The sequence below is a fragment of the Syngnathus floridae genome, chromosome 16, assembly GCF_059516105.1.
Source record: "Syngnathus floridae isolate MCC-2025c chromosome 16, RoL_Sflo_1.0, whole genome shotgun sequence".
In the NCBI taxonomy this organism is placed as follows: Eukaryota; Metazoa; Chordata; class Actinopteri; order Syngnathiformes; family Syngnathidae; genus Syngnathus; species Syngnathus floridae.
The window spans coordinates 1734714-1876058 of NC_142428.1; the positions used below are offsets into that span (position 1 = coordinate 1734714).

Sequence of the window (141345 nt, forward strand, 5' to 3'; positions counted from 1 at the left end):
CCAACCATGTGGTTGGTCATCATGGAACGAGACAATTCCCGTATCATACAAACACATCATTAGGGGCTTGTCCAAATGAAGCGTGTGTGTGTTTGGATAAACATGGGGTTGCGTTTGCTTAATGACAGAAACTGCAAACCTTCAGCAACGTTTCAGAAGGATTGGGACGGATTTGTACATCTGGTAAAATAACCACCGTCTGAATTTTGAAAGCTCGGCGCGTACTTCGGTTTGAACGCCTATCGTACGGACGGATAATTTATGGCTGCCTTTTAATAAGCAAAAGAGAGAGCCATAAATAACGCTAAGATCCACTAAATCATTAAATGTTAACGTCTTGTGTGTTTGGTCAGGTGACATTTATAAGTGTTTATTGTCCCCATAAAAGGCTTCTGAGAGTGCCACAGAGATCAATATCTCTTCTGTATACAAGTTCGGCAATAAATCATTTGAAAGGATTCAGGTTCTCACATCTTTCATGATGGAATTAGCAAGTGCCACTGTGTTCTTATTTTGCTGCCATCATTTTAGGAAACACATTTGATAAGACTTCTGAGCTCTGAAAATGTATTCGTTCATTTTCCCACTAACTTGCCAAAGAATACTCAACCCCGTCAGAACGGTTTCATTTTCTCGTTCCTTCTTTGTAGGTATAGCAGACGATAGATATAAAATCACTTTCAATCTCAAACTCATTTCCACCCAAAATATGTCTTGGAGACCTCTGACCTGGAGCGTTGTGTATCTCAGTCCATCTGTTGCGCTGGCTGCTGTGTTTTACCGAGTCACAGATGACCCCGACGACACCAAGCCAGCAGCAGATGTAGCCGGCCGCTGGTGGCCCAGCCCAAACAGCTGTGACACTAAAGGTGGCTCACAATGATGGATGACTTTGGCCAAGTTGCCCCAGACCGGCCAGCTCAACAACTTTTGTCTGAGATTCAGTTACTCTTTCATCTGATCACTTTGGTACTGGCTCACATCCAAAATGGGGTTTGTGGGTGGTCCCTGTAAAAGTAAGTCACATTTTAAATATTTAGAATTTGTCAATATGTGTGGTTTGTATAGCTTAGTTGCTGCTATAATGATAATAATAATAATAATAATGCTGACTCCTCACCATCTATCCAGGATTCTTCTCATAGGCTCCAGCTCACCGTGACCCAAATCAGGACCAGCAGTATAGAACATGAAAAACAGTACAGAACATGAATAGATGGTCCCATTATAATACGACGACTATTTACTGCCTGACTGATGCTATTCATGACTGCAAAATTCTTATGCAGCGCTTTGATCTCATTCGATTGTGAAATTCTACTTAATGTTGTGGTGAGGGTCTTTATGTTCGCGATGACTTTGTAGTGACTGAAGTCAAATTAAAGGGATCGATGGGTTAATGCTGACATGAAGGACTTCAAATGTGAATTGAAAGTGTGAAAAAGGCCTTTTTTTTGTTGCTATTTTAAAATAGCACAGACACCGGATATGTTTTCATCCGACTGCCAAGTCCAGTTACATCATCCCTTGAAAATCAAGAGGGGCTCTTTCTTAGCCATTATTACAATTATGAAATATTCACAAAGTAAACCATTAAGAAATTGCTTAAGAATTACATTTAAAGCAGTTTAATTGCTCTATTAATGTATTGTCAAAGTGTCAAATGATCCGTTGGACTGAATACAAACAAGTCGTAAGTCGGGGTGACAACAGTGTCAAAATGGAATGCAGCAAACATAAAAACAAAAGTAGGAAGGAAGTCGTTTTGGAGTTCAAGCTAAGAAACAAGCTGATGGGAGGGAAAGGATGCTGCGGCTTCTTCTCGCTCCACCCCATCCAGCTTCTCCTCTCACCTCCCCTGCTGAGAAGTCAGCTTTCATGTTCTTTTCAAAGTCTCAGGTAATATTACCCCGGGCAACCTTGACAGAGCCTGGGGCAAAGGCAGCCGTTGGCTTCGGCACCTGTGCAAACACTCACCCGTGTGGCGGCGGCGGCTAAGACGCTCGCTGCAAAGCGTGCACATGCATTAGCATTCACACAATCACTCGCCTAGGGTAACACACACACACACACATACACTTCGATTGTCTCCACACCGTCGCTGTCATTAAGACTCATTAAGGCGGATGGTTTTATTGAAGGCGGTTGTGTTGAGGCATCCTCTGAATTATTTATATCTGCTCTCATGCACACACACACACACACGCACACCATATACACACATATTCAAAGACACACTTATTGCACATGCAGGAAGCTGTAGCAGAGCAGAGCTGCATAGCCTATATAGGTCACTTCCTTCTCCACCCACATCACACTGAAAGTGGAACTGGAAGGCAGGAGGGAGAGAAAGATGGAGACGGAGAGCTTATTTTAGCACAATCGCAGACACACACCGACCGCCCGACCGACCGACCGCCATTGAGGTCCCGGTAGATAAAGGTGTGTCCACCTCAGAGACATGACTGTCATCGCTATGAATGAAACCTGAGTGGCTTGCACTTACTTGTAATTAAATGCTGAAACTGTTGGGACGAGAATGAGGGTAATAATAATTGGGACACACCTGATGTACGGTGTTTTATTATGAATTGAAAAAAAATGTGGCTATTCACATGAAGTGGGCCTTTCACAGGGAACGCCAAGGGTGGAACATTTAAATGAAGTCCAACCAATCAAAAGGGACCAAAAATAGATGGGCATTTATAGATTCATAGATTCCATGCAATATTCATCACATATAATATGGGTTAAGTATTCATAATTACGGGGAGACAATAGAATGAACGGCGGGAAGGCGCTTTGGGTAAATGCACACTGGAGATTATGACAATTAGACTTTTTTTTTCAAATTATTACTTGTGACGTTTGATTATTATTTGGCTAATGTTCCTGTCAAAAGTGAACAATGCTCATTCTGAGTGTGTGAAAAGGGTTAAGGGTCTGTAAAATGGAAAGGACTGTTGGTATATTGTACAAGATGAAAACTCACCTCGTGGAGACTGCCAAGAATACAAAAGCCACATTGTTGGAGTTGCAGGAATTTCTGTCACATACTTCTTGTGTTCATGTGACAACAATCTGCCATTGACTTCATTTGTCTGGGCTATGAGGTAGTGTAGTAAGCTGGAACGCTTATCTGAAAAGAAAAAAAAAATCCAAGATTGGTTACAGTGTACAAATTTATAATAAATTAATTTGTTATTAATAAAGCATGGTGGTGGCAGAATCATGCTTTGGGGCTGTTTTTTTTTTTTTTCTGGATCTGTCGTCAAGGTGGAAAGAATTATCAACAGTTTCAAATATCAGTAATGCAAGCACAAGCCTTCCGGCTTCTGTTGGAAAAAAAATAGATGGGTAGTATGGAGTCGGATAAGATGCTTTTCACTTCAAACCAGTTTTTTTTTTTCTTCTTTGGCTTCAATTGTCTAGTTAGTTTAGATGTTTTGCTTATAATGTATTTCTTTAACACACTGGCTGGAACCCTCTTCAACATCTCAAGGCACAAAAAGAAAAATAACTTCCATGGCTTCCAGTGTCGCTTGAGCAAGGTCATTTTTAAATGTATTTCTTGATCAAAAGCAGTCAAATAACCTTTATTGTTGTTCCGACTATCCTATTGGCTGGCACTGGATCCATGTGAATTGGAGGGTGTAACAAGTGAAGTGAGAAAATAACACACCTTGAGTGAAGCACTGCATCTTTTTCAATAGGAAGACCTTCATTTTTTTTTTTTTTTTCAAACCAGAGAAGCAAATGAGAGACTATCCCAGTTTGACGGTTAAAACTGTGACGTGTGTGTGTGTATTGTTGAACTCACAGGGCCAATATCAAAGCAAAGGTTCACTGGTTCTCCGTGTCACCTGGGTTCCTCTGTCCTCACCTGATGTCTTGTCACTGACCCAAATGTCAAGTGCATCTGTGTTCAAGTGTGTGTGTGTGTGTATGTGTGTGTGGTCAAGCTAGAAGAGGAGAAGACAGATCTAGGTCAGGCAGCTCCCACGAGAGTGTCAGCGCGCTCGGCGGCAGATGACATGTCTGATGTGAGCGAGCGAGCGAGCGAGAGAGCAAGAAGCAGAGGGAGCGAGAGAAAGAAAGAAAGAAAGCGTGAGCATGCAGCCAGACAGTGGAACAGGCAAGGGTCACAGGAGGACGACATCATCGCATGAGCTCACACTCATGCACATAGCACGAACACACACAAACGCACACTCTGCTTGAATTAGTGCAAAAAGGCAGTCACGCTCAAAATAGCATACAAACGGTCAATGACATCACATAGCAGAATTTATATTCTCACTGAAATCAATTTGGAGTTCAGCTTACCGTGCATGTTTTTGTTTGGGAATGTGGGAGGGAACACAGAAAGGCCTAAGTCTACGGAATCGAACCCTGCACCTCTAAACAGTGAGGCGGACAAACCAACCGGTGGCTCACCGTGCCATTAACAGTTCTGCTGCAAGAAATAGAAGGAAAGCACAAATTGCATCATATCGCTATTTATGGGTGAAACCAAGAATTTTCTTGCATGACTTGAAGAGCCACACTTTAATGACGTTTTTAAAAATACTGAGTGGTCACGGAGTTGTGAACTTTGCGACTGCGGCCAAATTGCTTTTCATGGATTTCATGGGGAATCGTCCATGTGTCGTTTGATTGACAAAAATGTTTGCGGGTTTGTTCCACGCACCATCGATCAAACGCATACAAACTGTCACTCGGTGTCGCCGGGACTTCATTGACGGACTCGCTGGCCACTTTAATTATTAATCGGTAAAGCTCACATACGGGAGCTGGAGTCACAACTGTGAAGTTTTCATTTGTTGCCGGCGGAATACAAATATCACGGGTTAAGTGCCCCCCTGAGTAATTAATTACCTGGCAACTTGATTGCAAAAAGAGAAATTCAATGAACAAAATAGCTCCATTATTAGTTATTAATACAGCTCACAAGAAAAAAATCGGCCTGCAAATTGAATGACGGTGTCATGTGAACATCTGTGACTTCATATAGCCGCCATTAGAGAGTAAATGTCAACATCCCACATGAGAAATGAGCGCAATTAGAGATTTTGAAAGCTACGTATGCGTTGGTTAGTGGCGAGGGTCATAAATAATGCTGGGCTTGTTCATTAATTAAGGGACAATGGCTTTGGATGAAGGAGCTGGATGTATGCTGCGTGATATTAGCACCTCTATTGTGGTCTCTTTGACCCCAACCAATAAGAGGTCAGTCCATAATCTATGTCAGTAGTGTTGACTTTGTAAATGTAATTGATGAATGAAATAAGACCTTTAAGTCGTCAAAGGGATGGAAGCATTTAGTTGAGTAGGAATGAGTCATTGATTTATTAACATTATATAGAGAGATCTGTACAGTGTGATGGTTTCGACATGCTTGGTTACTATTTTTATCTATCTAGGCTGTTTTTGAATAAGAATTTTAAATTACAGTACGTTACAATTATAATATATCAGAGATGAGCTTTTAGCATTTCCCCATTTTTCCTTTTATTCTATGTGTTAAATTTTTAGAGATATTTGTCTTATTGGAATTTAATTATCTTTGTCTGTTTAATCAAGCAAATGTGTTCAAATCCCCCATTTGTACTGTATATAAAAATAGCACTTTCAAGAAGACATACTTCCTCACTAAATGACTTAATGCAGACACAAAAATTCAAAGACCCCGTTTGTCCCTTCTGCGAGCTGTTTATCTTCTGCAGAAATGATAAAATTATAAATAAGTAGCTTAGGGGACACTGGAGCTTTCGGCGACTACAGAGTACTTTCAGCTAATATCAAAAGCGATGAGTTGATGTTTTACAGTATATATGCTGCTGCAGAGATTGTGGAGCAGAAAACACTGCAGCTCATGTGAAAGTAAGAAAGTAACATTTACAAGAAGTGATTTTCACTACGAATATTTTCTTCTAAATTGACTCCTGTTGTTATTGTCAATCAATGCAGTGGGTGGAAAAAAGTCTTCAGGCTCATGTCGGCAACTTCCTGCCCGAGCAAGACCAAACTAACTCAGGAGTCGAAGAGTTTCAAAAAAATAAAGTAAGATTTAAAAAAAGAATATGATATAAGGACAAAATGTGCATGGTTGTGGATTTCATGAAGCCCACTATCAACCCTGGAGGGGACTAGGCTTCCTTCCTCCACTTCACGTGTACAGATCACGCCGCTCTCGTCACCTCCCATGGGTGCTGGCTGCGGACCTCTTAACTCCCCTTCTATGGCTGTCAGTAATTCTCTTCTCTTGCTCTGTCCGCTCTCCACCCACAGTGCAGAGCATCGTGTTAAAGCGTGAGCTTCATTTCAAGCAGGCAAAAAAAAAAAAAAAAAACTCCCTCCATGCAAATGAGTCAGATACACTGAGGTGAGGTTGTAATTATCAGTGGAAAGCTGAAGCCTCACAAGCAGTGGCTCCATGTTGCATTTAGGAATAAATAATTGAATTAATTTGAATTTCATTTCTCAAGCCATTTGCACAGCAACGTTAGAGGAAAACATCTGACAATTAGCGCCAATCACAATGGCTTGAGGAGAGCTAGTTTTATTTTTTGTTACACCTGACCTGAAGTGTGTCGTGCAAAACATAATTTGAACCTATCAAAATTCTTACCTTCCTACTAATTTCATGAGAAATTCTTAAATAAGTGATTCCCAAGTTTTTTGGTGACACTGAACATCTCACTGAGCTCTTAACCGGGAATGTTTAATTAAGTCACTGAATGTGGATTGTATTTACATGAATTACAGTTTTTGCAACAATATTTGCTGCAGTTTTGGGAAATCCACCATAAGTCCGCTCACAACAAGATCTGGTATTTGAGAGTACGGGGGACCCTGTTGATGACTAAGCGGCCGTCATAACTGAGCGAGGCGAAGAGCCACGGATCGGCCGACGACCACTCAGCTGCATATACGCTGTCTTCGTGTTCCTCGTAGGTGGACACCACGCTGTCTTTCAGAGGCTCCTTGCCCCTGCAACACAAGCACATGAAAAAAGCTGCAAGATGGGAAAAATCTACAATCTAAAAGGGTTTCAAATGAACTTTCAGTGCCGTGGACAAAGGCAATATGTAAGATGATGATTTAAAATTGCGTACAAAACCGCGTGATGGTGTGTATTTATATCTTGTACTGTTAATAGTTATTACGTATGAACCATGTTAGCGCAACCCCGTTCCATTTGTTGTGAGGTTTCACAATCACCTTCCTATAATATCACTAACAATTAAATGGATAATTAATTAGATCAAGGACGGTCCTTTGCCGGTGTTTCTGCTTGAGTGATTCAGCAGTCAGGACAAAACTCCACAGTTGGAGGAGTTACGGTGGATATGAAATGTTCAAAGGCTTGGTTTATGTGATTTAAAACAATAAGAGAAATCGTTTTTCCCACAATTCATGTGATCTGTAGTCTGTACAAGTGAATAAAAAAAATATAAAGACTGTAAATTGTTTACTTTCTTATATCTTAAGTGTCGACCATGTTATTGTTGGAAATGCTATTAAAGTCTTCTGAGATCTTAATTTGCAATATATTTAATACAAAATCACTTTTAGAGAAGCCTCAATTAGTCTTGAAAATTGGCTATTTACAGTATGAAGCAATATTTCAGTTTGGTAACCAGGAAACCAGGAGTTGCATAAGAACATAAGAAGATGATTCAAAGGAGGACTGGACTTAACTTTTTTTTTTTAATTTTTAACACTCTTGGCCACTCAAAGGTCCCTGCACGACGATTCTTAATAATGTCCATTGCTGTCCAACCCCGATGCTTTAATTCCTCATGAAACATTTTGTTGCTCTTACTTATCTTCTTGGTGGTTGTCCTCCCCCTCGCTGAGATCCTCATCATCCACCAAATGGCCAAATGGCTCTGAGGAGATGGACACCATGTTGGAGAGGATGAGGCGGCTGTCGCTGCTGGCCGTCAACACCAGCTGGTCGTGGCTGTGGTTATAGCGGACGCTCCACACCCTACCACCCAAAAAGAGTAGTTAGCAAAAAAACATGAGGGAAAAACCATGAAAAATATGACAAACAACTAATTCCTCTCTCCCTCACAAACGCACACACATTTTCACACTGCTGCAGTACACGGTGTTCAGCTCTTGGCAGTGCCTGCAGCTTCACAGAGCAGAGGAGAAGAACCGAGCCAGGCACGTCGGGCCGACAACGGTTAAACTTTTGCTGTCAAAAGGAGTAACTGCCTATTTAAAATGTAATTAGCGTATAACTGCATTTTATTGCACCAGAAGTACTTAGGGCATTCAATTATTTAGGAGATAAAGCCATTAATAAAATAAGACACCAATCAACAGTGGTGCAGAGGACTTTTCAGAGTCTTCGGCATAGTTTCTGCATTCTCCAGAAATAAACAAGGAAAAAAAAAAGGACTGACGCATTTCCATCCATCGTCAAGCCATCTAGATGCAGTATGAATCAAATTTTTACCATCGCTCCCTTTCAGCATCAGTCCTTCCACTTAAATAGGAACACTTAATATCAGGAACTTTTTTTGGGGTATGCAAAAACACAGTATACCCACCAATGCGAGTGCTCCTCCAGGGTTTTGATGGGCTCCTGGACGTTGCGCACATCCCAGAACTTAACTTTGCAGTCGTCTCCGCAGCTGGCCAAATAATACTGCTTGTTTGGGTTGAAGTCAAGGTCACGTACCAGCTGCCCATGGGCGTTCTCGATACAGTAGATCTGACTGAGGAGGAAAGAGAGACAGAGATGCGGGAGACTTTTTCAAAAAGTTTGGCGGAGATTAAAGGATAATAAGGGAATAGCAATTAGAAGAGGATGCAGGAAAAGAGTAAGGAAAGAAGTTGATTTAAAAGAACAATAAAAAGTGAGAGAGAGATTCACGCTGTCCAGACATTCCCAAGTGTGAGTCTGTCAGCCAAAGCCAAGCTCAATAAAGAAGCTGACACCCGATGTTGGTTTATCATAAAGGCAAAAAACCACACAGCTCCGAGTTCCTGCTAGTCCAAGTTCATATCATGGCATGGCGGTGGAACAGAGAAGTCTGCTTCCATCTATTTGGTCAAATTCTACACCTCCAAACACTTTCCCATTTACTGCGTGACTGAAATGTAACATTTGAAATACAGTATAATAATATTATACTATAATTATTTATAAACAAACAGTCATTCTGTGTATTACAAGTATAAAATACTTATTTTTGCCGTGGTATATTAAATAACAGTTTGCTAATTAGAGATTCTCACCACGGTGGCTCGACTTCTCCCTTAAGCGTGGATAAATAAAAGAAAACAAAAGACAAGAAAAAGTTTATATCTTCAAAACCATTTCCTCTCCAGACTCGCCTAATAAAGCTCAGCTTGGTTGGGTTATGTTCAGCAGAGTGGAAAGCCTCAAGTGTTATGGCCCAGCTGGATGCCAACAGCAGATAGCTAGCTAGCTCGTCACCCCTCTGATCACATTAGGCAATTAACATGCTAATTAAAAATCTCATTAAAATAAGGGAGGTATAAGAGAATGACCTGGGGCAAACTGCTGGGCTTCAATTAGGTCAAGACAGCTAGAAGCTTTTGTGCGACACAATGTATAATAACAAGTCGAGTGACTATACATCATCATGAGTAAATCAAGCATATACAGAAACAGTGATCCTGTCAAAAAAATCACCTTTAACTTTTATAGCTTGTATGAGTTGTGCTCAAATTCTTCCATGATTTCAATATTTAATGCATTTGTCATCATAAAAACAGCTGATTTGGAATTTATGCTTTCATCAATGTCTATGTTATGTATCCGTGGAACAAAAGGAAGTATTTGGTATTTGAGTAGCTCTGGTGGCAGCGAATCATCTTTACCCATCTTTCCATTTACAAATGTTAATTGAAAATCAAACATTTTTAAAGTGATTATGTTGACATTTCTTTCTAGGTAGGCACACAAAAACAAAAGGATAACAAATCATGATTCAATTGTAGAGGAACAACGATCAACCTGAATATTGATTTTTAAGAGAAATACTTTCAAAGCTTCTTTTTTGGGGCTGTCACGTTACATGTGTCACTATTTCATGTGGTCAGTGAGGACTGCTGTCAAATTGTCATCTCTGTAAACATCAACAAGAAACCATCTTCCAAAGCCTTCGGGTTTATTTTTAAATACTAGTTGTTGAATCCTGCACAGTAATCAAAACAATTTGTCAACGTTTTGTTTTTGCTTGCACCACATTGTATTGAAATCTCTCCCCATTCTTTATATTCAAACATCATAATTCCGTTCCATGTCAGGTGAGTGGTGGAATCCTCGGCCACAAAACGGCACGTTTGCGCTGACTCCAAACGTCACTTTTACTTCAAGTAACAATTTCATGTTTAATTTTGAAGCCGAGGCACATGATTTATTCACGGGGCTCTGGTCTCCTGTGTAAAAGCTGTGACCCCGGGCTCAGGGGTGGCTAGTGTTTAACCCGTTCCAGCGTGGAATGGGACGTGCCTGCCATGTGAAAAGGAAATGGAGCAGGAAATTGGGTTTGTTTCGCCTTTTCCCTCTCCGGTGTCACTAAGCAATCCCCACTACACACACATGAACACAAAGCAACACGCTCACACATCCACTCCCTAGGCTCTAGCTAATAGTGGAGAGACCTGGGACTTTTTTTTCCATGTGTACCAAGTGTGTGTTTGTATGAGTGTGGGGGATTATCGTTGTGTTCTGCCTAAGCCACCAAACACACTCAATCTACTGTCATTCAGCCAGCAAGGCTGAGAGTGTGTGATGGGGGTTGATGGGGGAACAGGGGACCTATTACACACACTGTTAGGCACTAGCAGATAAAAAAAAAAAAAAAAAAAAAACATACTCACAAATACTCTTGTGTCTAAATGTGGAAAATACAAAAAGTAGAGCAGCAAACAATCACATAAATGTTTCCAGCAAAATCAGAAAACATTGAACTGGGATTCATAAGTTATTCACTTATCCTTAATTCAAGCACCGAAACTTGTGTTAAAAGTGTCTCGAGTGCTAAAAATTTGGGACTTCTCAGTCTCTCTGTGATTAAACACTCCTCCTACCCTCTCACACAGTGCACACCCCAAAAATCCAAACTTGAGCTGCATTGGAATGTTGCATTTTCATATTTGTGTCATACAAAAAAGATTACTTGGGACTCGGGGTGGGGGGGGTTGGGGGGGGAAGACAGAAAATGATGAAAGTGTGAAAATTATTGTCACGTGGATCATGATGGGCAAATGAAGCTTCAGATTTGCTTCATGAGCTAGTTGTATTTTTTTTTCACTCCTCGAAATCTGTTTAACATTGAATTCATTTATGCAAACCAACAGTGGCATGATTTCTGTTGACCATGCTCCAAGGAGTGCTCAGAGAGTTGGTGCATGGAAAATTAGAAGGAACATTGATTCTCACAATGTGACTGGATACACAAATTCCAGAGGAAAACCTGGTACACATAACCTCCTACTGGCTTAGTCTAGCCGATAAATCTCTCTGCTGAGGGAATCGACTGGAACAGACGGTCATAGTCACACAGACACACACACACGCACGCACACACAGTCTCTGTTTCTATGACAACTGCTGTGTGAAAGGATGGGGAGAAGGAAGAGAAAAATCGAACGAGGAGAGCAATCATTTCATTGCTGTTCGAAATTAAAGCCTGGCTTTGAGATTGGGCTGGCAGACAAGGATGACAGGATGGCAGGTTTGGAGGGAGCTACATCAGATGGGGAGAAATAATAATGAAGAAAGATAAACAGGTACACAAACAGAGAGACGTGGTGAATAATTCATTGTTGTTGTTGCTTTTTTAATTAATATTTTGAAAGTGACATCCATTGAGAATTTGTGTCAAACTGCCTTTTATAGGCATGCACAGTTTTGGGCCGTTAATCTTAATGTGGGCTTATTCTTTTGTCCTCATTGCAACATTCACAATCACCAAGTATGATAAAAATTGCAGAAATTATTTCAAAATCGGTTACGTTTCAAAAGCATGTTCACTCGTGATATTCTGAGTTAAAACACAAAGAAAGTGTAAACAAATACATGGTAGCAAAAAACATTTTTTTTTTAGTTTGAGTAGAATATTTTTTGCGGGGATGTTAAATCGGAATTGTTCATGCAAGAGAAGGGAAGATTAAACTCTGCATTAGTCTGCAGGGCTAATGTGAACAATACATTATGTAGAAATTGATCCACTCCACTAGCAATGTCTTCAATAATGCTAAACTCATTGTTCATTTTTATTCTGCGGTCTGCCTAAGGTCATAAATACAAGTCTCTAAATATACGTCCAATGGAGTTACGGTGGCTGGAAATCTATGAAAAGGTTAGCTAGAACTGATTTGACTGCTGCAAGGTTCCAAAGGTCACTCTGAAATCAACTCTAACATATGTAAAAGTAGATTTAAAAACTGTTGAGTTCTTTTGCGTAATTGTCTCTTGAAATCGACCAGTGCTTTGAGTTAAGAGCATAGAACTAATTAGGCTTCTATCGCAAGGCATGTTAAAAATACAAATGAACTGAAAACTCTTCCAAAAGTTCCAATCTATCAAAATCAAGCATTGTGATCTTTAAAGATGAGATGATGATGTTTTTTTTTTTGGTAAGCAGACCTCCCGCTAGCCAAAATAAAGTGCGGAGGAAGTCTTTAATTTGTTACAAGGCAGAGTGATATCGGAGTTTCATCCATTCTATCAGGGCTTGCGATACACATCTTGTAAATACATTCTCTTCCTGTCTATCTCCTTCACCGAGCACCCCTCTCAATCTCCTCTGCACTTTGCTGTTATCATGATGATCGATGGCAAGGTGATTATTATTCCTCTAGTACAGCCCCCCCCCCCCCCCCTCACGGACATGTGCTGACCTAACACATCATCGCATAGATCACAAACACAACGTACGCAAATCTACTAACAACCTGCAATTACAAGGGGCATGTAAAAAAAAAAGTACATTTGCATAAACATGGTTTGTGATTAGAGTCACAAATTTCACATCCATTTATTTAAGTCCTGAGAGTGTTGAATGATGAATGAGAAAATACCTGAACCAAAACTCACCCCATGGTACGGAGGTCCCAGCCTCTTATGGCCGTGTCACTTGCAGTGGCGACTTGGCTGCAGTTATGGTGAGGGCTCCACTTGCCTGAAGTGAACTTAAGTTGCCCCTTTCCCTCAAGCACAGCAGTGCTGGAGACCTGCAAAGAATCAAAAAGCAACCTCATTAACACCTCGAAGCAGCCATTTAGAATGGATCCCCCCCCCCCCCATTGTTTATTTTTACTTCCCTTCTATATATTTTTTTAAATGATCTGTTCAGGTTACATTGCACAAAAATGTGTCCTTTATTTACGTCACAAAAAAAGCAGGGGTGTGTAGACTTTAAATATCCACTGTATGCGGATGAGCCTCTTTCATATGCGTACATGGTTATGCCAAAGAACACATTGAAGAAATGATAATCCAGGCCGAGGCCTTGGGAGAAAGAAATAGATCGGTTGAAATGAACACATAACCTACTGACAGATAGAGGGTTAGGGAGACAGGAAAACCGGGATGAGAAGGGAGGCAGGGAGAGAAAGAGAGGTATTAGCATTCTCATCAGTACCAGAGGAATTTGTCTTGACTGCCAAGTTTTTTTTTTTCCCTTCTTTTTCATTCCCGCTCTCCTAATCAAGCACACTCTCTTCCCACATCCATACATCCTGCTCTGCCTCCCAGCCTACATCTTTCCAATCAAGCTTGGCCGTCCATTGCTCCCTCCATCTTCCTTTTCTCATTATACAGCCTCCCACGATTACTTTCCAACTCTCCTCTTCTCCCTTGATATGGGCTTTAATACCTCTGCTGTCCAGTGTTGGTGTCAAAAGATAGGATTAAGACCTCACGTGGCCCTGTGGTTGTACTTGACCTCCCATTGAGGTCACTACTTACCAGAGCGCACGCAATCTGAAAGCAGTTGTCCGAGTAAAACATTTATAAATGATGGAACAAAAAAGAAAAAAAATCAGTCTGTCCATTACTTCTCTACACAAGTAAATTGGAAAAAAATGATTGACAAACATTTGTAAATTGAGATTAAAATCTTGACAAGCCGGACCAACTCATTCATGATTAATGAGCTAACTACACAAGTAGTTCTCTAGATGAAAAAAAAAATCAACTATTTACAATCAAATTTTGCAACTTCAGGGAATGCATGTAGAAGATGCGGGTGGCGTTATTCTGAGCCGAGTATCAGAGCAATGACGATTAGCGTACGCAGCTAGTGTCACAGGGAATAAGGAATTGTTCACCTGATAACATCCAGACAATATGGTGTTTATCAAATAATGAGTTTACTATTGTGAGATATGCTGTGTGTTTGTTATGCAGTTTACAGTGCACCGTGTGTGTAATCGTGTGTGTGTCTTACCGTGGCCTGTGTGGAGCTCTCTTGCAGATCCCAGAGAAGAATATGGTTATCAGCCAATGAAATCACACGCTTGCCATCTCCCATTGGCTCCCACAGTACGCTGTGGATTGATTCAAAAGACACACACGAATTATTTTTTATTTTTTTATAAACACATCAACTAGTGTAGTCACTGAAAACTATCTGTACAATCTCATAAGATGCAAAATATGATGGCATCATCTACTGAACTCTATATATGGTAAGGCAATGCAGACCAAAGCTACGTATTTTGTTCCAAAAAATAGTCAGCTTTGTCAAATTGACCCAACTTCCTGGGTCGATCCAATTCCGAACGCAAAATGGGTTGTTTTTAAGCAAGCATTTTTAATGCCACGTTTACTAGTATACGCCACACTCGGTTTTTCTCCATCTTTATCGCTTCCTCGCACAGTTACAGTATGCATCACTTTTACTGATTGGCATCTCTAAAAATGATAGCAATCGAGAGATACTGATGAACGCTGGACTGAAATGAAAAATGAGCATTGATTTCCTTTCTCATAGCTGCTGAGTTATAGGGAGGCATTGTGCCGTACAAAAGACTCGGTCTGTGACGAAAATTGGAGAAGTGGGCCAGTCGATAGTCTGAGTGCCACAAAGTCAAACAATATTCAAATGTCAGGGAGGTGGAATCCAAACAAAAAAAATACAACTAACCCTGAAAAAAAAATAGACAAGAAAGATACTGTAGATGAAGAAAAAGAGGCAACATCATCTGGCTGATAGACTGATAGATAAGATGTGATCAATGCCAATCAAATAGTGCTTACCAGGCTGCGTTGCCGTGGGCACTGTCGTCTAGGTGACAAAGCAGTTCCAAGTTTTGGGGATTGTGAGCGGAGTCATCAGGTGACTCTTGGCTTCCTGTTTCCCATGTGGGGGGCATCCGCCATACTGCGGCACAGGACACCACACGGCTGTCGCTGGCTGCAGAAGATTGGACAAATTGAATTATTCATAGAGAGTAAAAAAAAAAAAAAAAGCAGAGCCAGAGAGAGCCTACCAAAGTTACCGTCTTACAAGCAACACATACTTGAATGTTTGGTGAAGGAAAACAAAATGCATCGATGGAGGGGGAAAGGGTGGCACATACTTTTGTTGTAGCAAGTGCTCAGTACGTCTTTGTCTGCAGGACTGGCATCAATGTTCCAGATCTCTCCAGCTTGGTGGAGAAGGACGTTCTTATTAATGATGTTATTCTCATCATCAAAGTCAATGATGTGGATCTTGAAGCAAAGACAACAGAAAGAGTCAAGAGGTTGCAAGCATCTCCATTTAAATTCCATTCATTAGATATCATTAGATGGGTTGAAAATAAAATATAAAACAACTCAAGTATGACATAACTAAGCATTAAAATGATAAAAATGCCAAAAGGTGCTTCAGAAATGCAGTCCGGTTTAATACAGTATATTTATCATTTATTTCGCTCCATACGATGATGAGTTCGCCAAGGTTGGCGCCAGCAACACGTCAGTCAGCTTGTCAGTACGGCGGTTATATAGTTGGGCCCAAGAGTACACTTGTACATCACTGCAGTTAAATCCGGCCAGTAAAGATTTACAAGGGATGCAACCCTTCAACTATATTATTAATACCGGGTGCATCTGAGAAGGCAGGTTCTTGACCCGTGATATTACTTAGGCCTTGGCTGATGTTAAAAACAATCAACAGCTATCTAAAAGTCCAACAAGGTAAACTTTTATTTTATAACCTTCACGTTTTACTGAGGGACTTTCATTACGTAGGAATCTATTCAACGCCGACGGGGGCCTTCGGTTGAATTCAGTTCAGGGCTCGCCGTGCAGTAAAAAGTGACGTTCTCTTGGGTTCATCAGACAACTAAAGGCAGGATCCTCAATGGCGGATTCCACTTACAATGTCACACAGGACTGTAAATGGGGATGCCCCGGACAGTAACTCCCACTCATTGTGCCGGTTTGCCATATACAGGCTTAACAGAAAAGGAGGGGAAGAGCAAGCATCATAGCGTCAGAGTCCCTCAACCACCTCAAAGTCACCAAGGCAGCTATTAACCTTGGCTTGGACTGCATCAAGCAGAAAAAAAAATTAAGCAAAGTTATAATTTAATGGTGCTGGGGGAGCGGTACAAATAAATTCACACCGACGGGGACGGGGTAATTGGAGGGCCTTAGTAATAGGGTCCTGCCGAATAAACCCAGGTGAGGGGAAAGAGAACCTCCAAGCGGCCCACCCCCCCTAGGTGATTTATGCCTCGCTCTTCCAAGCCTGGGGAGTGACTCATAACTTTGAACCACTTGGGCACCCGGCCCAGCGCTTTTAATTATGTGCTGGAATGGAAGCAGGGAGAGGTAGAGTCGGGAGGAAGGGAGGGAGGGGGGAGGGAGGTAAGTAAGGGAGGGATAAAGCCAAGCTGGCTTGTGGACCCCACTTCAGGGGCCTGTGTTCTAAAGCTCTTTAGCCGCACAGATGACAGTAAGCGGTACGGAGGAGTAGAATGCGGGTGAGAGGTGCCAAGCTTGGGCACTTTATCTCATTAGCGGCCTTAAATGCCATGCCGACACACACATTCCGATCTGTCATTGGAGCTATTGGTCTCCCAGGGATTTGAGAGGTGCTATGCGAGTTAAGAGAGACATTTCCACCCTGCATTATGCTTAATGGGAGGTGGAGAGGCCAGAAGGCTTATGGATACAGAAGGAGCTCTTCGGGCTGAAATGCCAAATCCAAAAAACATTTTTCTTACTGTTAGGACAATCTCGACTTGGTAAACATGCAAAAAGTGGAAAGTATAAAACAAGTTCTGATGCTGTAAAACCTCCAACTCATTTGTGCATGCTGACCAGCAGATCCTGACATCTTGGAAAACTCCACTATTTCCAACCATGTGTGAGGAAGACGTGGGCTGCCTGGCAGAGAAGTGCAAAAGTGTGTGTGCAATGAGGTGCGTAGAAGCCATTGAGAGCAAAGCATCTTGAGTTGACTTTAATGAGCATCGGGAGCATCAATAAAGCCACCTCTGCAGTGTGACTCGCTTCCCTCTGTTTTTTGTTAGGCTAAAGGACCGCCACGGACAATAGCGTTATCCCCGGAGGACGACAACACATCCCGGCTGTGTCGTGACCGCGGGCAGGCGAGCAGAGCAGGAAAGGGTTAGAAACTGATTTCCAAAGGTTACGCTGCTGCCTGATGATGAAGACTGTGCAACCTTATCGGCAGATTTATCTTGCACGAAAAGAAAAGAAACTATAAAAGTTTTTGGGAGGCTTTTTTGTGGGGGGGGAAGGTGAATGCTTCAGTAAAGGAAGTGTCAGGAATAATATATTCAGTTATTGACATTGTGTGATTAGAATAAACATAGATCAAGTGCTCACTGTCACAGTTCCCCATTTTGAACTGTTTCTATACAAGACTTGGAAAGAGCTCGGTTTACGTTTTGTGCCAGACCATTTTCACATCCAAGTCTGCCAGAAAACAGGCTCATTTTTCTCCAGGCAGACATTTTTCGCTCTCACCGTCATCCCTCTCGGTTTCCCAGAGAGCTAATTATTTCTCCACCCGGTTAGCACCAACTGTTTCTCTCATCTGTCTCTGAAATGACCTATGCAAGATATGGATGCAGACATGCATTCAATACAAACTCTACTTTCTTCTCATTTACACATAAGAAGCAGTACAAAAGAACGCGTGAACATTTTTTTTTTAATTATTTTGCACCTCACGTAAGCACATAGAAAAGCAAAAGTGCAAGCGGGCACATCGTGCTTACGTCACATACGCTCAGGAAGCCGGAGGAAGAAGCTAAGCCATTTGTTTGACGACGTGGGAAGATGGCACTAATGCAGGAGCACTGCAGATTAAAATTCAAGGCGATCACCATGGCGTGTAATTGTAGCAGACATGCTCTCTGTCAAAGTCCCCCACCCCAGTGCGGAAGCCGCATAAAACTCAAAACAGAGTTAAAATTCACATCCCGCAAATGTACCTTACTAACTTATTAGTCTTATTAGATAAATGTATTTTTAATGCATAGTTATATCAGACATTAGTTCAGAAATTATAACTAAATCAACCAAATTTTTAATGTCTCAGTGGATATTGTGAGGTTATTGCCCAAGTTTATCAGTGCATTTGTTAATATACTTAGTACAGGGCTATTTAAATCACACTTTATAGGGTATATACATTTTTCTTCACAAAGATAGATGACAAATTTACTTTTTTTTATATACATTGCTTAGTTTTAGTATCTTCATGATGGGGCAAAACATTACCTTTCAATATAATGCCATGTACCATTTTACCAAATGGAATATCTGACAGTATGAACCAAAATTCAACATTATTAATATCATGAATAATTTGCAATTCCCCGTAAATTACAGTTTAACTTTGATCAATTTGTTGTCTTACCTGGTTGTCAAACTTTAAAGACTGTGTACCCACAAGGAAACGAATAGCATCCGTTTCAGCTGTCTGTGCAGTGAGTGATCGAGCCTGCAATCAGATGAAGCATGCACGAACAGCAATTTAGATACATCTCAATACATCACATTAAAATGCATGACATTACCATCCCCAAACTGCAAAAACTGTGCAAATAAAAGCAACATGAAAAGGTGCAATCATCCTTTAGCAAGGTAAATACAAATTCTACCATAATATCACCGCAAGATCCATACCTGGAATTCAAGACCATAAATGACAGGTGCGTCGTCTTCCATTTTGCATGTACTGTTGAATGAGAAGATTAAAATATATAAACAACACGATAGACTCGTAAACACAGCAGTTTAGAATGGAACCGAAACTTCCGCGATTGTAAAAAGGCATGCGTTGCAAGTCTGTACAGGGAATGCGTAACCATGAGTATTCACCGTTGAGTACTTTCTAAAGCGTACGTACATTTTTTCAAGAATAGGGCGCACGCCATTTATATGAGATTTGGCAACTTCTGGTTGCCGTACACAACCCTTCCGCAACAGGAACCGCGCATGCGCTTTAATGTCGAATGGTTAAGCCGGGGAAGGTGAGAATGTTTATATTGTATCTGTTGTTTCTTTATTACGATTCTGTATGAGTTATTTGTGACTATTATATGCGTTTAAAAGTGCTTGTGACTATTCCTGAAGCATTTAATGGACTGCATGAGAAGGGCTTAGCGGTAGAGGAAGCGTTAGCAAAATAGCTAATGACATCCATGCATTCACCTTACTTACAAGTTGCATGAAAAGTGTTGTACATGTGAACTTTACATCTTAGATACAGTATTTTGTTTTTATTTGAACATATAATCATTCAAAATGCTTACTGTCATCACTCATCTGCATTGTTAACCCAGTGGAATTTAAATGTATGTGCAGCGATTTGTAGTTCAATCCAGTTTCCCCCTATTTGTCATAATAACTTAGATTGTTCTTTCAATGTTGTTTAAGATTTGAAAAGCAATAAATGGATAGTGAGGAGGCTCCAGCCCAGCGGCCAGTCACTTTGGACATCACGGTAGAAGATGTCAGCGAGGAGACTCCACCCCCAGACCCTCCAGAGTCACCTAGCAGTCAGACTCCTGCCAGAGAGAATATCCTGCAGCAGGGAGAGAGCATCGACCTTGGGGGAGACTTTGCAACACCCCAGGGAGACAGCATTGCTACACCATCAGAAAGCCTAATGGACAAGCTCAATGACCAAATGATGGAGAGTGTCATTATCTCTGATTCACCTAATAACAGTGAGGAGGATGATGTTGCTCCGATTGATTCATTCCTCGATGGTGGTGTTGATGAGGGGAATGAAAAATACACATCATGTGACACTGAGGAACAAACCATACAGATTGTAACTGAGACTGAAATTTCAGATGTGCAGGAGAAAGAATATTCTGAGGAGACAAAGGATGGGACAAACACACAAGAGCATGCCCGTCCATCTCACACTGAAACAAAGAGTCCATCTCGTCTTAGAAGTGAAGAACCAGAAAAAGGGACGCATCTCAAAGATGAGCCTGTGCCAGTGTGCACGATATTCAGCCAGAATAAGCAGCCGAATTCACTGTTACCTGACGGCTTCCAGCCCACCCTCATCAAGTCGCCCAGTTTTACTATGGGGAGTGGCAGTGCAAGCGATGACGCCGTAACCCCTAGCAAGTTGACAATTCCACTCGTATGCCAGCCCAGCCCAAGCCTCAGCAAATTCTTCACTGACAACGGACAGGCCAATCCAGCCTCCGACTTTTTTGATTCCTTCATGGCCCCTTCCTCATTCATCTCAGTGTCCAACCCCAATGCGGAGATCCCGCCAGACCCACCCGCATCACCTATAGTCACCAACCAGCGCTCTTCAACTTCTTCCTGCACCAGCCCTGGCACTCCCACTCCTCGTTCAGGACATACTTCAGCCCCTCCTGAGTTCACAGTCAAGTCTCAGCTTCCTCCATCTCAAGTATCTGCAAGTCACCCCCCAGCCTCAGCTCCAGTCGCTCAGCCACAGCCTTTCAACCAGCTCCAGGCCGTGTTCTCCGGCAGTGACGATGCATTTGCAACGGCGCTAATCCTGAGCGAGGTGGACAGACGCCATGACGCATGGCTGCCATCTGAGGAGACGAGGAAGTCCTTGGTCTCTATGGCCACCCAGCAGTACGGCTCGGCATATGCGGAGACGAACAGACTCACCATGCCGGGTCTCAAGTTTGACAACCTTCAGGTAAGACAAAGAATTTACAAGGAAGCAGTTTTTCGATTCAATTCACCTCTTTGTTGAATAGTTACTGCACAATTTTTTGTTTTTCAATGATTAACATTAAAAATAAGCTTCATCCATTTTAAGTCTCAGGTGCACAAACATACGGCCAGAGATGTCTCTATTTTTGCTTTAATGGAATCATTTGTTGATTGACAGGCAGTACCTGTTCAGACTTTTTAGAACTGCACCATTATAGTTGTGCACTCACTGTATGTCTAATAATATGCACCAAAGCTCCCTTGACACATTTAAGTTTGATTTCAATTTGGATTACAACGATAGACAATAAACTATAATAGTTTGTTGACGCATTGTATATCTTTTTGTCACAGGGCGATGCCGTCAAAGATTTAATGCTTCGATTCTTGGGGGAGCAGGCGGCCATGAAGCGACAAGTCCTCACCGCCACCTCTGTGGAGCAGTCCTTCTCGGGTCTCAAACAGCTTATTGTAAGTTTCTTAAGTTTATTGATGCATTCCAAGTCGAATACTTCTGAAGAAAGTCATTTGGGATGCTTTCCACGGATGGGCACAGCAGGAGATAGAAAGACAGGCAAACCCAAGCTGTGTTAATGACGTGTCCTTTTCTAGCATGTCAGCTGTCTCCGACAAATATTTTTGGGGAGTTGTCAATTTTTGCGACAGTAGTCAACTACTGGAAGTGCTCATCTGCTGTGCCGCGGATGAGTGGCATTGTTAAGGATGGGCTGGAGTTAAGACAGATCCTTCTGCTCCACGCAGTGCAGCTGCACCATGGATTCCTCGTGATCCTGTTTAGCCACTGTTTGTGTGTGCAGTCCCTCCAACACATTATAGTACGCTGGCAACTACATTCATTGCAAAAGTTAAATCATGTCTGTTCTTTCAGGAAGACTGCCACTTCCTGTAGAGAATAAAAGTAAGGCTCATAAGACTTCACGACTATCACATTCACTTTTTTTTTTTTAAATATATTTTTGTTTACAAAATAGGGAAGAGTACTGAAAACACAATGCAAAATTTGTGGGTTTCCGACTACAAATATGCAAGCAATTTTAAGTTGTAATACCTGCAGTTACCACACGATAACAGACATTTCTTTGTTGCGCTTACACTGGATCTCAATAATACAATTTTGAATGAGATGGTTTTTTATGGAAAAAAATATTCAAAAATTGGTTTTGTGCTGTGCTTGAATGATAATTTCAATGCAAGGCCTTGAAAAAAAATAATGCGGTGGGGTTTTCACATTGAAAATATATTATTGAAAATAAAATATATGCACATGTTTTATCATCATACTGTCTAACATCTAAATATCCTTGAGAGACGGGTCTTATTTAATGTTCAACAGCAACGAACAAATAATAGCGAAAGCAGTAAGCGCAGTAGAAGAAGGAACGAGCGGGCGTAGGAGAGAAAGGGAGAGGTGGAAACCCACTCGGCTCACAAGTTCCTTTCTCATGCTGTATCCATGTATTATGCATAGGGCTGCTGTGCATATTTTACAGGCCTTCTGGACTCTGCGCATGCACACACACACACACACACACCAACATGCGCCCACAAACAATACGCTATACGAGCTATACATACCGTAACTATATTTGTATGGGTGCCAGTCACAGTCTGCAACGGGTGTAGGTGGCTCCTGCAAGCCCAGGGCGAAATGATGGCGTGCTATATTCAGTCAGAAAAGATAGCATTGGCCTGCAGCTGAAATGTCAAGAAGTGACAAGGAATGTAACAAACTGTGTACTTGTGTGTTTTTATTTGGGGAGGAGGGGGTTGCAAATATTGTCAAATGTTGCAATAATAAGTCGAAATTCAGGTGGTGCTAAACTTTGTTCACGCCAAGAACTTGATTTGTTGATATGCACTGTGTCCCGAATTATTGTGTAAATAATATTTAAGGTAAACAGAATTATCTTTTTCATTTGGTTTGTTTATTCTTATTTTTGTTTTGACAATAATCACAAAATAACATCGTGACAAAAAAATGCATTAACTACAAAGAAGCTTTCATTGTACCCCTTTTATTTGGGGAGTGCCAGAATGTGGATGATGACTAGTGGGTTTCCTTTAAGACAATCTTGAGTAGCACTCTCATCGTGTCTCTCAGGCAAAAAAAAAGTGGGCCAAGCTGTTATTGTTGACAACCACACCATTAAAACAGCCCACTAGTCAATCAGCCGTTCATATTACCCAGAGGAGTGTCGCTTACAACTTGGACTCCGCGCTCAACCATCTTTGGGAGTGTTACGCCGAGTTCTCGTAAAAAGCCACCAGCTACTTTTCATAATATATTAGAGCCGTTTTGTGTTTCAGCCTCTCTCTGTGGTACTGTTGGAAAAGTCCAGCCATTGCCGGTGGGAGGAATGATGGCTGATGTGTGAAGTTCATATCGGTAAAGTAGGGAACCATCTCCCTCCCTCCCCAGCTTGAGGGCAGTGTTGCGTCCCCTCGGTTCAAGTGTCTGAACAGCAAGTATATAAGCTTCAAAGCGAAAATGGCCTCGCTTGCAATGGCTGGACTTTAAGTATGTCATATACTGCTAATGTTTTTCCCCCTCTGTGTAATTCTGGATCTTTATTGAAATTGCATGAGAGCTCTGCATTAACCAAAGCTGAGTTGAGGAAGTCTTTTTAAGTTTGCGTTGCCTGCAGGCTTTGGGTCTGGTGGGACCATATGTGGGCGTTCTTTTGTTCATAAAGCATTGTAATGCCGGGCTTCCTTTTTTTTTTCTTAACTCATCAAAGTAAAAAAAAGCACAATGCGAGTTTCTGCACAAATAAGATACCTCACCCCTTTTAATCATGCAGGAAGTATTGATAATTGTAAAAATCAACAATGTTAATTCAACACCTACAGAGATAAATGTAACATCTCAAAAGTGTCCACACTAAAAAAAAAAAAAAAAACTGATTACATTGAGTTGGACTTGCCGCAACTCTGGTAGTTAAAACTAATCAACACCAGCCAGTGATGATTTTACACGACACTTGTAGGCTCCTTGTACTTTTTCCACTTGCCTCTTGTATTGACAATTAATTTGAATTGCTTTGGTCTAGACTGCTTTGGGAAGTCCTCAAGTCCCCGCCCTGAACTTTTTAGCTCCCTTTGGCATCGCCTGATGCTTCCCTTGCAGCTCCTCCGGCTCTCGTCTTCGTTTCGCTTTGCCACCCACTGCTTCTTGCTTCCATCACTCAACTTTTTTGGCAAATGCTATTCGCTCTTAATTTTTTTACCCTGTGTTGATTTCTGCACCCTCGTCCGTCGCTTTGCGTGCTGTTGTATGCCAAGTACGGAACATGCTAGATGTTCTCATTTCCCTTATCTGTCCATTTCACACCAGCACCTAAAAAAACATATGCACCAACTCATTTATGTTTTGCAGCAAAGCAACGGTGTACTTCTAGGAGCCGTGTATTTTGTATTTTAGAGGGGCTACATCTGCTTGGCCCATTCAGGCTGCCTTCTTGTTTTCAGCTTCATTTCTCAGCCTAATGAAGATTCAGAGGCAGTCTAGCAGCCGGCAGACTAGGCAGAAACAAAGGTTGGGTGGGTGCAAGAGAGACCGACAGTAATGCAGCAGTAATATAAAAGCTTAGATATAAAGCAAAAGAGCAGCAAATGGAAAAGCAAAGAGTCACGGGTTAAGGAGAATATGATAAATCTGTCTCGTCTAACTTAAGGAAAATTATAAAAAGCCGCTGGACGCAAATTGATCATGTCACTCAGATGTAGAATTGAATACGAGTTGAGATGTGATTGCAATCACTTAAGAGACTTCTATTTTGTTCCCCCTGCAGAGCAGTAAGAACTGGCGCGCAGCAGTTGATCTGACAGGTCGTCTTTTGACAGCTCACGGGCAAGGATACGGAAAAGCCGGACAGCCCACTTCCCATACGGCTAACTCGCTACAGGTAGGACGGAAACAACGTCTTGGCTTTCACCGTGATGACGTGTATTTGTGTTTTTATTTTACAGCTTTGGTTTGTACGTTTGGCCCTCCTCATTAAGCTGAACCTTTTCCAAAATGCTGAGCTGGAATTTGAGCCTTTTGGTGATCTGGATCAACCGGACCTCTTTTATGAGTTCTACCCCACTGTATATCCTGGGAGAAGAGGTACACACACGTTCAAAACACACACACCCAGTTTGAAGTCCTGATTTTTACAGTGAAGTAGTTCGTGACGCGACATTGTTTCTCTTCACCAAGACTGCCGCGGACTCGTCAGCCAAGCTTTCCCCAGACACAGCCTCGTTAACATTTTGAAGCAGATGTAATGTCTCCCTCGACTTTTTTTTTTTTTTTTTGGGCTATAGATTTTTTCAAAAACCAATACCGCCAGCGGGTGCTATGGAAACTCAGCACTGCAAAAGATTTACACTGAAATAGTTAGAGCTTTTAATTTGACAGTCGAGGTGGTTGAAGGAATGACTCAAATAAAATATGATATTTTTAATCCACCTTATTTGTATGCACCATGAGCCTTTGTGCTCAGCTACCGTTTTGGGCGTAACATTTTATCTGAAATATAAACTGGACCGGTATTTGTGAAAGTTCCACAAGGGAAGTTTCTTTCTTTGGTTCTCAAAATCCTTGAGAAGCTCAAACAACTCCACTTGTCTACAACAAGTCTTTACTTTTATTGGTCTTTTTTTACACGCATGAGTTGCTCTCTAATGTATTCTGATTACTTAGTATCTACTTTGCCCCTCAAGCAACCACAAGAAAAAAAAAGTGATAGATACAACTACACAGAGATACATCGTTTAAAAAGACCGCATGGCTTGACTTTCCGTTACTCAATATTAAATACCTTGTGCTTGCAAATGAACTGGCACAAGTTTTTGATTTTTGGCAGCATTTGTAAAGCATTTCTCCAGCCCAGTGCTCATATTGACCACGCATTGTCATGATTCAACTCGTTAAATGCTCAGAGTTGGCTGCCCGTGTGCTACTTGCACTCGAAAGAATTTGGATATGATTGGACCAGAACAGAACTTTTTTTTTTTTTGCTTGTTTACTTAATCAATTTTGGGATGCATCAATTTACTGCAATACTTTAATCCCAGGTGCACACTGAAAGTGTCTGAACACGCACACCGTGTGTCTGCTTGCTTTGGTGTTTGTAAGATCACGGGTGATCACGCACGAGCTCAGAGACTTGCCTGGATGTAGGTTCTCTTGCTATGGTGTGTGAAAGATGTCGAGACGGAAAGGGATGAAGCGCGGAGATGAGTGATAGCGCTGTGCACAGGGAACCATGTGGGGCTTTAATAATCCGCCATAGGAAGCTCAATGCCATCTGTAGGTTCTTGCCTCTCGGGCTGTCGAAGTGCGGGTGGGTGGGTGTTTGATGGTTGCGGTTTTCATCTTGTACCTACTGCAATGTCCTCATCCCGCCCCATTTGTCCATCTCCCTTCCTAACAGGCTCCATGGTGCCGTTCTCCATGCGGTTGCTGCACGCCGAGCTTCCCCAGCACCTGGCTAAGCCTCAGGAGGCTCTGGACCGCCTGCACAATCTCAAAAGTGTCTGCCTCACCGTTAGTACTCAAACAAACAAGCACAGCCTCCAGATGAACATAAAGATAGTCGCACTTAGGTTCAAGATTGCACATCCATACAAAAAAGTACATTACCCTGATAAATAGGGAAATGTGGTCAGGTTTTAGAGTCATTCAAAGATGCTGATGCCAGTATACGATTGTACAGTGCTGCGCTAGCAGTGATAGTGTTTCTTAAACAGATCCTGGACAACTTGGAGAAAGGCTTGGGCGAGGATGGCGGCGTGATCAGCCTAACGGAGGAGAATAGGCGAGGTAAGCACACACATGATCACTCAAGCAGACTTTAGGCTGCAGACCTGGCTGCGGGCCCAGACTGCATCACACGTTGGAGGAAAAGTGAGGTCACAGACCCCGCTGGGAAATGCACATACTCGCAAACAAGCACACCTGGCGCGCCACTGCAGCGTGCTTTGCCTCCACGACACACACATATTGTCCAGCGCGCAAACACATCGATATGTGCTCTTAAAAGTGTTGAGCACCTCACTGCTTTGGTACTCGCGCTGAATATCAAGACGGCTTCTCCAGCCAGCAGCCGGCAGAACAGATCAATACGCATCAGTCTTATCCGAGCTACTCGCATCTGCACATGTGGTGGGGAATTAGACGGCAGCTATAGAAATGTAATCACCACTTTTTTTTTTTTTTTTTTTCACGCTAATATTACCCCTACGCACAACTCCCGTCCTTCAGAATTGCTCAACCGAGCAATAAATCTTTTTTGCCGGCTCCTGTCACTCTGCTTTTTTTTTTACGCTCAAGATGCGATTAAGTAAGGTTAATTTCAAGCCATGAAAAACAAGATGCCGCTCGCCAAATCGGAGCTAAATATACCACTTGCATATAATTGGGGGAGAAAAAAAAAAAAACTGTCAGGATGGTGAATGTATATCTGTGTGGGTGCACCAGTGCTGCCAGTTTGTATAATAGCTCTGCCCTCTGTCTCTCCTCTCGCTGCCCACACAGACAGCCGACAGTCAAGTCAATAACACAGGGGCATGCCTTCGCACATCAGACCCCTACTGAGTGATTAGCTCCCCTCCCCGACGCACGCATTCGCTCGCGCACACTCACAGGTGTGCTGCCATGAATAATAATAGGCCTGTACAGAAGCTCTGCCACGGGGGGTACTGTCTGAGGAACAGAAGAAAAGTGCCGCAGTGTCTTCCCTATCGCCTCCCCCCCTTTAAATAAACCTCTGTGTGGAGGAGTAAAGCAAGGGAATTCAAAATAAAAGCAGGAGGTGCGGGGAGTGACGGCTCTCGGAGCAGAGACCTCCAAAAAAGGGTGTGATGAAAACAGGAAGTCAACCTCAAACAATCAAACAATCTGCCCTGTATCCTTTCTTGATTTTAGAATCGGTAAAGCTGTGGAAAGCTCGTCTCAGTCGAGTCCTCTATTCCATGGCCAACTGTCTGCTGGTGATGAAGGTACGTATGTTTAATGTCCTTATACAAGTGTCTGCCTGTGTGCGAGGAGGGTGGGGAGTTGTGTGTGTGTGTGTGAGAAAAGGGGTGTGTGTGCTGTGATGCCAGGCGGGTGGAGGATTCACAGTGAAATCCCCCCAGACTGACCACTAATTGGATTCTTGGTCAGAGAGAGAGAGAGAGACAGAAGAAAGGGAAGGGCGGTGATGCCTTTCGGAACGTAAAGAGAGCCACAGTGCCATCTCGTGTCCAGATTCAAGCCCTGTTTTACTCATTTGCATTCCCAGACATGATGGAAATTCTTGACTGATAGTATTGTGACTCTTTTTGATTGCTCGAGCGGTCGGTCCCTAAAGGGCGGAGACTCTGCTTTTGTATGTCAACGGAAAATAAGCGGGAAGAAGGCGTCGCAAATAAGCTCCATGCAAATATAAGCGCTTCTTATTATCTACAGGATCGTTGTTTAGTTGTTGTGCACCATTTTTAACGGGTAGGAGTTTGCACAGCGGGGGCCGGAAAAAAAATATGGTGTCGTAAAGACTCACAAATCACAACCCTGCACTGAAATAAAGCTTTAGGGTTTATTCATACATTTTTAATAGCTGGTTATTAACTGGATATTGTGCGTTTTAAGATGAACCTATCCAAAGGATAAACAACCGTTCGGGGGACGTAAAAATGGCAGCGGCGCTCTGAGGATTCCAAACATGATTGTGGTGTTGATGTCAGCACTCAGGATTCCAAAAATACTTGCACATTAAAGCTGATTAACGATGATCAACATTTGGCATTTGCTACATTTGACAATTCTTGGTTGAACCTCCTCTCTGGTCCTACTCAGTAGTCGACTCACCACGGCATGAGCAATGCGGAGGTGGAAGTCGGGTCACCTCGCCCTGCTATTACTCCATATGTTTGATTAATGCCCTCTCTCTCGGCTTGCCCTCCACCTGTCTCCGCCTCCTGCCGCGTCCCTCACCTTTAGCTCATTTGTCTCTAATTCTAGTGACTTTTTGTTCTTTCTCCATCTTTTTTTCTCTCTCACTTTCTCTTTTCGGCGAGCCTCACTCATCAAGCGTTATCCGTCTCTCACTGCAGGACTATGTTCTGGCGGTGGAGATCTATCACGCCATCATCCAGTATGAACCCCAGCAGAGAGCGCAGCTGCTCAGCGGAATAGGACGCATCTTCTTGCAGGTTGATACATCAACACATTGCATGACATAGGCAGACTAATCATATAACCGTATATGTTTTTGTTTTTTTCTCAGATTGGAGATATTAAAACAGCCGAGATGTATTTCTGCGATGTGGAGAAAACATGCCAGAGGATAGACAGTGAGCCCAGCCTCACAACATGCGTGCTGATGAACAGGTATGCTTGTTTACGTTTAGCATCCTTGCTAACTAAGTGCGCCTTTATTGCATTTGAATTCAACGCCGAACAATCTGGTTTTGGCAGTTAAGTCATCATAGCGTCCCTAAGCTGTTGAATTTACTCCATTTTATTTCATCAATTGGTTGCACAAAAATAAAATCATCTGGATACATTTTGTGTGCCTACTTTAAAAGGTATCTGGATTCAGATGATTATATTATTCAAAAAAAAAAAAAAATCTGTGTACTTGGGGAATGGAGTAGAGAAAGCCCACTAGAGTAGTGAAGGAGATATTTACATAAGAGCGCTGCATATTTCAAATAGCTCTCTGATCTTGTCTGATACTATATCTAGTGCCCAATTGGTGTTTGTAAGACTTAGATATAGTAAAAAAAAAAAAAAAGACACTGACACGTGTGTTCAATTCCAGGGCATTTGTCCACCTCAGTCAGAACAACTATGCTGAAGCACATTCGTCCTTCATGGACGTTTTAAAGATGGATCCAAAAAACCCTGTTGTAAGTTTTTGGCCGTCCTGCCAATTTCCTTGCCATTTCCTTAACCTTCTCCTCGTCCGTGTCAATTCCTACCAAGGCCAACAACAACGCAGCAGTTTGCCTGCTCTACCTAGGCCGGCTCAAGGAGTCCCTGGGCAAACTGGAAGGCCTGGTGCAGCAGGATCCAGCCCTCTACCTCCACGAGAGCGTCCTCTTCAACCTGACCACTATGTATGAACTGGAATCTTCACGCAGCACCCAAAAGAAGCAAGCGCTGTTGGAGGCCGTGTCCTGTCGGGAAGGAGACAGCTTCAACACTCAGTGCCTCAAACTAGTTTGAGACCTTAAGCCGACAAGTACCGTCATCCTGGGTGATAGAAAATGCTCCTGATTATTTTAGATGATGAATTAGCTTTATTGTCATTTTTCAAAAGTTTGATAGGGGCCTTGTATGGATGGGTTGTATGTTTTACAGGTCAGACAGAGGGACAGCGCCGTGCAAGTCCACAACCTTGATGCTAAGACACCTGCCTCTCAGTTGGTAAACATTCAATTCAATTCCTATGACCTTCTATCAAATATGTGAGACTTGACAAGGGCATTAAGCTGAGACTCGCAATGCTTGAAAAGTCTAGCAAGCTTGCACTGTACGATTCCTTTTTAAACTTCTCCCTGAAAGAACACCCTTAGAATACTGTACTGGATGAACTGTCTTATGATACTTGAATGAAGCTTTTTGAATGAGTTTATTAACTCAGACAATATACATAAAACCACTGCAATTGCATTATTTCCCTTGAAAACAACAAAGGGTGTGTGTGTGTCCATATGTGCACTTATACATATAGTGGATATTGAAAGTCTCAAAACCTGATTTGGGTTTTTGTGATGACTCAACATGAATAAAAATGACATCAGAATAGATCATTAAAAATGATTTTTAATAATTAATAAAAACATCAAGTCACCATTGGACCTATGAAATTTTGAAATGATTTGCCTTTTTTTTATATAATAAAAAAACGGGCATTTGAACAGAGGGGTGTGTAGACTTTATATCCATAATGTGTATGTGTGTATATAAATGTATTGACAAATAGATGTCAAGGTGGAAAATGGTTGTCATTCATTGAATTAAATGATTTACAATTACAATCTTAAAAGTGTGTTTTTCCACTTGACCTTTGGGCTAGTATAGCTCACTCATAACAGCTTTTGGACAAAATATAATTCTTAAGTGACACCAAGTTTAGGGAAAATATATCCTGTCACCCTGTCCCAGTTTTGTCTTTTTCAAAACATGTCATGAAGAAAAACGGCGGTGATGAGAACAGCCAATTAAAAACAAAAAATGTTTTTGTTCATGACTTCTGCAACGAAGCCATATATTTCTTTCGTATTTCGTAGTCATCCGCTGGCCTGTTGTAGGCTTTCCACACTGGCTCCCCAATAAACAGCCTCATGGCCTTTGTATAATTCTACAGAGACAGAAAAAAGAATATTCAGTGATGTAGTGTTTTCAATCTTGAGCGACCATTGTGAAAATGCAAAGTGTCTTTCTTCAAATTAATGTTCATGCTAATGGAATAAACACACCACCTTAATGGCGCCCAAATAATCCCTCATCACTGGTCAAAAAGTTAATTTTATTTCAGATAACAGATTTACCAACTCGTCCAAGGTGAAGCGGTGGTAGATGCCCGCTGGCAGGGTAATGAGGTCACCCTTCCCCATGGCAATTCTTATCCAGCGGTCCTCTTGGTCCCTGATGTCAAAGTAGGCCTGGCCATCAAGGATGTAGCGAATCTCATCATCCAAATGCAAATGTTCCTCAAAGAACATTTTCAACTGATAAGAGACAAAAGTTATTAATAGCAGATTTCTAGCGAACAGTTGGGTTTATGGGATTAAGCTTTCATGTTACCTTCTCCTCATAATTTGGCAGTGTGTTCTTCTCAATGGTGATGATGTCCATGAAGGAGTAACCTCGCTCATTCCTGATTCGCTGCAGTTCTGGGTCTGTTTCATAGATGTCAGCATTCAGCTGCAACCACAACACAAATCTGTGAACTTTTAGAGCTTCTGTGTCACATCTGACCAATGCTGTCTACAAACACACTGCTCACAATAAAATAGAAATAATGCTTACTGGTGACATTTTGTGATCCTAATAAATTCTCCTCTGCAGTGCATCCTGACTTTTCACCCAGACTTTTGTCCAGTTGTTTCAAATGCAGTGGTGAGTTTGTCTCCATAATAATAAAGTCTTGTCTACAGTCATGTATTCATTCGTGCAATCGTTCTGCAGAAGTTGTCAAACCCGAGGGATCATCCCAGCCATGCACACAACTCCTTGAAAATTTGCAAGATTGGGAAAAAGCACGTGATGGCTGCACAAGAGTTACCTTCCAGTGAAAAACACCAAGCTGTTGTAAGTCCTCCAACGATACGGGTCGATTCGGATCGAGCTTGTGCGGCTTTCTCTGGTCTTCGTCAGAGTTGTCCATGTACCAGGCTTCTATCGCCATGTTTACAAATTACCGACACACGCAATAACAACACGTCAGGTTTGCACAAATTTGGGCCACAATGGCGTCGCGTGGTGCGTTCACGTACCCTCCGTTTTACAAAGACCTTAAGATGTAAAATACTGTTGAATGAATATTTTTTTTATATAATAATAATTATTTCCACACGCCGATGTCGATTCACAGCTTCTGCATTTCCTCTGATAAAAAATAATAATTGCATTTTGCACATAGCAAACAAAAAGTTGTTTCCGACGAGGATGGGATTCGAACCCACGCGTGCAGAGCACAATGGATTAGCAGTCCATCGCCTTAACCACTCGGCCACCTCGTCAGATGCACCGGCATCCTGGCTGCGCTGTTAAAAAGACACCACAAATTCTGACACGACGGTCCTCCGACAAAATCATTACAGCAAAAGGAAATGATAAACGATCAAATGTTTTTTAAGTTTTATTTGTTGTCATTCTAGGGGTTAAAATCGGGATATTAATATTTGCCGGCTGTGGGAATCATAAATGACCCATTCTGTCCACGAGAGGGCGGCAAACATCAACGCATGCTTAGTTGGCTGATCTGACATTGCCCCTAACCTCATGCAACAATGATTCCAAAGCACACCTTTTATGAAAAATCTCAAGGCACACCGCAAAACAAAAATGCTACAAAAAGTGGATATACATATCAATTCTATACTTTCTATCATCTAATAATAGATATAATAGATTAGATAATAGATTGATTTGTTCTGTCTTTCTAAATTGATGGCATAGATAGATGAGCAAAGATATATTATTTGTTATAAATACCCTGCTCCATGATGATGCCATTAGGGATCGGGGCACAGGGGGCAGTAATTTATGTCATACTCACCAAATTAATTCAGTTCCTGGTGCAGTTATCGTTTTCCAAAGTAAAGCAGACATTTGTAAAATGTCTTGTTTTGATTAAAAACAATATTGTGGCAGAAAAAAGCTCACGTCCAATAAGTGAATAAAGAAACAAAGACAATATTGTGTAAAAAGAACCTTAATTATCAGAAGGATGCAAGAAGAGCAACTTGGAAAGTTGAACGCTCAAATTATACTGTATATCTCTATAATCTCTTTCAAATAGAATAAATTATATTTGACTATCATTTTCTTATTTGGATAGAGGTGTGTCAGAAAAATTCCAAGACTGCCGTCACAAAAGCTAGCCTATTATTTCAAATGCAAATTACAAGATTTCTTTCCGTCTGTGAGAAGAGCCAACAGCTGTTGGCAGGACCACTTCACCATGACAACACGCTTGTTCACATGGCTGACGTTACCTACCTTCCTACTCACCCAACCTGGCTGTGTGTAATTTAGCCCACTTTCCCAAGTCCAGAGGTCATCAAGGGGCCAAGAGGTGGATGACATCACACTGGTCAAAGCTGCATTAGATCCAGCGAGATTCATGAGATGTTGAAGGTGCAGTCGACTCCATTGAATGAGAAAACTTCACATCAGTCATGGCCTTTTTCTGACACATTCAAAATTTGAGTTTTTGGTATTAGAAATTTGAGCAAGCAAAGCTTTGTCCTGAGCATGTCAAATTTGTCAACCCAGTTAATTTTTCATTTCATCCTAACTACATAGACAGTAAACAAATCAGTTTCAATACAAATAACAAGACGGAAGGCAGTAAGAGGGGAATCAAACATTTATTTTACCCTTATTAAAAGTTACAATAAAACCATCAACATCTTCAAACGATAGCAAAATAAAGAGAACCAAAAACATTGGCCGAAACATATTTACATTGAAAAGTTTTGCAGATAAAAAGCTCACATTTTGTACACAATCCCAAGCCCTGCCTCATAAACTCTGAAATGTGAACACTGCAAATACTCAAGAAGCTTCAATGGGGACTTTAGCCCGGAAACAATCCAAATGCACAAAGACTGATTTTCTCCCATCCCCCCCCCCCATTGTTTTTCCTATAACATGTCAAAATACTTGAAATTTGTGGGCAAAACATAGGAATGTATACTTGTAAAAATTAACATAATTTGAAAGCTTTGATGCATCCATGTAAGTCATTTCGAATAGAGATGGTATGCCTTGCTTGGCAATCGTTAAATCCCAAAAATGAGACCAAAAAAAATGTTATAGGGCTGCCACGCTGAAGGGTACCTCTCCATCATTAATTGGGGCTTCTGTACTATATCCCGGATTGGCTCCATATCCAGTTCATTACCTTCTCCACATGCCGCTCCCTGTGTGTACCTCGAGGGGGAGACACTTGCATCAATTTGAGGGCCCGGTGAGATTCCGTTTGTCGAGGACTGATTTTTAAAAAAAAAAAAAAAGAAAAAAAAGGCAAGTGAACTGGTGGTTGAATCGTCAAATGTGATATATCCTTTGTCTTCGTTGTAGTTTTGTTGTATAACTTTAAGAACGTGGCATGAGTCTCTCATATATATTTATATACTTTAATCTTGGAAAAATTAGTTCAGTCGTGGAGGTGCAATCACTCCGCACTGGCGTCGCCCTCGGGGGCAGCGGGTGTCGTTTCCTCAGCGGGGGTGGCAGCGGGGGCGGCAGCCTCCTCGGTCGGAGCGGCCTCCGTGGCAGGAGCGGCCTCCTCGGCGTCCTTGACGTCCCCCTCTGGAGCGGCGGCGACGGCAGCGGCCTCGCCCTCCTTGGCCTCGGTGGCTGGCGTCTCATCTTTGGCTTCCTTGGCCGCGTGGCCGTTCTCCTCGGGCTTCTCTTCGCCCGCGGGGGAGGTGGCCTCCTCCTTGGCCTCCTCGCTGCCCTTCTTGCTTTTCTTCAGCGAGATGCCCTTAAACTTAAAGGAGTTCTTCAGGGAGAACTTCTTCTTCTTCTTTCCATCTTTGGGGGCCTCGGCCTCCGTCTTGGCCGCTTCGCCGTCTACCGCAGGGGCGGGTTCGATGGCATCCCCGGCACCGGCCTCTCCCTCCTTAGCCGGTTCGGCTGTGCCGTTGCCGTCTGCAGCGGCCACATCCCCGTCAGGCTTGGCGGATACGTCACCGTTGGTCTTGACGTGACCGTTTTCCTGCAGAACAACAAGTCTTGTTAGGAGATCCGACAGAGTAACTCATGAAATTAACTCAATTTTGCTGTTGCTCTTCATTTGAGCTAGAGGAGGCACACTTGCAAGCTGCTTGCATTACTTGAATCGGCCGCAAGGCGACAGTAGTGCTGCGTCTGCTGTTAAGCTTGCGAGAACAAAGGAATTCCCTCGTCACAACTGCTCTCGCCATCATCCTTTTGGGCTTTAATGCTCATGCATTACATCAGTTTGCAGTTTTTAAAAAAACAGCCCATTTGTGATAGTCAAATGCATAATTAAATGTTTGGTTACATTTTGTGGTTCTGCATTTACAGGTTTTCTGTTGAGATTTGACCCCCATTTTATTCAAATGTAAAATCTCTCGTGGCTTATCGAGGAGGCGCATATCCGCGCTTTTGTTTGCAACTCTGCAAAATGTGCCTCCAGCAGAGCCCATTTGCCATCCTTTCCACTGCGCATCTTTTATTTGGCCCTAGTGCAAATATTACCTGTGATTAAAGCCAAACAATGGGATAAAACGTGGATCCAAATTCTACAAATGTATTTGTCACTTTGGACACATTTTTGTCATAATTTTCCCTCATGGAACCAGCAGCCGAATTGAACAAAGGCACGGTCGGTGCTTGCAAGTGGGGATCCAATTTGCCACTTACAATTAAATTTTTTTCCGATTATTTATTTGAATATAATTGTGATTTCCGAGGTTTGCAATGTCGCTGAGCAACAGCCGCTCCAAGCACGTTGGTGGTGGGCGTTGGGTGCCATGTGACTCGGTACCGGTGCTCACCATCTGATTGCTTTACTCACCTGGCCGTTGGCTTTTGCAGCAGCAGGGTCTGCAACGACATTCCCCTCCACAGCTACATCTCCCTTGGACATGTGGGCTCCCATTTTTTATTACCGTGAGATATTCTAAGCACAAAAATTAAATTGAAAAAGAAAAATTTCAAAATGTGTGTGGGATTTTTTTTTTTTTTTAAGATTGAAAAGTCCAGTTCTTGGATGAGAGAAATCGTGCCAAAAAAATGAAGAATCCTTCCTTCGCCCTGACTACACAGACACCGAGACCGTCCGTCTGTCCGTCCTCCCTCTGTGACTGTGTGTGCGTCTGAGCGCAAATGAAAGGATGTAGGAGACACCACTGTGAGTATTTCAACCGCGCCTCAAAAATCGACCCGAGTCTCCTCCCATGGGCGTGTCAGCAGGGCCGTATCCAATGTGATCCCTGGGCATGGGCATGGCATGGGCCAAGTCCACCCCTACAAGAGTCCACTATGCCATTGGAGCGTTCACACAAATTGCATGCACTTTATTAAATATTATTTCATCTTAAAATTATACACACGGGGAGACAGTAGTGTATTTACACCAATGAACCCTTTTGAAGTCTAATCAATTCACTTATGCCTATATTGTAAAAATCAGGCCAAAAAAGAACAGTTCCCATGAGCCAAAATTAGATATCTGGGGTCTTGTGTAATCGTACTGAACACCAAGACTTGTGAAAAAGCGAATAAGAAGATAAGTAAAATAGGCATAAACGATTTAAAAAAAAAAAATAGTGAGTAAACATTCACCGGAAATTCAAAGATCAGAGGCCTGAATTGCATGTAATAGTTACATTCTTATTTTTACTTTAAAAATAAAGAGAATAAAGTGCTAACCTGTGCTTAACCTCTCACTTTGACATAAGAGTGTTTGAGACTATAGAGCATGGCTTAAAAGTGGCAAACACTCTTTTCTCAGCGTGTGAAAGGTGTGTGAAAAAAAAAACTTGGTTGTGTAAATTGGACAAACTGGTAACATTTGCATCATAAAATCAAAACACTAAAAGCACTTTACAAGCATACTAAAGAGGCTATGTGTTTGTTTTCATGCTTTTTAAGACGGATCATTAAGGGCCAACATTTATATAATGGTATAATATCAATATGAATTTTGAGGCCACGCAAAATAGTGCAAATAAACACAACATTGCTGGTATTTTAGAAAGATAATATACTAACATACTTTATTTTAGAATGCCCCAAAATGAGCTCACAAGGAATTTTCTCTGAATGACAGTAATCTTGAACATAATCTTCTTGTAGTCTTTTGCTTTATTAAATTACTTTAGGATTTCTTTGGTATTATCTGAAGCATCTCTGTCTGATATTCCAAGAATCCCAAAAAGCACAAGGCTCAACCCCCCCCTCCACTTGTACGTTCCCTCACACAAACATGTCGCAAGCGTGGAATGCGAGGTATGCATACGCCACCCAGAGAATGATCTCCATCCTTTCTCTGGGCTGAACCTCCTCACAGAATGGAATACACCCTGAGGGCTTTTAAATCTGTGAACCACCCCCTTTTTCTTACCATCCTCCATCCCACTATACATTCCCGCAAAATGAGTCAAGAAGGACAACAACACAATTCAAAGCCCATCCCGCCATCCAGTGTGCGTTTAATCATATCCTTGGAATTTTTCTGATGTGGCCATCAAAAATTGACTCTCTACCAGGAGGATGTTGAATTTCAAAGGGTTCATTCTTGGTTTGATGATCACAAAAATGTTTTCACGTCTTGGCACCTGTGAGGCCCATAAAAAAAAAGTGTTGTTGTGTTTTGGCCAGTGAAGTTGTGCTCCTGAGAGAACCAGATGAGAACGCTTATGTTCCCACTTGTTTTAAGACTTTCATTTGTCTAAATGTGTGAATCCAGAACAAAGTTTGTTTAGCACTTAGCTGGCGACCAGTGTACCCTGGCTCTTGTCTAAAGTCATTTGGGATTAGCTCCAGCTCACCCGTAAAATAATATTAAATAGAAATTGGATGGATGCATGTTAAATTGAAAGAAAAATAAGTCTGTCTTCTTAGTTCTGTAGAAATGGGAGGAGAGGGAAAAATACACCACAGTGTCTGTGCCAACGTTTAGTTTATAGCTGTCTTTTCCAAACTTTGGGTCATTACCCAAAATGAGTCCCTGTTCTGATTTTACTGAGTTGGCAAATGTCAGCATTAAAAGCTGTGGGCAATTTTATCGACCATCAATCAGACAAACATTTCCTAGGGAAATGGCTTTTGGAATCACTTTTGTTGTAATAAATACACATTATCTTCATTCCTTTGATTAGTTTATATAATACTGTGCAAAAGCAGAGGCCCTCAATAGAAATGAAGCTCTAATTATCCAGTTTATAGCAGTGAGTGACTTTAAAGCAGGAAAAATAGGGATTCTCAACGGGTGGGTCGGGGGCCCAAAAGTGGGTCATGGGTGGGTGTCTTGCGGACAGGTAGGAAAAATAGACTGGGTCTTTTGTCAACTATGCTTTTCAGTTATTTATTGATGTTTCAAAAACGATATTAACTGTAATTATGACTTTACTGCAGTTTTTTTATGTTCAAATACGATAAGGCAAATTGTAACTCGACTTAATTAAAAGTGAGTTGTAGGAAAATTGGGGTCAGAGTGACAACAGTTAAGAACCACGGCGGGTACTTAGAGAAATGACACTGAGCGTCTTGCTTCTCTATGCACCCTTGTAGGAGACATTTTGTTGTGATGAAAAGGCCTAATTTCCTTGAGAAAAAATGCATTTGTGGCTGGCGGACTTCCTGCGGCCTCGTCTGCAGACTTATTTTTGTCAGGTTTCATCCATGCTTCTACTCTTCCAGCGCTATTTTTTCCCTCACCCGGAGCGGCTCAATAGCCTTGTTTGTGCGGTTGCTCATTTTTCATAGCCTGACTCAGGATAAGCGTTCAAATGTGATAAAAGGCCCCCATTGTGTGATTAACCCTCAATGGATGAGCATGACCAGTAGAAATGGTGGAGGAGGGGACCAAGGGGTTACTTCTGTACAGAGGGGTCAAGGAAGAAAGTAAAACTACTCAGTTACCTTACATTAAGTAGAAATTTCAGGTATCTGTAATTGCCAAGTCTTTTTAATTCTATCGGTTTATCCTTTTTTTTCAGGCTCCTAATTCTAACAAGAATCGTGTGCACTATCACCTTCACTGCCATGAAAAGGGGCGTGTCCACTTGGGAGAAAGATCTTTGTGATGCTAATTGATTCCATCAACTGACTTATTGACTGCAAGGGGTCCTCACCAGAAGGCAAGTACAAAGCTACACACGGCATCCATCTTGGCAGGCTTGGCCCGTTCAGATGTATTTGCAGCATTCTGGCAGTTTCCATGCTCTATAGATGCTTGGCCAATGTCGACGTGTTGGTTGTGATGGATTAATTGCTCACCAGAATACTTGGAAAGAAATTGTAAAGATGTCTGCAAAGTGAACAGTAATTGTTTTGATGTGTGTGTTGTGTTGCTTCACATCCCCCACCGAGCGAGCGAGCACACACGCAACCCCCCACCTTTCACTCGCCCAACCTCCCTTTGGTGGTAGACACACACTTGATGCTGCATACCCCTCCCACAATTTCTGCATCAGTACAGACATGCCATAGAGCCAGTTGCCATGGCAACTACTGCTTCTATCCCCCGACTGGTTTTAAGGGTAAACATGATTTGGTGGAAAGACAGTCAAGGGCAAAATGATGTTCCTGCTCTAATCATGTCTGGTTTGTTTATTTGAGATGAGCCTCGCTTCGTCATAATCATCACAAATACTTTTTTTCAGACAGCTCATGTTTTTTCACCTCAATCCATCCAGGTGAGAAAAGAAATACAAGTCAAAGGATGAATGAAGTAGAAAGAGATGCTAATATGTGTATGTCAGACGGAGGGGAGGAGGGGGGGGTACAGTTGTGGGCCAGCTCATTCCCACTGGCAATGGAGTTGCAGAAATAGTAGGTCAGTGTGCCATCATCTCATTCATCAATATCCCTGCCTGCTCTTTTTTCATATCACACTCCTATCTTGTTTCTTTTTTTTGCAGTTCCAAAATGAAATCTGCCAAAAGCTCGTCCGTCATCCATCCATCTCTCCAAATAACTATAACTGGTCATCAAGATAAGACGTATACCCAAGACTGGTTAGCAAGAAAAGACATCCAAAGTAAGCTAAAATGTCAACAAATATTAATCATCCAATTTTGTAGCTATCTGCCACTTTGTCAATGTATAGTGCATCTAATGTTTCTCAGTCATCTTGGCAAAATTTATGACATAGCAGGCACACATTTGGTCAGTTAAGCGGCTCACTGATCCCCCATGAACATTTTTTGTCCATTACTCTCTCTCTTGCTCCCATCGGTTTTTTCTTTCCTGTTTTCTGAAAAGCCCACCCCTTCATTGTAATGCAGATTTAAGGATCAAATGGGGGATGGGTGAAGAGGGGGGTGTGGAACTAGAAGGACGGTGAAGAGGCTGTGCTTGGTGTTAAGTATGGCCTGCCTGGCAGCCCTGCTGTGCCTCAGCAGGCAGTCTGGCGTGAGCTGGAAGGGGAAGGGGAAGGGGAAGGGGAAGGGGAAGGGGAAGGGGAAGGGGAAGGAGAGGGTGGGCAAAGACAGAGAAAAATGAACTCTTCTAAGGTTATCCCCTTCACATTCAGCCAGTATGCATGACTCAGGCATTGCACATCTTCATTACGTCTGCAAATAGATCAGAATATACAATGTATGACTGCAATATAGCGTAGACATGAAAGTTTGTCTAGACATTAAAACGAAAATGAACAATCATGTTGTATTAATCCGTTGCAAAACAAAAAGCCATCACCATCTGTCTGGCTGGTATGATACTGCCCATGTGTGCAAACATGTGGATAAATAGTCTGACTGTCTGCGGGGGATGTCTAGTTCTTATGTCTAGGGCAGGCAGGGGTGTCAAACTCATTTTTGTCGTCATAGTTTCCCTTGGAGGGCCATTCTAAATACATACAGTATAGGCAACACAACAAATTGATGAATAACTATTTCTGAAATCAGACTAGTCAAATGTAATTAATCTAATTAAAAAGTGAAGACAATTTGTCATGACACAAAGGTGATGCAAAATTTGTCTTTGCGGGCCACATAAAATGATGTGCCAGGCCATATCTGGCCCCCAGGCCTTGAGTTTGACACCGATGGTCTTACACAGCACACCTTTAGATTTAGGGCAAATTGCAGAGGAACCCAAGAAGTGGTCCTGAAGGCTCAGTGGTGAATTGTTCTTTAAGTGAATGCTGAACAGTATAAAGGATGATCTGATGGTGTCACCAGCCTTCTCCATGAGTTTATTAATAGCAGACTTCTGAAAAAGACAGTAGTGTGTGTATATCAGTCACATCTCACATACTTAACATGTCTGGATTAGTCAGATATGACAGCCTATTGGTTTCCTGTAGAAAACATTCAACAAAGATAACTTTTGTTTTGGAATGAGACACAGGTCAGACAACAGCAGCCTGTCTGCTCTATGTGCCAATCTCTTATTTCATGTATGAATTTGCCGAGGCACTGTGAATCATTGGAGAACAGCTTCCACCGTGTTTATGATAGTTGGCCATTGTGCAATTTGAGTCATGTTCAGATTTATTGATTTAGTACCTTGCTTGTTTTTAAGCCATTCACTTCAGTTTATATTTTAACAGTTGACCAAGATGACAAAAAGTATTTGCGTTCATTTTCCTCATCAAGTGAAAGTCATTTGTTAAGTAACATATACAGTATGTGAGATAGAGGTTGGTACTTATGGAAAAAAAAGTTATGCAGCTAACAGATGGCTTCCCCACTCACTTTGCAATATAATACTCAGCTCAGCTTGTAGAAACAAAAAAAAAAAAGTTATGCAGTTTAATTCATTATTTGGCCATGGTTTTTGCTCCAGTTTTCTATTTTGTCCATCTGCCATTGCAGCTGTGTTGTCATGGAGCATCAATGCAGTGTGTTGTAGTTTTTTAGCAAGTGACCTATTTATGTGTCTCTCCACCCCACCCCCCACACACCAAGCAACCCTCTCCATTGCTTGTCCCAATTCCCTCACTTGCCTCTTCCAATTTGAACCAGCACCGTTTGGAAATCTCTGAGGGCATGGTGGTTTATGTTGAACTTCTTTACATTTCTTTGTGAAGTGGTTTCATAAAAATGCGCTCCATCAATATTTTCTTAAAGAGTTAATTAGGTAAGGTGATATTTCGTAAAATAAAATACCTGCTAAATTTCTAAAATTTATGTTGGGTCACTGCAGAGTCTTCCACCAATCCAATCTGGGCCCGGTTTGCCGAGCCGGCCCCTGATTAACAACAACCGGACCCACCTGTCCAGTTGTTTGAGCACGAAGCTCCTATTATCTTCCTCAGAGCCAGTTTGGCGATGACGCACTTGCTACCACGCCACCATGACTGCAATTGATTGAGCAGGGATTGATTCGTTGAAAGATGGCTCGGAGAAGGTGGGGGTTGGTAGTGCCTTGCTGAGGGAAGTGATTTATGTTTGCGTCGCGTCAGGTGCACCAAAGATTTATTAAAACGCTCCGGATTATTTTGTCGTACATTCGCTCCTTGTCAGCACCGGAGTCATGACCCTGAAGGATGGATACATTAAAACGAAATGGGATGGATATCTTCCACAACAAGGTACAACATGAGACACCTGTTCCTGCATGGGAGGAAAAGGAAGTCGTGGCATGACTTCATTTGTTTGTCTTACAAACATTTACATGACTGCTTAGAATTGCTACAATATTTTGCCAACAATAGCTTGAATATCCCAAATACATTTTGCAAATGATGAGGGCTAAAGGTGAGACTGCTGAGAGCACGCACCATATGAGCGGGTGTTAATGCCGGCCGGCCGGCTTCATAATGCCTTCAAACATTCAAGGTAAGCCGATCAGACGCCATATAGGCAGTGCAGAAGATAATCGGCTTGAATCATTTATATGTAATGTATAGAATTTGATGAGATTGTTGAGTCTTTATGGATGTTATTGCAGGATTAAAGCCTTGGAATGTGTAACCTTTCCTATCACCTGTGTCATTGCAAGATGATGAAAATGATGTAGTGAAAACAATGTCGTCATTGACTAGTGTGGCCTGATTTTTATTTTTTTTTCCCCTGTATAGGTTTTGGTCTTTGGTATAGTAGGAGTATTTCCCTGGAAGAAAAACAGTTTCACAACAATGGATATGAGATGGATTCAAATTTTAAGGTAATCCTTCATTTTTTACTGTGTTTTTTTGCAATTATTTTAGTACATTCTAATTTTCCAAGCATGGTCAAGGAACAAATTGAACTCATATCTCAAGGCACCACTAATCTCAAACATATCTCTACTACTTTGCAAAATTAAGTTTCTGGTTCTCCATCACAGAAAATCCCAAAAAGCAAATCCTCTGATGGTTCTTTTACATGCACACAGACTTGAAGTTTTGTCAAAGCCTGCAGTCAATGTTTAAACTTAGGCGGCACCTTGCTCCCTTTAGCAGTCACCTAATAAGGACTTCACGAGTTTGTTGCTTCAAGCAGTTTCTGTTTAGCTTGATGTATGGTTACGCTCTTCCAACCAGGAAGAGATGATTCTAAATATCTGCCGATATGAGAAACGCAAATGCCAAAAATAAAGCAATGATTTACCAAGTTCTTGGAGAAAATCAATCACAGGCTGTGCGAAACAGATAGGATGGATGCGTTGCACACAAATCATGTTGTTTGGGCCAAGGTCTTTGGAGGAATCTCACAGCAAGTGATGCCAGTAGTGAGGGAGCTGATGAAACCCAGTTTAGGTGTCAAAGGATTCCACAAAGGCTTTGGGTTGTAGTTTTAAAATCTTTGGTCAGCTATGATGTTATGAATTGAATTATTTTTCTAACAACAAAACTGCTTTCAAAAAAATATCCAGTTTTTTTTTTTTTTTGTGCATTTCCTTTTTCATCTGTAGTTGTTAACTGCAACACGCAGCTTTTGACAAGTATTTCTAATATCGTGGTTAGTAATGTATGAAAGTATCTGCATCATCACTGTGACGCTGGCAGCAGCTGTGCATACAATTGATAACACACAAATCACCCCAAACCTCAAAGTATTTCAGTCATTTGATAAAGCTGTTTATACATATTTATCATTAGAATTGACCAGAGGCTATGTCACTCATTTGTGTTGCTAATGGAGAAGCCAAACCGATAACATGTTTTCAGTATGATGCATTCACTTCTAGGCTACTACTTCAACCTAAAATAATCTTTAACTGCTTTGGTGTTGTATTGCCCAGTTGACAAGCTTTCCCAATAATGTGGCCATTTATTTAAAAAGTGAAAAGCCCTCATGGGTTCATGTTTCTGTCACGTTATAGCCAGGAATATACAATTATTCTATTCCTGCAGCCATGTGAAGCTGATATACTGCATGTGATACTTTTTTTTTTGCACCCTCACGCAGTCGTGCCTCACACAGAGTCCCAGAATAGTCATGGTCATTAATAAAGCATGTACCTGCTGTGCATCCCATCTTTTTGCTTGTATCCCCGCAGAAAAGAGAGGAAGAGGACCATTGCAATCAGTGTGCCTCTTTTAAAACAACAATCTTTTTTGAGTTCCCCCCTTGCGAGTAACATTATTTTCTTTTGCCGAGCCTCCCTCGGTCGCCTGCAACAATTTAGCGGTCAGCTGACATGTAATATTTACCCTTTTCTTCTCAATCGCAAGCCATCCCTTTTCATGTCCTCTTCATACTCTTCTATTGCTTTTTGCCTGCTCTCACAGTTGCTCTGTTGACTCATCACTGACATCAGTGACAGAGATTGAAGTGGTTGCCATGGCAATGCCTTGACAACACGAATGGAATTCATTCGGCGTGGTGTTTTGTGAATGGAGGAGTTTGGGCCAGGAAAATCTCATGTGCAGCATGGAGGATGAGGAAGTGGATATATTTGCAACAATCATATCTCGGGTGTAATGTAATGGCAATGGATTTGTATTAAGGATGATTTTTCTCAACCTCGCATGCTCCCTTTGATCCTGAGCCCTTGTGACAGTCAAGCATCCTTGAGCAAGATACTGAACCCTCAGTAGCTCCTGATGCTGTCACCAGTAGGTGAATGAGCAAAGTGCTTTCAGTACCTTAGTCCTAGAAAAGAGTTGTGTATTTTTTTTTTATTCTTTATTGGGTTTGATTTTTCTGGAGGAAATCCATTTTTCTGTGAATTGTGCACAGAAATATAATTGCAAAAACTCCCATACGTGACAGGTCCACACCACCGCATAGACCACAGCAGTGACAAATATGGTTTTGCTTAAGGAAACCTCACCAAAGAGTTTCCATCCACCATATAGTCCATATGCTAGGCATATGACAAAAGATGTATATGGCAACAGATGAGGAATTTTAGGAGGTGAAGTTAGACGGGACATGTGACATGACATCTATCATGGCTGCCATGGGGTTGCCACAGGGCTGCCACGGGGCCCAGCTGCCAGCAGCTGTTGTACATTAAGCAAAGTGCAGCAGGCGGATTTGCTTGAGCCAGTTATTGGATAAGTCAATAACGTTACTCCGTTAGGGTGCTGCCTTGAGCTCTTTATTTCATAATGCATCGTGGTTTCAACCACCAGGCGTGACATTTAAATCTCAAGGGCTACCGTTAACTTCTGAGCTGATTATGGTGCCCTGCGCTAAGTGTTTGGGTCATTGCAATTGGCCTCCACTCATCAGTCAAGCCGCACCTTGTCTTCATCTGGGAAAACAGTCCTGACATTAAGATATTGCTCGGATAAAAGTAGGGCCCGCCATTAAATCAAGCCTCTTGGGTTGGTCGTCGGCACCGAACATTTTTTGGCTTAATGGAAGTTGGATAGCAGCGCCGAGGCATAATCCATTGTGACAATAAAATCTAACAGAGTGTGTGGTATGTAGCTGGGGCCTTTTGACAATAATTCTTTGGGATGGAGGTGACAGCTGTGGGAGAATTTAAAGGGAGAAAGGTAATAGTGTGACCTTCTCTACCCCGTGGGCAGCATGTCCATACAAATGAATACACATTTGTAAAAGCAGTTTTTCATCATGTATTTTTTTTGTCCATAGTCTATCCAAAATTCAGCGTTTGAGAAGCCAATCCATTATTAATGATTGACATTCATTTTGAATAAACGGCTGCATTCACTTTAGGCACTCTGGGATGTCTGGAGCCTTTTATTGGCCTCCGTTCAAAATAAGCCGCTCCTCATATTAATTATCACCTTGTCCCTCCCGAGCGCGCGAGACAGCCTTTACCTGACCTTTGCTACTAATATCTGTTAGATGATGTCTGGCTTTGGTTCAGATCATAAAAGCGACTTCAGCTATAAATTCCAAGCTCTCGTTTTCCATTTTTACTTTTGATTGCATTCTGTCTGCCAGAGCCACCTGGCTTTATAGCTTCTGCTCTCAGCTGGATGCAGACTTGTTAGTCTGCCTCCTTGGCTGCCCTTTTGTCGGCTCGACAAGGATATAAAGTGATGCTTTTATCTTTCTTTACCTCGGCTTCTCAACTTGAGATGTTATAAGGTAGAAATGGAAATGTGTGGCTCACATTCAGGTCCAGATGGCTGCATTGGGAACCATTAGGATTGTACGGGCTGGACCAGGATCTCCTCTGGCCTTTTCATGCAATCTGGGTCAGCCTAAGCTGAGAGCAAGTGAGAGAGAGTGTCCTTAGGCCACTTGACCTCATTGCTCCACTATTTTCCCACTAAGTCACTACACTGAGACCAAGGGGGTCTCGGAATCAGGAAATACGTCCCATTTCCCTTGTGTACACGCGTGAGAAGGGGAGGAAACGTAGTTGTGACATCCTTGAACCTGAAGGTCAAAGGTTACCATTACAAATGGCTATTCAACAGGCATGTTAATGGTACGGACAAAATGTAACTTGTACTTGGGAGAGCATGCATTTGTTTTGACGTGAAGGACACAAAGCAGCAAAGTTTCTCTAGTATTGCCCTGGCTCCTTTTTTTTTTTCCATTCCATCTCCCCGCCTGAGCCCTGAGCTCCTGCTTGAGGAGTCGTGATTTGCCTTGATTTCATTAACGCTCTCCAGATGGTCATAGTCTGAGAGATCTGACGCCTCTGTCCCATACCTTGGTTAGTCCAAAAGATGTAAGGCTGCGTGTAGGAGCTGAGATGTATGATTTAGACTTTGGAGCACGTTCAAAGTAAATGAGGTGCCAGATCCAAGGAGAAATATAAATAGCGAGGGAGGACAGGAAAAATAGTAATGCGTGGGAGTGCAAAAACAAATCAGCTTCATCAGTCAAGAATGAAGCATAACCAAATATGTGACGGCGTAAACAGGAAAAGCAAACTGAAAGTAATCATGTGAAAAAAAAGTCAATTCTCCACCTCTGTGTGTTCCATCTGTTTGGGCTTATCTTTGAAAGGGTTCCGTGCTTGCGGCATGGCCACAGGAAGTCGTCACAACCCCCTTCTGAGTATTCCGAAAGAAATGTGATCCTCTTAATAACCCCTGACACAATACTCTTGGAAAAAAAATCCATGACCGACACGAGGCAAAACCCACACTGATTACTGCCAACTCAGTTAATAGCTTTGACATCTATAATTGTCAGTGGGTTAATAGCAACACTAAAATAAAATTTAATGTTGATGCTGAGTTACAAAGATGAAAAAGGAGACCATTGCAACATTTAAATCATCTTCTGCCTTTTTCGCTTTTAGTTTGTCTGTTGTTCTTTAGCCGTTTTCTACTGTCAACAAAAACTCAAAGGGGAAGAAAATTTGATTTCGAGAGGCTTTCGGTTATGTTTTGAATGGAAACTGGAATTCCCGAGGGCTGATTGGCACCTTAAGCCTGGCTTATACTCAACTTTAGTTACAAAATGATTCAGAAGGTTTGCAAATTGTGGTTTTTGGTTGGACGTAAAATGTCTTTGCCAGGTGAATATGGAGGTGAAAATTTTAGTTGAGGGGGTGTGGGGGGGGGTCTTGCGTGCGTGCATCTGATCATCTTTCCACCATATTCCCGTCTCAGCACATTCCTGAGCCTCTTCCATGTGTCACGGAACAACTTCCTGTCTTGGATGGAATGTTCTCCCAAACTTCTAAAAGTGGATGCAATGTGCTAAAATGTAGATGACAGGTGAAGTAGCATGGAATTGCACTTTCATGCAATTTCCACTCAATGTAAATATTTTCTCGATGATGTCTTTGTATTGTCTTATATCTCCAACCCTTGTTGCGAAGGCAAAAAAACTGAATCCGAGAGGCTACCATGTTTCTTTTGTTTAATCTTCTTGTATATTTTGGACTGTGTACATAAATGCGCATGACTTTTAGTGGATTTTTTTTTCCCCTCATTGTGTGTTTTATCAGAGTCCCCTGAGTGCTAGCTCAAATACTATTAAGCTCCTTTGTGGATAGTTGAAGAAGCGGGTTGAAAAAGCTATAAACAAAGGGAAGAGATTCAGGGATGGGGGTGGAAGAGAAGAAACGTCTGGAGACAATGTGCCTTCCTTGGCAGTCATGAAGTAAATAAGTCATTGGCATCAACTCCTGGTGAAGGTCTCCATTATCAATACACCAACATTGGCTCAAGAGGGGCAAAGACAAACAAGGGGAATCTCTGCTGTGTTTGTAAACAGACAAGCGGAGGAATCCAAGTTCTGAACGTCAGCAACGACCACTTTGGTACTGTTTACACGCTCTACAAACACAGTGAGACGCATACACGCTGATAACAATGCAGGGCAAACACAATCGGCGAGTGTAAAGGTTACAATTTTCACAGCGGGCGGGCATGTGCGTGCCTGACTGCATTCTTTTTCATGTTGGTGTCAGGCCAAGTGTCATTTTTGTGGCACTTCCGCGCTCGGAATGGAAAACTGTAATCTTGAGTGACTTTGTGGGGAATTTCTTTCGCAAAGATAAAAACAAAGTGGTGAATACTCACGGACATTTTTTTCTTTGTTTTGGATTTGGAGTCCACATAGCTTGAGTGAACACATAAAATCAGCACTTTAGATATCGCAAGTTATTGTACGTAATATTTGCATTGTATTTTATTTGACATTAATGACAAAACACTTGGGGAATATTTTTTTCTGTTGATGATAGCAATATGTCCAGAAGGAAAAAAAAAAAAGAAAGCCCCAAACCATGAGATTCCTCACTCCACCATACAATACATAGTTGGGTTGAGGTTGTGCCTTTTTTATTCTCCACACATCGTTGTGCATTCTTGTCAAACAACTGCCTCTTTGGAATGTTTTGTTTTTATTTTTTTTCTCGCTTCAATTTATTGAGATGATCTGCATAAAGGGATGCGTGTGGTAACAGTTTGCGGTCTTTCATCCAATTTTTAATATTAAGTATTACAAGTTTGAAACCCTGGCTTCAGCTTCGTGATGAAAAAAACAGCACTTGATGGGTGGTGAATTTTTGTCGCTAAAATCTCAGACATGCTGAAAATAAGAGAGGGGGGGGAATTTTCACCAAATAGGATTTCCACACTTCCTCAGAGCACATTGACTGCCTGAATGTCTCCACCGTTAATTTAAGAGTGTAATTTAAGAAGAAAGCAGAAGATTCTTGTCACGCATGCAAATGGATGTAACCCCCGGAACATAAACTGCTAGCTGTTATTAAATTCTCATTCCAAAGAGGAAATATAATTACCCACTACTGCTTATTATGATTTGGGGACCTTTAGTCGTGTAGACTCGAGGGACTATGTTACAAACAAACTTCAGTACAAGAAAATAAGTTTGAAAGCGCTTCTCCAGCAAAGTGTATATTTTTTTGGCATGGCTGATTTGACCAACAGGCACACACAGTACATAAGTCAAACTTTAAACCCCTATAAATGCAAATGGATTATATTTTTGATAAAAGTACTGGCGGCCATGTTTACTATAGTACACATCACTTTCAATGAAGTGTTCAGCTCTGTGTGAAGAGCAACACTTTGACAACATTTGCATTTTCCCTAAACGCTGCCACTTCCCTAAAATAGTCCAACAACATCCATAAATTGGGATAGAAAAAAAAGCCTACTAATGATCTGCATGTGTGTGTGAAAGTAGAGTCACCACGCTCATCAATCTCAGCCTCTCTGGGGATCTCTCTCTCTCTCTCACCATGTCATAATGAAGAATAATAGCTGGATTCAGCCAGACTGCACCAAAAGCTTTTTGCACTGTATAATGCTTTTAGCTCTCAGTCGTACATGATTCCATTTCCCACTCCCCACTTCCTCTCCGACTGCCCCGAGGTCATACAGGAAGTAGCTGTGCCCCATTGGGCAGCTGAATACATGCAGGATAGGATACAGGGTCGCTCATCCCAGAGGAACAGGAAACAACCTCAAATGTTTTCTCAAGAGATAGGGAGGGATGACACATTGGAAGGATTGCCATCAAGATACAGTGAGACATGCTCAGTGAGTCAGGCGGATAAACGCTCAAAGAATTTACAACATCTCCGGGAGATACAAGCATGAGGGGATCATGGCTGAGAGAGTTTATGCTGAGGTTGAGTAATAACGAAGAGGGCGACAGACAAAACATGTGACACTAGACAGCAGACCTGATAGATGGAGTCACTAAAAAGACTGTGGCAGAAAGCAGAACTTTAAAAAATATATGGAGTGATTGACTTAAATTTAAGATTTAAAAATGAATGTTATTAAATTAAATGTAGACTTTTCCAATTCTGCTTCCAAAAAAAAAAAAAGAAATTCACTCAACTTGACCACTAACCGGGTGTCAGATGTACTTATTTAATTCCCTGTGGTATTAAACAGCAGGCTGTAAGGACCAAAGTCTTTTTTTGACACCTAATATAAAACGAGCATTTTTGCAAAGGTGTTAATGGCTCTTTGATGCATAACACCAGTCCTTGAGGCTAACTGAGTGACCAGTGGATCTATTTGCCCAAAGCCAGCCCATTAACGCACCCCCAGGAGAGTTCAAAGAAGAACATTTCTTGACGTGGCCCCATCCCGGCTGCCCCCTAAAGGTAGCCATCCACCAATTAGGACCTCATAAATAACAAGGAGTGGGTGTGGGAGTGTCTGTTTGCAGTTAAAATGTAAATTTATGCCAAAGTCATCATGAAACTTCAGAGGATTTGAATTTTATTTCCATGAGTTGATGTTGTGGAAATATTTACAAACACACAAGAATATTATGACTCATTCCTACCATTCCCAATCAAGATGAATTTGATCAATCTTTGGATGCTTTGTCTCATACCTCCCCCTAATTTATGACACTTCTGGATTATTGTTTTACTACCAGTGATAACACAAACTGCGTTTTTCAGCCAGGTATGTGTCATCATCAGCAATGAATCTTTGAAAGTCGTTAAATTGCGATACTTTGAACACAGACGCTTCGACGTTTTCCCATGAGCACTTTTCTACAAATGGGTGCGCCTGTGTTTACAACGGTCCCGATTTCAAGGTCACAAATGGCAAACAATGGACTAGTTTGTGTAGCGGCACACTCAAATAGTTCATTCATCTTTGGCCCTTCTTATTTTTTACTTTTTTTTTCCTCATACAAATCTTCACTGTAGTTAAAACTACTTGCATTCAAATGTAGTTTTACGTTGCAATGCTTGTTTAGTTTCGTTTTGCATTTGCTCAGCAACAGAAAGTGATGGACACGCTTCAAAACTAATTTGCAACAAACATATTATGAATTCTTCATGTAAACTGAATCAGTATTTGGTAAATAAACTATGCACTGACTTGTTATTCTCCCAGTTCCACAAAAATGTGAATAAATAAATACATTTGTATTGGGCTAGCTGGTTATTGTTAAGGTTCCTTTGAGCAGGGCATCTTCCCAAGCCAGAGATGTGCAGCTTGTGCCTTGAGGGACACCAATAAGTAGAACTTAACTGCAGATGCCATTGTTGTTATGATGTCCTTCGGTCACACCCAATACTTAGCACGCATGTTTTCACCATGTTTACATAGACATGAAAGGAGTATTTTCTTAAAAAACTAACAGCGTGATGTTAGTTTCCAGAAGTTTGCTTTTTATGAAGCTATGAATGTCGAGGTCATGGAAATGGAGAAAGGGTAAAGAGCCCTGAAACATTTAGAAAACACACTTGGGGATTCATCCAAGCTTTCTTTACATTCCTGACATGCTCCATAGACGAATGATGTGCATCATGAAGAATGTTAGCTGACGGAGTTTAAAGGGCTCCCCATGTATCTCCAGTCCTTTACTCAAAATGTGGAAAAACAAAGGGAGGAGTGCCACATTTGTAAAGAATGACATTGTTTACACAAGTGGCCAGCTAAATTCCCCAAGTGCAACATTTTTGCTCTTAATCAAAGTCATATGCTAATATATACGCACCATTCTCAGCTCATAACGTTTTGTCCAAACAATCGAAAGAATAACAAAAGGGTGTTTCCCCCGGAGTGCCTCAGCAAGCAGCTGTGAGAGCGCAGGAAATCGCACATCTTTTGACAGGAAGTTCCATCCACACACACACAGACACACACCGACCCAGTCGGTAAGCCGTGCCAACTTGGCTGGCTGGTTCATTCATAAATCTCGCGCATACAAACACACGAGGACTGAAGTGTAGTTGGCAGGCCCGGCCCGGGATGAGTCTCCCTCCAGCAGCATCACTCATAGGATAGAAAAATAAAACAAGAATTACCCTCCATCTAATTGAAGCGGCATTCAAGTTTGGAGGTTTTATTTTCTTGTTAACCTTTTCTTGCCCCGTTCGCAATCCAGACGGTAAACCAGATGGAGAATGTTATTTCAATTTTCTGGCCGATGCACTCCTAACCGAGGTCTGTGGAAATGGACTGCCGGGTGATGCGGCACTGGAAAGAAATCTTTGACTTCAATTTTACAGCACAATATTTGTTTTAAAAAGGCTTGGCGTACTTTTTACAAGGGGTCTACACAAAATCCAAGACATTAAATTGGTGCTGTATATTCAGTATCTTCTGAACTTGTTCATATATGCATAATATAAGTTTTTGCATGTGTATGAGTTTGAGGGACAGACAGTGAGAGGAAAACAAAGAGACATACAAAGAAGTTTGTTCATCCGCCTCCCTGCTGGGTCTGGTCTATTTCCTGGTTGCAGGTGCTACAGTGAGCTCACTTCCTGCCTCTTCCCCTCGTGTGTGCGTGCTTGTGTGTTTGCGTGTATCCGTGGCCTCCAGAAATTTCCTGCCCGTGGGGAAGAGGAAACTGTAGGAAACAGGATGAGCCTCCTGGGCTGGAAGGGTCACAAAGGGCTTGGCTAAGTGGACCAAAAGGACAGTGACCCTGAAACAAGGGAGCGGATCACAGATGTAGAACTTATTTTTTTTTAGGAATTTCACATGGAAATGTCTCCATTTCCACTCCAACAATTTTATTGAGCTCTTTGTTCATGTTACTTTTGGTTGAACTTTTAAATTTTCAGGACCTTTAAAAAGTGAAGGACATTGTACAGGGTTTAGCCTGCTTTGAAGCTTTTTAATCCCCATGATGTGATGTGATGCATTATGCAACTCGGTCACATGTTTGTCGTATTTGCTTGGGGTTCTTTTGTGTTATTATTTTATATGTTCCGTCAAGCGCCTTTTTACGATGACAGCTGTTGTGAAAACGCAATATAAAGATATCTTGGTATTTTCTTTTTATGATGCCTCAAATGCACAGAACATTCCAACCAGCTTAACAAGTATGTATCATGTCAAATGTGCCAGATCCTTCCACAAGCGTGCCTTCAAACCTGTTGCCTTTTACGTTAAATTTCCGCATCTGGATACTGTTTTTGCTCAAATTTCTCTCAAATGTTGCCATCGGTTAGCCAAGTTTATAAAAAAATCTTTTCATGTGCAGCAGGCTGTGTATAAAAGTTTCCAAATTATACAAGCAGATACAGTATTGTAAACATCAATTTCTGAGTCCATAAAACAGCCCTCTTAAGACACAACTGCTAATAAAACGTCAGTATTCTCTGAGCTTAGACATACCGTCCAATAAAAGTCATCCTGTTAACATTGTCACCATGTTAATGTACAGGGTAGTGAAGCGTTCGTATTTCCTGTCATATTTCTTCACACTGACAATTGACTTCCTTTCATACCTTGAAAGTTGCCATTAGCGCCCTGGGCAGATGTGATTCACCCTTTGCTCACATGTAGTCATGTACTGTTACATGCTGACACGCACCCGCACACTGGCCCATTCATTACTGAAGACTATGGGCCATGTGAAGGGCAAGCCCGGGCAGATAAATTGTCCTTCTGACATTTCTGCCGCATTTGCTGTCATTCTCAGCTGCTGGGATTTTTTTTTTTAATGCAGCGGAACACCTTTTTAGACGTCATCCTTTACTGTATAGCTGTAGGTAGATCATTATTTTAGGGTTTTTTTGCAATTTTTTAATTATTATTGTATTTAAATAATAAGTTGTGTAAATTGTGGTACCCAAAGTGTATTTTTTTGTTGTGTAGTCATTATTAGCTAGCAAACGGCACACTACAGAAAGTTTTCAGACACACATGTACATTTTATTTAAAGTCTATTGCGAAACAGCCATTGCCATGGCAACCACAGATGATTGGTCTACTCTAAAGGCTTTATAATAGCAGGATTATGTTTCTTCAATCAGTATTCTTCCACCGCAAAATGATGTTTATGTTTAAATCTCACATGTACAATCAATGCCCAGTTTTTCAGTCATCCATTTAAGGTGTCAATCATTGCAATCATATTCTGTACTTCATATTAAAAAATCACAGTGTTTGCATTAGTTATGTAAAGGGAATGATGGAGTGTATCATATGTGAATATTTAAAATGTGCACTGGTATCTAATGAAAAAAAAATGTTGCGGCAGTGCCATTGAGGATTTAATGAAGTGTATCTGCTGTCCTGCTTAGACCTCTTCACACTGTCCATTAGCCAGTCAATGGGAGAGTGTAGTGTGGTGGGCTGCGCCGCGTGAGAGTGCAGCGTACGCACTCGGAATATGAATTGGCTGCTTTGGCAGCAGACTACTGTACTTAAGTGCTTTGAATTGCTGGCAAAGGCTGAGGAACTCAGATGTGGGCCAGGCAGATAGCTCAGCCCACTGACATACATTGAGTGGATAAAAAAAAAAAAAAGTGGAGATTTGCTTCTCTTTGCTCCGTCTCCTTTTTCAAGCCCCATCCCCCCCTTTCTTAATCAGACCTTTTCGACCATCTCGTCTCAAGTGTGAGCGAGACTTTGAGCCTGTCTGCAAATAATCTTCCATTTTTTGTGCCCCGTTTCTTCTTCAATCCCTTTCTTAGTTGTGGCACGCTTCTTTGAAATGTGTTTGTGACATTTTACTGGCTGGTGGAATGCTGCGTTTTTGTTTCCCTCCTCTCCCAAATCCCCTCCTCAATCCAAGTGAGAACGAACCCTGGTGATGTTTGGGATTCCAAGCTGCAAAATACCAAAATGTTTTTCCACAGGAGTACTCGTACATCAGCGTGTACTGTATATATTGGAACCCTGCTCATGTTGTTTTTACTCTGCAGGCAAGAGAGGGGAAGAATATTGTTATGCTGCCAAATAAACACTAAGCAGATATTAATATAAAAGAAAGGGTCACTCATTATACTCCTTTACGTCCCGATAAGGATTATTACATCTTATTATTATAAGATGTTCTCATTCTCCACAGTGGATGAGAATGAGAGCTCAGCATTGTTAGCAAACAGCGGAGTGTTTATTATCTTGGAAGACAAGATATGCCCACAATTGGTCAATCTGGCCACCCTGGTAGCGGCCTGCTGTCTGTCTTCCAGCAGATTGTCGAGTAACAAAGGGAATCCCAAAGATGTTTTTTTTTTTTTGAATGAATGAATGAATGCTCTTGTTGATGTAAGGTGTGGTCTATCAACACATCTTTAGTTTACTAGTTTCAGAGTGCAGAGCCAGTGAGCTAAAATTTCGGGCCATCAATTTAACTCAGTGCTGTATATTTAAGTGAGTGATGTTTTCAATACAAAGGTGACCTTGACGACTGATATAGATGAATACAAATTCGATAAACTGAAAGTACAGAGTGTGCCCTTGCCTTGACTTTCTCTACTACTTTGTTGTCTGCCTGCATCACACTCCCGTCCGTCCAAAAGGTGATATTAGAATTTTGAACCTGTCCTGATTATTATGTCTCGCATACCTTTCTTCCTTCCCTCTCTCCCTCCCGCCTTCCACATCACTTTCACTTTGCCTTCTCGCCGCCGCTGTTTATTTTCCTCGCTCTTCTTCCCTGCCAGCTGTCAGCATTGGCAGAGCGCCACACCGGCTCTCATGGCTTGGTGACAAATCCAGCCACCGCGAGGTACCATCGTTAAAATGGAGACAAAATGAAACAAAGATGAAAGAGATGAATTTGGGAAAAGTCAAAGAAAGTCAACATGGATCCAAGACTCCCTATTGTGTCAGAGGAGACACAATGTTGGCTCAGGCCAATAATCATGGCCAGATGGGCCATGAAGGGGGTGTGGCTTAAGGGAAAGATTGAAAAACAAGATAACATGTGCAACATTGTCTATACAGTGTAAGGTTACCACAAAACTTCATTGAGACTTTAGTGGCACAACCTAATGTGCTTATTCAACGCATCCAAGTTGTATTTCCATTTCCTACCATTGCATCACCGGCGACACATCTGTGTGGCATTTAAATCATTTTGGCCTCCCCTGTTAACATTCCAGCGCCCATTTAACAGAGAGCCTGTTTCTCACCTCGTACACATATTAAATGTCAGAGCACAACAATAGCACGGGAACTCAAGAAATTACTGGCAATGAACTTGGCAAAACCAAACGCAGACACAAGCAAACAATTAATGCACCACCTCAGCCCACGACACACACAAACACACACTTTTGCGTCATTGTGTTACCCCATCTCCGTCAGTTTCTTTGTCTCCTTTTCTACCCCCATCTGGTGCTCATTGACTTCCTTGGGCACCATCTGCTGCGTGACTTTCTACAGTAAACTGAGCCTGGCGAGCCGTCTGAGGGCGAGCCGTGGTGTGTGTTGTCACCTGTTCATCTCAGCGCCTTCTGCTGCCCAGCGTCGCCTTTCAATGGCCGCTCCATGCATCGATGGTCAGAGCCCAAGGCAACAAAAAGAGTCTTCACAGGGCATTAGCACTTATCTGATTATTAGCCCTCAATGGGTTACTCTCAGAAACTCTTCTTTGGTCTGAGCGTGGAAAAGTTCAGGCACCTTTAATTACCATAAAAGTAAAAATGCATCCTCCGTTCAAAAATAGACAGTCTCACGAGTCCATAGCTAAAATGATAAAAAAATATGTTGAGAGATAAAATACATAATATGCTTGTAGAATTATATATATTTTTTATACGTTGACATTTTCACCAAGCCAGTATAATGTAGCCTTAATTGTACATTTGATGTCGCCGAAGTTAATCAGCATGGATTTAATTACAGCACGATAGCTTCTTTTTAGGTGAAGTGAGATAATGTTATAACAGCTTCATTTAATTCCACAAGCCAGCAGGTGGCTTTCTCTCATTTCAAAGAGGCTAGACTTTACTTTTCCTAACGTCAGGGGATTAGTGGTCGCTTTTCGCAGTCCACTATTAAGAAGGATATGGATTAGCCCAGGAGGTCCTACTGACATGCATCTTGGCTAAATCAACACTTTTGAAATGAAACTGTGGAATTTATAACTTTATCTGAGTGATATATACAGATAGTGCATGGATTTTGGAGCAATACGCATTCTGGCGTGATTTCAGTGGATTGATTCCAGGGTGTGCGTGCAGGCGTGCGTGTGCTGGGTTGTGGAAACAAACGGCCCGTCTCCAGCTCACTTTCCTCCCTCATTTCAAGCCAGATCTATTTCTTCTTTTTTCCCCTCCTCTCTGCCTTTTCGACCTTGCAGAACTCCACCAAGCGCCCGCCTCACCCCCATTCATCCATCCCTCCCTCCCTCCTGTAGCGTTGGATTTCTTCAAAACTCCGTCAACATTCTGCCATCTGTGTCTTGTGCTTTGACCCTTTTTTTCTGCAGTACGGGAAATGCTGGATCTAAGCTTGAGCAAAGTCTGGGGGAAGAATCGTATTGCAGTCTGACTGACTGACGTGACTGTTGACACGACAGCTGTGGCAGGAAAACATCAGGGGAAGGAAGACTGGCACAGCTCAGACTGAACAAACAATGCAGGATTGTATGATTTCATGTGCAAAAAGGGACGGACCCATGGGACACTTGCATGTGTGCACAGATGCACATACAGAAAGCACGGTAGCAAGTGGAGCTTTGCAGCTGTTGTACAATTCAAGCGCTGGCAGGCAGCGTGACTCCTAATAACGCAAGGCATGAAACCAGTTTTTTTTCCAACTTCTGCCTTGTTGTCATTGAGTTGCACTCATGTCATCAGTATCTATGTATCGATCGGTGTCTGTCTATCTGTCTCTGTCTTCCATTGAATCTTTTTGAACAGGCCATTAGAGAGCAATTTACGACACTGCTTTCTTCACTGACCCTCTTTTAGATTCCAACTCAGTTACAAGCGCCATAAAAAAGCTCTCAAGGCAGTTGTCGCGATGCTGCATATGAAATAGGATTAATCCGTTCTTAGTTCTACGAGAGTGTCGGGTTAAATTGGATATTCAAAATTCCTCCACACTCCTTGTTTGGATAACCGCGGTGTGTTACGATGCTTTAAATGGCAAAAACGTTCTGACTTCTTTTTTCCATTAATTGTTCAGCACTGGGCCTCCATCCCAGTTTGTACGGGGATATGGAAAAATAGTCTTTTTTCCCTGCAACAGTGGCAAATCTTTGATTTATGACCTTGTATGAAGCGAACATTTTCATTCCGAGTGTAAGCGTCCAAGAGAAGCATGCGGTTGCCTGCCTAGTAACTCCAGCACCGTTCACCTCCCCCTTCCTCCAGAAATCGATCCCACTGCTCATTTAGTTCAATCAATCCTCGTGGAGTATCAATCTACAACTGATGCTGCGCTCATTTAAAGCCATCCATGTCGGGAATAACAGTATTGACCCAAGATATGCTCGTTTGGCACATGATAAATAGATTGAGCGCTCAGCCAAACACCGGCTGGGCCGAGTTTGGCTCCATATGTTTTTGGGAATGGGCGAGATGTTAGATGCCCTCTCGGAGGCGGTGGGGCGGGGTACATCATTTCGGTGCCTGCCGAAGGGAGTTACGAGCCAGGGGAGTCGGGGGAGAGTTAAAGCAGAGGGATGGTCTGCATCTGTCAGCCTTGCCCACTCCAAAGTGGCCATCACTCAGGATTGATTAGCCACGAGCCCATTAGCCCCCTGGCTTTCTCTCTTTCCACTTCTTTCCCTTTTTTTTTCACGCTCTCATTCTTCCGGGCCATTCCATCTCGTGTGCTGCCTGTCACGTAAACCTGCCATTTTTTAGTTTTGTACGACCTACCTACACGCTCAGAAAAAAAATGGTGCCTTTAAGGGTCCAATTGCCTGTCACTAGGGCAGAATCCTCATGGGTATATATTTGTACCTTTTATGGGCTAATCTGTACTTAAGGGTACCTAAGGGTACATATTTACATACAAAGGGTATTGTCTAGTCCGGGAATGGGCAATATATTGAAAATGATTCTTATGATTGCATAATTCATGTCAATCAGTCGCACTAATGGATGGATAACAAAACATGACATGTCATCAGTATAAAAAAGGATGGGTTGACAATAATTATAATGAGTGATGAATATAAAATATGATAATTTTGTGTTTATGCGACAAAGTTGTGGTTTATTAGCTGTGCAGCAGTTTCAAACACCAAGACAGAAAAGCAAACGCCAGGATACTGTGCGCTGTAGCTAAAAGTACGTTTGTTTGGGGATGCAAGCGTAAATGGATCAAACAAAAAAGGATGACTCGTACGCTTTTTCCTTAACATTTCTTCATTGTCTATATTTTGTGTATTTAGCTAAGAGCAAATGACCACGTATATAAACAGGCGAGCATTAGCCATGTTGTCACAGTACCATTTCATGTGAGTGATAAGTGATTTGTGCCTAGTTGGCGCCTCTTTTCTTTTAACTTCACGAGAGACAGTCATAAACAGTCGTACTGCAGACTTTCCGGTTAGAAACAGCCTTTAATGGGTACCTGTGCTCGAGAGTCATTTTCCACAGATTCCTTCTCCAAAGCACACTTGACATTCTCTCGAGTTGCTCATTTCCTTGAAGACATGCCGCATTCAGGAGGTAATAAAAAAACTCATCAAATAAAGTCACGGCTTACTCATACAGCCCCAGATAATGAATACATTAGACATGTTTGTGTGAATTTATCATTTTTGTGCAAATAAAAGTACTACCTTGCGTTTTGAATATATTTTTTTTATCCATTAAAATTGAGAAATGGAGCAAAAGATTACATTCTGTCAATATGATCAGATTATGGATAAAAACCATTTTTTTAATTAAAAAAAATAATATTGTAAAAATACACTTTCCTTGTAGTGTATTGTATTTTATTGTTTAGATTATGCCCAGTCGTATGATTTTAGTAGTGCAGTCTGAGTTTCTAAGTGAGAGAATGACTCAAGTCAGTCCCACTGTGAGTAATCAGACAGCAATCAAATGCAATCCCAACAACTTCCACTTTCCCTTCCTACTCTGCCGCCATCTCCTCACCTCCCATTGCGACAGGCACTTTAAAGTTTGCATGTTTTCATTTTAGAACGTGCAGGGGAAAAAGCACTGCTAGACAAGGCTTTTTTTTTTAATCACAGACAAACAAATGTGACGCATCTATATAAAACTGAGAGAGAATCTGCTTTATAAGAATCTAAAGCAGGACTGAAACAGATGGTGCTCATGATTGTAGCGTCAATGTGGCATTGTTTTTGTTGTTTTCCAAGCAGCATGGTGACAAACCACAATGTCGCACTGTGATTGCAGTGCGCCAAGAATGCAGGCAAACAAATTGATAGGCAGGCAGGCAGGCAGGCACGCTGGAAAAGTCGGCCTCTGTGACACCTATTGAACAAACAAGCGGATCGTGTTGCCTCTTGTTAAAAGTTGCTTCCGTTCACAGTGACATTGTTGAAAGAATGAACATGAAGGGAGAAAGAAAGCTCCAACATTCCCAACAAGGATTATAAAACGGATGTGGAACCTACGTACCTCGAGATGTAATTGGCTATGTATTTGGCACTTTCTGCTTGTCACGATGATACTTAAGAAGCTGGTGGAAGTTTCCTCTCAAATGAGCTGAGGTTCTTACATATACTGCGTGTCCATAATTATTAGTCTATGGAGGCAAATGTTGTCATACCATGGAGATGGTGCTTATTTTAGCAATTGGAATAAGCTTAAAAAAATATCTTCGATATTTGCAGATGTTTCAGAGAACTTCCTGAGCCAATTGTTTGCCCTCAATCCAAATCATTATATATTAAAAAGCTTGAATTAATTGAATTTTTGTTTTCCAGCCTTGTGCATGACCCATTGATTGATATCCAAAATGTTTATCCTCACTAGGGTTGCAGGCGTGATGCCGCGTGACACTCTGAACTGGTCGCCAGCCAATCGCAGGGCACACAGGTACAAACAATCCTTCACACCCTAAATCACAGTTTTTAAAATTGTTTAGATGGTTAAAAATGGCTCATCCAAGCAGCAAATGGAATGTAACATTCAACCTAGTTAAAAAAATTTAGCGGTTTATTAAAGCAGGATGATATTATCCCAACATAAATTTATATGTTTGTACCCTATAAAACCAGATTTCATGGCCAGTTAAGCGAAACACCCCTCTGCCTTGACCAAACATGGTACAACTATGCTTATCTTTGCCATAAAAGGTTTTGGATTAGTCCAATATGGCTCTGCTAGTTGGACCAAGGAATACAACTCTGAGACAAATAATTCACCGTGTCAGGTAAACACATTTTATTTCATTTGCTTTTACAAAATGATCACATTACTGAGCACCCAGCTGTTTTAGCACATGCTTGAGCTTTGCAAATTGTTTAGGTCTGCTCCAATTAGATGGCATGTGCAAGCTCATGACAGGCATCATGCCACATTCACTGACTTTGCCCTTTGGGAACAATTCTGTATTAATGTGCTGTCTATTTATATTTCATGTCTGTGACCACTTTAGTGTTTGGTTTTTACCATTTGACATTTCACCAGTGGTTAACTTTGTGAAGCTAATTTTAACTCTTTTTTTTTTTTTTTTTTCCCCTCAACACTGAAAATCACTGTCCAATTAATGAGTGAGCTATTTTGGGAATAGGTCCAAGATTAATGATTAAAGTGTATGGAATTGTGCTTGACATATCAGGTAATTTTACACATCATTTCACAATACTAACCTTTGCAAACAGTCTTATTATGGTAAAACAATCTTTTTTTAAATATCAAAATATTAATTAGGCTATAAATACAAAACAAGCGGATGAATCATTTTAAAGGAACGATTCTTTGCTTCTCTCTTCTCCTGTTCCTTGAACACTGGAAGTACTGAATGTAATGGAACCACTGAAAACCAAGAACCCACTGTAGAATTAGGAGTGGGTTGAAAAAAATAATAAGTAGACTTTTGCGGTGGTTAAGAATGCAAAAGGTATGTTAAGAGTCTATCATTGTGGTCGTCTGACCTGGAGGACATTGACTCAATTATCAGTATTTCCTATTTGGAAAACTGTCTTGAAATGGAAATAAATTGGACCTACAATGGATTGTGAGCTCCATCAAGAGAATGTTTGAGTATCTCATGTCCCACAGTGTAGCACAATGACCAAAGCAAAAAACATATCAGAGATGAAAAAGGGGCTTGAGATTTAATGCACTCTAAGCCTACTCAATAGGATTACATTCCAAAAACGATCAAATGTGATTGCGTTGACATGCAGTTGATGGAGTTTATACAACAGTGAGGAAAATCAAGTGTGTCTTTTGCTGCAATGCTCTGCTGCTTGGAGTAGAAAACATAAGCTTGTCATAGAGCGCTTTTTTGCCTCATTAAATCTGCAGACGTGCCCTACTTTTTTTTTTTCCCCCTCCCTCTCCCTCCTCCATTGGACTCGATTACTTGTGAGCAGATTTGGTGGAGGATGCGTGGGGGTGTTTCATTAAATATCAATTCATTCTGCTGTGTTACTCAACATAATGTGAGCATGCTGGAGAGAAGTGAAGAAAGGCTTTTTTTTTTCCTTCTCATCCATGTCCTTGAATAGTGGATGTTATACGTGTCTGAGCTCTCGTTGCATTACTTCTCCATCCTGTTATGCTTCCACCAGATCGCCTTTATCTTCACAAACCCTGATAAACTTGTATTTCTATCGACCCCCCCCCCCCCCCTTTTGTTCTCTGAGCAGTCCTCCCTAGAATGACATTGAGCAGCCCTGAATTCCAGCTTGGCCACACCCATCCCCCCCCATTTATCCTCTCTGGTCCCATCGCGCCCCATTTTTTTCCTCCTCCATCACGGTCCGTAAGCTGTTAAAACACTCCACTGCCTTCTCAATATCAAAGTCCAGTGGAAAACACAATCCGGTGTAATGTAGCTGAGATTGAATGCCAGTGCGTGGCAGAAACCAGCAGTCATGTTTGGACTGCAAAACGAATAAAAAGTTGTCATTTTCCTGCACTCATGGGTAGAGTTCATTCATGGCCTTATGACGTGGAGAATAGTGAACTGTAAGATTCTCTCGCTCTCTTTCTCTATTTTTTTTTACTACTGTATATTGTTTTATATTTAAATATAGATATTTTTTATTTATTTGTTTATTTCCCCCACAATTTTTCCCCATTTTAAAAATGCCTATTGTATTTTCTGCTAGCTGCTCATTTATAATGCATGGTCCTGTCTGACCTTGTCTGAGAGCGTTTCTACATTTGGATGGTAGGGGGTGGGAGGAGTAGCTATCTGGAAATCACCTTGACATCCCTTCAAGAGAACATTTGAAGCATTTGCATTCAACTTGCAGTCTTTATCGAGTTTTTTTTTTTTTTTTTTACACTGAGAAATTGTTTCACAAGGAACGCGTTTGTTTTGGCAGAAACAAAGCTGAAGCACTTATTTAAAACAATATCAATTGCTGTGATTTGAGAGAGCTATCAATAGGGAATATAACGGAATTTACTGGACTGTTATATTCAGATGTTTTATATTTCATATCATCATTATGTCGTTCCCTGCGAATGACAAGCCGTAACTACTTGGTCATGTAAATGAAGTGTAAACCTCATTGACCTCCACTCAAGACCACCAGCTGCTGTGGACTTGCCTCCATCATATTGATTTGCGTTGCGCTTCTTTTAATCAGACCCAACTCTGCAGCCTCTGACAAGTGCAGTGCCAGAAAGCTGAGTCAGGGCCAATTGACCATGCAGAGCAGACAAGGGGCCACGCCGAGCCCTCCCTCCCTTCCCCACCACGTTAATGCCAACCAAATCATTTATCAGCAGGCAGGCCAGTCCAGTGTGGCCAGGGAAGGGGAAGGCCCGCTATGTCACTATGACACTGTGTGCGTCTATGTGAGACATGATTGTAACTGTCTGATGGGATTTCACGCACCCGCTCGTACAGTGGAATGGGTGCCAGGCAGTCAGATGTGTTAACGGTAATGCACAATGACTAATAGAAGCCTACTCTAAAGCCCTGTCTGTCATTCGCCCATCCATGACTTGCCACACACTGTGTTTCCCTCAGCCCTCAACAATGGCAGCTCTTGTGCAATGAAGGGGCAAAATGTCTCACTGGCTAATGAGCAAAGTTGCTTTCTGTTCAAGGGTTGTGTTCGTTTGTTCCTTTTTGCACGCCCACTATCTCCGGCAGTGCAAAAAGAAAATGAAGTAAAAGGAGGAAGTTGTGTTTTTCTAGCCCAATAGTGGCAATTTAGATGATGCGAGATGAGCATGCAAGAAAAATCCCCTGTTTTCCCAGCTTTCACTATGACGAATACTTTGATTCACATCCAGCCCGACAAAAAGTACCAAGTCCTCCGACGATCAGAGGCCGGCCGACATTTTAATCTTTCTTTGTTTTGTCAAAGGAAAGGACAGCTGCGGGTCAAAAAGCACACAGCAGCTTAAAAAGAAAAGACCCAAAAAAAACAAGTGCCACTTTAAATACGAGTTTCCACCGCAAAGTGGTGCCCTGGTTTAGCGAGACTTACAGATTTCTTCACTCTAAGGTCACGGATGTCATGATTTCAAATAAGAAAACATTTTTGGGTATGGAAAAAAATGAGGCTTTTTTTTTTTATTCATTCTACAGCTTAATATAGTAGACAGTAGATTATAGAGACTAAAGAAGCTTTGTTGTTGATTGCCAAGAGTCAGTAAAATAGCATCCATGTCTTTTGTTCCGCAGAGAATCAAGTTTTGAGAAGGCTTAACCTCAAATGTCTTTGTGGGGTCCTCCAGCGGCCAGTGGGACATGTTTTTTTGCAAAATTTACAAAGCGCAACTGCGGCCTCCTGTTGTGCTCCCTGGAAGTTTTTGTGGGAAGCACTCCAGGAGTCACTCAGTTTGCTACCCGCCATCTCAAAGACAAATAATCCAGCATATTCAGTGATGGGGGTGGTATTTTCTTCTCTCGATGAAAAAATCAAATGAGAAACAGAGCCACTTTGATAAAGAAAAAAAAATATTTGACAAGAAATGCCTCATGTGGAGCAAATGGTTCCTTTCTGCTAAGCAGCCTTCTTATTGTCTTTCACAATAACAGAGAATCACCAACATAGTGTCAATTGACAAACCTTATCAAAAGATATTCAATAATACATAAGATTAGCTGTATTAAATCTTGTGCCTTTCAAAAAATCATAATGCACAGGTATGACCAGTAAATGTATTGTTTTAAAATTTTAGATCAGCCCTCCTCTGTACTAGCATACAGTCATATGAAAAGGAATTCCAAAATAATAAGAAACAGATACCTAAATAAATCTCCAGCTAAGCACATTTTTGTCAGTAATTACAACACAAATGATTGTCAGATGCTCCACATTGACTTTACCGCACATAATCAGCTGAATGGAAAACATCTTTGTGAGTCAGACTGTAAGTGTGTGTGCGTCAATAGGAAGCACCTTTTGGATTCTGCCAAAGAGCTCCACATGCTGATGTCACCTCTTGGCACGACTTTGTGATCTTTGGACATGATCAGCAATTGTGCCACAGCCAACCAGTCAGCTTATTGGGTTTGACCCCGGCCACTGATGTCATGTAGCAGGAATGCAAACAAGCTGGCCGATGTTGTGTGCAGGTGTGTGTAGCGTGTGTGTGTGTGTGGTGGGCCGGCAGCCACGCTACAGTAGTGTTTATAGAGTCGGGCTGTTGTCCGGGCAGCGCAAACAGCTTGCCAGCTGGGACCGTGTTGATTTTTCACTGGACAAGCTGTATATTTAGTGCACTCACTGCTGACTGGGTGTGAAGTTGCTGTGCCAACATTTGCCATGGCCGGACGGCCGGCCTCTCAAACGCTGCTAAATGGGCAACTATTTGCTGAGCGTTAAAGGACAATATTTTAGCACTGTCTTGTATTTTTCATGATTGGAATGAAAAGTAACGGGGGCTCTGATTTTGTTTCGGTAGAACGTTAAGCAGTACGTAGAAGTGCTCAGTGTAGTGTGATTTAGAATGTTTAAGTGGTGCGGTTGACGTAAAAAATCTTGAGCAGCATTGCTCTAAATATGTTCAACAACTCTTGATATTATGTTACAGGCAATGTGAACATTGGCGGGATGAAGCGCTTCTCCGATGACACTATTTATTTCATGGCTCTTTTCACCCGATACCTTGTGTAGATTATATTGGGCCAAACAAACTGGTTTGGCGGAGGACTAAATGAAGGGCAGCGAGGAAAAAAAATACCAATGAATGCAAAAATACAAAAGTTGGAAGGGCTTAATGTCCTTTTTTTTAAGTTCTTCTACACTAAAGACACCCATTTCCTTAATGGAAATTAGTTTGTGCACATAAAATTTCTTCAAGTCAACAGATGACCTGAAGATGATATAGTACCGATTTTGCAGACTCTGCTCTTCCCAGAACCCAGAATGTTTTTAATTACGTATCTCAACGCACACATGGATAGTGAAGTGAAGTGTGTGTGGAATTCACATCCTGTGAGCCATGTGTGCTTCTATCGAGGCCATAAACTCACATTGGACACGGCTGGTGAAAGCGTGGTTTCACTTTACTGTTCATAAAAGTGTCGTGCCACTGTAGTGGCTTGCTTTTCTCCAACTCTAATTAAACATTGTTAGCAGACTTGATGATGCTGAGCCCATACAATTTTTCCATACAAGTTATTTTGGGAAAGGACACTGCTGTTTTATGACAAGTAAACATGGGAGATTCTCTATTTTTAAAACTGCCACTGAATGCAATCTTATTTTGGGGAAGTTTTTTTTTGGAAACCACAGTAATGTAACTTTGAGTTTGTGTTGGTTTGCTGTGTAGAAAGTCTAACATTAGATGCTTTTGCATATTATTCATATACAGTAAGAAATGTAGTTCTCGCCGTCCTGTTATAAATGTCATTTTAATGCTCCGAGAGTGAAATATTGAAGGCGAGAGCGAGGAAAAAAGGGAAATGGTTGGTTGAGAAATGGAATGCATTTGTCAAAAGCAGTATTGCATCTCAATTGGACTTTGTAGTCATCTGGAGTTGGAGTTGCTACATATATTCTGCTATGGAGCCCACATCAAACAACATATGCTGCTTCTGATGTCACTCCAATCCACAAAAGTTGGTGAAGAAATTAAAATGGGAATCTGTTATGCACAGAGAAGATTAAAAGATAATGCTATCCTCCACAACTTTGATACGATATAGCTTCCGATTGAACTCAGATTTTTTTTTCCGTTTGACTCTGCAGAGTTAAACTCGATGACCTTACGATCGTCTCTTCGCTACTAATTAGACAAAGCCTTTATGTCCATAGAAGACTGTTTAATTTGCTCGTAAACCACTACATCATGGGTGATGGTGACATTGAGAGGGTGTGGTTCGCACCTGGCAACCCAAATATTAAAATAGCATTTATTTCAAAGACAGCATCTTTCTGCTGCTTCCAACCATGACAATGTATCTCATTTTGAAATGTCCCCGACCACTCGTATGAGCAAAGTGGCTGTAAAATCTGTGATTTTACAATGTTGCCCTTAAAACGAGCAGGCGCTGAACGTTTTGTGTCACGTTTATGGTCTTTCTTAGTCTTGTGGGACATTTTTCGAACATGGCAACTAATGCCTCATAGATCCTGGCACACTGATGCAGAATGAAACATTTGTCACCTTTTATTAGTGAGAGATGATGCTTTTATGTGATATATTTGTACTATTTTGATTTTATGTGAATCGTTTTGACAAAATGAATCTTATTGTTTTTTAATGAAGTGCAATGTCATATTTATGACGTGATGGTTCCATGCAAGGTCTCTTGTAAGGATTGACAGGAAATTTTGGCCATGTAGTCATTTTCAGCGGGATTTCCAGCCATCAACATTATTTCCCTCCTTACTCTTTTTATTGTACCACCCTCTCCTTTCAGCACAATTGAGACGAAAGCGGGTTTCTACAGTCTAATCCCAGAGCGCTGAATAAAAATTGCTTGGCGAAGGTCCCCCCCCACCCCCCTCTCTCTCTTTGTGGCTGTCCGACATCCCCGTTTCTTGATGAAAATGTCCCCGCTGGATGGAAGGCATTAGACGCCTGCTCTAATCCCATGTAATTTCCCACAATCCCCTTTTGCTTGCATCCTGCCAAGGAGGCCTTCTGCACCCTGCTGAGCCCTTCTAGCTGCTGGCTTTGGCTTTCCCACACCCCTGCTCAAGGAGTATTTCCTGTACTGGTGGAGAGGAAACAAGAGGCTGTGTCTTTCCTTTACTCCTCCTCCTTTCATTTGGCTTTTCATAGGAGCTAAATCGGCAGTAGAAGCACATGGATGAGTCGTCCGATTGACCTTGAGCCACAGAAAGCACGAGATACAAACAGTATATTGTGGAGCAAGGTTGCTATCATCACTTCCCCCTTCTCCAAAATCACTGCTTTTTACTTTCTGGAACCATTAAAAACAAAAAAAAAGCCAACTCAGCATACTGAAATGTGGTTCTCTCATTTCCTCCAAGACTGACTACACCAGTGGAATTTGGATGGAAAAGTGAGTTTACTCGGTGGTTCGAGACGCTGCATTTTAATGGTCCACAGAGGCGGGAAAACATTCTACCTATGTAGTAAAACAAAAAAAAAAAAGATGGACAACCTCTACAAGATTAGATTTACAGCAGATGTTCAGTAAAATTGGCGTTTCAGTGATTCCACCGTGTAAAACATTCCCTTGACTGTCACATCTGGCATTTACCTTAACTTCCTGATGTGCGTGTGTGTGTGTGTCGACGTTCGGGAATCTCCAGCGCCATTGTTGGACGTCATCTCCCTTGAAATACGGCAATTGCTCGGCAAGTGGTTCAACCCAAACGTAATCACAAAGTCATCACATCTGTTGGGGAATTGTAAATCAGCCAAAGAATCTGAGCATAACCATGACTGCAGTTTCATTCAGGGTCTCGGTTGCATGATGTTAGCCAAACGTATACAAAGCGGCCTGTTAAATGCTCGCACTGGGATGGAAACGTTGTACTGGTATTGTGGCTGATTCTCGAAATGCATTCATTGCGTCTTGAGTTTTTGACCTTTTACAGGAACATTGCCAAATAATGTGCCCTATAATAAGAAAAGGGAACTAGATGTCAACGAATGACTGGAGAGGGAAGGGAAGGCACAGTTCTCTGCTCCACCATCTAACTCCTTGTAAAAACATGGCCATGCCAAGCAATCAAAATGTAAGGCAATATAAACAAGAACCGCAACTATATACCAAATTGGAGGACGTACAATAAAGATGGCCGAAGATTAAGTGCCGTGCTAATTATAAAACTGGAGTAAGGAAAATAATTCCCATGTGAGACTATGATAAGAGAGAAAAATTAAGACATTTGTCAGAGTAGCGCTATCCATAAAATGTTTAGCATATCACTATTAGCGAATGTCTTTTTTTGGTGACATATTCACAAAAGCAAAAATGTCACCATGCTTTCTTTCACCAAGCAATATTTTATTTAGTAGGATTACAATCAGTCTTTCTGTTTCTTATCTCTCTAAACCTCCAAGCCAAGTAGCGATATGCTGGAACCTTTAAAACCAACCAAATGAAATTGGTGTCTGTGGTCTGGATGCCCTGATATGCTCTTTAGATGTATGGTATGCAGCCTTTATCTCCTCTCTGATCCTCTCAATGCTCTGTCAGTCAAGCGGCTTAGGTCACCGGGTTCAGACGGCGCTCTGCGGCATCATTCATTACAGCCTCGGCTCCTGCCACTGAGCTCGTGCGACGATCAATCGGCAGTACGTATGAATCAAGGCGTTCACGAGTATGTTCAGATGGGACATAAAACATGCCTCGACCCAGTTAATTGCAGCCTTTTTCGGCGGTCGTAAAGCAAAGTGTTTCGACAATTCCGACAGGCCTTTTGGTGGAAATGTCTTACTGTGGGTTCAGCACTGTCTCCACTTTAATGCGAAGGGACCCTGAAGCCCTTAGCAACCTCATTTCTGACGTTGACTGTAATTGTTGGACGAGAAACACTTTGCTTTACATAAGAAGCAATTGTTCGGACCAAAATGACACACGGACGTTTTGAATATTTAAAATGGGTTAATATTAGAATGTTGTATTTGTAATTTACACTGCAAAAATGTCATGGTGGTGTAGTTCATTTGATTTAGCACAGCTGGCGCCGTGGGTTAAAGTCTATGGATTTCCCCAAAAAATGATTTATGATTAAATTAAACACCCAAATCTAACTGCTGGTGAGACTTTTTTAAACTATACATTGATGACATATTTTCTGTTCCATCGTTACCTTGCTAATATATGCATATTTTTCTCTTCTTAAAAGTGATGAAACACTTGCTATAAAATATTTACCATAAAGTATTTCCATCCTCATCGACCTTCACATGTCAAGTACAGCAACGAAGGTCAACAGTGCTCCCATTTGGGACCTCGACTGGCTTTAGGGTATGTTGGAGGAGAAAGGTAGGAGGGCAAACTGATAAAAAGGAGAGACAAGCAGAATGATAACCACATCAGCAATAAAACTAGACAAGAAGTCTATTGCACAATCTTGAATCTCTCACTATCTACTTTCAATCCGACTATTATTTCCCCTTTCACTGTGAGTGCAGCTGCTTCCGGAAATGCGCGATGGCTTCTATAGGCAGAGGCTCGCTAATGTACGAGTGTGAATGCATTTATGGAATCACAAGGTCAAAGATCATCCATTCAGCAAAGGTCAGGGAGGAAGTCCCGTTCAGTGTGGGTTGAATGCTCTCAACAGGCGGTGCATAAACAGAATTAGAGGGGCAAAAGAATCTCAGTCAAGCGGCAACAGAACCAAACCAGACCTCCAGGAAGAATGGCTTCGTTAGATGACCTCCATAACTCTATTTTGAAACTTCTCCCTACCAGAACTTGGCTTTTTTATTGACATTCTCTTTAATGCAAGAGAACTTTTAGCTACAGTATCATGTGGTGGCCCACTCAGCATTAACTTTTCAAGGCTTGTATCGGCCATCTGCTTTTAATTGCCAACATTTTGAGACTGTCTCAAGGAGAGGCTCAGGTCTCATCTGGATCTAATATATGATAAGAGCAAGCTGAGGCATCCTAAAAGTGCCTCATGGCAGTGGTGATCAGGGATGGATAGTTTTACAACAACGGAGAAATGGTCACCATCAGTACTTAGTTTGAAGTAGGCTATTATCCATTTAATAACTGCAAACATAGAGGTTGTAGAATGTCCTAAAGAGCTCCAATCGTCAGAGGCAGGGCGACTTCACTTTTGTTAAAGATGGAGGAGGAGAAAATTCCTGTTTGGTCAAAGGGCAAACGGTTCACTTCCTGCTTTGTGGCTGACGCCGCTGGAGGAGGTCGTTTAAAGATGCCGACCTCTTCCTCGCTCTCCCCGCCCTCAAATATTCAAAATAACGACCCCGAAAGAATGAGAGAGACTCCCCGGCAGCATTCCCCACCCGTGAGGTTTTCTCTGCGGGCCTCCCAGTGCCATCCAATCCCTGGGGAGCTGCTGCGGATGGACGTGATTTACTGGTGGCCCCTGTGTTTGTTTTCTCTACCCCGGCTGTTGGTTCAGCTAAGCACCCTGCTTACCTACTTTTGCTGCAGCGGGCGATGCTTTTGTACATGTGCTATGAAGGGGTGATGGCGGAGGCACACGTTGCAATTACAATAAATGTGTCGCTCAAAGTGTGAGGTGCGTTAGTTATAATAGCAGATCCATGGCGTGAATGTCAAGTTTGATTTGACTAACACAGTTGGCTCACGCCCCCTCTCAGTAAACCTGGGGCGCTGCCAGTGTCCATTAGAGGCGCTAATGTCATCATTTGACACATGATGCCCATAAAAGTATTTCTTTTCAAGGTGGCCAAGTGGTCTTAAGCATACATGAGGACTCTTACACATAATTGAAAGCATTAGATCTGCTACATACTGTATGCACATAATCTGGATTGTGGATTGTCATTAGACCAGTGTTCATCTAATTGCATCGATATCGCCGGAGGGGAGGGCCCGCGAGGTCACGTGGCTCTCACCGGGTAGCCATCACTAGCTGTCTCGAGTCTGCCGCCGCGTGGCGCGGCCTGCAAAGGTTGGAGAAACAGGAAGTAGGATTTTGTCCCAAGCAAGGCTGCCTGTATTTCTTTATTCACACTATATTATCATACAGAATATTTTGAAATATATGTTGACCAAATTATAGTGATGATCACATTGCAAGTACAATAAATATGTTGACCAAATCAATACTTGGCCATTTTACTGAGATCATCTAACGCCAAAGTTCTACATAGTTTAAAATTGAATGATGCCTATTTTGGGCATGACATGGTGTGATGGATGGATGGCTGTGCCACTTTGCGCCAACTTCAGCAAAGCACCTCGCTCTGGCGCATGTGCTACACCTTTCCATCTAATACATTCTGACAGCTATTCTTTTTTTTCCTCCCAGTCTCAGGTCACGTTGGGTTGATCTAATCGGACGGAAACAAATTTTCATCCACTCACCTTGAAAATTCCAAGTGCTTGTGAAACCACCTGATATAATCGTTTTTCTAACTAGCACGTAGGTCTTGAGTCACTTCAGCAAAGTCACCCACTTAAAGCTAAGCTGGCAAAAAAAAAAGCCGAGCTGTCAGTAGTTTTGATTCCCTGGTGGCAGTTATTTATATATGGGCCACTGATGGTCAATGGAGCTGTGCTCAGAGGACCAAATATTATCCATGCATGAGTTCTTTCTAAAAGAACACTTTGAAATAAAGCTAAACATGAAAACCTTTCCCCTGCTCAGCGGAGTGAACTCAATACAGTTGCACTCAACCGTGATGTAAACATGTCTTTTTATTTTTTATTTATTTATTCTTAGAAGGGGGGGGCGCAGAGGAAGTTGGCTGTAACCCAGAGTCAGCTGTTGGCAAATGTTGCAACATGCAGACTGTACATGTCATCAATGTCAGATTACGTCACATGAATTAAGACAATTTTATCTTTACTTGCACATTTATTCATCAGAAAGCACAATGTGTTTTACGCACAATTAGAACTCGTTAGCATTTATTTTAAAATGGAAGTGGATAAAAATGTGCATAATCCAAGAAGAATTGTCATTTTGATGCTGATACTGCTCAGTATGTGACATGGGGGACATGATCTGCAATCTCAGCTCTTTCTTTTCTTTCCCCTTTGCATCTCACTGATCCACAGATGCTTCTTCAGTTGATGAGGCATTTTTTTGAAGTCCAGGTTCCTTGATGGAAGAGAAGGTGATTGGAGAGCATACGTGTAAAGAGAATATGATGAGGCAGTCCATCCTTCTTGTCCTATTTAGTGGCTGAGGAGGAGACAGAAATGATAAAAGCAAAAAAGAAAAAGTAGCACAGCAGGACTGGTGTCAGATGTTAAAAATCCATGCAAGGAAGGAAAAGATGACAAGAGATTGAAATCACATGGAAGAAGCTAAAAATGGAGCAATCGGCATCTTAAATATGAAAAGCTTTTGGCTGATGCTGGAAGTTGCTTGAAGTTTCTTTGCGTTATTGATGAGCCTGTCAGGCCAACTCTTCATCAGGTTGTGGGAAGCTGAGGAGGAGTGAGAGAAAGAAATGCAAAGGGGGAACGTTTGGGTGAAAGGACGGGTTCGACGGAAGGTCTTCTGTATCGGTGTCAAACTCGAGGCCCGAGGGCCAGATACGGCCCGTCACATCATTTTATGTGGCCCGCAAAAAACAAATTGCGCATGCACTTCATGTGTCAATACTTACACTTACAAGGTGTTGACAGCCATAATGGCCCTTCAAAGACTGATGCGGCCAAATGGAACGTTAGAAAGAATGAGGAATCAACCCTTAATTATTTGACTCTTAAAGGAAGTGAAAATATTTATCACATTGTGCATGATGGTGCCTTTAATTCATATTAAAGTTAAAGTCCCAACGATTGTCACACACATTGGGGTCCCATTTTTATAGTCTTTGGTATGACCCGGCCAGGGTTTGAACCCACAACCTTCTAGTCTCAGGGCGGACACTCTACCACTAGGCCACTGAGCTGGTATAGCACCGCCGAGTATGTGCTGACGCCTGGGATCGAACCAGGTTCTTTCGGGGCAAGAGGCCGTGTCATAGACCAGTCGGCTATGTCGACCTAATAAAAGTCCCGATGATTGTGAGCAGCAGGGGGGGGCCCCATTTCAACCCCTTACACTGAGTGCCAAGCAGGGAAGAAATGGGTACCATTGTTATAGTCACTGGTATGACTCGGCCGGGGTTTGAACCCACAACCTCCCAATCTCAGGGCGGACACTCTCCTCTTCGGCCACTGAGCTGGTAGGGAACTTAATATTAAGTGCTGACTCTGCAGAACATGCACTCCCTCTGATTGTTTTTTCATCCGCTCTTACTTGAGCCAAGATGGACAGAGTGACTGCATATGAGTCATTCTGTCTGCCAGTTGGCTAATCCTCCATAGCCAAGAGGAGCAGCGGTCCGGCAGTCTGGTCGGCTCTTTCAACCATGACCATGATTATTTATTTCCTCTGGGCACAATCTACTTGTGGGGCTTTCAAAAGGCCAACATCTGACCTATATTTGGGTTTTTTTTTTTTTTTTGCTTTATTTCAACTCAAGTCCAAGTTTCCCATTCCTGGAGCAGCAAACTATTAAATACGGCCTCTCTTGAAGTAATTATCATGTTAGTTTGGCCAATCTGGTTTTATTAGTCACCCGGGAGCCTCAGCTGAGTGCCTGAAATGGTGTGACACAGACAGTTAAGCAAATGTCCCTCTTAAAGAATAAATATTTGTGGGTGCTTACAGATCCATGCTAAGGTTATAATCTTGGGTTGGATTATAAAGATTTTATTGCACGGCAACGTGACTGTGGTCAACTTCATGCATCTTGCATCTTTCCTTGTGGCTTTTGATCAAGGCTATTCGCTCTGGCCAAACTTACATCATCCAGGTCTGTAAGCAGTTCCTCATAAATGCACTGTAGGTGCTTCCATCTTCCACACGGTTTCTGGAAAATCAGTTTCCGCTGCCATGTCGAGTATTGCGTTTCTTAGTTGCTGATTTTTACAGGATCGAGAGAAGTCGTTTGCATTGGCTACGAAACAAGTTAGCTTTGTTCATGACCGCAGAAGTACATTTTTTAGCTACGCCTATCTGCAAAAATACCAAAAGTTAATCTAACCCGCCTTCATGTAGATTTAGACGGTGCCTTGTGCAAGGATTTTATTTGTATAGCAACAGCGCCTTTAGTTTATTTATTTTTTGCTGAAGGCATTTTTAATTTCTGGCTTGTCTTTCACAGTCAAGGTCAGCCACTGTTGCTCGGTTTGCTCGGAGATGATTGTTAATGCCCTGACCTTCTCCTTGAATGATGCTGATTACCACAAGTGAGCGTATCAGCCGTTTGCAGGTGTTGCCTAAATGTTGCAGTTGATGTTTAACGTCATTCCTTATGTTTTACTAAAGAGCATGAAAAGACAAGCATGTGAAGGAAGCAGTGGGAGATGAGCAAAGAAGAGGAATACAAATGAGAGGTGCGCCGTGGGTTTAAAAGAGAGGAAGGATGAAGGAGAGGGAGTAGAAGACAAGATGAAAGAAGCAAGATGAGAGAAACGTGTGAGGGTGGAAATATAGATAGCTGAGAAGAAGACAAAGAAGAGTGGAAGAGAGGTTTAGAAAGAGAAACATGTAGTGCCGTCTTGCCAACCAACGCTTCCGTGACCTAGATTCTCTGCTTCTCCCCGGATCCCACTCTCATGAATGTTTGATTATGCCTCCAACAATAGCTGTATTTACACTTTTTAAATTACTACTCATCTGCAGAGGGGAGAGAAAATCAAAGCCATTCAACGTGGCAGGAAAATGGCAGAGGAATTGATTTGAGAGCATTGACGTGAATGACGTGTAGGACCAAGCACACACACACACACAAACTTCCTCCTCAGCATCATCAATCAACCAAGCTTTATTTATAGAGCACTTTCCATATAAACCCAAAGTACTTTCCACGATAAAAAGGCAAGGTTAATGGGCTGACAGACAGACATACTGCGATAATAAAAAAAATCAAATTTGTAGTATTTATTATCTCCCAAAAATAAATACCTTAACAGTCCAAGCCCTGCATCTCTGCTAATGCTCTCCATCCCCAAACCTTGGCTAGGCACATCTTCCAGCATCAGTCGTCACCATGGTCACAGATAAACCTCTGTCTGTGTTGCTATGGTAACCATTCTGGGAAGTTAAGCCTGTGACTGCCATGAGAAGCAGGATAGAGAAGAGCCTCATAAGGCAACAAAATGGCGGAGAGATTAAACAAGACGCCGTTATCACAACAAACAAACAATGGATGCTGGGAAAGCACACAATGTGTCTTGAACTCATTCTCCTCAGTGGACATATGCGCATGGACGCATAAACATGACGGCCCACATGCACACACACAGCTCTTAATCCCATTCCAGTAACCAGAGAGAATTGGTTCAGCATCAGTAATCTCTGAAAAACCCAGTTTGGGGAATTTGTTTGATATCCTGCTCCAAGTAGAGCAGATGAGAGGCTAAAGCTAGCAGCTAAAAAAAAAAATTGAGAGCAGCAAAAGTAACAGCAGAAAATGTGATGCGCTTCTTCATTGAAGAATAAGCAGGACTAAAGTATTTTGAAAATATGTCTATGCTTGATTGTACAAATGAAGATCCATAAATGCATCAAGAACCTGACACCAACATAACTCGTGAAAATATATAATTATAACTATAACAGAATCTAATTCTTCATGTTTTGTGCAGATAGCTGCTGTTGTGTTTTGCTTCTCAAAGTTTGCTCTAACAACTTTTGACTTGATCAGAGGATGGAAAAATGCTGACATCATTGCAGGCTAATGATTTGGCTCTGTCGGGATGAATTTCAAATTAGATTTTGAAAAACACACTCCCATTTCTACCATGATTTGATTCAAGCATGCCGAAACATACTTATCGTCACGATTGTTATTAATATCGTAAATGTGTGACAGTGCTTTTGATAGTGTTCAGTTGGCCTTGACCAAAATCTTTTACACGAGTGAAAGGTGTTATAGGTCCAACATTTTCTTCCGTTTTGTGCAGGTGTAACGGCCTTGTATCTCAATAGCTTTGCCCTCAAGGTGCATTTTTCTTTCTGCTCTTCCCATGGACTAGTGTTTCAACCCCCACCCACTTTCCACTTCTTACACTCTGGTGGAGACCTTGTCCCCTCATGACCATAGTCTGGCTCGCTTCATAGACCAAATCATTTCGACTACCCCTTACCCCACAGTTGCCATGGGAACCATGTCCGGGTTTGTGTCTGCTAGGGGATTGGTTGCCAGGGGCTAGATGCTTTCCAATCAAATCTGTTACTGGGGTGTGAGAACCCCCTATCGTGGACAGCAGCAGAAACTCAAAGGAGTGAGGGAGAGGGGGCGCCACCTGTTGGACAAGGCTGTTATCTTGTGGTAATTGTTTTGGTTGATTGGCGCAATCACCAGGGCAATCAATTTATAGCCATTTTTTTTCTTAATATATATACCATGAATTTATTTAGGTCATTTAACTTGAAGCAGCCCCCAAAAAATGGAATTCTCTGCCTACTGCATGGTCAGGGTGAGATGTCGTCATGATGACAGCTGCCAGAGCACTGATGCCACTGACAGCTTTGTGATAGATGAAAACCATCTATAGTGCCAAGCAGAGACACGGTGGACCAGTGATTGTCTAACTGGGCCGTGTTTGCCATCTGTCACTGTCAGGAGATTCAGTGTCCCAACACACCCAAAAACATTGCACATTGGCAGGTAATTATGTTGCCATCCATCACTAGCAAAAAGCTGCAGCCACATTAGCTGTCCGTTTCAGGACTTTTTCGATGAGAAACACTTGACCGCAATCCTTGACCCTAAGCACCATCTATTTACTATTTTACCCAAGTTACTGTCCATGACTGACTTCTTGTTAATTAATAAATAAATAAAATAAAGTTTGTAATTAAATATACAAAAAAAGTTTTTAATCATTAAATAAAAAATGCTTTGAGTAGCACATGAGCATTTAGTTATGTGACTGTGTTCCTCTCATTGTGTTTTAACTCAAGCAGAGTTTGACAGTTTGATGACTGAGTTTTTTGGCTCGGAGGACAGGATGACAGATGTCTCATAAAAGTTTGGCTTACTCCCGAACAATCCTTTTCTTGTCCTTCTCGTTTCGGTCTTCTCACTCAGTTCTCAGTTCAATGCTGCCTCCCTCATCCTGCCGCATAGCATATCTTCTCATCTACGCTGGAATTACAGCAAAGCCAGCATCTCAGAGGAGCGCTTTAGATTGCTTGCAAAGGCGAATGGGATAAATGAGCTTCACATGCACAAAGGAGATGACGTTATCGCTGCAAGATGTCTTAATGAGTTGGTGGGGAAATATGGAACGCTATTAATTCTCATGAACTGAGAGAAAGGGAAGCATTGTTCGACGTAAATACAAATACATTGAGATATCACGGCACTGTGTGATGTGGAAATATAGTGGCAAAGGGATGAGAGACATTATGAAAGTGACTGATGCATGATACATTTCCATCCTTATGCGCCTGCTTGTCAAGAGAGACGACCGTGGAGATCATTCAAATTGTGTTGTTTAAAAGCCTGTAACCATTCACTCCATCTTACTCAGACACCAGCTACCATCTGCGATTTTGTATTAACATCGTGAGATTCACCTCAGCTCGTTGGCCCACATTTCAAAATATTCATATTTATAATGCAGATGGATTAGAGAGTGCTGCTGCTGTGAAATAAATCACATCAGAAAAAAATGCAAGGTAGATGGGATCCAAACAGCTAATTCATATTCATTTCTGTCATAAATTGACTAATCGCATAATTACTTTAACAGCAAAGTTTTGCAGCATGTGTTTGGCTCCGAATGAAGAAATTGAGAAGTTGGTTGATGCGGGTCAAGTGTCAGATGTCTTTTCAATATATCTCACAACTTCGCCAAGACTCACAAAATCAAACAAAAGTGACTGCAGCTTTGGCTAACATGCCTCAGATGGTTTTATATGGTCTTTCAAATTCATTTGATATGGTCTTTCAAATTAAAAGACATCTTGGAGCTTCCATGACATAGGGCTTGGGGAAAAAAAGTAGCATTTCGGTATGTGAAGTTTTATTTTTTTTTTGATAGGCCTTCATTTAAGCTAAAAATGGAAATATCCGATGATGTCATCTTAATGATAATGTGATCTTTGAAAGTGATGCTACATGGTCAGGGAAACGCTGCGGATATGACAAAATAGATTTGGAAACATGGAAAGTCAGGAAGTAGAGGTCACGGTGGTAAATGGCTTTGCAGCTTGTGGTTAACAACCACCATGTCAGTGACCTGCAATTAATGTTTGCTTTTTATAAATTGACACATGACATTTCCCCTGAAAAATGTTCCTGTTGCTTTTTTTACACAACAGCCTAGACAAGAAACCTCATGGACAAACATAGTAGAGATGATCATGTAGTTTGCATGAGGTTTTTGGATTAACAAAAAAATGGTCAGCTGAATCATGTTTGCCACATTTATTTAAATCGAAAATGGTTTTATTTAAGATCCACCTTTTGCACTCTCCAAGGACTGTCCAACCCTCTCAGCGTCATTCCATATGTTGACCGACATTGAGGGTGTGGTGAGTCTCCGGAGGACAATACAATAACAATACGTCTTCTGCTTGACACATTCTTTCAAAACTAGCCAGTAAACAGCTGCAGCGAAAATCGTAAAAGATTCATGTTCATGACCAGACATGATGGGACTGTGTGAATCCAGAAGGTTTTGGAGTCACGAATAGGGACTGGACCTGGTTTCCGTTCCGTGCATGTTTTTGTCATTACACAGCAAACTTCAGTTACAGCAAACTGTTGAGTTTGGAGAAGGAGCAAACTTTTTTTTTTTTGTCTGCCTCTCCAACATTATTATTATTAATATTAAATTATAAAACAGTTCAGTTCATTATGAAACACATTTGTGGAATCACCAATTTAAAATGTAGCCAAAAATCTGGAAAGCACAAGCGAGGATGAGGCGCACTCGATGTATGACCAAATGGACACAGGTTCAACTCGCATTGTGGGAGAGCTAGTTTGCATTCCTGCAGGGCTATTGGCCGATGTGACGGCAAGCTATGAGTTCTTCAAACTGCCTATAAGTATAAATTTTTTGTTCAGGGATTTGGTGAGGCTGCACAAAAAGAGGGGGCGTAAAAAGGCAAACTAGATAAGGTGACAAAACAAAGTCAGTTGCTGATAAACATCTGTACAAGGTTGTTATCGCAGCGTTCACGGATGAGAGCATAACCAGGTGCCGAGCAATGCGAATGAAAACAAAGAAAGAAATTAGGATGAACTGTAATGCAGAACACATGCAAGTCAAGTGAAAGGTCAGCCAGTTGGGGGGGGCGGGGGCGAACCATTTACGAGCACATCATTTCAGGCGACAAAAATGTAGCAAAAAATGTCATATGGCCTTAAATACTTTCGCGCCGAAAAGTTATTTTCAAGTAAACCGTTCCATATGTCGAACTAATAAATAATCACAATCCTCTCAAGACGGAATCTTTAGCAAAACATCTGGGATTCTTCATTATGCATGCAGCGCTATACACATGAGGATGGATAGTTTCCAAAGCCAAAAGAGGGAGAAAACCAATGAAGGGGAAATGCTGGAAAGAAAAGTGGCTTGTCGGCAAAAAGTGAAATATCTGAGGCTTGGCACCCAACCAAAGTCCTGCGTGGCCATGTTTATTGTGATAATCTTTGCGTTGGCGCTCCAACACTCCCTCTTTTAGTATTGTGTGTTAGGTAGTTAGGGACAGATGCCATGGAGGATTACGGATTGTCAACCCTGGAAAAAAAAAAAATGCACTTGGATACTGCAGATATCATTCCAGTGTTTGCCTGTATAGAAAGTTGCTTGGATATTTTGTGTTTGTCTTGTAATGTGACACCGATAGGGTGAAGTCAAAGCGAAGGAAGAAAAATGCAGTTTGATCTAACGACGTCTCTTCCTCTCTCTGGATCTTCTAAGTGGAAGATTTCAATCTCTGGCATGTTTGTGTCCCAGTAAATTTAAACCCAGAGACACTTGTTGACCTGGCAAAATCTCCATACAAAAGAGCAAGTTATAGATTTGTTACTTGAAAAAAAACAGACTGAGACTCGGCATACCGAAACAGCTGTGTGCATTCCAGATGTTGGATTTCATGCACAATATTTTAAAGCAAAATAGGCGGAAGCAAGGTTTTTTTTCCAGATGTTTGAGTGTTGCTGTTTTTGTTTTTTGTCCATGTGTGTAATTGAGTGAAATTAAACTGCACAGCTCCAGAATAATCTTGACTATGTCAAGAGTGCTTTAGGGAACACCCGCTGTTCCAGACTGCTGATTAAGACTCGTGCTTCCTGCTTTGTTTTGAATCAATTAAAGTGGTCCTGCTTCTTATTAATCTGACATAAGAGACTGATAAGCATGTCTCGGCTTTCTTCACTAGTCCCTTTTTGTTAGATGGATGTGAATATGTTGCTGCTTCTGTTTGTCTCCTCCAAGACTCGAAAATCAGGAAACCAGAGTAACTGATTTACGGCTCGTCGTCTGCTGTGGTGTTTGTTTGTGTGACCATGTGGGAGGACACATGTCTGGTTTGGTATGTAGTGCTTAGAGCATAGGTGTCAAACATAAGGCCCGGGGGCCAGATACGGCCCATCGCATCATTTTATGTGACCTGCAAAGAGAAATTGTGCAACGGCTTCATGTGTCAATACTATAATTGCAAATTGTCTTCACTTTTAAAGCCAACAATATTTTCCCTTTGTGTTGCAAAAAAATACGCTTAGTCTAAACAATGAACGTTGATTTCTGAAGTCTCATTTCCATCCAATCAGGTTTTCAGCATTGCTGTATAAGATTGACATGCAAAGCTTTTCATTGTGCCGTTCATCCTTTTTCCAGATGCGGACTTTGCGTGTTGTTAAGGGTGCGTAGTGGGTGGGAATGTCCGAGAAGTGTGCGTCATTGTCATGAGTTTTAAGATAAACCGGCCTGATGAAATAAGAGCCTTCGGCCTTGCCGTGGCCCCCATCATCCATCTGGTGATGTCACCTGTGATTGTGTGTTACACCGAAATGCCTGCGTGTCTGCTGGTGTGTGGAATTTCAGCCCATTAAGTGACCCTGCAGAAAGGCCTTTGGGAACTGAGGAGGCTTGATATGCTTGTCAAGTGGAAGGTTGATGCATCTTCAGCACCGCCGTGCCGTGCCGTGCCTCCAAAGCTGTTTGTGTGCACACGCACGCGCTGAAAGCATTTGGGCCATTGTAAAAAAAAAAAAGAAGCACTTATTAAACCAAGACCCCACCCTTGCTCATTGGGAACCTGAAACCATTCCAAACACTGCAGGAGGAAAGGGCTGAAAGAAGACAGAGGTATAGTTACCTTTCCATTCCCATGGGTGAAAGCATTTTGCTTGGATTAGTTTCACACTCTCACTGGGACCCTGGAGGTGAAAGGAGCGTCCAATCAGGATTAGCGAGCTGTAAAGGGCTTCAGATAGCCTGGTGATGAAGAGGAAGAAAAACGGGCCGGTCCCGCCTTTCTCGCTGACAAAAAGAGGAGGCGGGAATGAATGCTTGGCAGGCAACAGATGTGTGTGCGTGTGTGTTAATGAGCGACAATTGTTCTCAACACTGCACTAAGCGCTTAAGTTGCCAGTCTGAATGAAGGACATCTACTGGGCTTGCCAAAAATGAAGGGGATGCTAAATCTAGGAAGCACAACCGCTTGAGTTTTTGTGGCTGTGAGAACGTGCAAATGTGCAGGTGCATGTGTGCGTGTCTGGGTTCTCACCTGTGAGCTCAGACACAGACACTCATTGCTGCTCTTAATTATCTCCAGCATAAATCAATGATGGGTGCGTTGCCATGGCAGCGAGGGTTGGCGACGGCAGGAAGATAAAACCGAGTTTTTCATTAACCTTTAAATAACTTGCTATTTATTTTAGTAGCACCCCTATGAATACCAATTTATATTTGGGAGTTACAAAGAAGTTGGATGAGAACTTTTGTGTTAAATTGCTTAAATGCCATGTATGGAGGTCAGTTAATACAATTAAGCCTAGACAGCAGTGACCAAATTTAAATAGGCAGTATTTCATCCTGAAAGTGAATAAAAAGAAAGATAATCTGAAGATATTTTTGTGGGAGCCGAGTAGAAGTGTTTTCCTATGTGTCTTTTGTCTGGGAAGCACATCAGCAGACAAAAGGCAGCATTAGCACTTGCGCCTGAGGGGGAACAAGGGCAAGTGAAGGCTCTCTTTGTATACTAGGCTCACGGACATTTTGGCTGGGAATGGCGTTTTAAAAAGGAGCATTTTCCACATGCCTCAGCACTAAGTGAGGCCTCTGTAACCGCTAGTAACTCAATTGTGCCACATGATTTCTTGGTGAGTAATCCACAAATGGGCACTCGGTGCAAACGGCCTGGAATCCGGGCCTAATGAGCCAGCAGAGGCAAGTCCGGGGAGGACACAGAAAGAGACCCCGATGGTGGACCCAGGAGGATGAGCTGATAGATTGATGGAAATGCAATGCACAGTTGGCTGAATGGGAAAAGAATGTGAACAACGGTTTACAAAGAAGTGAAAAACCAGATGAGTCAAGAACAGTGCAGCCAGGAAGTGGAAACCGCAAAAGTATTCACAAGTATTACAAGTCTGCCATAGTTGGCATTGTTTTCACGTGTGTAACGCTTTAGCTCTGAAGATCCAACCACAATAGACACACAATGCAAGAGATGTGAACTGAGAATTCTATATGTGGCGATCTGGATTGCCATGCAATTCCTCCTACACGCACATTCAAGAGTCTGATGAGAAGTTTCATTCATACAAGATTGAGAAGAAGGACATAATGGTTCGTGGAATTCCATTCAAATGCACAATTTGGGCATCATGAGAGCTTTTTATGCCAGACGCTCCAAATAATATTCCGAATGCTATTTTAAAAAAGATATCACTTGAAGGTTATAGCGCGAGACTTGGGAGTGGAAATGACTAATTTAGAGCGACTCCAAAAAAAAAATCCCATCCAATTGGACCTCGGAGGAAACAAGGACACAGTTTCCATAGCAACCATTTTTCGGCAAAGTATTCCTTCTTTGTTGTCTCACTCACCGTATCCTATTTTGGGTCCAAATAAACCTCCAACAAGTTTAGAAAACAAGCAGCCCAAAGGAAAGAAACATTTGAACACAGTTAAAGAGGAGAGAGGGATTTCTGTTTCTGGGAAGGAAAGATAGACATAGAGGAAAACAAAACATTTAAAATCCAGATGCACCCCTGGAAAAAGGCCTGAGTGACAAATACTAAAGCAGGTCGATATGGCAGCACTAAATCTAGACATGCAGTGACACAACTATTCCTGCCCTATATTTCATATTTAATCTGCTCCGCCTGAGGATATCTTGGCCCAGTGCTGTGTGTAATCTTGTCGAGGGGCAGATGGCCCCGTCACAGAGTCAATCGGATCCCCTGGATTGGGATGGTGTCCTCCAAGGGCCGCTGTGCCAGGATCAGCAGGTTTGGCTGGTGAGATGCGGCATCAGCAGAGTTCAGGAAGAAGGTCATGCTACCGTTTTTGATTTTCAAGGTCTAGAAGTATTCAGTCACTTGTAATACAGCCTGGAAAAGGTGTGTGGGTTTGGTTGATCGTGGGAGGTTGGCTGCTTGAAAATTAGATCTTGGGTCAAAAAGGTCGCGGGCCAGATTTGGCTCGTAGTGTATTTACATCTGGCCCACGAAGACAAATTGTGCATGGATTGTGTGTCAATACTAATATTGCAAATTGTCTTTACTTTTAAAAATAGAGCTGTTTCTAGCAATTTATATTACCATTCGTCTTCTTACTAGTCTCTCATTTCAAAACTAGTTATTCATTTTTCCCTAATTCAGGAAAAACTAAAATGAGGTAAACACAAAACAATATGTAAAAGTTTCCTAGGCAGTACATTGAATAGTTACTTGAATATTTCAAAGTGAGGAAAGCAAGTAGCAGAATGGAATGAATAAAATATGTGAAAGCAGGCAGAAGCCTTACATCACACACTGGCAGTGAGTGTGTTGACAGGCGCTCTATTTTAAAACAATCACACTTGAGCTCAACACTCGTCCTCATCAGACCTTTTAGCTCATCTTGGGAATTTTCTTCAAGTTCCGTTTACGCTACTGCCTGCAAGGAAGATTTGTGTTTTTTTCATCAGTCTACCTTTAATTTCTAAATTCACAAGAGATCACTGCAATATTTGGACATTTGAATTTGCAGTCAAACTCCAAATGGCCCCCAAACACTCAATACGTTGTTATCTCCAATTACTAGATGATGTGAGGGAATGCGTGTGGTCTTCTTAATGGATGAGGGAAAGGCAGACAGTGCTGAGGGACAGTTGAATGGTATCCCGGAGCAGACTTAATGAATGACTGCATGGGACAGTAATGAAAAGAGGATGGAAAGGAACGGAAGGAAGGAAGGAAGGAAGTTTGATTTGTTACTGAAAAGATGCACTGTGCATCTTTTCTTTTGGATCTGTGTGTGGTGTCATGCATACAATTCAAATAGTCAATGCATAAAAGAGAGGAAACAAACTGAGACGGGCTACCATGTGACCTGTGCAGACTTTTCCCTTTTATTAACTGGCCATTGTGAAGAAGTTGAAATGGCAATATGTGATTTCGAGAAGAAATCTCATTCTTCATTGTACAGCTGCTCTTCACGCGAAGAATGAGAACATGTTGAGCATAAAGACAACCAGAAGGGAACTTCAGCTCACGTTCCCATAAGATGGCGCAGAGGAGAAAAGCAGACGTAAAGAATGGCGAAAGGTTGAGTGACTAAACATTTGCTTTGGCCGCTGCAGAGTAGTCTGTTCGTCCCCGAACGTGCACCCAGAGGAGCCTCTGGTTTTGTCCATAAATCTGAATAGGGTGGGAGTTATCATACTTCCTCCCCCCCTGCATCCCCTCCTCAACTAAACCCCACATTCCTCCCAGACACTGCTTCATCCAAACAAAGTGGCCAGTTCCCACCACTAGAAAAATCTTTGTCACGGAAAAAAAAAAAGAACCGGACCGTCTTAAGAGTCCTTGGGTTCATTTTATTTTACACTTCCTATGCATAAAAGATATATGTTCATTCTAACTTCTGAGAAAGCGGAAAGTAGAATTTGATCGACTATCTTCACTCACACATTTTAATCCACCACAAAGGAGAAAGTGAATATGTGAAGCGTGTTTGGGATCCATAAAAGAGGCGCGGGGTCGTAACGGAGACAAGCTCACTGACGAAATGAGTGTGAATTCAGAGGCCGCTAGTTATAGAAACCCTGGCAACACATTCCAATGGTGTCTGCCTTGTCCCTCAGAGCAAGTCTTTTGTGCTTATTGAAAGGCAAAAGGGGGGCAGGAGAGACCGTTACAGGGTTTCTCCCTTCAGGGTATGGAGAATAAGAAGACAATGAGCTCATCTGTACACTTTTGTGGTTTTCATGTGCCTTTGTGTGTGACAGATGTAGCTACTTGTTGATGGCATGCATGCTAGATGGGATACGGGAAGTGTTGTGTCAACAATGGATTATGAGGAATGCTCCTCTGAAGGAGCGTATACCTCGCTCCACTGTTTTTGTTTGGTCAAATGATCCAAGCATGATATTGGCAATTGCTAGCGGAGCGTTAGTGGTGGAGTGTAAACACACACATAAAGAGAAGCTTGGGTGGTGGGCTTCAACAGGAAATTCCTTTATAGCCTTTCTGCTGACTAAGTGAGAAGTGAGGAAGAAAGAATGTAACGTATATGGTGTCTGTGTAATTTGGGGTCCAGTTAGGGCAACATATGCACAATCCATTACCGCACGATTGTGAAGGAGCCATAAAATAATCCCATCAAAATGAGCAGTTAGTATTTCACAAGACCGCTGGGGTGAATTTGCTAAATGCTTAATTGTTATTATGAGATGCGGCAATGTTTACGTGCAGCAGATCACAAATCAAGATTCGGTTGAAACATCCAATCAGTGTTAATGGTGATGAGACAAAAAAATACTAAGTAATCAACCTATTTATGATTCAATAATCCAGCCAACAATCACGCTCCACTAATCTAAATAAAAATGGGAAAAGCAGAGATTGAGTCCTTTATGCAATGACCCATATTAACTACAATACTGCAATTAGAAAAGCTGCATAGAAAATCTGGATGATGGTCGCTTGAATTCATCCCACTTTAGTGAAATGAAGAGGGATTCGGTGTGAAAACAATTTGCATAAATAAAGGCGCAGATGGTCAACAATGGTGATGTGGGGGAAATGTGGTTAATCCACGTCTGTGGGACGGCTGCCACAAGAAAAGGAAGGAGTGGCAGAGTCTGAAAGGAACAGAACAAACTGGAACAACACTGACTCCGTGTGTTTCATTTGGGATCTTACAACCAGTTTTATACAGACCGGCTCATTTGTGTGGCAGCGCTCATAGTTTACATTAATTTGTTCTTGAATCATTATGATTTCAGGGTACTTGTATTGTAAAAAAAAAAAAATTCTTTGCATAAATAACAGCATCTATATAATTTCATGGTGCAAGAAAAATGAAACTTAGTAATATCTCATAATTCTTTTAATAGCACGAACAATTGAGAATTCATACTGAAAGCAACTCAATGGAAAATTGATGTAACAGCTTTTAAGAACTTTTGAGTGTGAGTCTCAGACAGTCAATAACAGACATGCAAGACATTGCGCAATCAGATAACTCCAGGGGAATACAATGATTTGTATCGTATTAAATTGCAGACAGCAGTACTTTTTGTGAAATGACTTTGACAGATAGCCATGAATTGAGGAAAACAAAAAAAAAATGGGTGTGTGAGTGACTGTCAAACTTGGCAGGTTTTAATTAAAACTTCAAATAAATCATTTGGAGCTTGTAATGTAAAAATGGAAATCTAAGGGTGTTAATACTTCCGCTAGGGACTGTAGATATTGGCATAAAAAGCAAAAAAAAAAAGAAAAGGCAGGCAAGGGTAGGCTTAATAATTGCTCTTTAATAATAATAATCAAAAATGACTGCTGTAGTATTTATTATCTCCCAATGGTAACAAGCAGCACTTATGCCATTTTAACCTACAGTTAAGCCAGCAAAACGTACATGAAGAAGAAAAAAAAAAAAGTTCCTCCATTGTTGTGGGAACACATCTTCTTGATTACAAACGCCATCTATTTACTGGTGTCATTTGCTCTGCATTCCGGGGTAGCTCCAAGAAATAGTCAGGGCCCGTCACGTCACGTTGTCTGGCTTAGAGGCCGACCTAAATCTTGTCTCCCTTTACAACAGGTTTACCAAAACTGGTCCAAACCCCGTGTGGAAAATCTCCAACTGACAATTATGACAAGGTGACAGTGTGGACAAAGATTTAACAACGCATGGTTCATCTGCAGAGAACTAGCTTGAATGGCAGGGACATGGTTGATGCTGCAGAGGCTCTCATTCCCAGTTCTCCCAGTCTTCTTCAAGCTAGTTTGAAGGAAGAAATAAACACTCATAAGTATGCCACCGATTCATAAGCGACTAAAAATGATATCCAAGACAAACCTCTCCAGACGCTTCAATTTTAGAGAGCGCCATTTGCACTTCTTCTTCTGTCATGTCCAGATCAAAGTCTTTCTCCCAGTCCTCACTCACGTCGGTACTAGAACCTGGTGGATGTAAGCGAATTAACAGCCTTCAATTTTCTGTCAACTTGGCTCCAATATCATTTCAAACAGATTTAGTTGGACATGCATCATTGTTCACCTGAGCAGTAAATGTCTGACTACAATCAAATAAAAAAACCAAAAAGGAACCTCGGATGAATGTACCCTTTTTGCCATTGTTAGAAGGCGAAGACTTGCCACTGTCAGAGTTCAGCTCAAACACTCTCAGGTCATGGGGTCCTTCTTCCTTTCCAGCCTCTACTTTTGCTGTCATGCGTGATGTGACCTCTTGCTGGGTTCCAGTTTCCATTTGTGTCTGCTCAGGCTTCTGCACTTTTTGCATCTTGTCTACACTATCGTCCACAGTGACCTCGGTCAGCTTGCTTGCCAACTCGGTGTTGACCACCTCCAGCTGCGTTGGCAGACTGACGCTGTCGCTGCTAACTGAGAGGGTGGCGTCGCGTTCGTCGGCGGGAGACAGCGTTTTACTACTAAGCTGCGTGGTTGCTGCGGGGGTCATCGAAGGGGTAGGCGCTTGCGTTGAGCTCATGTCCAATGGGGGTGTAAAGTTGAGCTGTGATGAAGACACTGTACCAAGAAAGTCGTCTAACAGAAACAGAAAGCCCATCGAGGTAGTGTGAGTGAGTCAGGTTGAAAAATGGAGTCAGTAAGTTGCTTGCATACCCTCCTCCTCTTCCTCCCAGCCTAGGGTCTCCGTTTGGGAAGTCTGTTCTGCCCTCTGCTTCAGCACCAGCCGCCGTGCCTCCTCCTAACAATGCAGAACAGTGCAGAAATCACAAATGTTTTTGAGACGTTTATCATCATTCAAATTTCTCATATTCAAACGAGGCAGCAGGGGGCGTCAAAGCCTATGAAACGAGTTGCATGTTGGGGTTGCACTTCATTTCAAAAATATGCACCATGTACTGAAGGATGCGCTTACCTGGTCCAGCTGGAATACTTTGTAGAAGTACCTTTGCCAGAATTCCGAATGGGACACCGCTGCCGGAACCTTTGATTGAAATATCCCCCAAAAAATTAACATTTTCTGATTGTTTTTGTTACAAGCATCTCACGGTAGCATGACTGAAGTACACGTACCATTTTTGTGTAAAGCGCTCGTATTGAGGGACTGCCAATTAACAGCTCAGAGAGCTCGCCTTTCTTATCCTCCATACTGAAGTTGGATAGCCAGTTGTCAAATTGCTCTGGGGGGCCTGAAAAAAAAATACAATTGTATAATAATTAAAAGTTCTTCAGATAACTTGGTGCCACTGAGTGAACGTCTTACCATCAGGCTCATTGCAGTATGTGGCAGGATCAGCCTGCAGACTGTAGAGACGTGCCTATAGAGTCATTCATTTGTTTAGGGTAAGATTAGTATGCCTTTAAATAATTTGGGAAACCCCAAATGATGATGATATAACTATAAAAGTCCACCTTTGAGCTATCGTAGACTTCTGTTGTTCCAGCCGGTGTTGCCACCAACGTGATAACATCACAGTCGATGGTTTTATCAGGGGGTGGTGCGAGTGTGTCTGTTATGACTCCCAAAAAACTAGAAAGACTCTTCTTCACCTTCTCTGTGGTCTCTGATGAGCCTTCAACCTAAAAAGAATGGGACCATAAATGTTTAGCCCATTCAAATATATGACAAAACATAACACTGTGTTATATAACAGGCTGAAATGCAATGACAAAATAGACAACAACCACTTACCGCTAGCTTATTTTTGACCGCAGTGGCTGTGGCCACAATTGAACAGGCTGTGTCATGCTGCACTACTGTGGAGAACTCTGTCAAGTCTCGCTTAATAAACTCTAAGGCCTCTGATGACTGCAATGACAATAATGACATTACAATTGGAGCAAACACTCAGGCCAAAATATGATGTGGAAAGAAATGACTACCTTGTCTTTGACGGCCTGGAAGCTTTGATGAAGCCAGCCTCCCCACCAGCTTTCTCTGTCATCGTAAGATTCATATTAGCTCGATACACATCAAGTTGAAAAATCTGCATGCACGTAGAATCACTTTCCTGCTGCAAAGTCATCGTCGATTGTATATAACAATGACTCTGCTCCAATTTGCAACCAATTGGCTAACGGTTGTGACAGTTGGAGGCTAACGGTCTGGCAAAATAAACGCTTCGCTGTTCTCTATCAATGCTTAGTCAATCATTTTGACAAGTTAAATATACGCGTCAAGCGTGGATATAATGCACTATTCTATTTTATTGTACGATAAGTGGCGATTAACGTCGTCGAGAGCAAATACATTCAAGCTAAGCTAACGGTAGCCATGCTATGTTTTGTAAACAAACGCACTTCCTCTAACGATCCTGAGCATTAAAAAAAAAGAAAAGAAATTGCAGTTCGTGCGCTGTAGTTTTAAAAAAGATTATAACAACGCAAGGTTACGAGTTGCAAATTCATTTACGGACAACTAAAGCAACTTTTAAAAGTAAAACTAATATGCGCGACTTCACACTCACCCTTCAGCCATCTTTAAGAGATGACATCATCACCAGGATTCTGAACTCTAACCCCAGCAAAGCAATACATACGTGACGAAAACTGTTTATACTTGCCTCTTCATCATCATATATTGACATATACGTAAAAACATATCACTAATAATATACTTTGGTCACCTTTAGTTTTTACTTCTCGTGTTTATTTTGTTGTCGTCACGTTTACTATCTACGGAGGTCTAAGAAGACCAATTTTAAAAGACTACGCGTTTTTGTGTTTTTTTTTTAATTATTATGAAGTGTATATGTCTTGCAGTTGCAAATAAATTGTTTTCATTCCTCCAATAATGTTGCTGGATCAATCCAGAACTGCAAGAAAATGGTACAGGCAGTTTTGAAATATTTACCCTGAAATTTTGCCCAATGTCTGTCAATGCACAGCAACATATTTTAATCTTACAGTTTTTTTTAAGCCTCATGGTACCATTGAGCTGCAAAATATTATATGCAAAAATGTAGTCATATGTCATATTGGCTACACCAGGCCACATTTGACAAATATTAATGATCCCCCCCTGATCCCCTCCGAACCAAGCAAGGATAAACCCAAAACCCCATTAGGGGGGAAAAATATATATATATCACTGGAGAAGGGACCACAGATGGAGGAATCATCCTTTCTGGATGACCAGGCTCCAATAGATGCTGAGTGGGCAACATTGAACACATAATATGATGTTATACAATATTAACTCCCAAAAATTATTAGTTGTTCAACCCCTGCCTTGATGAACGACTTCTAGACAGGCTGTGTGTGTGCGTGCGTTTGTGCGTTGCATGTGTGTCCTGACCCCTCAGCAGCTGTGCTTTCTACTCATTAGTATGTATTCCGTGTTTGGGGGCTGGGGGGTCGTCTGTTGGCTTTACTAAGCTCAAATGAAAAAAAAAAAACTGACAACAAAGCTCTGTAAGTGTGTTGTCACTTAATTGCCGATAGCCTTCATCCAGACGCTACACCATGTGTGCATATGTCCTGCAATATGTATCCTCTGTCCAGTGTGTCTCTTGCCTTAATTGGGTTTTTCAGTCTGCCAATTAACTCTGTCAATGCACATTGAATGAGCCAAGACAGACAACTGCTTCTCTATTGATCGCAATCTGAATCGGTTAACATATCCATCTGTTAACAATATCAAGGAATTAATTAGTTTTATCCAGTTACACAATTTACAGTGAGCTATACCCCATTTATATTAGAATCAACCTTTACTGGAAAGAAAATACCAGTTTAACATACAAATACTATACTGTAGTGCAAAAAAAAAAAAATTCAATATCATCTAACAGATATTGAGAAGGTGCAGTTACAATAATTAAATACTCCTGTAATGTTTTATACAAAAAAATGAAGACAGTGCTACAGGGCAGATCACAATTTGAGATCAATTTTGAAAGTTGAATTCTTTTTCTGCAACATTGCTCCTCATCCATCATTGCAACCAAAAGCTGCTGAGGCTGCTTAACACTGCCTTGATGACAGCCCATAATGGTCCACAGAGGACCTGTCCATATTGTATGATTTAAGAAGGATATCCATTACGCAGCGCACTCACAGCCACAGACAGACACGTTCACACCAGCCTGCCGATGCCACACCGTGGGTTAACACCATCTGGTGCCCATCAGGAAACACCAGCTTTGCACAAGTCAATGTCTCTAATTATCTACCTTGACCAAAGGGAGGCCGCTTTCCACTAATCTCCGCAATGTGTTCTGCTTCCCATTCCCACCTGTGCCCTGATAAAAGGAGGGGCCTTGTGGGAGGGAGGACCTCTGGTCTGTGTCAGGGGACAGGCACCAGGTGATGCAGCCACGGCGGTCGGTCCCCATGCACGCCAGAAGCTTCAGTGCTTGCTTTGCCTGGCAGCTGCCTCCCCCCACTGAGACATCCCACAGCTGACAATTCCCCAGCACTGACAGGGGCTCCTTACAGTGTCAATAGCCTCATATATTAGAGCTAACCGCCTTTGTGCTGAGTGAGGGTGTCAGGCTTTTTGGCCTGACAGGGTTTGTTACCATGATGAAATGTAGATTGAATGGAGGAGGGAGGGGGGCGACTGTGTCTCAGGCACGAGAGCTCGGACACCCCCGGCCTTTGTGTCCCACGCATGGCTATTGTTCCAGCCCATTCAGGGCTCTCGGGAGAGGCAGGAGGCCCAAAGAGGAAGGTGGTTGAGAATGAGTTACATCTCTTCATTTCTCCCCTGATCTGCAGATCATCTGTCAGCCGTGGGAGGATAAGCATGTATTTTACACGCTTGATTTGTTGCTAAGTGAAGGCAAGTCATTGTGGTGTTGTTTGCCTAAATCATCTTCATGGTAATCAGTGTGTTTGCACTTTAGCCCATTCATCTTTTTATCAAGTCTATGTGCAAATACAGTTCACACCAAGAGTAAATTATGTTATTAAAAAAAAATACTTCAAATAGACTGGCCACATAGTTGCCCTTTGTGTGCAGATAAGCAAGTCATGATGAGACAGTGACAAATAGTTGTCCCAGATCTTAAGGACATAGCTACGTCCCTCGCCTGTGCAGGACAAAAGTGACGCGGCTTCCTGGCGCCTGTGTTGTCCTTTCATCTCCTACACCCTGTTGAGGTAAAGATGGATGGTCCCCCAGCTCCAAAAACACCACATTCAGCTTGTGTGTTGTCGCTTTGTGTCGGCCTTCTGTCCCTCTTTTGCTCTTTGAGAGGTCGATGGGTGCCTCCAAAGCTGGTTAGCTACCAACGATACCCTAAATCTACTTTTTTTGCACTGCTTTTGTCCTTGTCCTTATAACTCAACTGAAAAACATAACTTGTAAAATACTTGGTAGATGGTATATCTCTTTAAAAGGTCTTTTAAAAACCCATGAATGAAAATATAATAATGTCAGCACACGAAAGGTTATGATCATAAGAAATTTAATTTATGAAAATAAAAATCCTCTACAAAAAGACATAACAAATCAACATTTTGACAATGTTTCTTCATCAGATAAATTACAATATTTGCTACTCTTGATAAAATCCCTTGTGCATTTTGAATATTTCTCTTAAAGCAATACAGAAGAGACCGGTCGTAAAAAAATAGCAGCAGTTTGCATGGCGGAAAATGTATCTACATTATGTACAAATTGCAGCATCAAGTCCACACTTTGTTGATCTTCACGTCGTTTGCTCCTTCATCTTGATGGAAACGCCAGCTGTCACTTGCACAGTTACTTGTTCATCGCCAAGCTGTGCAACGAAGAGGTCGGTGTGGGCAAAGTTTGGCACAGTGTGCATGGGCAGGGCATCCCGGGGAAATGCCTGTAGGAGCTGGTCAGGTGGAGCGGGTCCTTCAGAAGGCTCTGGACCGGAGCGTGAAAGCTAAGGAAGCTGCTCGACGGAGGCGAGTGTGGAGATGGAACTGCTGTTGTGCCCGGGGTGGATGAATGGTGCTGGGCGCTGCCCACCAGAGAGTGGAGAGTCTGGGCCAGAGGATGCAGGGGGAGATGGGCAGGTGCAGATGCAGCAGGGTTGATGGACGGGTGGCCGGCGCGACTCTGGTTGGCTCCGTAGACGTCCCCCACCAGCTTCTTCATCTCCTCCAATGAGCTGGACAGCATAAGGATGTAGTTTCGGGCAAGGAGCAAGGTGGAGATTTTTGAAAGTTTGCGGACCGACGGGCCATGAGCGTAGGGCATGACCTCTCTCAAGCCATCCATGGCCTGATTCAAATCGTGCATCCGCTTCCTCTCCCGACTGTTTACTTTCAGTCTCAGGTCTTGCACCTCATCCTTGCTGAGCTGCGATCTGGTTTTGGCTTTACCGCCCCCGCTCTGGTCGGCCTCTCTGTCGGAGCGGTTTTCGTGGCAGTAGGTCTGAAACATCTTGTTTGAGAAGAAGCTCCCAGCTGAGTCATCCACAACCAGGTCAGGGGATGAGGAGCGGCTGTAGGTGGAACCAGCGTCAGAATCCATCTTGGTTGAAGCAAGACTGGCAGAAAAAGGAAAAAAAAAATCAGATGCTTTGCAGTTTTTCTCAATGTGTGCGTGTTCCTCGTAGTCTCGCTTTGCTTTTTGAGTCTGATGACCGGTCTGTCTAAACTGTCATTCTCTGTGCCCATTGGGGTCTATTTATACAGCCACCATAACAAAGGAACAATAAGGCGCATAATGAGACACTTAGAGCTACAGCCAATTGCAGAAGGGCCACATGTTCAGCCTCAACTGGCGTGCACACACACACACACACACACGAACGTGTTGTCCTGTGGTCCCCATTGCACCTTCCCACCCACCCACACACACATTTATCCCCTCTTCACCCAGCAAGCAAGCATCACCCCCAACATCCCCGATGAGCCACAACACGTTAACCCAGTGTTAAGCAGCATAAAGAGTTAGTTAACTAAGAGAGTTAAAACTTAATTCCAGACAAGACTGCTGTGATTATGAAATTGCATTTTAATGAACTTGTCACACAGTACTATACATACATGGAACACTTTCAAAAGTAAATCCATACAGAAAATCAAAATTGTTTTGTAACCTTTTCAAATGTTTAATAATTATAATTGCACGTGGAATACAGAAACATCACAATTAAATCATTGTCTTTCATTATATTTAATTATCAATTTTGTTGTCATTACACCTTGATTTACTAAATGGCTGGGTGAATGTGTGGTTCATCAAACTAATCCTTTAACTGGAAAGTCATACTTTAAATCAAATAAAATATTGAAATAATAATGATATTAATAACGTGCCATTTTGCTCATATTATACTTTACACAATGATGGTCTAGAAAATGTTAATTGTTTTATAATTATATTTATATATTATATATGGTAATAATTTTCTGAATTTTAGTTTAATAATAGGGTTGCTACTTTACAGAGATGATTTCTTATAAGCGCAACAGCCCGCATTTACCATAGTTGTTTTACATTATTATTTTTGAACAGAGTGCACATTTGTAACATTCAATGAAAGTGAAGTAAAAGTGAGAGTGTGGCCGAGCATGTCCCTGACGCCCTCCGCCATAGCGGCAGATATATGATGCCTCCGAGGCCTTATTTACATACGGTATCCATGCGACGCTATAGGAGAAGCATGAAGCACCATATGAGGTGCTTGAACATGTAAAGAGGAGTGTTAATGGCAGACTAGATACAATTCAACCAGAGGCCAAAACAAAAGAGGTCAGATAAATTTGACTTGGCTCTCTAAACAGTCTGCGAAATTGCATCACTATCACTGGAAGGGGGCCCTTGCAAGCGGGGAGGAGGTAGTTAAAAAGATACTAAAGAGTGGGCACTGCATTGTCTCCCCCTAATTCAACCATAAAGACACTTGCACTCTCCCGTGGACACGATGCTGCTTCAATTTTAAGTGGAAATCAGCGGATAGCATATTTCTGACCTAAAATTTCTATTTCTGATAGCTACATCAAGCTTTACATCATTTTTTTAGATCCTGGAACAAACCCATTCTTTAGCAGGTCACAATATGGATTTCATTATCATATAAATAGGTCAAATGTTTTATTTCATATTCCATTAATCCAAATATATTATCACACTTCTCTTATTCTTATTCTCTTACTTCTCTTTTCAAGGCGAAAATTGTCTCCAAAACATGTTGAGGACTTTGGATGTGCCAAATATTATTAGCTTCTATTCCAAATTTAGGAAACCTTCAGAATTTACTTTTATGCTGCAGTTAACTTTTTTCATCCGTCATCATCTTCTTTCTTGACCTGACACAAAAAATTCTTGCTGGATGGAGGTTCCAACTGATGACAAACGTTCAGTCTATCATGGTGTGCTTTTATTTACATGCGCAGTGTATAGTCTCCACTGATGCAGTGTAAGATATACTTTCCAGTGTGTGCTTCTCAAACACAGAATGGGAATGAAGGGGGCCCCGAGGACCCCCCGCTAGAGCGCCATCAGGGGGCCCCACGGGCTGCTTTGGCCCTGCCAACGTGTAGTGATATTATAATTGGAGAACCTCGAGCGGCAACATGGGCCGTTTATTTGGAGCATATGGATTTTCCCATCGTTAGGCTCGGCGCCAACATGGCTTCTGGATTTCCCTTCACTAATTGGGTCAGATCCTAATTAACTATGCCGGACTCAATGGCACCCGATTTCATTCTTCTGCGGCCTTTTCAGACATTTTAATGGCTGCGTGTAAAGTCAATGCCGGTTTAAAGGTCCAATTCAGTCGAACTGAGATCAGATTTTGGAGCATGCTACTCATTTATACATTGAGATGTAACAAAACAGTAAGCCGGAGCAACTGTGTTTTTGGAAATGAACAGTTGCTATCCACATATCTGGAGATGATTTAGGGGCTCAAGCGGAATAAAGGAAACATCATCATAATCTCTCGCTTGGACCACAGATGTATGCATGAGTTCGCTCTTATTTTTATTCATGTGTTTGCAGAGGCAACGGGCCACACAGAGAGACACAAGCGTCTTTGAGCTTTTGCATTTTACAAATGAATGCATAGCCACCCTCCATGTTTCCACATAATCCTCCAATTTTTAACCCTGCGTTTGGCTGTTTGACTTTCTTCTCTGTTCGCCACCTTTCGGGACCTTACATCCAATTGGGGGGGCTCGGTGACAGACCTTCTTAAGGTTTAGAGACCCCCTTGGTGTGCACGCCAATGAAAGTGCTCAGGTGACCAGAAAATGAGGGCATTATCACAGGCATATGCTTGTAGCGACTGAGGATCAGGCTAGATTAAGGCCTATCATGGCTCAATGAAGTGTTAAGCTGAAAGACAAACCTGTGGTGTGGACCCAAAGGCTTCCTTCACTCTCTGCTGGCTATTGTTCAACTGGATCAGTGGGCTACATCTTCTGTACACGCACGCACACATGGGCTTTAATCTGGGCATGTTGGTTGAGAGCGTTCCCCTTGGAGAATCCAGCTGCTTTTGTTTAGCTCCATTTTTTTGTCCAGCACTTGAATATCAAAGATAGTCAAGTTTCTCCTTTAATATCTTAAGGCACCCTGAGCAGGATTGGATTGGATTTTAATTTAAACATCTCCCACGTTGACCGGGATGTATCGAAAATGTGTCCAAACGGAATGCGAAGCGTTTCAATGCCGCTGCTCTTTGTTATTTCGGTCTTGTGATTTTATTAATTCAAACTGCCAGCGACAACGGCATCATTTCAGCGATGACAAACAAAACACAATACGATGAAAATCCTCTCAGATGTTTATGGGTGACTTAAAAGCCCAATAACTTTCCCCTTCATCTTAAAGCAAGATCACATGCTGAGGAGGGCTGCAGGGCGAGGGGGAACCACGAGAAGGATACGGAGAAGTGCCGATTATCAGCCGGATAAAAGGAATCCGTGCCTTGTCTTCTTGCCTTGAATGGGCTCAGTCAGCAGGCTGCCCCATACATTGGCTAGGCCATGCTGATAGAACTTCATAAATTACCCCACAATTACCCCGGGGGGAAAACGGAGGGTGGAAAAGACTAGCCTGAGGGCGACATTGTGAAAGTGCAGAACGGGTTGCTGTGCAGATCCTCGTCAGGAGAATGATCCAGATGTTGCCCTTCAGTTTGTGCTGATGCTAATGACGGTTTCTTCCTGAGACTGTCAACGCACATTCGTTTAGCCTTTAAAAGTTCCAAATGCAAACTATAAGCGTCCCCTTAGCTGACAAATACGGCTCTAAAAAATTATATATATATAAAACAAATTCATTGACCAATGATTTTTTATTGCTTTGTAAAAATCCAATAAATTGCAAATAATACCCTAATATGTAAATAATGTTATCTAGTACATATGCAAATATATATTGTGCGTAGAGTTGATGCTCTGGATTATCTCTACCATTATCTGTTTTTTAGATTATTTCAAAGGTCAGCGATGCTAAATTGTCTGATCATCTAATTAAAGAGTATGAATGCATGCAAGGATAGATCCCCCCCCTGAAAATAACAAGTCTCATTAGCATGTCCCTAATCTTGATCAATGCAAAACAAACAAACCAGCAGACACGCACGCACACAGCCACATTGTGTTGCTTTGGCAGCGTGCATGTCACACTTTTGAACAGTTGGCCACTCACTGAGGCATGTGAGTGGCATTGTGTCGGCAGTCTGCAAACTTCTGCCACTTTGTGCACCCCGCCCGTGTCCCCTCCGTGCACCCCCCCTTGTCTCTGTGTTATCCAGTCTGATAGAATCGGCGACTTGCACACCCAATAATCTTCATCCCCGAAGCCCAGGCACGACTGTTGCTTTCATCAGCACCATTGTTTCAGTCTGTTACCTCCGCTTGCGCAGCCTCACCATGGCAACGAACACACAAGAAACGCAGGTGGCCCCCCCCACACCCAGCCCTCCATGTCTCTGCCCCATCTGTGGATAGGCCTGCCATGTGTCCATTGAGAACGGTGCCGGCGGCAACGCAACTGTATGTGGAAAGTACATGATGCTGTCCTTTTGTGTGTTCCTTAGTCTTCAGCTACTTACTGCTGACCCCGGGGTCAACGCACACAATAACCTGAGTGTTGGTGGCCACTGGCCATCCTCATTGGCGCTTGATTGACGAGCCGATCAATGGTCCGTTGGTGTGCGTGTGGGCGCCCCACTTTTGGGTTCTGCACAGCCCACTGAATCAAGTGTATGTTTTCTTTGAGGATGCATTCTCCTTTGGGAAGAAGGCATGAGGGGAGTTAGAGACACACAAAACATGTCTTGTAGTTCTTCACTACTCAAAGAAATAACGGCAAATTGGCTCAATTAATTTGGAATATGGCTTGTCCTTAAGAGCATTCCAAAACTTTTATTAGGCTGCGTTGCCTTTTATTTGCACTGTAACAAGTAAATTTGAGATGATTTTTAAACCAATCACGTCTGAAAGTGTTTTTATAATTTTGCCTCTTTTGAATGCATTTACATTTACTCCACAAGTAAAATGGGGACTCAGGTGGCTAATTACTGGCATACATTAAATCTTAAATCGCATATGGGTGGATGTGAATGCTGATGAAAAAAAGTGCGACACGGTATCATCCAGTTGCAGCACACGATAGAAAATCAAGATCATGATCGTCAAATGTCCATTTAAATCTGGATGACCACTTTTTATGCGCTATGCTCTTTTATTTACTACCTAAACTCACGTTTAAGTAACATAAATATTTTGAGATTGTATTGTCATTTTGTTTTTGCATTTATTCGATATGTCATGCATGGCACTTTAAATAAAATAAAATAAGTACATATGAGAAAATTGATTGACTAAACCCAGTATAACAAATAAACTAGCAAAATAGTTCAGAAAGTGATTAATTTGTAATAATGATACAGTTCTCGTATTCGATTATATGGTCAATTTAACCTAGCATCTGGCAAATTGATGCACTAAGATGTCTCCTCTCCAGGTCAGATGGAGTCAAAGCTCACAGTCTGTTCTACAGACGCTCCACTGGGCAAAAAGCATACAGCTGTGTGGCCTCTCTGGGCCATTTAGTTTCTTCTCGCACCTTTGTCATTGCTATTCTTTGTCTGACTTTTGGAGAAACACAGCCTTCCAAGATCTGCACAACAGATCCCGTCCTGCTGAGTGCAGCATTAAATATCAATACATGTTTACGGGGCCCGTAAATACTTGATACGGACGAGAGGCAATGAAAGAAAGATTCCAGCTTAGCATTTCTCTCTCGTGCATGTAAGTGAGGCACAGATGGAAGGAGAGAGCAAACAGATAAGCAACATCCATGTAAAGGAATCAGAAATGGACACTGCAGGCCATCAGACTCCAGACGCTCGCTAATTTTTTACACAGCGTGATTAAGAAATGGCACTTCTCTCTGTTAACCAATTCCTAAAGGGGATTTAGGGTTGGTCGAGTCATCAGCGCTTTGGGCTGTACACGGCAATTAAACAGAAGGTGCAATAAAAGTACAACTCTAGTGACTGTGTGGTAGTATATTTTAGCTGCAGTAGGTAGGAGGGCAAACGTCCAAGCTCCGGCCTTTAAAAGATTAACCCTGAGCCTACAAAAGCACAGGGGGGGCTGCATGCGGGGCAGGGCCGGGCCGGGCGAGGGCATGAGTGGGCCACTCGCTGGTTAAACATTGGCCATCTCCTGTCATTGTCTAGTTAGTAGCGCTACACTGCTCCTCATTAGTGGTGCAGACACATATCTTGGCAGCCGGAGTGAGCCCATACAAAAGGTCGTCATGCCCGAAAGGCAGCGATGGAGATGTATGGGTCTAGGGTACGTGGCGTACTCGCCACGTGAGGCCCGTGGTCATAAAGCCCCAAGTAGGACAGATTGGACAGCACCCCCCCCCCCCTCCCCTCCTCTTTCTGTGTGTTTCTGTGCCGTGACAGTGATAAACGGTGCACACAGCCATGCCGAACAACAAACAGACACAGCCTCATTTCCCCAATGTGGGTGAGGACAGGCAGAAAGGAGGTGCCATCCCATTAGAGGCTGGGCTCAATGCTGCTGAGCTTGAGGATAAGTGTGTGGAAGAAGAGGAGGGGGGGCAGCGTTGACAATAGACGGGCAAGCAACAGGGGGACGACTGCGGTGTTTCGCTTTCTCCCCGAAATGTGTCATAAAAGCTCTCCTTAATTGGTGTTCCATAAAATTAGCATCTCCAAACTGATTAGATTTCCTCCCTTCTCAGTCTCAATTGTGTCTCTCCCAGTGACCCCATCCCTGCCATTCATTTTCTTTTCCTTTCACAACTTTATTGGGAATGAGTGAAAGAGGAAACTCATGTAAGATTGTGCCCTTTGACCTCTGCGTCCCCCACCTCCCATTTGAGTTTGCCAAGTCCAACCTCCTCTTGAGACAATTGCCTTCTGCTCTTCCACGGCGAGCGGAACTCGTGAAAATGCTTTGGGCTGAACAATGTTTAAGGCTGTATAGTGTTTTTTACAAGATTCCGTTTGAGAGCCGTATTATAAATTCTGCACTTAAAACGATGCTCAGGCTCGAGAAAAAGCCTCCGAGTAAAAGTTTGCAGCCGTGTTGAAGTGCACTGTATCATACCGTGCTCTCCCGTCAAGCAAAAACTATCAATATAAAAATAAAATGCTATTTTAGTACACTTTTACACACAACCTGAAGTAAAAAAAATAAAAATAAATAATCATAGAAATAGTAAATATAAAATAAAAATAATAAAATAAAAAGTGACGGATGTAAAAGAAATGTGACACACATTTTAACAACTAATAGTAACACAAACACGTATAAGGTAAGGATTAACAAGCTTTTAACTTTTTTATTTAAATGAATTACACCACATAAAGTATTCCGAGGCGTCACTTGCTCACATTAGCATCTAGTCACGTGATTTTATTCTACAGATCGTCTTTGCTTGCTGAAGTTTAGTTTTAAACATCAAATTGCCATATGACTTTTTATCTGTCAAGGTCACATTTTGAAGCACGGCTGAATTTGAAATGTGACTTGTATGTCAGGCAGCAATGGGAGGGACAAATGAGGTTGTTAGGGAGGGATGGGGGCATCACTGATGTATGCATATCATCAAGGCTAAAGAGCGGGAACATACCCACACATTGTGATGCAAAGGATACGGGAGGGTTAAATCAGGTTCTACTCGGCCCCTTGACCCAGCAGCTCTTTGATACTGAAGCCTTCAGGACGCGGGCCCCAAGGGAGCTCAGTGTGGCGCAACCCTGCGACCGGACCACTGCCACACAGTCAGCAGGATTCATGGACGGGCCTTTTGTCCCCAAAGAAAATGTACGTGGATTTGGGCGGGGCTAGGGGAAAGGTTACATGAGAGGAGCATGGGGAGCGAGGATTAAGATCAAAACAAACACAGTGGAGAGACACATCATCTCACTTTCTCAGTAACTGTTGAAGCAGCTGGCATATAAGTCTGACTTGAATAGGTTGAGCAAGTTGAAGTTCATCTAAGAAGGAATAAAGCAAGCTGAATGACAATCCAAATAAAAAGCAAAAAGGGGTTGCTGACAGCAATTTATCAGAATATCAAAATATAAACAAGTTGTTTATTCATTTAAAATTTTCACGGGTGATCACATGTGACTCAGTACAATAAAAGCCAGAATTTGCAAAAAATATTGACACCTGCTAAAGCACTGGGAAAAATAACAGTTAAACCTTGAAAATTCTCCCCAAATTACTAATTAAGATTCAGCACACGGAAAATGGGGTTAAATGGTAAATGGGGTGTGGCGTGATAAAAAGTGATGGAAGCCATTCATTTGGGAAGTCACTGTGCTTGCACACGCTGCACAGTTATGGTTTGCATTGAAGCATATGGCTCCATACAAATCTAGCATGTGAGTGAGACAGCACAGGACATCCATAACACCCTCATTTGCATAACTGCGATTTGTGTTTTATAATGCTTTACAAAATCACCACAGTCATTGCTGCAGTATTTATGCAGGTTTTTGATTGCTAATAAAATTCAGATGATAATCACTTCTAATGGCATGCAGAGGAACATAAATGTTCTCGCTCGTTGTAGTTTGTATTTAGGTGCAATTTACAGCTGTAGTGTAACAGCAGATTATTATGGAAACTCTTACACATCCAATAAAATGGTCAACTAACCATTTTATTGTTTGCCTGCAACTGAATCATTAATATTCTGAGGGAGATGAGCATCAGCGTAGCCGCTTGGAGAGTTTAGAAGTCCCAAAAATGTTGACAGATTACAAAATGCAGACAGTGACATCGAGCTAAAATATTTAAAACTGTAAAAGTGATTTGCCAAATAAAAAAAACATATCTTATGTATTTTCATAATTAGGTGCCTTTCTGGGTGCATTGGTAGGAATAACTGCCCTCTTGTGGACTGTCTCGTTTTTAGATGATCAGTTCAAGCGACAGAACTGTACACATTCTATTTTATAGCATATATTGAGTTATTATTTGTAGATATATACAAAATAAAATAAAATATATCATATTGAGTCATCAATTGTTAAAAAAAAGTTAGTTGTTTGTTACTTGATGAATTGATGGTATCAGTAGCCCATGTGAGCAGGATAGTGAAAAGTGGTTAGCTCATCTGCCTGATCGTTCTGAGGTTCTGTGTTTGAATCTCAGCTCTGGGTGAGGTTTGCATATGGGTTGCCGCCAGGTCTTCCAGCTCACTCCCACTATTCAAAAGTGATCGAAATTGTCCATAGGTGTGAATGTGGACCTTTTATTGAGTGGCCATTAGTCTAGTGTCTGTAGATGGCCGCTTGCCCAGAGTCAGCTGGGAAGAGCTCCAGCTATGACCCAAATGAGGACAGGTAGATGGATGAATGAGTCAATATGCACATCTTCAAGGTTGATTTGTGACTGGGTTCACTGAGGACACATTTTCATGTCCACATATATTTTTAAAAATCAGCTTCGTGCACAGTTTTTTAAAATCCCCTTCTTAATACCTTTTTGTACTACTCAGCCCTGTACTCTCTGCTAAAGGCTACGCGGGCTCTCACTGAACAGAGATGGACTATGTCTGAGTCTCTCATTTCAACTCCTCTGATGAATAATGCAGTGAGGACAGATGATGAGGCACATTTGCTTGTCAAGATGAGAGGCTGACACATTGAGTTACACTCCAGCGCTGTGGCTGATGATGTTTGACCAGCCTTTGAAGTTCATCACCTTGGGGATGCTCATGCATGAGAATGATGGAGCCCTTTAAAGCGCTCCAATTGGAAAATGATTCCGGTGCTTAAAATATACCCTAGGGTTAGATGTTATTAACAGGGTTGAACCACAGGTCACTCGGACGATAAACACTTTAGCTCTACTCGGGGAAATGCCTATTTTAGTATTCTTAATTTGCATTATAATTCGTAAGAAACTTTGCAGCAAATGTTTTCCTTCCACGTGCCAAAACATTCATGCAGATCTAGCATGTATGATTGCATGGCCCAAAAGAAAATCCTCCTAACTCAAGGAAATATGAATCATCAGCACTACAAAGGGATGAGCTGTGGTCTTCACTGGCATCCAACGTGCATGTCTCCCCTCCAAGCAAAAATGCTGATAAGGCCCTAAAGAGTGCCTTCCTGTCTTCACACTAACAAGCACACAGTAGATTTTCTGTTGGCCTTGTCTCTTGCATTTCTGATTAAAGAACACCCGAGAGGTAAGCGTAAACAACTTGATTTCTCTCGGGATGCCTCCTTGCAATTTGACTCCAATTATATGAAAGTCAACTTTGATGCTGTAGACAATCTAGATAACTAATAAAAAAAAAAAATGTAGTCAAATTCATAATTCCCTCGCTTCGCAAATGCATTCATTTGGGCGAGGGGGAATAAAAGCTTTGTTAACCCTTTGCCCACCTCACAACTTTCTATTTTGAACTGTTTTTACAGCCAAACTGTTTTACTGACCTCAGGGGAGATATGTGAGTTGAGGTGAGCGAAGATTAACTTCCCATGAGTAATTCCATCCAGTATGTTTTTACTGCCATGTTGGCATGAATTCATCTCTAATTAACATATAGAGTGGTACAAAGGTGTAATAAAACCCAAGTGCAGCTTCTTACAATTAGGTGGCGGGTGGCCCACTTGTGGTACTTCAGATTCTGGATAGAGGGTGCTGTTGATCTCCTCGTAAATGATCAATTCTGGTATGAACTATAAATCGTGTACCGCTTGTGAATGTTTACACGATGTATTATGACTTATGGGTACATTAGTGGAATGGCTTGAGGAATTTCTCACGCAGTCTTGATAGTCTTGATACCTTCAACCCTTTTCTAAATTGCTCAGCAGTGATGGGACATTGTGATTTCCAAGAAATGTTGCTGAAGTGATCATTTCAAAAGCTTGGCAAGATTGACAGAAATCAGTATATTTATGGTTTTTCTAGCTTTTTAAATCGTTGTTGACAAATTAGAAGAAGAATATTACGATAAATATAGAATTCCACGTGACATGTTCTCTGCTACTGTGTGGCCTTTTTGGCTCACTGAGACTAATTTGCAGCAGGCTAGACAAGATCTCCCATAAGGAGCTCTATGGCCTTTAAGGGAGCTCCAGCAACACTTTAGGTTAGATAAAGATAGTGTCCCTCAAAGGATGTCTTCTCCAAATTCTCCAACACCAGCTCAGTGGCCTAAGAGGAGAGTGTCCGCCCTGAGATTGGGAGGTTGTGGGTTCAAACCCCGGCCGGGTCATACCAGTGACCATAACAATGGTACTCATTTCTTCCCTGCTTGGCACTCAGTGTAAGGGGTCGAAATGGGGCTCCGCTCCAGCTCACGGTCACTTTAATGTATAAAATCAAGAATACCCAAAGAGAAGCATATTCTCCCCGTTTCTACTAGCTCAGTGGCCTAGTGGTAGAGTGTCCGCCCTGAGACTGGAAAGTTGTGTGTTCAAACCCTGGCCGGGTCATACCAAAGATTATAAAAATGGGACCCATTGCCTCCCTGCTTGACACTCAGCATTAAGGGTTGGAATTGGGGGGTTAGATCACCAAATGATTCCCGGGCGCGGCACCGCTGCTGCCCACTGCTCCCTTCGGGGATGGGTTAAATGCAGAGACTAATTTCACTGCACCCAGTTGTGTGTGTGACAATCATTGGGACTTTAACTTTTAACTTTAACTAATAATGTGACCCAGATCCTTAACTGTGTTCCCAAACAAATTTAGTAAACAAAATAATGTCGCTGTAAGATCAGGTTAGTTTAAGATAACAGAAAAATCACAAAGATTAATTTCTGCATAGTATTTTTTTTAAGTATCATAAAATAAAATTGAGGAATTGAGGATCTTGCTGTAAAAGATCCTCTTCAGATGAAGAGCTTCAGTCCTGAACATGTTGGTTATTCAACTTCATCAGTGCAGAAGCTAATTAGCATTCAAAGAAATGTGAAGAAGCTAAATGACTCCATTACAGGAGGTGATAATACCGTGTTAATGGCTGAATCGTGTTAGCGATCAACGCCTGCTGGGAACTCTTTGATGGCTTTCTACGCTGATGAGCGAGAGAGCGAGAGAGCGAGCTGAGGTAACTGTGAGCGATGGTGGGTGTGATGGCGTCCCCAGAGAAGCTTGTGGAGGAGGATAAGGAGTCTCCACCCAGGGATTTGAAAACCCACAGGTGGAGAACCAAACAGTGTCTCATGATTGTCAACATTTTATAAAATGCAAATCTGTTAAATTCACTTCCACAATTTGTGACGATTCACTGCAGTTGTTCCTTTCAACCTTTCATACTGTTTGTTCAAACTAATCTATTTTTACAGCAAACTGTCAGTGCATGACACATCATATTGGAAACAAGTTAGACTGCATAACTAGCTGCATTTTAGTTTCTATTTTCAGCCTTGAACCCGCCAGCTCACCACAATAGCATCTTACTAATCAGTTACTATGCCACTGCTCCCCTCTAATCTTTGGCGTGGTCTCCATGGTAGGTCTAGTATAATTAGCCGCACTGTGTCGCGACCGCCAACTCTCTGTGGAGCCCAGAGGTCACTGAAGTCAGGGTTCATTAGTGATATGATGGAGCCACCGCCATAATCCCTCAGGAACCTGGAGGTTATTTTTCCAATAACGTTATAGCTCAATTTTTGTCCAAGCAGCCACTGTATTATTGCTATTATTATTATTATTGGTGAGTGGACGGATAGTGGTCCACCTCAGAGGCAGCCAGGGGATGCATCTAAGTGTGTAAGGCAGAGTTTTAAAATATGGTGATTGTTATAGAAGCAATGAGGCAGCGTGGCCCTGCTGCCTCAAGTCCATCTCAGGGGACCCGTTTCAATCAGAGTAATTTGATCAGCACCACGGGAACTTTATGCAATGACCTGTTTATAGACCCAAGACAGCGAACACATGTAAGTCATAGTAGGTAGGCATGAAATGTCTAAAAAAAAAAAAAAAAGTCAAATAAACGTCAGTCACACACACTGTAATGAGGAAAGTGTTGTTAAATGAAGGCGCCATGTAGATTGATTTATGAATGCAGCAGGTAGGTCACCTCTGTGCGCACACCTTTAACTGCCTCCATTTTCGTAATTGCACTGGGAAAGATAAAAGACAAATATAGCGTTGAAGTCATAAAATGACAGTAAATCAATAAATTGCTGCAGTGCCACTACTTAAGGTAAGAGAACGACCTCTTTGTCCTCGTCATTAAGCGTTCCTGTCTCCATTCTGGAATGGATTGCGCCAGCCCATTAAAAAGTTCCAAAGTACCCCAGCCAGTTGGATCATCAAAGAATATCTTATTTAGGAGAAGCCAGAACTTCCAAATTTAATAGTTTGGCCAGAAAACATCTGCGGTACTTTTCAATCGAATTAATGAACTATTTATGGCAGAATTCAATGATGAAGTATTTTAGTGTCCCTAACCCTTGGGCATCTCCAAACACTGCCAAACAATATGTTAAAAGGCTTAATGTTTTTTGTTAATTGCCTACACTATTTTTGTATATACTGTTATGTATTCCGGGATGACTTTAGTTTCATTTTGATATTTTTGTCAGCAATTTTTTTGGAGTGGTTGTTCTTCTTTGAAGGAAAGAGGGTCAGCGTATGGAGGTAAATTTGTGAAGCCTTGTGAGATTTAAAATAAATATTTATTTTATTTTTTTCTGGGAGATTTTGAAACTTCGGTTCATATTTCAAATGATGTCAACATTTGGGTAACATCCTGAATTTTCCTTTTTCTGTTTTCACCCAAGGTATTTATTATGTGGCTCTTGCGAGCAGGTGGTGCAGTGTTGTGACAGGAGGATGGTGAGATGGCAGTGGAATGAGAATTATAGACAGGATTCTTTCAAACACTTGTCTAATGAGCCATCTGTAGCAGCAGCAGCAGCCCTGTGGAGACTCTCTGACCCTCTCAGTTGAAGAAAAAAAAAAAATTCCAATACCACATGACACCCACACACTGCATGCTGCTGTGAGGTGCTAGATATCACAGGGTAACAACATATCGGGAGCAAATGGATAACCTAATGACGGCCGTGAAGTGTACACGGTGGACAGCTATTCCACACAAGCATCTTGCAATTAGGTCAAATGGAGATTGAGTCGTGATACATGCAAAGTGGATTTTCCCCCCAAAAAATCAACACCCAGCAATTTATATGCAACTCACTGCCATAAAAATAAATAATAACGGCTGCATGTATTCATAGAGAATAACGCGCTCTAAATCACTGATGTAAATGAGGACATTGAGGTCTGCACCTGCACAGTTCATTTATTCCGGAGTGACAAAAATGATGCTTTTCCAAAGACAGTTTTAATTTCCCCTTTCAGGTATTCGTTTTTTTTATGTCGCGGTAAGAATTTGAAACGGTGCATCATGGCTCATTCCGATGATAAACTGTACACAATCTGAAAATAATTCATGGCACTTTGCATTATTTTCCCCATTTTTATGATAAACAAAAGTCCCAGTGACAACCACAAATCTTCACTTCAATGTAACATTCAAAATGAACCATCTTTTATGCACACATGCTCAGAATAGGAACAAAGATCTTCTCACAGGGAAACGTGATGAATACAAACCAGAGGAAGGTTTTATGCAGATGCTGAACAAACCATTTTAAAATATTTGAACAATTTTTACTAGTCTCTGATTTCAAAAGTTTCTTGTGTTGTCTATACTGTGTATGAGATAGTGTTTACAGTTATATTGGCCCGCCGAAGGAAACTATGGCTATGATCAAACCGAGTAACATGCTTTTTTTTATATAAAAAAATATATCAAATTATTAAATCTAAGACTTCATAAAAATGAAATATACTAGGAGCCCATCAAGCAGTTGCGCATACGAAAATTGAAGCAGCCTGTGCAAAAATGATGTGCTGCTCCGCTATTCATGGATTTTATCCCTGTCCATTCATTATGATTCAACATCATTCCAACAGGCTTCTTGATGCTTGTAAAAAAAAAATAAAACGAAAAATGAATCCTTCGCAGGATAAGCACATTGAATCAGCATGTTTCATAACGCAATTAAAGCTCAGACATTAATAACTCCGACTCCAGGGAGAAATGAAATGAAACACAGAGAGGATTCATTTCCTCATTCCAACTTCAATATCCGCTTTTTCACACTAGTGTCTAGTTAGTAAAACAAATATGATGACTACAGTTAGACTCTAACGGATGATTTTTTTGGTTCCTCAATGTGATATTGTTGTTATTGTTTCACATGTCAGATTGTCAGCTCCGGTTAGACCTTCTGAGCTGATGCTGCCAATGATTACAAGTTGGGTGAAAATGGATGAGGAGAAGGCTCAGCAAGGTAATGGGGTGCTGAAGTGCAGCCAACGTTCAGGCAACATAAACATTAGCTGACAGAAGGTTCGGGACACGGGCCAGCTCCATTTGATCACGTACATTTGGCTCTTCTCCCAACTCCGTCGTGATGAAGGTGACGTTTTTACGATCTGCTGGAATGCAGAAAGACTGGAGATAGTTTGCTGAAAATACTGACAATCTTCAAGGGTAATCAGGCTCATCAGGCTTTCCATTGTGACTGTTCATTTAACAGGCAGGATTCTTTGTTGAGGCAGCTGCAGCTTTCTATCTTATAAGGCAGATGTGTTTTGCATTTTTAAAATGTGAGGGAAGCCAGAATATGCAAGGTGGTCTTCAATTGTCCACATGACACACTTGGCTGTCAACGTCATTCTCAAGGGAGATCTTGCAGTTTATAACGCACGCCACTCTCATCCCTTCAGACTCCAGCAAGTCAATTTCTGCTTGCACAATGTCAAGCGTTGCTGCGCTTCCACCGCCCTGATTTTAATGGGAATGAAGCTTGGCTGGGAGTCAGCTCATTCCATCCCACAATGGCATGCAATGCAGCGTTACACCTTCTTCTACCCTTGCAAAGTCAAGGAAAATACCAAAAGAAGGAAAACATCTAGACTAAAAAAATGGCCATTTGACAGAAACCTGCATGTTTTTTCATGTTCCCCGAGGAGTTTCTTTCTCAAAGGTGACCTCATCTTTGTTGAGCCATCAATTACTGATGTAACGTGTTGAAAAGGACAGACGATGTCTACATAGTCTAGCAACAGGGGGTGCTTCATTTCATCTAAATGGTCCACCAGTTCACTGATTCATGAAATTGGTGCCATAGTTACCATATTTGGAGCCCGATGAGGTGTCGAGCATTAAAGTTCTCAGTGAGAGATGATCATTTGAGGCATGTTCAACATATAATGATTATTATTATGATTATTATCTTTTTTTATATTTTATTCATTATTATTATTATTTTATTTACTTTTTTACAGCGGGGAAAAATCCCCAAAAATATATAATTCGAGAAGAACCGCCAATGACATACAAAAAATTAAAAATATGTAAATTGCTTGGAAAGAAAATAGGACGGCAATTCCCTTTTCCTGAGCGGGTTTATTTACTTAATGAAGTGTTCGATGCTTGTATTAGTAGCAGTCAAAAAGTAACTGATGCCTCTCATCATGCATTGAAGTGTTTCCATGCACAAACTGCAAATTGGATGTTCCCATCTAGTTTATGTATATGTTAATGCGAGGTCATGCTCAGGCCTCCAGTTAAAATAGCCATAAAGTTCAGCACCAATAGTTAGAAGGCTGGAAGCATTCTCACAATGAAAATGTCACCGACATTCGCTTGTTGACCCTGAATGTGCAACTCAAACATCTCATATAAAAAAAAAAGAATTAAAAAAAAAGGTCTTGTGTGCAGTAGTAAAGCTGAAATCCAGCTCATTAATTACACTAGTTCTGGTCAATAAGGAAATTACAGCAATTTGGATGGAGACAGTCGGAATCGATGTCACGCGGACTTGATTTAAGTCTGACAGTCAAGTGTGTGTTTTAGTGTTCAGCCAAGCATAAGAAGACATTTGTCTCCTTTATGCTGCATTGAGTTCACCAGGAAGTAATTAACTTTTATTATGATTACAATTAACACTGTCATTGGTTGCAGGGCAGGCAGGAAGCAACGTTAATGAACACTTTGTTGAACTGAATACAACATCAAGTACATCTGCTGACAATGACAGTACAGACATTGATTGCGGAGTCAATGCCGCTTTGACGCTGCCAATCAAAACGATCGGGTTACAGTATACAAAAAACAAGTGCAGCTCGGATATCATTTGTAGTCCGAACGTTCGAGCAGTACCATGCTCCTCTCACCTATCTTTTCAGCGCTATAAATGTTCCACTCATGCAAATCCTTTTAGTTGTTGTAGGCTCCTTTTTACCACAGACAGATTGCACCGCCCTCTCCCTGAAATCCATCATAAGGATGGTAATCCTGCTATTGTGCTGATGCCTGAAGAGCGTATCCATATCTTCACTCCGTCACCCCTTCCGCCCTGCGTTTTTCTTTTCACTTGCATTTTAGTTCTGGTTATGAAATCTAACCATAGTGTTTTCTTTTTGAGATTAGCGGGAATAAATAAAAGCAAAAGGAAGAATCATGTGGGTCAGTACATATAGATCATCTTACCAATCTATCTCACATTAGACATAATGTGATTGTGTGATGATGTATGATGATAGGACTAATGTGATTATCTTCTTGAAGACTGCATGCATGTTCTGCAGTATTGGACACATGATCCGATTCGTGTCAAGTTAATTTTTTGTTTCATGCATATTGTATTATATTTATATTTAAACACGCATTTTATCAACACTTTGTAAGAGGGAAAAAAAATCAAAGTTTGTAAAAACATTTAAGACTCCCTGCAAGGTGTTTTGCAGAAAGATAAGCACTCCTCTTCAAACAATTGTTCTTTCCTGCTGGGAGTGTGATGAGAAAACCAGTGCGCCCTTCATGTTTGTAAATATAAAACTGCTCTTTTTCTAATTTAGCGTCAGTGATATAAACGGCGGGGAAACAACAATTTGCACCGAGATATGTCGGTTAGTTATTAGTTAGTTGGTGAAATTTGCATAGTTTGTGTGGATGTTTGTACAATAGGGTCTTTTGTATGAATTATGCTCTGATGAGTGCAGTTTGTTGACGTTTTGGAATAGCAGATGGAGTAACTCTTAACACCAGCCTGCTTGCTAATGAGTAGAAAATTGCCAGAAGACATTGGCAGATGCTGCAAGAAGAAAGCAATTCCAAAAAGTACTTTTCAGGATAAGCATTTGTTATAATTGTTGCCAGAATATACAAAGAATTGCAAAGATTTGTCAACTTAACGACTGTTATTTTGGCATCCTGATTAGATTTTTTTTTTTCCAGCCTGACAGACCAGATGGATTCTTGAAAATGGCAGGCACTTCCATTGGCCCGCTTAGAATGTGTGTTGTCTTTTTGATTCCAACTGCCTGTTACGATTGAGAACGTTTAGCAAGTCTAATCGGAACTGGAGCAAAGCAAAAATCCTATGAAATTGAAATACCGCTATTAATATTCACTACACTCTGTCATGACGTCTTCTGCATGCGTTCATCCTCTTGTTCCACACAAGAGTCACATCTTCTCATCCGTGCAGGATTAACTCCAGCATCATAAATAATTTCTTCTATTCATTTATTTTCTCCTCCTCTATATAGAAACATCCTAGTATAGTAAATTATGCCGAGTACTGTAAATCAAGATTATTAAAAGCAAGCGTCATAACCAAGTATCAGCTTCCACATTCTATTTGAAACGTCTTTTCGTAACCGCCCGGCCGAGTGAATTATCACATCGGAACTCAGCGAGACAAAACTCTGTCTGACGGCATTAGTGTATATGTTGGATGAAGGAGAGAGAAAGAATAGGAGGGTTATATTTAGAGCTACAATCTGGCGTGAGGTGAGGTGAGGCAGGATGTGTGGGCGATGGATGGGGGTTATGTGAATGATTAATATGCTCCACCATAACATTGAAAATGTACTCTAAGTAATGCTCCTTCGGGCCACTTGGCAGACTGAAGAATCAACTCAGTTAATTCTATTAATTTAACAACGCTATTAGGGTTAATCTGAGTGGAATAAAAAATGATTCATTATTCTACAAAGTCATCAAGTTTATAAAATCATTTTTGGATGACTTTCCAAGCTGGCGCCGCACCACCACATTTCAGTATGCAAAGACAAGAAAAGAGAAAAATAATGTTTTGCTGTAGATTTAAGCACATGGCTGGGGTTGATATGGATGTTTCATCCTCATCTGTCTCATTCCATGATGGCAAAGATGTTGAACAACAACAGCACTTTGATTCCAAAGTGTCTCTTCATTAGTGCTAAGGGCTTCTTTCCTTGCGCTCATCTCACTGATGGCAAGTTCATTAGGTTCTATGTGTTAATGAAACGACTGATCCGCACTCGCCAGATCGTAACATGGGCTTGATGGCAAGAGCTGAGACTTGCCATGCACCTTTTTATCTGACATTGTTTCCATTCACTTCGGTCAAGACATTCAAGGATGACACCCTTGAAAATTTAAATGCATCCTTGAATCCCTTGCTGTGGGTTAATCTGACTTTTTTGACCCTCAATGTGAGCTCAGATTGTTTTTCTTGCAGCGACGCCACTCCGCCATGCTAACAGCAGCCTGTTTAAGCGCCAGAGTCAGGAAAGTAAAAGGACTAGAGGCAGGAAAGTGACAAATTCCATTTTCCATTCCATTCCACATCATTCATCCAAAAGTCAGCATGCAGAGCAGAGCAGTATATTTCAACAATAGTGTTGACAGACTGGCACACTATTTCAGCACTCTGCCTTTTAGGCCCCAAGAGTAGGTTGAAATTCACCAAAGATTGATTGCCTGCCAGTTGTTCATCATATTTCGACTATGAATGCCTCATGACTTGGACGGGAGGGAAATGAAAGCCAGATGGTTAAAAGCACTATTTGTTTTTCTTTTATTGCTAATGAGTTTTTTATTAAGCTGGGGGGCTAAATGTTTCAGCCGCTCTCTATCAGTCTGATCCAAGCAGATTACTCGTTATTTAATGAAAAAAAAAAAAAGGGGCATGGAGAAGCTGAGGCATTTATTCCCTCAAAAACAATCCCAACCCATTTTTGTGACTTACCTACAGCTTGTATGATTTGGGCTTTCCAAAGAAAATCCAATTTACAGTATTCATTTTAAGATGTACATTTCCTTGCTTCATCATCTTTTCTTTGCCTTGCTCCCCAAAGCTTTATTTCCTTTCATCTATTGTCTGCAGCTGAAGTCATCAGTATATGTCACCTATGGAACAATTTCCATCCTCTCATTTTTCACTGTCGCCCATTGTCTGAGGAAATCCATCACGATCTGTGGCTTTGTCTGGGAATGTACTGCGAACCCTCTTTTGGGGGCAAAAAGAAACTTTTTGGGTTTCCACCCAGAGTTAAAATATCAAGATAAATTATATAATATTTCTAAATATAATTCCGGGCTTGTCAAACAAATAGGTGACAGCGCAGGTCGTCTTGTTGCTCTTTTGGGAGGACAATAAATGGCAAAACAAATTTTATGGTCACCAATAAAACAAATGTAACACGTTTATGTTTGCTCCCTTTCTATGATTCATGTGATAGTTGTGCTCCATTGATCACCTTTGTGCTCTGCTAGTGTTTTTCCACAACACGACTTGACGCTGCAAGTCAGCAGCTGCCATCTTATGAGTCCCTCTGCTCACATGAGCACAAAGCGCTGCTCCAGATCAGCAATGGAGCCACTATTTCTGACTTTCATGCTCAGATTGTTCTCCACGTGCTCATGCAAGATTTTCAATCTCCCATCGGGTGACCCCGATGCCTCCCTCTGACCTTCCTGCTTTGTCTTTCACCCGGCAACCACCTCAGGCCTCCATCCCTAATTATGACTTTTGCCAGCTTCTTCTTGTCTTGCTATTCCTCAGCATTGAGACTTGATAGTCTATTGGTATGGGCAGGTTTTCTTCTATATGCTATTTAATGAGAAAGAATGCGCATATTAATGAAGTCATAAAAATAATATATCAGCCCATGTCGAGTAATGCATTGTATTTTTTTATAGTATCTGTGCTAGAGATGTGACCATGTTTTATTTTTTTGCTTTTTCCTCAAAAGACACAAGTGGTGCTCAGTGTGTTCCTCGACATCTTGCACGACAGACTTGTCCGCCCATTTTGTCCCTCCTCCTTATGTCTGACAGCCTTGCCACTCTTTTTGGCTTTGAATATTCATCGCTTCAGTACCGTCATATCTTTTTTGATAGCCTCGGTGGTCTTGAATGGTTCGAGAGGTTTCCTGGGAAGTTGGACTATGATGTCGTCCACATTGTGAAAACAGAAAACAGCTGAGTTGCATAGAAAATGCAAACAATTGCTTTTTTTATACCTCAAATTGTTGATGAGTTTAGCATTTCAGATCTCAGCTACTTTTCTGCTCTCCTAATGAGCCATTAAGGGATGTCTCACTAATCCCAAGAGAATTTCACATAGCATTTCAAACTAATGCTGGACCTCACTTGGGATTATACACTTTTGCTTTATTTGCTTGTACCCAAGTAGGTCACAAATAAGTGAGCATTAACTCTCCCCATTACGAAAGGGAGATCTTATTTAAAAAGCAATTGTTAGAAACTAAAGAAAAGGCCCTAAAAAGAAAAAAGAAACAGAGGCTATTGTGCTCTTTGATGCAAAACACGGCCAATTAAAGTGACTCCTGCACTCAGCGCAAGTGTAACTATTTCACCAAATCCAATCATTTGACTGTGGCTAACATGAGAGTGAGGCGCCCGTGGCACTCATTTCAACACAAACAGCCCACGCCGTACTTTTATCGCCCTCTTAGCCGGGAGACTCACACCAGCAAGGTTAGTTAAAGGCAGAAGTGCTGACCGTGGTGCTGAATCCAGTGCCTGTCTCATTCACGCATTGATTCATGACGCTCATTATTTGGCCGGACTGAACGCCTGCTCACTCGCCCGCCTGCCTACGAAGAACAGGCTGAGCAGCCATGACCTGAAAACCTGCTTTAAATCTCGTTGTCTCAGGAAGGCAAGCGCTTAATGACTGTAAGATCGCATCACACAGGCACTTTTTTTAAAGATTGCAAGACAGGCTGGCTCAGGGGCAAAGGAAACAGGGAAAGTGATAAGCAAGTAACACATAAAGATATGGAAAATGAAATTGAGAAAAAATGGCACCATGTTTAGTGACTGGACAGGATGGAAACTAATCAATCAAACTGGAACTCCTCAGCTTAGGCAAACAGGTAGAGGAACTTGAGGGCTAGGGGAGAGCGGAATTGAAAACACCAGCAGGGACGGATGGGAAAGATGACGATGGTTGTTTCCTTGACCCAGGGGAACCTGGATAAGGTCTCCTTGCTCAGGTCAAGTGCGCTGCCACTGATGATTTACTGACTTCTGGCCTCCATATCTGGCTGGTCATGTTTCACATTACTGTGATAAGGTTAAGTGATATATACAGTACTATCCAGGGACAGGTGGAGAGAGTCATTGGTAATGTATTGCTCCATTGACTTTGCTGCAGTTGGCATGGGCTCAATTCCCACGCAATGTAATCCTCACAGTTGCTCCTCCTGCTGCTCTTTTTTTTTTTTTAACAAATTAAAAGGCAAGTGAAGTTGATGCTTACTGCAGCGATTATTTCAGTCAGGATACGACCTAGATTTAAACACTACGCAGTGGTTATTAAAAGTGTGCACACCCCTAGTATATCATTTACATTATATATGTTTTATATATTCATGTTTATTTTTTTATATTTATATATACGTATGACTTTCTGCTGCCATCACAACTCTGTGAGCATTTATCTCCAGCGCCTTAGCCGCTGTGTACATCCTATCAAACTAAAACAGGAACATAGATGACTGCCCTCTTCATCATAGACTCACTATCACCACTTGCACACCAAAGCAACCTCAATGGAAATAAACACTCTTGGATAGGGTGCTCACCTCAATATGTCCTCCCAGAAACTATCTTCTGCAGCCAAGTGAGGGGGAAATCAATAAAGGCCAGTGTGAAAGTGAATGTTTTACTTAACCTTGTGAGGTGTCAAGATTACACATCCCATTTGTCAAGCAAAGATGAGTTTATGGCCAATCGCAAATGATTTATTGATTTGATATACTGCACAAAATTATAGATATAGTAAGTGAATCGTAAAAATAGTTTGTATCTTTCTCTGTAGCTGGCATTTCATGGTGCTTTACTTGAAGTCAAATAAAAACACATGGTTGCTTTTGTGAGCTAAACCGCTATGAATAACAAAGCGGAACTTCAAATGGTGGTCTGAAATGTACAGCAGGTGTTTACGGAGCCACTGAATGACTTTGTCACTGCATCAAACAAACGAATGACTGGATGCAGAAACATTGTCTCTAATTAAGTGCAAATGAAATGGAGCTAATTGTCTTTGGAGAACAGAAGGACACACAGACGTAATGTTTGGCCTCACCTTCACTCCGTGGCTCTCATTACCTAATGTCGAGGCAGAAATGGAACTGGTGCTTCAATTTCAACCACCAAATACAATAAATATTGTCAATATGACATTTTAGGAGCAGGAAACTGGATTGACAACGTTTACGCACATTTTCAGGATTGGATTTTTATGTTTTTTTTCTGACATTACAAATTTGTCATTTATTGTCATTTAAGTTGGCTGAGGGCTGTATTTTTTCTAATAGAGGGCACCATAACCATTTTTAATGTTTTAAAAACAGATTTTTACACTTTTAGGATTATTACGATTTTTTTAAACATTACTCTTTAAATTTCAATGCACTGGCGTTGCATTGCATGAATTATTGTACCCATCTAGTGGAGCACTTAGCCTGTGCAGGGTCATGGGAAGGTGGAGTCTGTCTGTCAGCTGACCCTTGGCCAGAAGTAAATCTCTGTGACACACACACACACACGTATGTTTGCAGCTAGTCTGAGGGAGAGCAAGAACAGCACTATAACTGTCTTCCCCTGTAGCACGTCAAAGGGAGCAGGCGATAGATGAAGGTGCAAGGCAGCATGTGAAAAACAGCTTGGGTACAGACTATCGACTTCCCCCTCCACTTCCTCACACACACGTACACACATAGACACACACTCTTCTGGCTGCAAAGGATCAATCTGGAGTTCAGGTACAGTATGTCAACTTTTCCAACAAAGCAGAGACCATTGAAAGTATGGGAGCAGGTGCAATTGTGTGCATGAGTGTTTTGTTTGGGGGCAAAAGTAGTAAAAAAAAAGGAAGAGTGAGGAAAAAAGCCGGGCTGCAGAGACTGGCTGCGTGGGCTACTGTATGCATATTTAATATGTGAGTGGGCAGTGATGTTTCAGAGATTCTAGAGAGGGAGAATGAGCGAGAGCATCAGTCGAAATGCTCCTGGAGGAAGTCCCTATCTATAAAATTTACAGTTTTGCTTAGTGTTACTGGTGCATGCAAAGTAAACATGCTCATATGAGTCATTTAAAAGCTTGTCTTTCTCTGGAAATGCTCTAACTTGGCCGTTTGAGTATCTAGCTGGTGTATCGGGAGACACTGGCTCTCATATACAACACCACCACGTTTCATTCTGCAGCAGCCACCAGCTCCAGCATCAGCACGCACCGTCATTATCAGGTGCAAGTCGAGGATTTTTTTTTTTTTTTTTTTGGGAGCTCCGCTGGTACACGGAGGAAGAAGACATTCGGAAGTAATGCTTGTAGTGTCCGGGCATAATCGAGCGTGTTGAATGAAGAAGCGGCTACCGGGACTGCTCGGTGTTCTTTTCCCGTCCAGACGAGCTTGTCACTCGGAGGAACATGCCAGCCGGGCGGGTAATGCAGCCTCCCTGGCTGGAGGAGTAAACGGGACCGCGCGTCGTCCGAGCCAGAAAGATGGAGCGTTTTTTTCTGCTGGTTCTCAGCTGTTTGGGCGTCTCGCGGGGTTCGGCGGGTAAGTCGGAACATATGTGCAATTGTAAAAACGATTGTTTTTGTGCCCAAGTGCCCTTTGACTGTGTGACGGAAGGTGCCAGCCTCAGCAGGCAGGCAGGCAGGCAGGCAGGCAGGGTTGGTGGCATACGTGTGCATGGGTGAATCAGCGGTTGCGCGAATGTGAACATCACTGTGCACCCTGGGCACGCTGTGCATTGCCTTTGGAACCTGTGGAGAGCGTTTGGATGACATTTTGGGACAACACCACCTCCATCGCAATTACTATCTGCTGTAAAAACTGGAATTGGCCGTCACAATTGCGCGTGCGTGTGCGCGTCTGTATCCGAGAGCCGTCATTTTTAAAAGACATCAAATATTTCTTTTGTTCATTAGGTGCAAATTGTGCAATATTGTACAATGCTGAACTTGATATTTGCCGGTTCTAAATGGAACATGCATTTTCACTTTCATTGCACTCCCTACATTGCAAAAATAGAGAGCGTACTGTACTTCATTCTGAGAACAACCCCCACCCAAAAAAAAAGTCCATGTTGCATTTATCCATTATGGCTTTTGCACACCGCTGCCTCATTGTCCAAAAAAGATTTGCCTCTAAAGACCATACAACCATTTGGTAAAGGCATCCAATTCATCACTATATAGCAAATCTCGTTGCACAGATAATAATTTAGAGTTTAAATTGACACTGTCAAAAGGGAATCAATCCCAACATTAAAAAAAAAATCTCTTTAAGGCTGTAGTTTGCAGTATTCCGAACCCCCCATCATCTGCTGGGAGTGGTTTCCAATACTTTGGTTTCCAATACTTTGGTTTGAAACAGCTCTATTATTGAATCTCCTCAGAATGTGCAAGTGGTCATATTCTTGGGGTCATTCAGTGCATGTCGAACAGAAAAAAGAAAAAAACCTCACAAATCTTTAGGTACTGAAAATATCAATTATGTGAGTTTCACAAATAACCAATGACATCACATCTTCTACTAAGTGAACCGGAGAACTGGCTTTTGACATTGATGAATCACATCCAATTGTTTGCTGCTTGATCGAGATCAATGAACTGATTTCTCCTGTGTTGCCTCTAAACTAAGTCATGTAGTACTCCCAAGGTAACCACAACACATAAAATTGAAATGCACTTTTAGTTTGGGTTACATTTGAATACTTATCCTCTGAAATTTCTATTGACCTCTTTTCAAAACATTTCAATTTGCTCATACTTCATTCATTGTCTTGTCATCGGAATCATATTTGAAATGATGCAGCTTTATTCCGGATTCCTTAAATAGCTGGGAAAGAAGTAAACTTCCAGACACACTGATGCGATGTCAAGTCTGAGTGTTAGCCTGGCAAGAGTGAGACTGTAATATTTACACCTTCTTGACGTCTTTACTGCATCTGTGTTTATAGTGACTCATAAACAGCTGGTTGAACCTGAGGAAAGGAGCGCTAATGTTTGAATTTAAAATGTAAATCGACTGCCTAACACATTCATCTCTCTGGGTCCATAAATCCTCGTGAGCAATTTTCCCTGGGCTGCTCCAAAGAAAAAGGAAAAAAAAAAAAATCAATTAGTCATTCAACAAATTGTTGCTAAAGACAAAACAACTCAAGGCTTTCCCTCTTTGTTTTTGTAATGCTTTTAATTAGAGTGCAGTCTTTTAAGAAGGGAGACAATATGCTTTTACGCTGCGGGTAGAAACATTTCATCGTCACTTTTCTTGCATGGTCGTTTTAACTTGCATTTATAGCTCGAGAAGGTCTGATTTTAAAACTAAATGTATTTCCAAGCCAGACAATCAATCAAATATTTTGGCTTTCATAACTCTGTGCAGCGCCAGTCGGTTTATATGACAGTGTCTAGTCAGAGCCTTAATTTGGTTAATATTGATTGATGTCCATGTTAATGTGGCCACTTGTTCCTTTCTATAATCTGTGCAACCGCCCACTTCATAAACCTGTCAGCATGTAACTCACATGAGACCCATTGTTAGCAGAATGACCTGGTGAGAGAGAAAAAAAAAACAATGTCAGAAATCCAGATGAGAAGAAAAGCAAAAGGGATGTGTAAGATTGTAGTAATCGAAAAAATTAAGCTATTGGCTATCAAAAAAATGTTTGACTTGGTGTTACAGTTTGCATTACAAAACATATCTAAATTATTTATTGAATTATATTTTTTATATTTGTATATATTAAATTATATATTTTATTCAATTATATCTAGATTTGTTTACCAAATGATTTACCTGATGCTTAACCATCTAAAAATGACTTTTACAGTGCATTATGAGACTTTTGTGTGAGCACACAGTTGTGTTTTTGGTTGCATACTGTATATGTACAAGACCCACACATATACGCACACACCTACACTGCAGGTACGTGCGTACATGTGCACATGCATGCACTCACAAGGACGAGTCCATGTGCCAAGGTCTGGAAAAGACCATCGCCCGGCCATAAAAACCTGATGGCTCTATCATGGCACATTAAATATAGATGAGGTGAGCGGCCTTCTGCACTGAATGTGTGTTAACCCTCAAGAGCCCACAAGCACTCAATAACATGTTAGCAGGGGAGAGAAGAAAGCAGCTCCATGCTGTCATAGGACAACATTTGCAATCATCAACTTGGGCTAATTTATTGCTTGTAATTTCCCTACGGCTTTTATAACATAGAGTTGATTTCCCCCCCCCCCCCCCCCCCCCCCCCCACAATGCTTTTGTCCTGATTTCATATTTACACTTGCTGGTTATTAATTCCTCTGTTCGCTGTACAGTTTGGAAAACGTTCCAATTTTAATTATTGGTAGTATTTTTTGTAGAACCCTGAACCCACAATCTCTAAACTAAGAAAACACATTAACTTGTTATCCATTTTTATAGCAGGGCGGTGGAGGAACGCTTTGCCTAACAATTCTGAGATTCCGGCTTCCATTTGCTGTGTGGCGTTTTCATGTTCTCCCCTTGTGGGATTTTCTCCAGCTTCCGCTCACATTCCAGTTCCAAGCTTGCCAATGACCCCATTGAGAATAAGTAGGGAGGGGGGTGGTTGATGAGAATGTATCCTACATTATCAGGAGACTTCAATGTTTGCTTGATAGTGTTGTGTGGATCCATTTTTATGCTCCAAGGAGTTGTGCACATTCAGGCCAGTTCTTGTAGGTCTTTCTCTCATTTTTTTTTCTGCAGTCTGTGTGTTATTTTAATCATTTGAGCATCCTTTTTATTTTTTTTTAATATATATAGAATATTATTTATTTATTTATTATTTATTTTTTATGATTATTTTATTGTCATGCTCGTATCGTCCCAGCATGACACGTGTAACTTGGTCATTATTTTAACAACTGGGAATTATAACACAGTCAACCATGTGACAATGGCAATTTTGTATCGTTTGGAGTCACAGTTCATAAAGTTCTCTGGATTTCCCGGGCCGCGTGGATCTGTTGCTCTTTGTCAACCAAGCAGATCGCAATGTGCTTAACTCCACATTTATGCGTAGGCATATTTTGTTACGCTTGTGAACTCATGTAGTGCTGAGTTGAAATTGACTTTTAGGAGTTAGGCATACACTGATGCACAAAGTAACCATCGGGAAATGTAAACACAAGAGGCTTTCGTCCGCCTTTAAATATACTTGGAACAACATGCAGCTATGAGGCACTTTTCCTCTCAGGCTTACTCATTAGCATCCTGGGGAGCAACACACCACACCATGACTTTGAGTAATGTTTTTCCAAGGGTAGTGGAGCTGTAACAATCAGCAATAGCTTCTCTTGGGGGGTTGATAGAAGCCGAGGAACCGCCCCGCAAGCATTTACGAGCCCCTCGCTCTCTCAACCGCTGAGTGGCTATTAAAACGAAATCAACTTTCTACCCCTGAGGGGCATCAAGTCAACTCTGAACTATAATCAGTGGGGGGGGCAACAGCACAATTTGTGTTTACATTAATAACACTCATCACATTTGCTTGATCAATTTCTGTCTTTGCTGATGTATAAAACAAGGAGTGGTCCAGTTCAATGATTCGGAAGCGTCCAAAAGATCCCTATGCACAGCACGTAGTCAAGAATGGCCTTCAGGAAAAGACCTCAGTGCTTGTTTGAGACATTAACAAACATAATGGAAAGGCCATAATTATATTTGAAATTTAATTTAATCCTCACACACACTGTTGATATCATAGGTCCATTGTGTGCCTGCAAAGGAATATTTACATTGGCAGACATCAAATAAATAATACTGGCCACAATTTGTGCTCAATGTAATGAAATTTAACGTGAGAAATGCATCAAAACTATTTTAATTGTACTTATGCTCAATGTGCCTTCATTCTATGGCTGATGTAAGACTCATCGTGTGCAATTAATGTTTAAACATCCAAGTGAGGTACAGGAAGGCATTGAAGCAGAACCAGAATGGAAAGGGTTGAAGAAGCAGTCATCTTAATGCCTTTTGAAAATAACCTAGTTAAAGACGCTTCATCAATCCAAACACTGAACAATTCATGGCAGCTAAGCACTTATTATTTCTTCAAATTAGAAAATCCTATTCTGCTGTTCATCTGCCTCATTATTTTGTATTTGAAATGCAACAATGTTTATACGTAAACCATTCATCGTCAAAGTGAGAGCCAAGAAAAATTATTAAACCGAAACAAAGCCTGGCAAAGACTCAACTTGAAGGCATAAATCCGTATAATCGCCCCTGGTGCGGTCAGCATAGAGGATTTTCATTAAATAATCATAAGCTGTATTGATGTTCCCAAGGTGTGTTTGGAAAGTGTGAGCCCGCCCCCTTTCTTCTTTGCTGTCTATTGCCATCACTTCTCTAATGAACGAGGATATGGAAGAATTGTCACCCTTGACGCCGCTCAGCGTGAAATAGACAGCTCGCTGCCAACATCGACAAACATACTCACCAGGATATCCAACGTGGTGGCTCAAAGTCTCACGGCCATGCAGCCAGCCAGCCAACCACGCTCAGGGAGACTTTATGAAGATCCTGTCTGGTGTTTTATTAGAGCTGACTGTCATGTGGATATTTAAAGCTCATGGTCACTGGCGACACTCACTGTCTCTTAACATAACATATTGATATGGTAGAACGGAGGTGGATAAAAACATGAAAGCATTTAAGTGGAAGCGTTAAGATGGGAGGATAGCAAGGGTGTATTTTTTATTTCAAGCTACCAAACTACTAAATAATGTACAGTATATAGACAATGGATTTGTCTATAGTATGAAGTACCTCCAATTATTTTAAAAGAAAATGCTGAAAAAAAAAATATGCAGCAGCTTAGGGGCAGATCATTATATTTTCAATGTCAATATTGAAGTCACTCAGCAAAATTACACGAAGAGAGAAAATGGAAAAAAAAAAAGTGGAATCGATGGTTGCGGTGGGTTCAGACAATGTCAAAACACTACGTTTGAATGCATCCACAGATATCGGCGGGGCTTTAAGAAATCCTCCACGGCGGTTACCACGGGGACGGAAATATAAACAAAGCCTGGAGGACTGGAATGGTTGAGAAAGAAAATGTACTTTGCTGTGTTTTTACATTTCTGCCTCTACAACAAGAACAGCTGTAGCAATAAATCTGGGAGAAGAAGCAGCCAAATTATAACACTTTGCGTTTCGAACTCCAAATTAGCCAGGTGAAGTGAATTCATGCATAACATTTGCTTGGCGCTATAAATGACGGTACAGAAATTCTATTCCAACTTTATGAGCAACTGTGTGATTGTTTTATAACCAAGCATTATGTGTTACATTAAACATTTAAAGCATAAAATGATTAATGTATACATATCGAGTGATCATTGCTGACAAATTGGTGGTTTGCGTTCAATAATTCCATTCAATAATGCAGCACCCAAGTGAAGCTTTCTGAACAAGGATAAAATGCCCTCTCAGCAAAAATGGCGATGATGTTAATGAAATTCTCTTATGTGTCACAGCACTTTTACTTGAAAAAAGATTTCAAACAGCTCAACTTTGAGTTGAGACATTGCAACAAACAGCATTGTTATTAAGGCTTCTAGCGACAATATTCTTTGAGAGTTGGTTTTTGGGATGAGGGACCAGCGGCGAGAGAATAAAAAAAGAATCAGCCGGCAGCAATACTAAATCTACAGAGTTGGCCTTTAATATTACATAAGGTCCCTGTTGGAGTTGCAGTCCCTGAGAGGAACCAAAGGTTAACTCGCTGTGTGTGTTTTGAGATGAGAGCACAATGTAGACAGAATGAAAGAGCTGAATGATGACTTTGATTTAGCACTTTGTAAGTCCCCCTCAGGCCCCGTCCCTTTCTGGGATTTCAGGGGCCATGAGGCCAAACAGGATTGAGTAAGCAAAAGTATCTTTAAACATGAGAGTCGGCCATGATAAAAAAAAAAATGTTCTTGTCATGTTCTTTTATCACAGGTAGCGTTGAATCAAGTAGCACTCAAACATGTTGCTGGCAAGTGTCTGACTAAACGGGTGCGTTCGTTCATGAGCTCCAGCAACCCGCCCATTAATTAGCGACTGTGTCATTTGTTAACCTGGACTCTACTATATTTCATCTCTGCATTGAGCCGGCTGCTGATGTTTATAAGCTAATAAAGACGGCTGAGTGGCATTATTGCAAGTGGCCACTTCTCCTTGTTCCTGTTCATCTTACTCAGACCTTGAGTCCAAATATCGATCAATCCTGAAGGCCACAGTCATTCATAAGCGTGCTGCAGTGTGATGATTGCAATGTGTTATTTGGAGTCTCTTGTTGTAATTCTGTTCAAATTGATGGTTGTTTCAAATGTGGCTGCTTCTGAAATATTATTGGCCGCAGAAAAAAATTCTAGCTCCACCAGTGGGTATAGGAAATTTAAAATCAACTCACATGAGCATCTGCAGTAAAAGCTTGACTTGGCCTCTCTCAAATCCACACGGTATATTTTTTACAATGTCAAACATCATATCATAGCAAAGGTATTATGCTTGCAGGTGTAATGGTTACCATTGTCACAATTTATGTTTGGGTGCTTCAAGCGTGAATTCCTAAATTGCCTGAATACAAAGTACAGCCAAGGTTAATGGGAGTACGCTTGTGTTATTAAATTATGCTATGACGACATGGAACAAACAGACCATAAATTTTGCCAGACAGTTTATATGCATCTGTAGAATGAAAAAATAACCTTCAATATTTTTTTTACCCTTGATAACTTTTAAAGAAACACTTTTTTTCTTTGGTCTTTTTGCAGATACCTTGTCTCCCCCTGTCAATGTTACCATCAAAGCAGTGAAAGCTAACTCTGCTCTGGTGACATGGGACATCCCCGAAGGAGACCCTGTCATTGGCTTTGCCATCACACAGCAGGTGATTGACGCCCAGATACAAATGCAGTGTATGTCCGATTTGGTCTCATTTGTGTTCTTTTGCGTATTGTCTGCCGACAGAAGAAAGACGTGCGTATGCTTCGATTCATCCAGGAAGTCAACACCACCACACGCTCCTGTGCATTATGGGACTTAGAGGAAGAGACAGACTACATTGTGCACGTCCAGTCCATCAGCATGTTCGGGACGAGCCCGCAAAGCGAACCTTTACGCTTCCGAACACCCAAGGAGGCCGACACTCAGGCTTCTAAGAATAAAGGTAAAGTGGCACGGATAACATGAATCAATACAAAATGCTTACACCGCTATTTTTTTGGCGTGTGTTTGTTCTTGAGCCATTAAGATGCAGACAAAAGTCGGCCTCTTGATAATATCTTGACTGATTTTGTCTAAACGCCGATAAAAATCAATATGCACACAAAGCGTGAAATGAAATTTCAAAACAGAGTGCTCTGCACAGCCAAAGGGGAATGCATGAATTGTGTATTGACGGGCTTCTGCAGGCCACCTTGCTTGCATGCACCCAGCACCACTGCACAGTAAACCGAAATGGGAGGAGTGAGGGGGCGGGCTGGGGGGACATTTATCAGTTGCGGAGCAGAGGAAGCCAAAGCTGCAAGGGACGGTAAATCAATGCGCTCTTGGCTGAAGCCTTATCTATAGAATTCCTCCTCATCCTCATCTCATGTGTGACACTCTGCTGGACTCCTCCCCGAAATTGGAACCAGAAAGAGTTTGAACTTGTTCCACAGGGGCATTGATAGGATGGAATACAAATGGAGAAGCATCATGGCCCAAGACTGAACATTCCACTCTTGAGGCATTAACTCTGGAAGTGTTGTTTATGGCTTGTTGCTGCAAGGGAAACACATTTTTAAAAATCAATAGCTGGACAGGGTTTTTTTTTTCTACCAAGCTTCATTTATTGTACTGCCTTACACTCATTTATTAGACATTAATGACTTTTCCCCAGCAAATAAACAAGACTTTTGTGATACCTCGACACTAATGCTAAATATAGTATCAAGACTAACGATGTTATTGTACCATTAAAATAAGATCACAAACCCTCTTAAATATTTATTAGCGCTTATGAGAAAGAAGCTTTGGATTGGTGCTAATTTATTGTAGCATTAATAGTATCCTTGGAAATCGATCTTTATTTTTATTTCATTTCTACTTCTTTCTACTGTGTATGATAACTATCCATCCATTTTTGGCCTTTGGTTGTCGCGTTTTAAAAAATGTGTTACATCTGACCAGTTTAACCAACAGAGCCGAAAGCACCCAAAGCCTCGGCTCGGCACCCCTTGGGCATTTTTCCTTTGATTAGTTAATGCCAGGCAACAGAGGCCAATCGATCCTCACAATTGCTTGTTTCTGAAAGCCACTGGAGCATGGGCTGCCTGCCCGCTTGCCACGCTGGGGCCTCAAAATGTCACCTAGTGCATTTAATAAAGGACACGAGGGGAGCGTGGTGAACTTTATATCAAGCCTGTGACTTTGTTCAGTAATGGTAGAAAAGTGGAAGTTTTGTGCTCAAGGGGGAACGTGGCGCTTGTCAGGATTCAGAAAATAGAGAAAGAAAATAATAATAACAACAAGTAGAAGTAGAATGGTATGTGAGTAATCCCCTGACAAGTATTTTGCCTTCTAACTTCTCACAGACGAAGTGACAATGGAGGAAGTGGGCCAGACCAACCAGTTGAGGGCGGGGGAGCTCATCATCATTGTTGTGGTGCTTATCATGTGGGCAGGTGAGGATTGCGTATGAAATGAAAGAATTTTTTACATTCCCTCAGCAATTATGTGTGAATGTTGAAAGGTAAAGAAAGAGTGCATCTATAGAAAAAAAAATTCTTTGTGATATTGCAATATTTTTTTTTTCATAAATATTATGCAGCACATTTTGTTCTCTGAAAGGACCTGAAATATGAATGTATCAAGTTTGGCTTGCACGCAATTACTATATTTTGATGTCCCTCTTGGCAGGCGTGATCGCTCTCTTCTGTCGCCAGTATGACATCATCAAAGACAATGAGCCCAACAACAACAAGGACAAAGCCAAAAACTCCTCCGAGTGCAGCACTCCTGAACACCCGACAGGGGGTCTGTTGCGCAGTAAGGTATAACCCACCCACCCCCTTCCTCCCCCGAGGTGCCTCCCCCCTTCCCCCTTCAACAGCGACGGGCAGGTGAATGGTGCCGCCCGCTACAAAGATCTTTTCCACTCGACATTCATATGCACTCATACGGTGTTTCTCAATGTCAATGGCAGTGTTGATGTTTCCGACAAAAGTCATCCATAACCATCAATGGCACTTAATGAGCTCATGAAGAAAACATCACAGTGCAAGGTGGAAAAAAAAAGATCTGTGTCTGAGCCTCTCAAAAGACATATCTTGTGCTGTTAAAGTCATTCCTTTGTCGATTTACTTCTGTCATTTATCCCGTTGCTCCTCTGTTAAGCTTCAATCGGCAGACAAATTGTGCTCTTGCAGTCATCATCTCGACAAGATCTCCGTTCGAGGGACAGGAGTAACAGTGCGAACTGTTCTCCATTTATTGACAATCTGTCTCACCCACCGTGAGGACTATTCGAGGTACTTTTGTAACCCGTTCAAGTTCCATGCAAGAAGACAATTTTGTATCAGACAGTTCCTGCAAGTTCTTTGGCGCAAGGCATGAAACTGATGCATTAGTTCACTGAGATTTCAATCATATATTCTAGGAGAGAGGAAATCAAGTATCTTCTGGAGGACCGATGAAATTGTTGCGGAAAGTATACTTGACATTGATAAACACCCACAGTGTCATCTGAACATCAGCTTCAGGCTCAATTGAAATATGACTTCAATATGGCTCCATTTGTGCATGTCTGCATCAAATCAAAGGCAAACACACTCAGGCTCTTGTAATCCACGCAAAGGTCAAGCCTGAATCAAGCCCTTCATTGAAACGCAGCACAGAGGCATCCTCATGCTCATTGGTGTATTCCTGAGAACCCTCCAGGATCTTCAATCATCTATCTTCTCTCCTCCCACAGTTCTCCAAGAACAACAATCGGATGCCATCTGTCAACATTATTGAAGTGTGAGTGTCTTCTGCGCATACTACAGACTGTGTGTTCTCGCAAATCTGCTTGTCAGAATGCATCGCTTACGTTTCCCTCGCCTCGGGCCTGCCGACGAAGCAAAGCTTGCTGGACTCCGAGGATTTAGGAACAACTCGGTCAGGCTGAGAAGAGATCCCACGGTGGAGCCACTGCAGGGAGAGTTGAGCCGATCTGCCGTGCCTAACAAGCACCGTATGGTGGGAGAGGCAGAGATTAGGGCCAAATGGTCCTGGCGGCGGACAGACAGAATGCTGATAAAGGAACCCCAAGGACCAACCTCGATAAGCAGAGCCGGAGAGCTTTTCTTCTCTGTCTGGAAATGGGTCGCCATACAGTATGTGGGTACTTGTGTCTATATATTCCTTTGTGGTGTGATTTAATGCCATCTTCTCGATGTTGTTTTGTCCTAACATTATGTAATCTTGACTTCTTTTTTTTTTATGAGTAAGGGGTAAGTGTAGTTTTGTTACATAATGTACTGCCAGTACTGGTACATCTCATGGAGGAAGGAGAAGAACTGCGGGGAATAAACGTCTGGCGAGCTTGTTTCCCCCCTCAGGGAATCCAGACTGCACCTGTCTTGAGTTTGGAGGAGTTTCTCAAAAGCGAGCTGCGACAATGCCATAGCAGCTCGCCAAGGATGGCTCACCGCTGAAGTCACGCTTCCTTTTCGACATCCTCTTCGTGCTTTTAATAGATTGTGATTCTTTACATTCCACATCCTGAATGAGCTGTCTTTATTTATCTCCAAGGGTGGTGGATACCTGCATTCTGGGTAAAAAAAAAAAAAAATAGACTTGACCCAGTGTGCCTCATCTGAAAAATGAATTTTAAGAGTCTACACAGGGAAGTGGCCTTTGTAGAGACACAAGAGGAGATTCCTTAAGCAATAACAACTTAAAGCCCCGACACATGACGGGCAAGGACTTCATGAGGTCACATTCTGTAGAAGAAAAAAAACAACAACACACAAATGTAACCTCTGGGCATGCAATGTTGAGACAAATGCACATTGTGATCAATACTCATAAGTACATCGAGCCTCTGATGTTTGTTTTCTTGTGATGGCATTGGAAAAAGTCTGTGATGAACAGATGTCAACAAGGCATAAAGGGCTTCTCATGAGTATATTCAAATCAAAATGGCTCTTTATCCATATATACAAATAAGTTGGAAGATTAAATGGATGGAAAGTAGAATTGCAGTATTTAGCTGTGTCTCATTGTGCTTCTTTCATTTCCGTTTTATAGGTTAAATAAATATGATCATCCATGGCGGCCTCATTGCATTGGTTGTCTAAAATGTGTATCCCCCCCACCAATTTTTTTTAGCCAACTTCTGAGTGTGGCAAGCGTGTGAGTGCGTACAGTCAATAGAAAAATACAGTTGCAAGATGGGATGGAGTAATGCTTAAATATTTAATGTGTAAATACATTTAATATTATTGGAGCCTGGAATGAGTTATGAGTTCTGTGCAAAAGTCTTGAAAGCCACAATTATGAGCAAATTATATAAAGCAACAATTCAGGTCATTATTAACAGAGCAAACAATATGGATTGGACCCTCTTTTAGATTTAATGGCACCAGATCACCGGCAGCTCCCTTTATATGCAATTCATCAAATCTGTCCGACTACTACTTACAAATGCTAAATTTGCTCCTTTTGTTGCCATGGAGCCAAGAGGGGGGGCTAAGACTTTGGCAAAGTTCTGTTCATTTGCTGGTACTATTGGTGAGAAGAATTTTTGTGTGTGTGTGTGGTTTACTGTTCATGTCTGACTAATAATAATGGTTTCATAATAGCACTTATCTACTATATGTGTTGATATGATACATTTTGTCATTTAGCTGTTAGTGTTTATTAAGAGTGGAAGAAGTTGTTCAGAAGCTTGAATCTTAATTTTATAGAGCTACATTGTGTTTACAGACAAAAACAACTGCACATAACAATAGCAATGGTTTGGGGATTCTTTTTTTTTTAAGCATATACCCTTGTTTTTTCATGTTGGAAAGAATAATAACACTAGTTGCAGGTTTTTTTTTGCACTAACATAGTCACTGAACTAAACTATAAAGTCCATGCTATATTAAGCTCGACTCTTTCTCTGTATTGGCTGAATCAATGTATTCCAAATAATAGCATCTATTTAGATCGAAAGTGATTACTGTTACGTTTGTTTTATTTCCTCTCTTACCTATTAAATATTCTTACAGTAACATCAAAAGTTAATAGTTTACATTGTAAACTCAGTAGTATTGATTTAGATGAGACTGAATCCTCAAGGCAGATTTGGAATAAAAAAAAAAGGTTAAAACTTTCAACATGAAAGCATGTAGTGGGTTTTTTTTTTGTAAGAACTGACTTTTCCTAACATGGCAAAATGTTGAGTTGAAATCAATATTTATTTGTTGGGTTAGTAAGTACCATCTAGTTAGAAATATTGTAGCATATAAATGACATTGTGTTGAGAAATGTTAATAAAAGACAATTTTTAATCTAATAATAACAAGAGAGAAAGCTCTTCTTGCACCTTGCTTTGGATTCAGCCAACCAACATGCTTCATGTTTGTTTTGTATGAATTTGTGTCTGGAAACAAAGTCACCATTGAGACAAATCAGCCTGTTTCAGTTGTGAACAAAGAAAGAAACAAAACGATGCTTTATTAATCCGAACATATTCCATTGATTGTATAAAGTGTACAGCAGTTAATGCTTAATGAGGGCTAGCACGGTTTCATGAACTAATATGCACAAGGTTACACAACTTCAGTGATGAAGTCTGCTTACTTGTGTTGGCGTCAAATAAAGTATCAAATATTTTCTCCAAATGACTGTATCAACTCTTTAATAAGTAACAATGTTGTTTGGAAAGTCAAATTGACGCTCATATTGTCTACTGTCAATCTTCCTTTTCATCTTCCAAGAAGATTCCTTGAATAATACATTTGAAACATATTTCACCAGACCAGAACTGTCAGACTTCTCAGAGCAGCAGTCTGATAAATAATAAAAAATGCTCAAGTTCTGGTCTGACAATTTTCATTTCGTATTTTTGACCACTAGAGGGCCCCAGACAACCGGATGACAATCCATTCTCCACATACGTTGCTTAGTTGCTTGTGTGCTGCCCCATAAAACCATGTATGTTCCATGTAATATGAGCGACGGTTCCATAGTGTAAAGGATAGTGCTCAAGACTTTCACCCCAGTGACTTGGGTTCAAATCCCAGTCGGACCTAAATATTTTATCATGTAAAATTTTGCGACAGTTGCTGGTGTGCTACTCCATAAAATCATGTATGTTCCATGCAATTTGAGAGAGCGTTCCATAGTGTACTGGATAGTGCTCAGGACTTTCACCCCAGTGACTCGGGTTCAAATCCCAGTAGCACCTAAATATTTTATCAGGTAAAAATTTGCCACAGTTGTTGGTGTGCTACTCCATAAAATCATGTATGTTCCATGCAATATGAGAGAGCGTTCCATAGCGTAGTGGATAGTACTCAGGATTTTCATCCCAGTGACTCGGGTTCAAATCCCAGTAGGACCTAAACATTTTATGAGGTAAAAATTTGCAAGTTGTTGGTGTGCTACTCCACAAGACCATGTATGTTCCATATAATATAAGCGAGGGTTCTGTAGTGTAGTGGATAGTGCTCAGGATTTTCATCCCAATGACTCGGGTTCAAGTCCCAGTAGGACCTGAAACTTTTTATCATGTAAAAATTTGCCACAGTTGCTTGTGTGTGTTAGAGTTAGAGCTAGGGTTAGGGTTAGAGTTAGAGCTAGAGCTAGGTTTACGGTTGCCACAGTTGCTTGTGTGCTACTCTATAAAACGATGTATGTTCCATGTAATATGAGCGAGGGATCCATAGTGTAGTGGATAGTACTCGGGTTAGAGCTAGGGCTAGGGTTAGAGTTAGAGCTAGAGCTAGGGTTAGGGTTAGAGCTAGGATTAGGGTTTGGAGCTAAAGCTAGGGTTAGGGTTTTCACAGTTGCTTGTGTGCTACTCTATGAAACCATGTATGTTCCATGTAATATGAGCGAGGGTTCCATAGTGTAGTACATAGTACTCGGGTTAGAGCTAGAGCTAGGGCTAGGGTTAAGGTTAGAGCTAGGGTTAGGGTTTGGAGCTAAAGCTAGGGTTAGGGTTAGGGTTTTCACAGTTGCTTGTGTGCTACTCTATGAAACCATGTATGTTCCATGTAATATGAGCGAGGGTTCCATAGTGTAGTGCATGGTACTCGGGTTAGAGCTGGAGCTAGGGTTAGGGTTAGAGTTAGAGCTAGAGCTAGAGCTAGGGTTAGGGTTTGGAGCTAAAGCTAGGCTCAGGCTGGCTTTTGCTGTGCTGAGGCTTAGGGTTAGGCTTGCTCTTGCTGTGGTTAGGGTTAGGGTTAGGGTTAGGGTTTGTGTTAGGCTCAGGCTGGCTTTTGCTGTGCTGAGGCTTAGGGTTAGGCTTGCTCTTGCTGTGGTTAGGGTTAGGGTTAGGGTTAGGGTTTGTGTTAGGCTCAGGCTGGCTTTTGCTGTGCTGAGGCTTAGGGTTAGGCTTGCTCTTGCTGTGGTTAGGGTTAGGGTTAGGGTTTGTGTTAGGCTCAGGCTGGCTTTTGCTGTGCTGAGGCTTAGGGTTAGGCTTGCTCTTGCTGTGGTTAGGGTTAGGGTTAGGGTTAGGGTTTGTGTTAGGCTCAGGCTGGCTTTTGCTGTGCTGAGGCTTAGGGTTAGGCTTGCTCTTGCTGTGGTTAGGGTTAGGGTTAGGGTTTGTGTTAGGCTCAGGCTGGCTTTTGCTGTGCTGAGGCTTAGGGTTAGGCTTGCTCTTGCTGTGGTTAGGGTTAGGGTTAGGGTTAGGGTTTGTGTTAGGCTCAGGCTGGCTTTTGCTGTGCTGAGGCTTAGGGTTAGGCTTGCTCTTGCTGTGGTTACGGTTAGGGTTAGGGTTTGTGTTAGGCTCAGGCTGGCTTTTGCTGTGCTGAGGCTTAGGGTTAGGCTTGCTCTTGCTGTGGTTAGGGTTAGGGTTAGGGTTAGGGTTTGTGTTAGGCTCAGGCTGGCTTTTGCTGTGCTGAGGCTTAGGGTTAGGCTTGCTCTTGCTGTGGTTAGGGTTAGGGTTAGGGTTTGTGTTAGGCTCAGGCTGGCTTTTGCTGTGCTGAGGCTTAGGGTTAGGCTTGCTCTTGCTGTGGTTAGGGTTAGGGTTAGGGTTTGTGTTAGGCTCAGGCTGGCTTTTGCTGTGCTGAGGCTTAGGGTTAGGCTTGCTCTTGCTGTGGTTAGGGTTAGGGTTAGGGTTAGGGTTTGTGTTAGGCTCAGGCTGGCTTTTGCTGTGCTGAGGCTTAGGGTTAGGCTTGCTCTTGCTGTGGTTAGGGTTAGGGTTAGGGTTTGTGTTAGGCTCAGGCTGGCTTTTGCTGTGCTGAGGCTTAGGGTTAGGCTTGCTCTTGCTGTGGTTAGGGTTAGGGTTAGGGTTAGGGTTTGTGTTAGGCTCAGGCTGGCTTTTGCTGTGCTGACGCTTAGGGTTAGGCTTGCTCTTGCTGTGGTTAGGGTTAGGGTTAGGGTTTGTGTTAGGCTCAGGCTGGCTTTTGCTGTGCTGAGGCTTAGGGTTAGGCTTGCTCTTGCTGTGGTTAGGGTTAGGGTTTGTGTTAGGCTCAGGCTGGCTTTTGCTGTGCTGAGGCTTAGGGTTAGGCTTGCTCTTGCTGTGGTTAGGGTTAGGGTTAGGGTTTGTGTTAGGCTCAGGCTGGCTTTTGCTGTGCTGAGGCTTAGGGTTAGGCTTGCTCTTGCTGTGGTTAGGGTTAGGGTTAGGGTTTGTGTTAGGCTCAGGCTGGCTTTTGCTGTGCTGAGGCTTAGGGTTAGGCTTGCTCTTGCTGTGGTTAGGGTTAGGGTTAGGGTTAGGGTTTGTGTTAGGCTCAGGCTGGCTTTTGCTGTGCTGAGGCTTAGGGTTAGGCTTGCTCTTGCTGTGGTTAGGGTTAGGGTTAGGGTTTGTGTTAGGCTCACGCTGGCTTTTGCTGTGCTGAGGCTTAGGGTTAGGCTTGCTCTTGCTGTGGTTAGGGTTAGGGTTAGGTTTAGGGTTTGTGTTAGGCTCAGGCTGGCTTTTGCTGTGCTGAGGCTTAGGGTTAGGCTTGCTCTTGCTGTGGTTAGGGTTAGGGTTAGGGTTAGGGTTTGTGTTAGGCTCAGGCTGGCTTTTGCTGTGCTGAGGCTTAGGGTTAGGCTTGCTCTTGCTGTGGTTAGGGTTAGGGTTAGGGTTAGGGTTTGTGTTAGGCTCAGGCTGGCTTTTGCTGTGCTGAGGCTTAGGGTTAGGCTTGCTCTTGCTGTGGTTAGGGTTAGGGTTAGGGTTAGGGTTTGTGTTAGGCTCAGGCTGGCTTTTGCTGTGCTGAGGCTTAGGGTTAGGCTTGCTCTTGCTGTGGTTAGGGTTAGGGTTAGGGTTAGGGTTTGTGTTAGGCTCAGGCTGGCTTTTGCTGTGCTGAGGCTTAGGGTTAGGCTTGCTCTTGCTGTGGTTAGGGTTAGGGTTAGGGTTTGTGTTAGGCTCAGGCTGGCTTTTGCTGTGCTGAGGCTTAGGGTTAGGCTTGCTCTTGCTGTGGTTAGGGTTAGGGTTAGGGTTAGGGTTTGTGTTAGGCTCAGGCTGGCTTTTGCTGTGCTGAGGCTTAGGGTTAGGCTTGCTCTTGCTGTGGTTAGGGTTAGGGTTAGGGTTTGTGTTAGGCTCAGGCTGGCTTTTGCTGTGCTGACGCTTAGGGTTAGGCTTGCTCTTGCTGTGGTTAGGGTTAGGGTTAGGGTTTGTGTTAGGCTCAGGCTGGCTTTTGCTGTGCTGACGCTTAGGGTTAGGCTTGCTCTTGCTGTGGTTAGGGTTAGGGTTAGGGTTTGTGTTAGGCTCAGGCTGGCTTTTGCTGTGCTGAGGCTTAGGGTTAGGCTTGCTCTTGCTGTGGTTAGGGTTAGGGTTAGGGTTTGTGTTAGGCTCAGGCTGGCTTTTGCTGTGCTGAGGCTTAGGGTTAGGCTTGCTCTTGCTGTGGTTAGGGTTAGGGTTAGGGTTAGGGTTTTCACAGTTGCTTGTGTGCTACTCTATGAAACACAAGCAACTGTGAAAACCCTAACCCTAACCCTAACCCTAACTGTAGCTCCAAACCCTAACCCTAGCTCTAACCTTAACGCTAGCCCTAGCTCTAGCTCTAACCCGAGTACTATGTACTACACTATGGAACCCTCGCTCATATTACATGGAACATACATGGTTTCATAGAGTAGCACACAAGCAACTGTGAAAACCCTAACCCTAACCCTAGCTTTAGCTCCAAACCCTAACCCTAGCTCTAACCCTAGCTCTAGCTCTAGCTCTAACCCTAACCCTAGCTCCAGCTCTAACCCGAGTACCATGCACTACACTATGGAACCCTCGCTCATAATACATGGAACATACATGGTTTCATAGAGTAGCACACAAGCAACTGTGAAAACCCTAACCCTAACCCTAACCCTAGCTTTAGCTCCAAACCCTAACCCTAGCTCTAACCTTAACTCTAGCCCTAGCTCTAGCTCTAACCCGAGTACTATGTACTACACTATGGAACCCTCGCTCATATTACATGGAACATACATGGTTTCATAGAGTAGCACACAAGCAACTGTGAAAACCCTAACCCTAACCCTAACCCTAGCTTTAGCTCCAAACCCTAACCCTAGCTCTAACCCTAGCTCTAGCTCTAACTCTAACCCTAACCCTAGCTCCAGCTCTAACCCGAGTACCATGCACTACACCATGGAACCCTCGCTCATATTACATGGAACATACATGGTTTCATAGAGTAGCACACAAGCAACTGTGAAAACCCTAACCCTAACCCTAACCCTAGCTTTAGCTCCAAACCCTAACCCTAGCTCTAACCCTAGCTCTAGCTCTAACTCTAACCCTAACCCTAGCTCCAGCTCTAACCCGAGTACCATGCACTACACTATGGAACCCTCGCTCATATTACATGGAACATACATGGTTTCATAGAGTAGCACACAAGCAACTGTGAAAACCCTAACCCTAACCCTAACCCTAGCTTTAGCTCCAAACCCTAACCCTAGCTCTAACCCTAGCTCTAGCTCTAGCTCTAACTCTAACCCTAATCCTAGCTCCAGCTCTAACCCGAGTACCATGCACTACACTACGGAACCCTCGCTCATATTACATGGAACATACATGGTTTCATAGAGTAGCACACAAGCAACTGTGAAAACCCTAACCCTAACCCTAACCCTAGCTTTAGCTCCAAACCCTAACCCTAGCTCTAACCCTAGCTCTAGCTCTAGCTCTAACTCTAACCCTAACCCTAGCTCCAGCTCTAACCCGAGTACCATGCACTACACTATGGAACCCTCGCTCATATTACATGGAACATACATGGTTTCATAGAGTAGCACACAAGCAACTGTGAAAACCCTAACCCTAACCCTAACCCTAGCTTTAGCTCCAAACCCTAACCCTAGCTCTAACCCTAGCTCTAGCTCTAGCTCTAACTCTAACCCTAACCCTAGCTCCAGCTCTAACCCGAGTACCATGCACTACACTATGGAACCCTCGCTCATATTACATGGAACATACATGGTTTCATAGAGTAGCACACAAGCAACTGTGAAAACCCTAACCCTAACCCTAACCCTAGCTTTAGCTCCAAACCCTAACCCTAGCTCTAACCCTAGCTCTAGCTCTAGCTCTAGCTCTAACTCTAACCCTAACCCTAGCTCCAGCTCTAACCCGAGTACCATGCACTACACTACGGAACCCTCGCTCATATTACATGGAACATACATGGTTTCATAGAGTAGCACACAAGCAACTGTGAAAACCCTAACCCTAACCCTAACCCTAGCTTTAGCTCCAAACCCTAACCCTAGCTCTAACCCTAGCTCTAGCTCTAGCTCTAACTCTAACCCTAGCTCCAGCTCTAACCCGAGTACCATGCACTACACTATGGAACCCTCGCTCATATTACATGGAACATACATGGTTTCATAGAGTAGCACACAAGCAACTGTGAAAACGCTAACCCTAACCCTAACCCTAGCTTTAGCTCCAAACCCTAACCCTAGCTCTAACCCTAGCTCTAGCTCTAGCTCTAGCTCTAACTCTAACCCTAACCCTAGCTCCAGCTCTAACCCGAGTACCATGCACTACACTATGGAACCCTCGCTCATATTACATGGAACATACATGGTTTCATAGAGTAGCACACAAGCAACTGTGAAAACCCTAACCCTAACCCTAACCCTAGCTTTAGCTCCAAACCCTAACCCTAGCTCTAACCTTAACGCTAGCCCTAGCTCTAGCTCTAACCCGAGTACTATGTACTACACTATGGAACCCTCGCTCATATTACATGGAACATACATGGTTTCATAGAGTAGCACACAAGCAACTGTGAAACCCTAACCCTAACCCTAGCTTTAGCTCCAAACCCTAACCCTAGCTCTAACCCTAGCTCTAGCTCTAGCTCTAACTCTAACCCTAACCCTAGCTCCAGCTCTAACCCGAGTACCATGCACTACACTATGGA

General features: G+C 41.9%; 7 protein-coding genes, 3 long non-coding RNA genes and 1 other non-coding gene across 25 annotated transcripts; 4 read left to right on the forward strand and 7 right to left on the reverse strand.

Annotated features, from left to right (window-relative positions):
• Positions 1-6497: 6497 nt before the first annotated feature.
• On the reverse strand, positions 6498-19355 carry eipr1 (EARP complex and GARP complex interacting protein 1). The gene is made up of 9 exons (XM_088401050.1): positions 19154-19355; positions 18885-18968; positions 15583-15715; positions 15260-15416; positions 14448-14547; positions 13094-13230; positions 8568-8735; positions 7829-7996; positions 6498-6993 (listed from the first exon to the last, which is right to left on the reverse strand). The coding sequence occupies exons 1-9, from the start codon at positions 19193-19195 to the stop codon at positions 6819-6821; spliced, it is 1164 nt and encodes a 387-aa protein (XP_088257176.1). The 5' UTR covers positions 19196-19355; the 3' UTR covers positions 6498-6818.
• Positions 11685-17726, forward strand: LOC148384873 (uncharacterized). The gene is made up of 3 exons (XR_015863501.1): positions 11685-11784; positions 17321-17415; positions 17527-17726. It is a non-coding gene; the product is annotated as an uncharacterized LOC148384873 (long non-coding RNA).
• Positions 19356-19428: 73 nt separating the features above from the next.
• Positions 19429-31222, forward strand: trappc12 (trafficking protein particle complex subunit 12). The gene is made up of 13 exons (XM_088400272.1): positions 19429-19500; positions 19907-21170; positions 21542-21658; positions 25000-25113; positions 25178-25316; positions 26629-26741; positions 26945-27017; positions 28122-28195; positions 29291-29389; positions 29464-29567; positions 30001-30088; positions 30165-30438; positions 30543-31222. The coding sequence occupies exons 2-12, from the start codon at positions 19923-19925 to the stop codon at positions 30405-30407; spliced, it is 2412 nt and encodes an 803-aa protein (XP_088256398.1). The 5' UTR covers positions 19429-19500; positions 19907-19922; the 3' UTR covers positions 30408-30438; positions 30543-31222.
• Positions 30988-32677, reverse strand: adi1 (acireductone dioxygenase 1). Its single transcript, XM_088400280.1, has 4 exons — positions 32473-32677; positions 31992-32111; positions 31736-31915; positions 30988-31545 (listed from the first exon to the last, which is right to left on the reverse strand). The coding sequence occupies exons 1-4, from the start codon at positions 32593-32595 to the stop codon at positions 31429-31431; spliced, it is 540 nt and encodes a 179-aa protein (XP_088256406.1). The 5' UTR covers positions 32596-32677; the 3' UTR covers positions 30988-31428.
• Positions 32678-32847: 170 nt separating this feature from the next.
• trnas-gcu (transfer RNA serine (anticodon GCU)) lies at positions 32848-32929 on the reverse strand. The gene has a single exon. It is a non-coding gene; the product is annotated as a tRNA-Ser (tRNA).
• Positions 32930-34263: 1334 nt separating this feature from the next.
• marcksl1a (MARCKS-like 1a) lies at positions 34264-36793 on the reverse strand. The gene is made up of 2 exons (XM_088400279.1): positions 36463-36793; positions 34264-35637 (listed from the first exon to the last, which is right to left on the reverse strand). Exons 1-2 carry the CDS (start codon positions 36544-36546, stop codon positions 35092-35094), a joined length of 630 nt encoding a protein of 209 aa, XP_088256405.1. The 5' UTR covers positions 36547-36793; the 3' UTR covers positions 34264-35091.
• On the forward strand, positions 34545-74777 carry LOC148384878 (uncharacterized). 7 transcript variants are annotated; one of them, XR_015863403.1, is made up of 8 exons: positions 34545-36798; positions 39611-39751; positions 40310-40449; positions 40535-40653; positions 43645-43730; positions 62046-62108; positions 62291-62445; positions 62541-63083. It is a non-coding gene; the product is annotated as an uncharacterized LOC148384878 (long non-coding RNA). The 7 variants fall into 7 exon arrangements; XR_015863402.1 differs by lacking the exons at positions 34545-36798; positions 39611-39751; positions 40310-40449; positions 40535-40653; positions 62541-63083 and adding exons at positions 42799-43155; positions 74732-74777; XR_015863401.1 differs by lacking the exons at positions 34545-36798; positions 39611-39751; positions 40310-40449; positions 40535-40653; positions 62541-63083 and adding exons at positions 42799-43155; positions 74368-74443.
• A 7887-nt stretch (positions 74778-82664) lies between these two features.
• Positions 82665-85534, reverse strand: LOC148384879 (uncharacterized). The gene is made up of 3 exons (XR_015863567.1): positions 85389-85534; positions 83654-83817; positions 82665-83515 (listed from the first exon to the last, which is right to left on the reverse strand). It is a non-coding gene; the product is annotated as an uncharacterized LOC148384879 (long non-coding RNA).
• Positions 85535-89285: 3751 nt separating this feature from the next.
• bsdc1 (BSD domain containing 1) lies at positions 89286-92598 on the reverse strand. Of its 2 annotated transcripts, none has more exons than XM_088356300.1 (11): positions 92546-92598; positions 91866-91920; positions 91675-91791; positions 91395-91562; positions 91246-91300; positions 91056-91171; positions 90898-90966; positions 90639-90723; positions 90120-90560; positions 89854-89957; positions 89286-89775 (listed from the first exon to the last, which is right to left on the reverse strand). In XM_088356300.1, exons 1-11 carry the CDS (start codon positions 92581-92583, stop codon positions 89746-89748), a joined length of 1278 nt encoding a protein of 425 aa, XP_088212426.1. In that variant the 5' UTR covers positions 92584-92598; the 3' UTR covers positions 89286-89745. The 2 variants fall into 2 exon arrangements, with proteins under 2 accessions (XP_088212426.1, XP_088212427.1); XM_088356301.1 differs by having other exon boundaries at positions 92450-92554.
• Positions 92599-95678: 3080 nt separating this feature from the next.
• olig4 (oligodendrocyte transcription factor 4) lies at positions 95679-96435 on the reverse strand. The gene has a single exon (XM_088400994.1). The coding sequence runs from the start codon at positions 96433-96435 to the stop codon at positions 95692-95694; it is 744 nt and encodes a 247-aa protein (XP_088257120.1). The 3' UTR covers positions 95679-95691.
• A 24318-nt stretch (positions 96436-120753) lies between these two features.
• fndc5a (fibronectin type III domain containing 5a) lies at positions 120754-134641 on the forward strand. Of its 8 annotated transcripts, none has more exons than XR_015863396.1 (8): positions 120754-121333; positions 128587-128702; positions 128783-128981; positions 130390-130479; positions 130715-130917; positions 131001-131325; positions 131769-131815; positions 131916-134641. XR_015863396.1 is itself a non-coding variant. In XM_088400277.1 (7 exons), the coding sequence occupies exons 1-7, from the start codon at positions 121276-121278 to the stop codon at positions 131941-131943; spliced, it is 672 nt and encodes a 223-aa protein (XP_088256403.1). In that variant the 5' UTR covers positions 120754-121275; the 3' UTR covers positions 131944-134639. The 8 variants fall into 8 exon arrangements, 4 of the variants coding, with proteins under 4 accessions (XP_088256403.1, XP_088256399.1, XP_088256404.1 ...); XR_015863394.1 differs by having other exon boundaries at positions 131001-131079; positions 131192-131325; positions 131769-134641; XR_015863393.1 differs by having other exon boundaries at positions 131769-134641.
• The last annotated feature ends 6704 nt before the right edge of the window (positions 134642-141345 follow it).

What these genes read in the sequence shown, in the direction of transcription:
- eipr1 (XM_088401050.1), bottom strand. Translation starts at nt 19,195, where the DNA reads ATGGAAGACGACGCACCTGTCATTTATGGTCTTGAATTCCAG. An exon ending in TTTATGGTCTTGAATTCCAG is followed by an intron (nt 18,969 to 19,153) that starts GTATGGATCTTG and finishes ATCTGATTGCAG; the next exon opens with GCTCGATCACTCACTGCACA. An exon ending in GCCCACGGCAACGCAGCCTG is followed by an intron (nt 14,548 to 15,259) that starts GTAAGCACTATT and finishes ATCAATCCACAG; the next exon opens with CGTACTGTGGGAGCCAATGG.
- trappc12 (XM_088400272.1), top strand. Translation starts at nt 19,923, where the DNA reads ATGGATAGTGAGGAGGCTCCAGCCCAGCGGCCAGTCACTTTGGACATC. An exon ending in TGTATATCCTGGGAGAAGAG is followed by an intron (nt 25,317 to 26,628) that starts GTACACACACGT and finishes CCTTCCTAACAG; the next exon opens with GCTCCATGGTGCCGTTCTCC. An exon ending in TCAAAAGTGTCTGCCTCACC is followed by an intron (nt 26,742 to 26,944) that starts GTTAGTACTCAA and finishes TTTCTTAAACAG; the next exon opens with ATCCTGGACAACTTGGAGAA.
- adi1 (XM_088400280.1), bottom strand. Translation starts at nt 32,595, where the DNA reads ATGGCGATAGAAGCCTGGTACATGGACAACTCTGACGAAGACCAGAGA. An exon ending in TGCCAAATTATGAGGAGAAG is followed by an intron (nt 31,916 to 31,991) that starts GTAACATGAAAG and finishes GTCTCTTATCAG; the next exon opens with TTGAAAATGTTCTTTGAGGA. An exon ending in GCTTCACCTTGGACGAGTTG is followed by an intron (nt 31,546 to 31,735) that starts GTAAATCTGTTA and finishes CTGTCTCTGTAG; the next exon opens with AATTATACAAAGGCCATGAG.
- marcksl1a (XM_088400279.1), bottom strand. Translation starts at nt 36,546, where the DNA reads ATGGGAGCCCACATGTCCAAGGGAGATGTAGCTGTGGAGGGGAATGTC. An exon ending in CTGCAAAAGCCAACGGCCAG is followed by an intron (nt 35,638 to 36,462) that starts GTGAGTAAAGCA and finishes GTTGTTCTGCAG; the next exon opens with GAAAACGGTCACGTCAAGAC.
- bsdc1 (XM_088356300.1), bottom strand. Translation starts at nt 92,583, where the DNA reads ATGTTTTTACGTATATGTCAATATATGATGATGAAGAG. An exon ending in CAATATATGATGATGAAGAG is followed by an intron (nt 91,921 to 92,545) that starts GCAAGTATAAAC and finishes TTACGATGACAG; the next exon opens with AGAAAGCTGGTGGGGAGGCT. An exon ending in GAGCGCTTTACACAAAAATG is followed by an intron (nt 90,967 to 91,055) that starts GTACGTGTACTT and finishes TTTCAATCAAAG; the next exon opens with GTTCCGGCAGCGGTGTCCCA.
- olig4 (XM_088400994.1), bottom strand. Translation starts at nt 96,435, where the DNA reads ATGGATTCTGACGCTGGTTCCACCTACAGCCGCTCCTCATCCCCTGAC.
- fndc5a (XM_088400273.1), top strand. Translation starts at nt 121,276, where the DNA reads ATGGAGCGTTTTTTTCTGCTGGTTCTCAGCTGTTTGGGCGTCTCGCGG. An exon ending in GGTGCTTATCATGTGGGCAG is followed by an intron (nt 130,480 to 130,714) that starts GTGAGGATTGCG and finishes CCCTCTTGGCAG; the next exon opens with GCGTGATCGCTCTCTTCTGT. An exon ending in GGGGTCTGTTGCGCAGTAAG is followed by an intron (nt 130,849 to 131,768) that starts GTATAACCCACC and finishes CTCCTCCCACAG; the next exon opens with TTCTCCAAGAACAACAATCG.